This window comes from Ruditapes philippinarum, unplaced genomic scaffold (genome assembly GCF_026571515.1).
Source record: "Ruditapes philippinarum isolate M1 unplaced genomic scaffold, ASM2657151v2 ctg4139_1_1_1_1, whole genome shotgun sequence".
In the NCBI taxonomy this organism is placed as follows: Eukaryota; Metazoa; Mollusca; class Bivalvia; order Venerida; family Veneridae; genus Ruditapes; species Ruditapes philippinarum.
In genome coordinates this window covers 2,784-146,962 of record NW_026858369.1, presented here as the reverse complement: position 1 = coordinate 146,962, position 144,179 = coordinate 2,784, and the positions used below count along the sequence as shown (strand labels likewise).

Sequence of the window (144,179 nt, the reverse complement as noted above, 5' to 3'; positions counted from 1 at the left end):
ATTTCTGTGGCTCACTCGACATGTTATACATAACTTAATTGGAACAATAATATATTATGAAAGATGAAGAAAGTATCTCAACGGAATGTAAGGGGATGCAGAAAAAGAAGCTTTCAGTGAATTTTTGATTGATCTTGGTTTCCATATCTTTAACAAAATAGTCGGTATAGTGAGATTTTTTATAAATTTTTCAGATCGGATCAGGTGATTTCATTGTTATTATACAGTAAAGAGGAAAATTTCATTTTAAAGTATTTATTTAAACATTATTTTCTATTCCCTGTCTTTGTAACACCCAAGGTTGGTTCCTGTTTTGGCGGCATGTGATCTATTCTGTGTTAGTGCACAAACAAACTTCCATTCTTTTAAATTAAAATGTATAAAATATATCAACATGTCAAAACTAATCCGGCGCTCATCTGTAAGTTTGTGTTTTCCTTGATTTTTTTTTAATTGACTACTTTATTGTAATTTTTAGGCCGAAGTCTTGTAACATACAATTCAAGATGAGGAAAGTCTCGTTTTGTTTCTTGTTCGTTGTGTTGCCATCAGTACTTTCTGCTTCACTCTCAACTAACAACAATCAGAGCCTACAAGCTTTCTTGAAGAATATGATTGTAGAAGTCAAAGATCGCACTGCAGTGGACGGAAGTAATGAAGCTGAAAATCCACTCACGCATGACGAAACGGAAGTGCAAGACGATGAAACGGAAGTGGAAGGTGTTCCACCTGGCATGGGTGCCCTTGGATGTCAGGGTTTGTATTGATATTTTATAGCCCTTAAAATCATTGCTACGTACACCTTGTTGAAATTAATCGGTTAAAGTTTTCGTAGATCTAATTATTTTAAGTAAAATTCATTCTTCTTTTAATTGAATACCATGTATTATCCTTCTTCAACCGGTAAAATAGTTACATAAACATTAAATCTACAGACAAAACCCACGAAAAATCGGCATGCAGCAGTGAATTGTACCACGGGCCTCTGAATTCCCGGTCTAGTATGCTAACCACTACACAACCGCGGCTAATGTGCTTGTTGGCCATATAAATTTAAATTATTATTAACAAAAGTTATGACGTCATATAAGGATCTTCTGCCGGTATAGAGACTGGGGGTAACTGTTTACGGCTGTAACGAGGCTCTGTCGAGTATCCGCTAAACAGTTACTACTACCCGAGAATTTAACTTAATATTCCAGTCTGTGACGAAAGCAGGCGTTTGATTCTAACAAAGTAATGATAACACGAAAAGAAGTAACGAAAGCTGATATTTTAGCACTCTTTTTCTTATAGTAGCGTAAGTATTTACATCTTCATTCATAACTGCACAATGAAGTCATATTAAGAAGGCAATTTATTCATAAAAGGCGCGTGGAAATGACGTTATTGTCTTACATATGATGTAAAACAGGTGTTTTAGCATCGGTATAAACAGAATATCAGAAAGGATTATCTACCGTTTACAACTCAATCTTACTTCCCCATTTAAAACAAGGATGGCGTACTTAGGGTGACATCATTTTACAGTTATGAATGAAGTTGTAAGTTCATGCGCTACTATAAGAAGAAAGTGCGTAATGAGAATATCGGTTTTCATAATTTCTGTTCCGAAAATTATTGACATGTAATATACAAGAAAAGAATCAAACACCGACTGTCGGTGCAGACGGGAATATCTAGCTCTCGGGTAACTGTTTCGCGGAAACTCGTTACCGCCGTAAGCAGTTACCCTCGAGCTAGATATTCCGGTCTGTACCGGCTGCCAGTGTAAGGTTCTTATAGTCTGATATGCAAGAATCTTTCTTGATACCAGAGGCGCGACTTTGTGTATAATTTCCAGCTCATGACTTTCTTTTTCTTAACATTGATATGATCGGAAAAGTCGTTAAAGTAATTAAAAGGTAGTTCCAAAGTGCGTTTTGAAAAACCCAGTAAGTAATGACATGTTTCTTACAATTTCCGTGTGTTCCCTCAGATTTGAATCTGCTACATATCTTATTTTCAAATATTTTTCTCTACAGCCAGATACACAGCATTTCATGTATATTTGAGCAGTTCAAGATGCTACCATACAGGCGCCAACATCCAATTCAACCAAGTGCTACTGAACACATATAACAGGTATAATGTTCACACTGGCATCTACACTGTGCCATCTACAGGATATTACGTTTTCACCTGGACAGTTGCTGCGAAACACAAGTCATGGTTCTCGGCGGAATTGAGGGTCAACGGTGCCCTCAGAGGAACTGTAATGGCTGATTCGGATGTTGGTGGACGGTCCTCCGGTATTCATCCTGCAACTGGTTTTGTTATAACACAGGTAACAAGTAACCAACATGTGTACATAAGGTTCGTCTCTGGGAGTGGGTGCACCTTATTAAGCAACAGTAGAACGCGCGCGACATTTTCAGGATGGCGAATGTATTGAGCTATGCAAACATTGGAAATGGAAACCAGCGAGTATCAATCTTCATGAAAGACCCTGTAGAAACTAATAAAGGATACTGAATGAGTGTAGGTTCAATACTGAATTTATTAAACAACATGAATAAAAATATTACATGCGTGCCTATGGCTAGCATAATATTATTTTTTTACTACGACTTCAATAAATTTGAGTAATAAACCTACACGGATATTATATTTATCACATATCCGAAATTTGAACTATCAACAGAAAAAAAAAAATCACCTTTTCATTGACGCGCCTAGTGTTACATAAATATTTAGCGCATTTTTACGCATTGTTTGTATAACGGAAATCAGTTTCAATTTATATACACGGCCATGCAAAAACAAATTAATGAATCGCAAAAGCGATACGGGCTTGTGATAAAATACTTTATTTACATATTCGTTGCTACTATATTTATGTTCTCCTTGAAAACAGTCGAATATTTTAAAGCGTAAATAAACGTAATGTGCCTTATATCATACCAATATGAAGTGTGCCTTATATCGTAGGTAGCTGAAACATCTTTATCTTAACATTAAATGTTTCAAAATTTGTATTAAAAGTTTAAGCAAAGGTTTTGATATTGAAAATGTTCTAGAAAAAATAAAAAAATTCGAAACAAAAGAACGTTAAACTTAGTCTTAAGGGTTTATGATTATGTTTATATCTAAATCACCTACAATGCACTCGAAAATATTAATCGTATCATTGTTCTTTGTGAATAAACTATTATACTTTAATTGATATTTTAATTTATTTCTCCCTATTCAAAAAGTAGCAGTGTAGTAGTAGCAGTGGCAATTACTGTAGAAACATTAGCAGTAGCAGCAGTAGTAGAAATCGTCCAAAACATTTATATGATAAAAAAGTAATATTAATATGTTCACATTTTCGCTGAGAAAGTAACAACATTTTATAGTAGATACTTAGCAGGCAAATGATTGACTTCACTTTTGCCAGATTTAATAACAACTGTAGTAGAAGGAAAAATCAACGAGCTCTGAAAACGAAACACACAACCTACTCCCCCACACACATATACACACAACCTACTCCCCCACACACATATACACACAACAAGTAACAACATATACACAAAGCAAAAAAAAACAAAAAAAACAAAACAAAAAAAAAACAAAAAAAAACTAGGAACGCTTTTCAGGCTATCTGTATAAACTGCTGTATGAACCCTGTTAATATTTCAAGTTTTCATTATATATTTATGATTCTGCAATTCGAAAGACAAAACTGTTGAAAACGACCTTGAGTAAAACAATTATAATTGCCTTACAATTTGTTATTAAGTGAATAATACAACCCTGTTTATTGGAGAAATTTATGACCTTCTATACGTCCTCAATTGTTATCTATATAAATGATATAACAATTCACGGAAATGGGTAATTCACCTGAATGATATACAATTAAGTCCATCGGCTGTTTTCTGATAAATAACGAGAAATCACAACGGTCTACTTAAAATGTCCTTGATGCGTGGATAGTCTTCCGTTTGGTAGTCTTTTTCCGTTTAAACTTCAAGATCCTGTATGTTGTAATTAAGGATGTAACAACACTTAAGTGATTTTTATATATGTACATAAATTATTCTCCTAAAACTATTTCCAAAACATCCAAGAATAAGTTGAATATGTACTGCAAACGTTTATTCGCATTATAAGTAATAATTAAAACCTATTGAAAAATTTGGCTAAGACTTTATCGAAAATCAATTTCTAATTACCTCTCTTTATTAAATTTTTAAAAAACATGAAATGTAAAATTCGGTTATATCTTTGGAAATAATGCTTTTTTGAACAGGAATAGTTATAGTTGTGAGGTCAATTGCCCTAGTTACAATCTCTCAGAATTTCAAGTTTGAAGCCATTACTTTGGTGGGCTTTTTGAGGAATTGAGGAAAATTCCAAATAGGAAAATTGCATAAATAGGAGATTTGACAATGCATTTTTGCTTGTTTACCTAATTTTACGCCAATTTGAAAGCATTGTTTTCATCATATCCCAGTGGCCGGTTCAGCTTTCCTGAATAACTTACTATTATTTAATTTTATCCATGAAATATGGTGCTATATCAGTCAAATATATTTCCTATTTTTTTTAAATTAGATATGTAATATAAATATGAAAGTGGGCGGGCGGAGTCAAAACTCATATTTATTTTAAGGGACTTCTTTCGCCATTTTGTTTGAAAAATCTGATAAATACAAAACAACTTTTGTTAAATTTTGTTGTAAAAACTATCTAGAATGATAGAAAATGGTCTAACTAAGAAAATAAATTCGAACACCAATATCTTTAATTCAGTCAGACGTTTAAAGAGTTGTTTACGTGACGTCATAATGTAGAGCTAAATATCGCGTGCAAAACAAGACAATAATAATTATATTACTGCGCACTGTACAATTGCAGTTGCGTAGCAAGCAAGGGTGTTTGTCACCATTTTTCTTCGATTTAACGGAGCAGTACCTTTATACGCTTGCGGAAATCATGATCACAAAATAGACAAATATCGTTTTTTCGCCAATTTTTACATTATCCATTCATTATCATACATAAATCGGTGTGAAAAGATGAATTAGACCTAGTAAAGTTCAGCTCGTTGGGTAAAAAGGCAAGATTTTAGAATTTTATGATTCAAGCGCCTTGCCCGGTATATACCGGAATACGGTATTAAGTGTGGTGCTCCAATCCTTTTTATAGTCTCGCTCATTTTTCTTTGATAATGAAATTAAATAAAAAGGTTATTTTTTTCGTTTTTCGTGAAATACGGTATATATTTTCACTCAACATGATAAAATGCCATAAATTTTCACTCGCCGTCCCGGCTCGTGAAAATATGTGCCATTTTATCATGTTTCGTGAAAATATATTCCATATTTCACTGAAACGAAAAAATATCCTCTTAATCTTATCTCTCGTGCTACTTGCAATATTCATTAAACCCACAAATCTCACGGAAATTAAGACAACGATAACTGACCAATCAAAAAGATGGTTTTTCAGGCGCGCCTTTGTAATAGCACTACCCTTCTGAGTTAGTCACGACTGTTCAACCAATCATCTCTGGTACTTGAGATGACTTCACCTTGACCTGCCGTGTGCCTTCTCCGTTACGCATACGCCTCTGGAGTGATATGAAGAAGGTAACCAAAAGGCGCGAAAACCAAACCTTAATACAATTTTGCGTATTAATACAAAAGTGTCCTTTCACACGGAGTAGTAATATAAAAGTGACTTATGACATAGCTGAAAAAAAAAACAATGAAAAAAAGCTGTTTTATCCATAATTAAAAATTTTATTGTTAGAAAAAATGCTAAGTTAAATAAATGCAATTGTAAAGGAATATGTAAATATAATTTACGAGACTTTAGGATCACAGAAAACATTGCTCTTTCAGTGTGATGAACAAGAACCGTTTAGTATTTCAAAAGTTGACCATTATAATTAAGAAGTACTTCAAGGTAAATATAGTTATCAACTAAATCAGGTTTTTTTTACCATTATACATAAAGTCGTTGGATTTTGATCAACTAAAACCATTATGACATCATCACTAAGACATTCACAAGTTGCGTTTGATATATTTACTAGTCGTGTATTTATTACATACAAATTCAGACAAATCATTAAAAAATAGAAAACAAAATTGGTGAATGATTTTCACCAGGTCGCACACCAGAAATACTATAATAGGAACTAGTTAACTCACAGTTTACTTAAACACAAGATTGAGCTTTACTGTACATATTGTGGATAAATCTTAGTTATTTACTATCAATATTATGTGACAAAATGTTGTGCCATAAATGAATTCGATTGACCTTGTGAAATGCTTTCTTACAGTCCACAAATGCACAGTAAAACATTTTATTACAACTCAAATAATAATCTGTGAACATTTATAAAGAAAATATAAGATATATATAGTGTGATCTTAAACCAGCTTGTTCTCCATTAAGCAAATTTTGACAATTCAAATACTCATTCAGTCTGCTATTAAGCATATTTTGATAATCGTTATCCATGTTATCCTCTATAATTGTTGGGAGTCAGACCGGTCACCCTTATTTTTATGTAAAGAATTAATAATGCCCTGACTCCAAATATCAGGAAATATACCTGAATCCAAAATAACATTGAACAATAAACAAATATCAATTAAAACCGGGTCATTATTTACATTTTTTTAGATATTCATTTCTATAATCTAGAAAAAGGGGTGGGGAGGTGGGCACTGCGCAGTCTTGAGGTTATGAATTATCGACAAAGTGTTCCGATTGCTGTTTTGTTTGTCTTCATCATCACTTCTGGAATATTCACTGACAATTCGCCATCTTTTTCACCGTCCTTACCGGGCAGGTAATCTGTGTGCTATTAAAAAAAAATAATGAAAAATACAATAATTGAATTTTAAAATAAAACTGGTGTTTGTTTTTACTTTGGTGTAAGAGGGCAAAGGAATGACAATACATTGTAGTTTTTTTCAATGTTTCATTATAATTTACTTCTTGGCATTACGAGGTCAATGTTCGAAAACTGTTCCAACAATATGGCAGGAAAATAAATCAGTGTGTTGCTAGTCAGTCTATACATGTATTTCTGCATTATCAGACTACAGAAACCACGTTAACCTAATTCAATGATACAAAGGCATCTTTTTTTCTCTATAATTATCTTCATTTTCGATAAACCGTCCCGCTGAAAGTTTTTGAATAACAATAAATTAAATCATAGACAATTATTGATTTTTAGAATAATTCAATCCCTTGCTAATTTTGGGCAATATTGTATATAATACGAAAATCATTATTAACAGTGATTAACGACTAATAAAGGTGGCCAGGGGAGCTAACACATGCTATGTGGAAAGCATGTACTATTGTAAACCGCCTTGACAAGCAAGTGTCAACCAGACTCATTTCTTACATTTATGCTACAATTAATATTCATGCACACGACACATGATCTCAATGACAATGACTTCTTAAAATCCCACAAACAATGGTGAAGTGAGTCCGAATAGCCCACTAACGCACAAGTTACTAAACGTACTTGTGCCGCGTGTTAGTTTGAGTTTGTTTACCCTTGCCACCAGAAAGAGACCACATGGGCGGGCCTAACTGCAATTTTGTCAGCTATGTCAATCTAACGCAAGATGACTCGACATTTACCCTTGCCAATGAAAAAATATTTTAAATGTTTCCGATGTTTGCCGTCACGAAAAAGCATTTAGCCGAGATGGACATAAAAGTTGATTTTTTGTTTGTTTTGGCCTTGGCATAGATTAAGTGTCGCCTATTTAAATATTGAAATTTCAGTTTCGCATAAATAAACATAATCAGGACTTTGTCCATATTAACAATTGGAAAAAAAACAACATAATATATCTTAAACAATTGGAAGAAGAAAAAACATAACATAATACCTTAAGTTTCATATAACAAATAAAATAATGATCACCATGACGTTATCAAACACTCAATTCTTTCCACGTGACAAGCATTTGACAATGAATGTTTTTATCCCGACATTAGAATGAAACAGTTAAAAAGTGGCCATGATTTGAATACAATTGTTGAAAGTTAACAGCTAATTGATGTCAGGTGATCCACTTGTTACATGAATAAAATACAGGAAATCGTATTATTTGTAAAGACGATTGTGAACAAACCCATTTTTCTTGAAAGAGATCCTGTTAACATCAGGGGGAATCTCCATATTTTGGTATTAATGTTCTGTACGCATTCGTTTTCAATCATATTTTCTCCTGATCTGAAAACAGAAAAAGCAAGAAACAAGGTAAGCTTAATATTTTGCTTTTAGATGTTCCTTTTCACAAAATATCCGTGAAAGATCTCAAATATTTGGAAAACTTCGTCTTTTTAATACATATATCTTGTTTATTTACTTTTTATATTATTATTTAATATATTTGCAAAGAATCAGCTTCAATGCCCCACCAACCCTCAAATAAACAATTTAGAACCACAGAGGAAGAGTAGGGAATGTACACATTTACAATTGAAACAGAAAAAACGGAATTGGAATAAGTTCTTGCTTTGATCACATAGATCTATCCAAACAAAAAATATGCTATCAGTGGTACTGAGTGCTATATCCAAAACGTGTATCATGACACTACTTGTTTGTAACAATCATTAAAAAACCTAACTGCTTTTATTTATACTCTAGACTTCCGCAAGTAATTAGAACAGCGATTATATAATGTAAAAAGTCGAAAACTGTTTATATTAAAATCATTATAAAAAAACCTATTGCCTTGGCAACCAACTTAAATAAGAATAAAATTTTATCTAATCTTTTTGTTTCAGGAAATAAAAATACATCACAATGTTGAAGATTGTTTGCTGCTTGTTACTACTGCTACAACAAACGCTCGGTGCGTCACTTCCAGAGAGTAGTAATGCAAACCTGAGTTCACAGTCGTTTTTCAGAAGCTTGATTACAGGAACTGGCGGTCTGTCTGGAGAAGTCGACAATGAGATACTGGAGGATGAATTTTCACAGAGTGAAGGAGAAACACAGGACGCCTCGATTCCTGAGACTGGGTTTGGTGAGTATGAATAATTGTAATTTGTTATACCTTAAATATTTCAGTCTAAAGTTCTTTTCATAATAAGCAATTCACGGGAAAATACTTCTCACATTGTGTTTTATTCAACCCATAACTCTATAAATGGACTTTCCTGCCTTCAATTTTGGGACTCTACAGGCTTCAAGTCTTAGGAATTTCCATGCTTCAATTTTAAGGACTTCCCGTCACCATTTTTGGGCAAGATTTATTTAATAATATGTTATAGTTAGCCGAACGTGTGGAACGTAGTCATACTGTTCTAATGTGAAGACTGGACTGCCTCTATAAAGGTTGCAAAGGCTTAATCAATGTACGAATGTGTATTTTCATGAAACTAAACATTTTTGTAGCGTTTTATGTATTTATAATTCTCCGAATTGAAGTTGAAAATAAAAAAAAAACTGACAGTTGGGGCCAAACAAGTAAGAAACTTTGGATTTATTTTGTGAAAAGTCTAAACGCAAAAAAAAGTCAAACAGTTAATTTGGCATTTTTAAAAATGTCATTGGTTGTATTGTTTGTAAGTGATAATTTGAAATGAATTGGGAGAATTCTGGAGTATCTTGCACCTTAAAGATGACGCATTTTAGTATATTTCAGGTGTGATTTCTGGCAGATGGGGTAAACATAAATTGATGTCTGTCTTTTTTTAGGAGCAATGTATTCAAACTTTTATTATCTAAAATGTATCTCATATATGATTAAGTAATGGTGTGCTGGTTATCGGCCTGTGTGAAAAACTGTTTTTTGACCACTCTGAACTAATTGCTCATTTTAGGTCACCCTAATATTTCGTGGCATATGAATCATGGGCATGTTATGAGTGTCAAAATATATAGAATAAATATATTTGTTTTTTTATTCAGGCCATAAGAAAGCGTTCTACGCCTATCTAAGCGTTACTCGATGTTATCACACGGGCAACACTATCATATTTGACAGGGCACCGGTCAATTTTGGTAACAGATACAGTGTCCATACCGGTGTGTATATAGTTCCTAAATCGGGACTCTACGCTTTCACCTGGACCGTTGCCGCCGAGAAGAAAACCTGGTTTGTGTCGGAATTAAGAGTGAACGGCGTCGTGAAGGGAAATATCATGACCGATTCTGACGTAACCGGACACGCAAGTGGCATTCATCCATCGACAGGGTTTGCTTTGGTTAATGTCAAGCATGGTGACCACGTTTACATCAGATATGTATCGGGCTATGGGTGTAAGGTTAAAAGCGACAGAATGACACGTTCAACCTTTTCTGGTTGGCGTTTGTCCTAAGCTGCGTGTATGGAAGCGTACGAAGTGCAGAAACACAGCCCGTCTATGATAACGTTATGTCATTATCATTTACTTACTAATATCTCAACCAATCTTTTTTGTTTTGTTTTACTTTCTATCATAAAATAAATTTATAAAATATAAATGAATTTCGCTTAACATTTCAAGAAAGATTATCAAAAAAGCAAACATTTGATGTCAACTGAAATCGATCTATGCAAATAACATTAACTTCACACATTTTTATTTTTAAAAAGACGTATTGTCTCAGTTTAAGATACATGTGATAAAATGGCCTGCAAACTTTATTAATCTAATAGTTTCATTCTCTTTCATGTCATATGTCATTTCTGTTGGTAAAATAAACCATCTTCAAAGCATGTGTCTTATTTCTTAGTGTATGCGAAAGGGCGGCCTTGGAAAGCCTGGGCGGGGTCGTAGGCCCCGCGAGGGCTGTAGCGCTCTTAGATAACATGTGTGACGTGAAGGAATTAAATTGAAACTGCATTAAAATCAATAAAAAATATATATCTAACGAGTTGGAGAAAAATCCTTAGTTAATAGGGTGCCGCCATGTTGAAATCCTTGCCGTCATTATGAAATTCTTTTGAGCTAAATATAGATATCATTTCGCTTTTGATCGTCTACATAATTCAGACTATTGCTAGAACACACGCTCGTCTTCTGTGTCAAATAACACTTCCGGCAGAAGAATTATGTACAAAATCAGAAAATAAATAAACTTATCAATGATAAGAACTATACATGTAGTTACGATGATAAATGTAAATAAATGTTCTTATCCATTTTGATAAACAAGGACATTAAAGATAACGTTAAAACAACAAATGTTTTGAGAGATTGACGGGATTTTCCAAACCATTCTCCAACGCAGTTGTCTCCCATTGCTTCGCTACACAGACGTTAGTCAATCACCAAATTTCATATTAATTTCTCTATCAACAATACCCCCCCCCCAAAAAAAAAACAAAAAAAAAACAAACAAAAAAAACCCCTGAAAGTCGTGCTGGAATAATAATCTGTCATAAGGTTGCGGTTCGGACCGGAATATCCGTCCCGAGGGGACCCGTAGGCAGGTTCCCGAGAGAGAGATATTCCGATTAGAACCGGAGACATAATGTCAGATTTTTTTCTCGCATATTCTACCATATTCGTTCATATTTAAAATGCTGTACCTCAATAAGATATTTGTTCATGAAAATTATTGTCATTTCATCCATAACTATTTTCTTAATAGCGTATAAATTTACAAATTTAATAACAACGGCGAAATGGCATCATCCTTAGCACACAGTTCCTTTCTAAAATACGACGAAATGACGTAATTTTAAAAACGCGATTTATTAATAAATTGCGCTAAAATGACGTTCTGTAATGGCTTGCAACTCGGTTGGCAACCCCGTGCCAGATGAAATTTGCGGCATGGGTATAACTCACAGAAACGCTAGTCTGCTTTTCAAGAAAACACGAAAATAGAACCAGTTTAGTTAAAATAACTTACAATGAAATATAATTTCCTGCAAATTACTCGTTAATCCATTAACTGGGGAGGAGCAGCAGGGACAATGGCCTTTAAAAGTCACCGCTTTTCCTCGGGTAAATTTTGTATTTTCAAACCACTGCTAAAGGACAAGCTTAACTTTCCTGTCGAGCGATACAGCTGATTTAAATACATGTATCCTTGGTCATTTTGGTAATTGCCAACCAAAAGCCTCTCAATCGATTAATTGAAAAATGAGCAAAAGTCCCTCGATGAAATTGCGACATTACCAGAAGCTCTAAATAATCGGTAAACAAAAGTCTTTCAACAAAAATAACACAATGACCAAAGGTCCTTCCATGGGATGGATAAGGTCCCTCAATAAGAAAAAAGTAAAAGGATTCACAAATTTAATAACAACGGTGAAATGGCATCATCCTTAGCACACAGTTCCTTTCTAAAATACGACGAAATGACGTCATTTTAAAAACGCGATTTATTAATAAATTGCGCTAAAATGACGTTCTGTAATGGCTTGCAACTCGGTTGGCAACCCCGTGCCAGATGAAATTTGCGGCATGGGTATAACTCACAGAAACGCTAGTCTGCTTTTCAAGAAAACACGAAAATAGAACCAGTTTAGTTAAAATAACTTACAATGAAATATAATTTCCTGCAAATTGCTCGTTAATCCATTAACTGGGGAGGAGCAGCAGGGACAATGGCCTTTAAAAGTCACCGCTTTTCCTCGGGTAAATTTTGTATTTTCAAACCACTGCTAAAGGACAAGCTAAACTTTCCTGTCGAGCGATACAGCATATTTAATTCCATGTATCCTTGGTCATTTTGGTAGTTGCCAACCAAAAGCCTCTCAATCGATTAATTGAAAAATGAGCAAAAGTCCCTCGATGAAAATTGCGACATGACTAGAAGCTCTAAATAATCGGTAAACAAAAGTCTTTCAACAAAAATAACACAATGACCAAAGGTCCTTCCATGGGATGGATAAGGTCCCTCAATAAGAAAAGAGTGAAAGGATGTTACAAAAAGTAAAAGCATGTGAAAAATCGTCAGACTCAAAATATGTAGACAGTTGGGGAATGAAGAGTTATAAATTCAAACAAGTTGATATTCAATGGTGAAGTTTATCTCTATGATCCATAACAAATAGGTATCAAACATTTTAATCAGGGGTAAAATACATAAAATGATAACTGCAATATCACAGTAGATGAAACAAATCGCTATAACATGTTAATTCAATGTTTATTATTGTCATGGCATGGAAACCTGAAACCAAAAATAAAATCTTAGAATAAAAGTGAATCACTCATTTTGAGTTTAAATCAATTAAAGATATTCCATATAACTGTTTATGATATTTTCTTGTGATTTTTGCTGGTCGAGATCTGGTTGTTGCACTCTGCTCATCACCTCGAAGTAGCGATTATTTCTACCAAGTTATATTAAAATTTTCAAAACTGTACCCTGCGCCAACAATTTCCCAATTCAAATACAAATATGAAAAACACAAAATTGGAGAATGACAAAATATAAATAATAATGATAATTGCACATGAATAACAATGGCATCATCCGAAAATGTCTATTTCCCTGTTAAAAGACCAGGGGCCTTCATATGTCTAAAATAGAACGTCAAACAGTGATTTTATTGCAAATAACACACTTTCAGTTCTTCTATGTTCAATAGGGAAAAATGCAGGTCGTGTTAGAATCAGTCATCAACGCTGTACATACGTTTGAAGAGTTGTTTACGACGTCACAATGTAGCGCCAAACATTGCGTGCAAAACAAAACGCAACTATAAATAATATAATTTATTACTGCGCGCTGTACAATTGCAGTTGTGTAGCAAGCAAGGGGATTCATTTTTCTATGATAATGAAATAAAATAAAATAGGTTGTCCCGACTCGTGAAAATATGTGGCATTTTATATTGTTTCGTGAAAATATATTCCATATTTCACGAAAAAACGAAAAAATTATCCTCTAAGTATTTCTAACAGAAAAAATAACTTCATTTGTAAATAAGTAATTACATACAAAGAAAGTGTTGAGAAAAAAAGCAATTAAAAGGAAACAAACAAATTAACGAATAAGTAACATTAAATCAAATTTTGAATTAAATATGGAGGCATTAAGATTTTTGAAAAGTTTTCATGATATAATTAAAACATGTATGTCATTTGACCATAATAGTGATTTCAGCGAAAGTTCGTGTTCGTGTATTAAATTTGCGTTTTGGAGAAAATGTTCTCTTTGCCGCCCGAAAAAACCTACAATGTAACAAGTAATGCTCTTCGGTTCCAGTATGATTGTCGCTACACAATGTACAAAGTCTTTTAACAATTATTACAAGGAGAACCATCGTATCTTCCAACTTCTACTGGAAGTTTATGATTTGCTGTTCTAAAATTGAATTTACAATTTGTATGTGTAAAATATCTTGTGTCTATGCGCGATTTTGTCATTGTTTTTTTTTACACTCACCTGCAAATCTCCACTTAAAAGAAATGATCGACAATCTTTTGTTCAAATTGTGTTTGCATGTTGTCTTTTTTGGTTTGTTTTTGTTTATCAACGTGTATATACCGATACATGATGATAATAACGAACACATCTGTCGTCAGCATTTTTAACCATAAGAAATGTAACAAAAACGACTGAAATGTAGTTTTTTTATTGTTTGATTTTGTACAAATATCTTAATTAAAACTCAGAAATAAATCGCGTCAGTGTGAGAATGATGACACCACAGAAATAAGATACGCAGAAATTTAAAGCCTCTTATTATAACAAAAATCGCAGAATATTAAGCCCGCAAAATTGTACTTATACGGTATTACTATAATAAAACACCAAAATCAAAAACTTTTGAGAAACAAAAATAAAATTATTTGTGAGGCACAATGGGCCTTGAATAGAGGACCGGATTTCATTGACGTACTCTGATCTTCTACCAACCAAGTTTGTATTTCAGTGTACGGATATACTTTATAGCGAGCATGAAACACAACAAAAGTAAAATGATGTTAAATAAATGTGGTATAATGTAAAACTGACATCAATATCAACCCGCTAATATAAAAAAAGAAACCATTACAACATGGATCCAAACTTTATTTACAACGATATAGAATAATTCAAACATGTACATAATATTTTGTTTCAGTGATAAGCCTTAGACAAAATTAAAGCGCCGAACGTACTGGTGGAGACGCCATTTGTATGCACACATAAATAAACAAGAGATTTTCAAAAAAAGCTGTCAAAACACGTTTAACTTCAAAAACACATTCAGTACATGTATATCAAAACAGACATACGATAATATTTATCTTTCAGAACATAAATTTCCGTTCTAAGACAGAAAATGTAAAATTAACACGTTACTCTATTACTATGATTACAATTGTAACTAATCTTATAAACAAACATATATATAAATACAAACAAATGAATATTGATAAAGGCTCCTTAACAAGATTTAAGCACCGAAAGAACTGGTTGGGGCGCCTTTTTGTATGTACACATAGATAAGCAAGATATTTACATAATGTTTTCATATATTTACATGCCGGATTATTTGAAAACTATGTGAACACGCGATATTTTTATATTTCAAAGCAGCATTACTGATGTCATCAAATCATATCGCAAAATAAATAACCTAATGTAATTTACTACGAAAACTAAATTACTTTACGTTCATTGCTATTTATAAATCATATATTTACAAAAAGTATGTAACACAAAGTTTACATAGTTCAAAAAGACACATGTAGGAATGTATTTGAAAATGTACATGATATCAGCATTAGGCAGTCATAAAATCCAAAAAAATGGTTTCAAGAAACGGCTATGATAACAAGTGTTTTTTAGAGAAGCTTAAAATTTTGGAAAGGTCATGTGTATGGTTCAAGTAAAGTCAGAAATCATCTTATCAATCCACATTATAACAAAAACATTTGTATTTCATGCGTCACTGTGACATTTACTTAATAACCTCATGATTTATAGTGGTCATCTACTAGTTGTTATTGTCCTGCACAGTTCTTTAAAGATTCTAGGCTTAAGCGATCTCTACTATGTAAGACTAGATTAAAGGGGTTAAGGCCATGGTGACATTGACTTGTGACCTACTGGTAACTACGATAACTTTGACCTACGGACCTCAAAATCAAATTGGGCATGAAAAAGTTACATAAGGAAGAGCGTACGGCCCTACGAAAATTAGAATATAATTCCAATTTTTAAAATTTTGAAAAATGCATGTTAATTTAAATGTATCTTTGTATTATATCGATATGTTGGTGTATGAATTAATCACTTAATCATCTAACTAACAAATTCATAATCTCGTAGCGAAGTAATTGTTCTTACTCACGAAATTAAACAAACAACAGTAATTTTCATTTATTAAACCATGTATTGATGAATGAATGAACAGAATGAATTTATTGACTGCTGATTGATTAATTATTTGACTTATTTATTGATTTATTGACTGAGTCATTGAATGATTCATTAAATGATAGTTTGTGTGAGTGATTGATTGCTTAGTTGGTTAGTTGGTTGATTGTTGTATTGGTTAATTGATTGATTCATTTATTGATTGATAAATTCATTCATTCGTTCGTTCATTCTTTCATGCATTAATTCATTCATACATTTCTACATTCATACATTCATTCTTTCTTTTTAAATCAGTATTTAAACAGTAAATTATTCTATAAGAAAGGATTGATCTTATTTTAAGACTTTTACAAACAGTTTGACCTTGTTAATGCTTGAGTATTTTTTTTATCTCGTTCTAACAGTTAAAAGTGATAAAAGTTTGCAAATTGTGAGCGTTCCAATGGTTGTCATATGCATTGACAATTCATTTTAGTCACCGTCATGGATAATGCGTTATTTTTTAACATGTGTTTTATGTTAGAAAACATTGCCATAATCCAGTAAACAAGGCCATCGTTTTGAGGATATGTCTTATCCAAGAAAGTCAACAGCCAGAATTGACTGATTCCCAGTTTTCTTATCTTTTGCTTCAACAACTATTTCTGTTCCGCTGAATGTGAAGGCAACTAAAACCTCCCGATCCAATGCCCCGTCATGATCATCTAAGTCTATCTGCAACTTCCCAATCAAAGTACATCCCTTGTCTGTGTAAATCGGGTTCGGCATGTCTGATGAAAACACAGAAAATGACATATTTCTTTGAGATTTATATTGAGGATTGTAGGCACGCCAGACTTGTGGTTCCCCAACTTTAACCTTTTGATCTACTTCTGCATGTTTGCTAAATACTTTGATACTATACCGGGTTGTTCTCCGTAACGATACGTTTTAATTTTGGTGGGTGATTGTCCCTGTAGAAAACTTCTTCAAAATGTTCAATTCCCATATGTATATTTAGAAACGTTAGTTACGACTTTTGGCAAGCTGGCGAAAAATTGGTTGGCTCCTTTTGAAAACGCGAGGCTTGAGAGCTTCTTTTCGGGACAATAACATCTTTTATTCATTAATGCTGATTAACGGGGCGCTTGGTAAAATAGAGACTTCAAAAAAATCACTAACCATTAAATGAACCGGGGAAATGTTAACATGGTTTCTTTTTCGGGTCATAGAAAATACTTTTGCACCATGTGCACTGTGCGGTCGACAGATGTTCTGAACCACGATCTTGCAAGTTCTGATGAAAATGATATTTTGTCCCTGATAATTTTAATGTCAGTTGCATATTCTGATTTTTTCAAAACATCGGGTAATTTTTCTTTTGTGGCATGATAATACTTATCTGTTAGTGAGGAAGGAAGTCTCATTCTTAGCGGTGAATCTGAAGATGTAGTTATCGTTCTTTTCTTGACCTCAAAGTCTCTCCAGATATCAAGCCAGTCATCTGTATGGTCCCGTTTAAACTCCTCGTAAACATCTCTTCCGACTAAAGTGACTAATAACTGCTTGAATTCTTTATCGACGATAGTGCCACCCCATCCACCTCCACTTGCTGCATGTATTTCCTTTATATTGTTATCATTATCTACCTCATGTACTGTTATATCAATCGTTCCACCTTAAAATTAATAATATAAATATTGCATTGTAGGACAAGTTTTTGTCATTTATCTGTCTTTTTAAGTAGGGTCACACAAAAAGGTCAATTTTATATTTAAAAGAAATAGCTCATTTTATTAATGTTATAAAAGTACTGCTTTCTCAATTATTTATATTCTTTACAGGAAACAAATCAAAAAAGTGGCTCTTGTAAAATAATCTTAAACATTTAGTATCCGTTTAAAAGATTTCACATATAAAAGTATAACTATAGTACTTTAAATGTTTTGAGATAAACAATAGGATGGGATGATATGTCATTTCTCATCAGAATTCTAAATGCTGTGTAGCTATGAGACACTGTATTGGGAATTAAGCAATAGAAATTATGTTTACAAATGACAAAAATCATTGACAATATTTATCCTTTTTAGTTTGAAAGAAGGATGAAATTATTTCATGGATAAAATTATCTAACGAGGTTTTAACAATGACAAAAAGTATTATAAGCTAAGTAAAGCAGTTACTTTAAGTATTTTATAACAAAACATGTATATATTTATTAACATACCCCCCGCATCTAGGACCAGATACTGTGTTCCGACTGATAACGAGGAAATACTGACACCCGTTTTGGATGTTGTAGCTTCTATTGGTAAGTTACGACAAAACATCGAGGCAGCTTCTGGTTCCAAAGCTATTGTTAGTCTTTTTCCCTTGATTCCAGCCTTAAAAATATTTTTTGGCAATTATTAGTGGCGAAATATGACCACATTCACTATCCAAAATGGCCTATGTTTTTCAATTTAAAGAATCTCAACAACAGCAAAACAAATCTGTTTTAATTTGTGAGGAAAATTGAACTTGTTTGACTTGTTTGTTTTAAAAGAAGCGACAGGTTAAATGATCATACACATGTTACAAAACATGTCATGTATAACGCAGATTTTTAACTTTTTAAAATTTCTCAAATTTCCAATAATGTTGAAGATATTTCTATCGAATTTATGCCAGGGCCTTTTACCAAAATTGCTGGATAAGGGCCTATATGATCAGTTCTTAAGATAAGTAATATTTTATTGAACTTCATTTAACACTATTTTAATAATATAAATGATATATAAATAAATATAAATATAATAATAAACATATAAATAATAAAGTGACATATTATGTCTAAACGGTTAGGTTTTAATACAAGAGCTGTCACAGGAGACAGCCAAGCTCGACTAATAAAATACTGGACGCAGTAAGGAGGACAAAACTATGAAAGAAAAATAAATTATGTATAATTATGTAGTAAGTTATAGTTAAAAAAATAACATTTGTTAACATAAATTCCAAGATCAAGGGGAATAATTCTAGAAATAGTCATGCTAGAGTTATGGACCTTGCCACACAACATTTGTGTAGTGATAAGAAATATATAATTGAAGTTTGAAGTAGATACCTTAAAAAGTAAAGAAGTAATTATATTTCTTAAAGAAAATCCTAAGTTCAAAGAGAGATAAATCTGTAAATATTGCTTCTTATTGAGTTATGAACATTGTCACATAAAATGTAATTGATGATAAGGAATAAGTATTTGAAGTTAGAGGTAGATACCTTTTAAAATAAAAAAGTTATAACAAAAAATAACATTTTTCTAGTAAAAAAATTTAAGTTTATGGGGAGATAATTCTTGCAATATTGGTGCTAGAGTTATGAACCTTGTCGAATAAGATGTGGATGATGATAACGTAAATATATTTGAAGTATGAAGTTGATCCCTTTAGAAATAAATAAGTAACAGTAAAAAATAATATTTTTTATGGAAAATTCTTAGTTAAAAGGGAGATAAATCTGAAAATATTGGTGCTAGAGTTATGAACCTTGTCACATAAGATCGGGATGATGATAACGTAAATATATTTGAAGTATGAGGTTGATCCCTTAAGAAATAAAGAAGAAACAGTAAGAAATAGTATTTTTTGAGGAAGATTCTAAGTTCAAGGGGAGATAAATCTGAAAATATTGGTGCTAGAGTTATTAACCTTGTCACATAAGATGGGGATGATGATAAGGTATATATATTTGAAGTATGAGGTTGATCCCTTAAGAAATAAAGAAGTAACAGTAAAAAATAGTATTTTTTAAGGAAAATTCTAAGTTCAAGGGGAGATAAATCTGAAAATATTGGTGCTAGAATTATGAACCTTGTCACATAAGATGGGGATGATGATAAGGTACATATATTTGAAGTATGAGGTTGATCCCTTTAAGAAATAAAGAAGTAACAGTAAAAAATAGTATTTTGTAAGGAAAATTCTAAGTTCAAGGGGAGATAAATCTGAAAATATTGGTGCTAGAGTTATGAACCTTGTCACATAAGATGTGGTTGATGACAAGGAACATATATTTGAAGTTTGAAGTTGATACCTTAAGAAATGACAAAGTTATAGTGAAAAATATTTAATCTAAAATCTGGACGCGGACGCGGACGCCGGGGCGAGTAGGACAGCTCTCCATATACTTCGTATAGTCGAGCTAATAAGTATCACTTAAAAATAGTTGGTGACCATAAAGTGGCATAAATAATGTTTTTTTAAAATAATTGCTAGTTTTTGAAGTGAATATAATTTATGTTAATGATATTAAAAACCACGAGCACATAACTACCATTATCGCAGCTTCCCTCATAAACTGTTTAGATCCATCATTCCAAATTGCAGGCACTGTTAATACCCAGTGTATATCATCCAGCCTGACGTTTCCAGTATGTTTGTCGGGCAAAATACCTAAAAAATCGTCTTTGAGAAACTTAATACTCATTGTAAATACGTCCATAGCACGCATCGATCTGTTCATTGCGTCTTCTAGTGTCATGTTTCTATCTAGCTTCTATAATAAAACAACAAATTCACAAAGTTACTATTGTGTGGTAAAAATAAGGTATTAATGTATTGTATTTTAGCAGAGCAAAACTATTGATATCACTTAAAACTACATAGATTGAGACAATTGGCTTTTGAAATACGTTTTGTTTTCTTTAATATGCACATTGACCCTAACACAACAAGATATTTAAGTAATTTCCATAGGGAGTTGATTATCTCATTTAACGTTGAACAACTTGATACGTTCTGTGGAAAGAAAGGTCATGTAAATGCTTTTGATGTGTAGACCAACAGTTAAAAACAAACTAAAAAAAGTAAACATTTATAACACCTCTCCAAGCTTTATGTTTAACAACATCTTAAAACGTTCAAAGTAATAAAAATCTGTATGCTCTTCATTTGCAGCTAAATCTTGATATTTATCTTCAGCTTCATATCCAAAAGCTTCGACTGTATTTCCATCTGGTCCTATAAGGATGCATGTTGGGGTCTTTTCCGTTTGGTAAGAGCCTGAGTTCCAAAGTTTCGTAAATGCCTTTGTCGGATCTGAGTCGAAGTTTGCACGAAGAGAATAAGCCCAACCAGAGAAAGTAGTACCAAAATCAATTGCAGCTACAATAGCTGAATTATGAACCTATTAGTAACGAAAGAATCAATTTATATATTTTGACTTTATGTTAAACGTTTAACGTACTCAACTGAATTTTTATACATGATAGGCTAGAAATGTTTGTCCGAGAGTAATTTACTATTCGATGTCGGTTTTTTGCTTGTGTGGAAAAATTCAGATCATTCCCTCTTTTTTCAAGAATTATTTTTATAATTGTGAAACTTAAAAAGATATAAAATCAAATAATAAACAAATAGATAATAAAAAACAAAATAAAAGAGAAAGGAGCTTGCAGCTTTCTTGTTGTCCGTGAAAAAGACCAGTTTAATATGCTTAGATCGGACACATGAAAATGGGGTTCCATTTGCAATAAAAGCGCACGTCAATAGCTAACGGATAACACAGTATACATGTAAACCTAGCCTAAAAACCATCACTTTATCATAAATAATATGCGATTTGTAGTAAGTCTCTGTTGAAAAAATTGGTAATTACTGGTAAGTTTTTCTGGAATACCTGTTAGGTGGACCGACCGCCGAGATTTGAGCTTATGTGTTGAATTCGGCTAAAATCAAGACATAAAACAACAACAGCAAACTACCAACAAACAAACATTCCTTTCGGGCGCCCCATCCAATATACGACAATATCATTTTCTTAATTTCAAGGTTTAATTTCCTTCAAAGCAAATTCTTTTATTAATTTCAATACCTAATTCGCTGCTTTTTTCAGATAATTTACAGAACAAATAAGGTTAGTCATCTTTCTTTTATTTGCCAGGAACCTCTACATAAACATGTTTATATAGAACATGATATTTACCAACAATTTTTACATTTTTCAGTATGCATATGAAATTTATAAGATTTTTACCACATGGAATATAATTGTTATTTAAACCTACCATATCAATCTTTTCAATCTGACCAAAACCAAGACCAATTACAACTGCTCCTTTCAAAGCCGCTTCGGTGTCATCTCCATAAAATACAACATCCTTGTTGAACAAAGTCTTTTTTACTCCATTCTTCAACATTGGTAGTTTCGCGAACTCTCCAAAGACAACGACTGTATCAACATCAGCTGAAGTCGACATGGCTTTGTCTATATCAAATATGACTTGTTGTACGGATGGATCAATAGTAGTCTGCATCATTTCAGTGGTAACACATATTTTATCAGATGAAACCGAAATGTTTTCAAAAGTTTCTGATTTATGTCTTGAAGAAAATTTGGATGAGCGCTTTTTTTTCTCTAATTCTTGCAAGAGAAGTGATGGCAATTTTATCCTGACAATAGTTGTTGTTACTGGATCAAACAAGAATGTTTTCTGTAGGAATTCATTTTTCAACTGCGACCATTCTCCTTTTGATTCTGACTTAAATTTTATACATCCGTCTTGTCCAAAAAGCTTAATACAAAACTTCTTGAATGCTTTCTTTAACTCTTTGCCTCCCCCTTCTTTTATTTCAACAGCAGTACTTTCTTTTACTATTCCAAGATCTGTAGACTCATGTACAACAAAGGTTGTAAAATAGCCTATAAATATGCAATGAACAACCTATGTACTAAACTAAATGTACGAATAAATCAAAGAACATCTGCATAATAAATATAATGAAATGATTGGTATATTCCTTTAAAAGGTGCAACAAAAACAGAAATCTTTTAATGTCAATCTTTTAAAATTAAATCATATAATAGAATTTAGTCCACAATTTTTACAAGTTTAAAGGATAATATATGAAAGACAGTTGGTGCTGCAAAAATCCAAACACAGGGAGAATAAAATTTTATGTTTTCATATTGTACTTAACCTATCCTTATTTCTCATCTAAAAATACACCAAACTGTGTTTGCGAATGCATATGCTTTATCAAAACTTAATTAAAAAGCCATCAGCAGTAAATACAATAAAAAGATATACATTGTATATTTGAATTTATTTGAATTTTATTGACATGAATAACCTACTTCCAGCATTGACAATCATGAATTTCTTTCCAATGCTAGATTTCTTGTTATGTGTTTCTTTCTGGTGAAACAAAGATACCGCGTCTATCTCTGTTACAACAGCTAACTGTTTCACATTTATTCCAGCCTATAAATAAACATTGTAGTTATGCTTAAAGAATCTAAAAGATTCCTGCCATAAAATACATGTATATCACTGAGAAAAGTTAACTTTCATTGGAAATATTTTATTTACCAGATTTGTTTTGGAAATATTTCCGATATTTGCCCGACTAAGTGCAATAGTGCAATTGTTGTTGCAATTTTATGGTTTTGATTCACTCTAACCAAGCACTCACGTTACAAAACATATCACTTCAACGGTTAGTATGAATAACTTGCTAAGTATCTATGGGAACAATATAGTGAAGTTATATAAATATTTTGTTTGAACAAATTTACTCTATATCGGTTCATATATTATATTGTGTGTGCAAAATTGCATTTATTTACATACAAATTCTAATTTAATAAAAGAAGAAAAAAACAAAGATTGAAGCTACTTTTTAAAAGATACTTCGTCGAAGAAAAAACTTGCTTGCTTGCATATGTTATTTCTCAGTTGTTTTTTTTGTACTACATAAAGAAATGTTCGCAATACTTGCATAATAATTTCTTGTAGCTAACAAAACAACATTTTGTAAACAGAGAGAAATACTAAAATACTAAAAATCGAATTCAATCGTACGTAACCTTTCTTATGTAAAAATACTTTTGTAACAATTGACAGAATAGTCAATGGTGAGATTTGGAAGATAAATCACAATCACTATTTCTGCAGATTTTTGTACTTCACAACAGCAGCTGTCAAGCGCTGTGTGGCATTTGGAAAAAAGTTTCCCCATAGTTCACTACAGTGTTCGTATATTTTCTGGTCCTTCGGAAGCATTGATTTCAGCACTTCTAAGTGACGGAAATTTAGTACCGCTCAAGCCGGTTCAAGGGGTGAGAAAGGATGTTGCACCTTTTCATTATCGCTCATGTAAAGACTCAATCAAACCGAGTCTGCAATTCTCATGCAATTTTATTGTGATAATTGGAAAATGGAAAACAAACATCTACGCGATAGGCAGTTACATTTGTAAATGCTTGATTAATATGCAAATACACATGTATATGAGAATTATAATATCAGTTGAACATACCAATCATCCAATAAAATATTGGACACTTATTGAACATCACAAATTGACACTACATGATAATTTCTGATTTTCTTGTGTGTTATTGATATGTTAATGTGCATTAGTATCTTTACAGGGTTGTGAACATTATTGGTAGTCTCGTTATTTCGTATCAGTAAATATTTGTGTAAAATAAACTCAGTAAGTTCTTACATAAAATAAAATGTCCACTAAAATGTAATGAGAGCTAATCGCAGTGTAAGATGTTTTGTGGAATGAAGTATGGTTAAAAAGAATAAAATATCTTAGAAATTTAAATAGAAAGTTAAATTTAAAGAACTATCCTGTATATTGAATTCTAGAACTGTCCTTGACATGTATCATAACTGCAAAATCTACCCTGTACATTTTAATTTCAAAAACTGTACTTAGACTTTTATTTTAGAAATAACAAGAACTATAATTTACATTTTATCTTAGAATGGCACGATTTCGGTTTGTAGTATTGAAATGACCATTGCAAATTCTTATATTTAGTTCTTCCCTATAAATTTAACAGGAAGTCAAACTGAGTTTAGACAGTCTTCGGACGAACAATAGCTAAAACTGTAAATTAATATTGTTATTTTAGTTATGTGTATTCTATTTTGATGTGTGACAGATATTGGCTTGCTTGATCAAACTTTTGTCTAGACTCGCTTAATTCTACGTTTGGCAAGTGACAAGTCTTGTTTTATCATATCTATAAATATACACTTGTCTATTAAGATATTTCTTTAGTTAAGTGTGAAAGAGAAATAAATACCATGTAGAAAAAGATTTCAGTTTTCATTAAAAAGATGCCAATGTTTTATTTAGTCTGTTAATGCTTCATTCAAAACAAACTGTAATTAAAAAAGACACACCTCAAGAGCAGCTGCCCTTACAAAATCTATCGCCCCAATTTCTTGAAATACTTCTGGTACGATAATTACGTAGTATTTGTCCTCTTCAAAATGATGTTTGCAAAGTCTTTGAATTTCAGTTTTGAAGAATTTTATAACAAGTGTCAATACTGTTAAGGCCGGCAGTGTTTTTCCATTTTCATCTATCAGATGAACGTCGCTGGTCTGGGAAAACAATATAATACACAACAAAGATCGAGAATACATGTTATCTATATACATTCATTCGTTGGGCATAATATACCACATAGTGAGACAAATAAAATCAATTTAAGGAATAAATTTCAGTTTAAATGATGCTAAAATTGACTGGCGCCTGCAAGATTCCTAGCTTTTGTAAATGTCGCATGTGAATATGCTAGTTCAATCAGATTATTTTATATTCTGCCTAACATTAGAAATAGTTATTTAAGTTCGGTTGTGTATGACGCAATTAGCGTTATGGCATATTGTGCTATATTTGAAATTCAAGTTCATACTGGAGTCATCTATTAAATACACGGATAAGACGAAACTTAGTACTTCAAATATTACAAATTCTACATAAAGCTAGCAATCGCATGTGTTTTGCAATTGCTCTTATAAACTAGAATGAAAATGCATTAAGCATTTAAGATGTATAAAATAAACTTACCTCTTTAAATGATTTTACCAATTTTACTGAAATGTCTTTGAAAATATAATACTTGTGTTTGTTTTCTAGTTCAAGTTTATCATAAAGACTTTCCGCGTCATATCCATATCCATGTAAAGTTTTGCCATCCGGTTTAATGATAACAGTAATAGGCGCTGATATAGTTTGAAAACTATCAATTGTTGACCATATCTTGCATTTTAGTCTTAACGAACCTTCATTGTAATCGTGTATAGAGCAGAATGCCAGTCTTGATGTCTCCATATTGAACTCTACTGCCACTGCTATTAATGCCTGAAAATAACAAACACACACTACATATCATAATGGACGATAAAGCTTATGCAATTTATTGTTAAAAGAACTATCCTAGGATTATCCGTCAAAATGAATCAGGAAGCATGTCTGTCTAAGTATTGTATGTTCATCTTTTTTAAATGGCCTCGTATGCATAATACTATATCTGCCATTTATTGCACACAATATACTGTACATAACTTATATCCTTTCAAGCTAGTTGAATAGCTTTCTCACAGGTACATATAACATGTCTCTGTTAGAATTAACTAATATCAAATTATATGAAGTAACAACTATATACGAAACGGAATATATAGTTGTATTTACCTGAAAGCAACATCGTTAAATTATTATGTTTAGAAAATGACGTCATGAAGAATTCTTATTTGAATGAACTGTAATGGTTTCTTTTAATACTAATTGTTTTAGTTGGATAAAAGTAAGCTATCACATGCGAAAGTGAAACGAGATAAATGATGTTCTGTTCCTTTTTCATACTTTATCATTATCTCGTTTCACTTTCACATGTGATATCGTAGTATTTTCATTTGTATAACAAAACTATATTTTTTTCATATCAGTATCCTATGCTGGCCGGTAGCGTCCATTTTAAAGCCGCTGAAAATTTAACCGTTAGTTTATAAAAAGTCGTAGAGGATTTTATGTCGAAATTGTATAAAATGTCACGACATTTAGAAACGTTCTTCGTGTTAAGGTCATCAGTATATCGGGCAATTTTAATTTTCATTATAAGAAAGAAGGTCAGATTACTATTCACAACCATTCTACACTTTATGTTGTATTGGTATCGAAGCAGTATCCGTCGGCTAGTAGTATCCGACAATACGGTTATTTACGTTTACGTCATTTTCTTCAAAATTGAAGGTGAGTTTTTTTTCAGAACGATATCATTCAAGGAAAACGTTCGACAGAATTTCTTCAATCTAAATTACACATTAGATATAATCGTTCTCACCTTTATATTTAACAAGCAGGTGTTTACATTTATCGCATGAGGGATTTCACGTGCTTCTGTTGCGCATGCGCAAAGGATAACTCCATTAGGCACAAATTAAGATAAGTTTCCCCCCTTCTTCTTTATCCAATATACTGGCCACCTTCAACTTACTGAAGTTTACTGCCAGGTTAATGCGCAAGACGGAAAGAAAGAGTAAAAATAGTGAGGAATATATACAGTGCAGGTTAAACAAGATTGCATTTGAGAAAAATGCTATGCCACCGCATGGCTCAAATTGCATAGCTGTACATCAAAGGACAAGAAAGAAAGTCACATCATCAAAATCTAGGTCAAAATTCAATTTTACAACTAAAACTGTGCACATGGTCAAAATGTCATTGCTGTACATCAAAGGACAAGAAAGTAGGTCACTGTCCCCTTGGGCAAGGCATAATTTTGACCCAAGGGTTTAATAACAATCTTGATACAGGTCCACCAAACAACATTTCAAGTCAAATATCTAAGCTATAGCTTTCTCCCATTCAGAAAACATTTGTTTTATTTTCTGTTTTTACTACGTGTACATAATGAGAATCACTGTCCCCGGGCAGGGCCAATTTTTGACATTTGAACAACGTTGGTAGAGGACCTATAGATGATATTATATATCAAACATCAAAGCTCTATGCCTTGAACCTTCAGACAAAAATTTTTTTTTTCAGTATATGTACATAATGAAAATCAATGAACCAATTTTGACCCCAGGGCTATAATTTGAACAATCTTGCTAGAGGTCCACTACACAATGTTTCATGCAAAATATCTTAACTTTATCCTTTGTAAATTTAGATAAGATGATTTTTTAAGTTTTAACTATAAATATAGGATAAACCTATGGCTCCCAGGGGCGGGGCTAATTTTGACACAAGAGGCAAAATTTGAACAACTTTGGTAGAGTACCTTTAGATGATATTATTTAACAAATATTAAAGCTCTAAGCCTTGTACCTTCAGACAATAAGATTTTTTTATTTTTACTATATATGTATATATTGAAATCAATGACCCCCAGGGCGGGGACAATTTTGACCCCAGGGCTATAATTTGAACAATCTTGCTAGAGTTTTACAACACAATGTTTCATGCAAAATATCTAACCTTTAGCATTTGTCAATTGCTAGAAGAATTTTTTAAAAGTTTTTACTATATACATATAAGGAAAACCAATGACCCCTGGGGCGGGCCGATTTTGACCCCAGGGCTATAATTTGAAAAATCTGGGTAGAGGTCTACAAGACAATGCCTTATGCAAAATATCTAAGCTCTAAGCCTTTTGGGTCTTAACAAGAAGGTGTTTTAAGTTTTTACTATATGTAGATATAGCGAAAATCAATGACCCCGGGGCGGGGCCGATTTTGACCCAAGGGCTATAATTTGAACAATCTTGGTAAGGGTCTACCAGATGATGCCTTATGCAAAATATCTAAGCTCTAAAATAGATAAATACAGAATCCCTAAAGAAAGCCCAACACGGCAAAATTGAAAATGTTGCAGGCTCGGTTTGATTGAGCCTGTTCATGGACGGTACTGGAAAGTGCAAGTTACCGTCCACGCCCCCTAGCACCGGCTTAAGCAGAATTCAACATTTAAATATGAAATAGTAAAAATTTTGAATTTAGAAACATCCGTAGATGTGTTCATACGGCGGTTATCATGGAACCTTCAATGTGACACAGTAGTGCCATTCCATGAAAAGCGGCGTATGGTCCCCAAGTAATAAAAAGCGTGTACCCTAAACAAGAAAACAATGGGCGGAACTAAATAAAATGGAATTTTGAAAGGGGATCAGAGGTTATGAAGCCTGCGTATCACAGATAAGACGTCAAAAGACAAATTTAAAAGCAGGCAACATATCCTAAGGGTGATTCAACATTATTCAAGTAGGAATATTGGAACCACCCAACTAGAAAATGCCGAAAAAATGAAACTAAAAATACTACAAGCACAACAATAATGTCGTGCTGAACGATCTTCAAGGATCGAAAATATAACATCATTGATTAAATGTACGGGGAGACTTTTTACAGCCGCCACACGGCACAAATAACACGGATGTGGCCTTTTGGGTTTTTACAAGAAGGTATTTTAAGTTTTTACTATATGTACATAGTGAAAATCAATGACCCCCGGGGCGGGGCCAATTTTGACCCCAGGGCTATAATTTGAACAATCTTGTTAGAGGTCTACCAGACAATGCCTTATGCAAAATATCTAAGCTCTAGGCCTTTTGGGTCTTTACAAGAAGATTTTTTAAATTTATTCTTATAATTCCTTTTGGTTGCCATGGCAACCAGATTTCTGCATGGAATGAAATTCTTTGAACAACTTTGGAAGCCCTTCACCCAAGGAACAATCCTGCCAAGTTTGGTTGAAATTAGACTAGCGGTTTTTCACAAGAAGATTTTTTAAGTTCACTATATAATCTATATAACACACACACAAACACACACATACACACAGGTGAATCGCTATATGCCACCTCATCGTAGATGCTGCGGTGGCATAAAAAGGGAAATAACTGGGAAATATGGATGACATAGTTCTATAACTTGGCAATATTATGTGCTTTGTATTGATAAGTAAGTGTGGAAATTATAAAGCCATTAGTATAGATAGAACTTAAGATATTTCCAACTTGCCGTTTTAGGTTAACCATTATTCATTTTCTAAGTGCTGAAAAGGGCAATAACTTGGTAAATATGAAAGCCAGAGTTATGAAACTTGCCCAGATCGTGTACCTTGTATTGATTAGTAAGTGTGTAAACTTTGAAGCCATTGGTACAAGAACTTAAGAAAAATCCAACTTGCCGTTCTAGGTTAACCTCGTACGGACAGACGTACGGACGGACGGTTCAGTCACTATATGCCCGGGGGCATAAAAAGGGGTGTGGCTTATTCTCAGTTAATTCATGGTCTATTAGGAAGGTGTATTATATCATCAACAATTCCCACAGGTTAAATCCCTTTCACCAATATTACAGTATATTTCTGTTCACCAGTGTGCAACCACTCTTTCAAGCGTGAAGTAAGCTACCATATGCGTCCCAAGTATTACAGATGTATTTAATACTAGCTATTTTAAACCCTTGTGCATTCTCTTAATACCAATAATGATAAAATAAGGATTTTAAACAATGTAAGCATAATTTAAAATAATGGATTACATTCTTATTGACTGCCCAAAACAAATTTGACATAACCATTTTCTATATTTTAATTTTTATTACCTTGCAAGTATATCATTGGAGTATTATCCGCTCCCACCTTTATTTACCTTATGAATACAGTAATGCACATAATAGATTGGTTGTTGGTATATGGGTGAATACAGGTTGTGAATACTGTATTTCCTTAAATAAATGCTCTTACAAAACTATAATTAAGTTAAATTTACACAGATAAATAACTCAATGATAATACAGATTTAACAGTGGGGCATAGAATGTCAACAATTCTAAACCTTTGATTGATGTTCATTCAAAAAGCAAACACATATACAAATGCATTGGATTATAAAGTCAGACTTTTTTACACACAATAAAGGAATAAAAGGTATGTGCTTGTTTATTTTTCCTGTTTGATGATTCATAAAATCATTTCACTTGTCAAAGCAAACTTACAAATACCTATACTTACCAAGGCATTGTATTCTTGTAAGTATTAGAGAAATGAAAATATTTTAAACAACAGAAGAAGCACATCAAAATATGAAAACATTAACTCAATATTAACAACATATTTTTTGTATATAATAAGAGCATTTATTTCAGTAACTACAGTATCTGATAGCAGTGCGCCGAAGCTCTGGGTGTTAATCTAAATCTTGTTAATGTTTCAGATCAGAAAAAGATATAAAACAACTTACTTTTTGGGATGACGCGGGACTGGCCTCGCGGGGGATTGGGAGGTCAGGCCGTGTATGTACGTTTTCTTGTTTAACAGCTTTTACCTTTTCTTCTGCAACCACTGAACTCTGTGACTGGAATAAAATGTATAGAAAATCATGAAATTTTTGTAATCAATAAATGGAAAATGATCTACAAATTCGTTAAATGAGTTTTGAAAAAAAAAAGTTATCTAAAATATATATAGAGAATTCAATAAATTTTTTCTTATTTTCATATTAATCAATAAATGAAAAATGATCTACAAATCTAAAAAATAAAAATGCTATCTAAAATGTATATAGAGAATTCAATAATTACTTTTAAATTAATCTGTCATTCTTAAGCAATTAAAACAATAAATATGCATCCTGTTGTGCTTGAATGAAAGGAAATGTTTAAAAACAATTATTGTCAATTTAGCAAGTATGATGTTGGATATAAAACAAATAATTATTGCAAAATTCAAGAAAAATGATTTTCAAAGCTTCAGTCTAGAGCAGTGATTCATATAGTAGTTAGCATTGTCCCCATACATAGGTTACAGATGACTCCCATCCACCATTATATAATGTGATAAACAGCCTTGAGTGCTGTGTGAAAAATAATGTATACACCATAAAACTGTGACCATCGGTGAAAGTTGGAAATTTTAAAAATCCTGAAAATCATGAATTTAGCAATTTTTCTACAGTTTTACATAGGAAATAGAAGGCTTTCATGAGACTGAAAATCCTGAACTTCAGGAATAATCCTGCAAACTTTCACCCATATGTGACCTTGGCACAGCACTACATGTATACATATGAGATTTTGCAGTCTTGGAGTTCCAAATTTTGAAACTTAATGAAGTCCTGCATCATTGACAATGTTATGGACAACATACAGTCAGTAATAAAGATAAACATTAAAAACCACTGTAACTAACATCATGACATGGGCAAATATACAGTATATCATGAAGTTAATATTATTTAAAAGCAGGTAGTCTTACTGATAAATTCCCAGTGGGGTCTAGCACACATTTCAACTTAGAATCCATCAACTGGTCTGGTGATACATCCTTCCACTAAAAATAATCATGATATCATATTTTAATATAATAATATTATATCCAACAATGTTAATCAGAATATCATGTTTTAATATTTCCCCAACAATGTTTTTTTCTTCTTCTTTATCCGATTGTAGTATTTTTAAATATGAATAAATATTTAAAATCATCAGATTTTCAGACTACAGCTGATGCCTTCCTATGAATGTCCACACTACATCATTATTGTAGGCATTTCTATATTCCAATCACCTCAATGAAATGAAACTTATAGCATTTCAGACTATTGCATAGCTATGAATTAATTAACGTGCCTAAAATTTTTAATGACTAAAATGTTAAATGCCTATTAAAACCTATGTTACAGAAATAAAAAAATTATAATTTATTATTTGTTTGAAAAGTCAGATTTATTTTTTGATTAATGTATTATACAACATATACATACTAATTGTTCTTGATTATATATTTTGCCATCAGGAGCAAACATTGTTTGCACCATAAACTTGTGTTTATTCTTTTCGTTGGGATCATAGTCAAATGGTTGAAGCATAACTGAAACAAAAATATGACCAATCATGTAAAGATGGTAACAGGATAAAAAGGTTTAATAATAAACACTAAAACATAGTTAGCATCCAGTCAACCTAAAGCCAAAGGTAGAGGACCAGTCCACCTAAGAGATATCCCTACAAAATATGAAATTAATAAAGTCTATATAATTAAAAGTAAAAAGAGCAAAAATTTTAGCACCATTGAATGGCCGTTGATCTAACTTTGAACTCAAAACTCCATCCTAATACACTTGTCAAAGAGACATTAAGATGGCCATTTGGATGCGTAGTGTCTTTTTCTAACGCTTTGACAGTATAAAATGGGGTCAAAACATTCATAAATCATATGAAAAACACAAATACTACTTTATAAAGTTAAAAAGAACATAACAATTACATGCATATGATAGAACAAAAGATTTTGAAAATAAGTAATACCAGCCACTGTGACTGAACCCTTTGACTCTATGACACCACTGTTTGGTCTGACACAGCATCGCTTTGGTGCTGTAGTTTTCACTTTGAAACATACTCGTTTATCTGAGGGGTTGGTTAACTTCAAATCAGCTGTAACCACTTCATTGAATGGACCTAAAAAGAAAATAAAACAATATGTATTCTTTGTTAAGCATAATGGTAATCAGAGGAACATCAAAAATAAAATCTTCAACTGCCGTTAAAATATTCGTTTTTGCAATAAAATATTTGCATATAACAACATTTTCTAAAACAGAATTATTGTAAGTACATGTAACCAGATCTCGATTTGTTCCTTCAGTAGATTTTTAACTAGCCTGGCCTGATAAGCCATTTACTGGTACTGGGTCTCAGGCTTTTGCCTTGCAATTAAGACAGCTTAGACATGAATTATGTTCAAGTAAAATCAACTCTCTCATATATCTTATACATCATGTATGTACAAAGTTTATAATATTAATAAACTTTACTTTTAAATATAAGTTTTTAGCTAGTAATTATTGCCATGGGTGACCCACTACTCTACTAGGGTTTTTGTGGCCCTAAATACTTTGACTGCCTTGATAGCCCTACAGTAAGCAATGCAGAGGCTAAAACAATACATATCAAATTGGCCAGCTATAAAATTGATAAGGAAGCTGAGAATAAACACATTGTCATCATAAATTATTTCAATTACCAATAACACGCACACACACACGCACGCACACAATTATGTAAATACTAAATAACGGTGCTAACACTCCAACACTTGTAAGTTAAAAAAAGAAATAAAAATGCTTGTCTCTTATTGTACTACAATTAAACTTTGTAGTAGTCATGTACATTACCATTAAATAACTAGGTACTTATACTGATAATTCTAGAATTGGAAATAATATTTTCATAAGGACTCTACCTTGAAGAGCTCATTTATACGTGTCCATTGTAATAAGCCAAAGATAAGATAATCTTTAAAATAATCTTTAGTTATGGTATGTAACAAAAAACATAATAACACTACCTATATTTTCCTTTTTTTTTAAAACATTCATATCAAATGGAACGTCCATTTTTCATGTCTTAGTTAAAACCTTTTAATTGTTATGCATTTTTGCAAAACGTCTGAAAAATTCTTTTATGAAATTACAAATTTCAAATAACAAGAACAATTAGAAATGTTCTTTCATTTCATTTTCTAATCTTAATAGATTTATAAAAATGAATAAAGTACTCAGAAAATGCCGATTTAAAAAAAAAATCAGAAATATCTTGGCTGAAAACAATGTTTCTTAAGTGTATAAACTATAAATTCTATGTCCGTGGATTGTGAAATATATGTTTCTAATGTGATTAAAATGATACATAATTCAAACTGAATAAGGCATGTGTAAAAACATCTCCAAACATAGTTTTTACTACTATAATAGCAGCAGAATATTTGTTGTGTTTAACATTTTATTCTGTTTAACTGTTCAATATTCATGACAATGAAATTTAAATTACCTTATTACCTACACAATTCTAATTTTTATATGCTACAAACTTTTCAAGAAACAAACATTGGGATCTAAAAATAATATATATAAAATATTTCATAAGATTTATCATAAAAACTTTATACACTGTAAGAGTAACTGTATGCCTATTATATTTCAACTTTCTGTCATTACAGTGAAGTTAGCCAGTGATGATGTGATAAATTATTAAAGTTTTTCTTTTCTACATTATACTGCTTTAAAATCGTTTTCGATCACTCTAAGCAGGTATAAATTGTATACATTTAAGAGACAGCTATAAGATACAAGGGAATCCGGGAACCAGTCCCTAGCTCTTAATGAATAGACCCCTTGGTTCTTTTACATGCCCAGTGTATACATGCGAGGATTACCTGAATTTCTTACCAGTACACCTCTAGGTAGGTGGGAAACACTGAAAGTGTCTTTGAAAAATCCCAACGGTGTAACCTAGGATCGAACCCGGGATCTCAGGAGTGATAATCAGTGGTTTAACCAACTAAGTTGACTATAATTTTGTAATCAAATATAGTTTAAATGAGAAATCCATTTTATCTCATTCACTACACTTACCACACTTGGTACTTGGTAATTTACGCTTGCTTAAATAACCCTATTTCTGCACTCAACACCTATTATGATATTTACTGTACATACTTGATTTTTTTACTTAAACTGGCAAAAGTGAAATTTAGTAAAATTGCATATTTGATAATAAGTTGACTATAATTTTGTTAATGAATATTGATTAAATGAAAAAATCCATTTTATCTCATAACTTCACCTACTGCACTTGGTAAGTTACGTCTGCTTAATTAACCCTATTTCTGCACTCAACACCTATATGATATTTAGTAATTATGACTTGAATTTTATACCAAAACTGGCAAAAGTGAAATTAAGTGAAATTGCAAATACATTTCCATTAGCTTGATCCTGCAAGTAGTTTCATAGACTGTAGAAGTTGTGCAACTCTGATTTAACAGATATGGTTATAGATAATGTAAATAATGTTGCCAGATATGAAAGACTAGTGACATAAACCTTTGATTAAGATAATAAATCTGAAAGAAAAAGGAAAAGTGGAGGGGTATAGATGGATACCGAAAATAAGCTATTTTCGCGAAAATAAGATCGCGGCTACGAAAATAAGATTTATTTTTGAAACAGTGCATTAATCTGTTGGAATAATTATGTAAGTAATATACTTATGCATTCATTGAATCATTATACAGCAAATTAAAATTTCAAAACAAAAAAAAATATTTTAAAAAGTGAAGTTTGAGCCGAAAATACTCTCACGAAAATAGCTCAAATTGCCGTGTAAAGCGAAAATAAGATTTATATTTGGTATAATGTATTTAAAACGTATTTTTGTTGTTAATAATTGATTTGTATGAATGAAATAATAAATTTCAGAACCAAAAAAAAATTTAAATGTGAAGTTTGAGCCCAAAATACCATCGTATGAAAATAGCTCAAATTGCCGTGTAAAGCGAAAATAAGATCGGGTCTACGAAAATAAGATTTATTTTTGATATAATGTATTAAAACGTATTTTTTGGTGTTATCAAATGATTTGTATGAATGAAATAATAAAGATTGAAATGTTTTGTAATGAAATATTAGACGTCTGTGCGGCAAATATGGTACATATAAATCCGTGGGTAAATATTCCAAATTTAGTATAGAAAGAACGCATTCATGAACATTATAACCAAAATTGCGTCTACGAAAATATAGGCTATATAAGATTTACATGGTTCATAACTTATATTAAAAATAGTATTAACTTTATTTTTAATGATTTTGCAAATAAATTTTAAGAATTAAATGTTCTCTTATAAGATAAGAAATGTTTGCGGTGAAAAAGAATCAAAATAAAAGAAAGAACAAGTGCAAAAATAACCTGAAACAACGACTACGAAAATAAGATCTAAATCTATATAAGAATATGTACCGTACGAAAATAACATCTAAACAGTACTCTACGAAAATAAGATCTGTAAGGAAATAAAAGCTGTATGAAAATAATGTTAATACGAAAATAGGGTTACGAAAATAAGATCTATTAGTAAATAAGGTCTGTAAAACCAATTAAAACCTGTATGAATGATATTTATTTGAAAATAAAACCTGTATGGAAATACTATATGTACGAAAATAAGATCCTATTGAAAATAGATGTATACGAAAATAAGATCTGTATTAAAATAATGTCTCTATTCGACTTAGATTTTTACAAATGTAAGATCTGTGAAATGAAAATAATATCCTTACAAAAGTAAGATACATATGAAAATAAGATATGTAAAAAATATTACCTGTATGAAAATACTATATATACGAAAATAAGATCCTATAGGAAATGTGATCTATACGATAAAAATGAGATCTGTAAGAGAATAATACCACGAATATAAGATCAATACGAAAATAAGATGTGTTTGATCATAATGTCTGTTTTCGAAAAAGATTTATACGAAAATAAGATCTGTACGAAAATAACCTCTGTACGAAAATAATGTGTGTATAGGAATAAGATTTATTCGAAAATGATATTTATATGATAATAATATCTGGATCAGAATGATGTGAAAAACGACTCTATGTGAAAATGACTGTCTTTATAAAATAAAATCTTTAACGAAAATAAGATCTGAGTATAAATATATCTGTATGATAACAAAAATCTGTAAAAAATAAGATATCTATATTTTGATATGGTGACTGTGATAAATCGCCAATAAACACCTTTAATGATGGGCATTAATAAGTGTGTGTCAATTACGATAAGTGCGAAAATCCAATAATCCAATCTCGTATTAGCGCATTGATTGCTGCCGATAGCCATGTACACGTGTCATACGTTGTATAATTGTTTCCTTCTCTCAAATAAAAAGATCTTGTCCGTGCATTAGCTAATTAAAGCACTAAAGCAATAAAGTTTTATACTGATCTTTTACTAAATGTAGATATTATTTTTATATTACACGTATTTTAAATTATCTTTTATTTTGGTAAAAATCATTTCCATATTGATATTTTATTTTCATATAGCTAGATATCTTATTGTTTACAGATTTTGATCTTTTTTCGTATCATTCTAAGACAGATATTATGTTCATACAAATACATTTGTGTTATTTTCGTATTTCATATTCACAGGCCTTATAAAAATATTTGTAAAAATCTTAGTTGAAAAAATTATTTTAATACAAATTTTATGTTTGCAGAGATCTTATTTTCGTGCAGATATCAATTCATACAGTAATTTTTTTACAGATCATATTTTCGTATAGATCACATTTTCAATAGGATCTTACTTTCGTACATATAGTATTTTCAAGCAGGTATTTTTTTTAACGTATCTCATTTTCGTATATATATCTTATTTGACAAAAATCATATTTTCAATTAGATCTGTTTTCGTACAAATATCAATTCATTCAGGTTTTAATTGTTTACAGATCTTATTTTCGTATAGATCATCATGATTTTCAATTGGATCTAATTTTCGTGCAAGTATAAGTATTTTCATACATATATTATTTTCAAACAGGTATTATTTTACTAAGAGGTCTTATTTTCGTATAACTTTTTTTTCGTATGTACATAATTTTCGTACAAGTTTACAGATCTTATTTTCGTATAATATTGTATAGATTTTCATTTCGTACATATTCTATATACAGTAGATTTTATTCTTGTAGTAGTTGTTTCTGGGTGTTTTTTTTTCGCACTTGTTAATTCTTGCTTTATTTTGATGCTTTCTCACTCAACTACCTTTTCTTGTTTTATAACAAAAAATTTACTTTTGCAATTAATACAATTTTATAAGCTATGATCTTATTTTCGTAGTCGCCATCTTGGGTTATTTTCGCATGCCTTCTTTCTATACTATTTGGGATATTTACCATATTTACCGAACAAACGTTTAATATTTCATTCTTTATAATTTCATTCATACAAACAAACAACAAAAATACGTTTTAAATACATTATATCAAAGATAAATCTTATTTTCGTAGACCCGATCTTATTTTCGCTTTACACGGCAATTTGAGCTATTTTCGTGAGAGTATTTTCGGCTCAAATTTCACTTTTTAAAATATTTTTTTTTGTTCTGAAATTTTAATTTGCTGTAAAATGATTCAATAAATGAATAAGTATATTACTTACATAATTATTCCAACAGATAAATGCACTATTTCAAAAATAAATCTTACGATCTTATTTTCGCGAAAATAGCTTATTTTCGGTATCCATCTATACCGAAAGTGGAGTCCATATAAAAATTTTGGCACAAAATATGCCGACTAGAAATATTTACTGAAAATATTGATATTACCTCGAAAAACTAGTTCATTCGATGGTTCAATAAGAAGAACTTGTTCCAATTTTGACATCTTTAGGGCTTCCTAGTATCAAAACAATCGAAAGTAAATTTCTTAAGATTATTCCAGTTTGAACAGTTTGAACAGTTTATTGAAAATGCTGGGCCTCATAGAGGCATCAGTCACATATACAATAATATATACATATAGTATGACATATAAAGAGATATCCACGAAATATGCTGATGTATTACATGGCAAATATAAATCAAAAATGAAAGTGTCCCCCCCATCTGACTTTAGTCGTGTAACTGCGCATGCGCAGAGCAAATTAAAATTTGAACGAAATTATTATGCACACTAATATATCATTCTATCTAATAACCGTTATTTTTAGGTATCTTATTATCATGGTGTCGTAAAATATAAAGAAAAAACAATTGCATGATATATAGATCCTATTGTAAACGATTTGACGTATCTTACAAGAAAAATATTATTCCGTTTGAAATAACATTTTGAAATTTACTTAACATTAAAATTGCATAGTAGCAGAAAGTGCATCTATAAATTAGGTCCTGTTATCCTTATTTTATCATGGCAGACGATATAGATGACTTACTTGACGAGGTAGAAGATAAATTCGTTAAAAAATCTAAACCAGAAAAAAAGTCAACGCTTCCCAAAGTTAGACCAGATTACAACAGTTGGACAAGCTAAATTAAAATAAATTCACTGAATTCATTTGAGGCTGTATATGAACTATTAGTATTAAAGGCTCACTTGCGGGATTGTGTGAACTATTTTATTTACAGTTAATCGATACAATTTCGTCACTGAAGTATTGTAAAAATGTAAGAACTATGTTCCTCTTTACATGTGTATCAAGATGTGTGACGGATTGTAAAGCATCTTATAATGCAAAAGTTATAGACAACATTAAAATTAATTAAAAATATATGTACAGTAGAACTAAGAAATATTTTGTTAAAAAATTTTTCCTTTAAAAGTGTATGACACCTGGTACACTGATTGAGTTGTATCGCTGTCTTAATTGGCTCAATATTGTGTTGTTAATTAATCCTTTTAACATTTTTATTTATTTCAGACGAAGACCAGAAGATGATGAAATGGATAAACTTATAGAAGATATATGTGGAGAGAATGAACCAGAAGTGAAACTTTTTACTTTTGTGTTATTAGTATATTTATGAAAATATGAGATCCAGACATGCTAAGCTTGGTAATGATTGGAAAAAACACATCAGATTGGCGGGTCGGTCTATTTACCCCAAGACACCCCAAGACACCCCAAGACTACCCCAAGACACCCCAAGACTACCCCAAGACACCCCAAGACTACCCCAAGACTATCCCAAGACACCCTAAGACACCCAAAATAGATAAATACAGAATCCCTAAAGAAAGCCCAACACGACAAAATTGAAAATGTTGCAGGCTCGGTTTGATTGAGCCTGTTCATGGACGGTACTGGAAAGTGCAATTTACCGTCCACGCCCCCTAGCACCGGCTTAAGCAGAATTCAACATTTAAACATGAAATGGTAAAATTTTGAATTTAGAAACACCCGCAGATGTGTTCATACGGCGGTTATCATGGAACCTTCAATGTGACACTACCGTGCCATTCCATGAAAAGCGGCGTATGGTCCCCAAGTAATAAAAAGCGTGTGCCCTAAACGAGAAAACAATGGGCGGAACTAAATAAAATGGAATTTTGAAAGGGGATCAGAGACCCAAAGACCCAAAGACTACCACAAGACACCCAAAGACACCCCAAGACTACCCCCAAGACACCCCAAGACTACCCCAAGACTATCCCAAGACACCCTAAGACACCAAAGACTACCCCAAGACACCTTAAGACACCCCAAGACTACCCCAAGACACCCCAAGACTATCCCAAGACACCCAAAGACTACCCCAAGACACCCTAAGACACCCAAAGACTACCCCAAGACACCCCAAGACTACCCCAAGACACCCCAAGACACCCCGAGACTACCCCAAGACACCCCAAGACTACCTCAAGACACCCCTAGAGTACCCCAAGACTACGCCAAGACCAGCCCCAGACTACGCAAAGACACCAAAGACTACCCCAAGACACCTTAAGACACCCAAGACTACCCCAAGACACCCCAAGACTATCCCAAGACACCAAAGACTACCCCAAGACACCCTAAGACACCCAAAGACTACCCAAGACACCCCAAGACTACCCAAAGACTATCCCAAGACACCCTAAGACACACAAAGACTACCCAAAGACACCCTAAGACACCCCAAGACTACCCTAAGACACCCCAAGACTACCCCAAGACACCCAAGACACCCCAAGACTACCCCAAAACTACCCCAAAACACCCTAAGACACCCCAAGACTACCCCAAGACACCCCAAGACTACCCCAAGACTATCCCAAGACACCCTAAGACTACACCAAGACACCCTAAGACACCCCAAGACTACCCCAAGACACCCCAAGACTACCCCAAGACTATCCCAAGACACCCAAAGACTATCCCAATGTAACAGGGACACAATCTGTCAGTCTTTATTATATGTCATTAAGAGAGTTGTTTCCCTTGGACCAGTGTTATTCTATGGGTCAGTGGTTATGATTTCCCGCCAGTTTGATCATGTGACTATTGTGTTCAGTTGAGCTCACGTTTTCGAGGAAGAGACATGTACATTGTCCTCATGGTTTTAAATATTTGTGATTTATGGAATATCAGTATTATTTATAAGGTATGTAAAGTTTAAACTGCTTTTGATGATTTCCAAAGCATTAAGTATTGTTTACCTTAATGTTGTTTTTAATTGATGTGAATTTAATAAGTAATTTAAATGGTTGCTGTGTCTTATTTTTGGACTCCCAAGGACTGGTTAAATATTGCAGTATCATATCTTTCTTTTCTCAATTAATAAATAAATAATCTCACATTCTATTCAAACTCTATGCACATTGTTTTCTATAATTTGCAGGATAGTAACAGCACACTGGAGAGAGAGAGAGAAGAGTGTATATTGTATTTGTGTTGATGTAAACACTTAGTTCCATAAACTGGTGAGTGTGTATATGTATAAGTGTTTTATGATATTGTATGATAAAATGTTTGATGTTAATTAAAAGCCACTGGAATGAATATGATTGATTGATTTATGCAATTGAATATGATTGATTGATTTATGCAATTGATTGTGATTGATTGATTTATGCAGTTCAAGAATGTTAAATGTAATATATATTTAGAATGTGTTAATTATGTATTTTCAGAGTGTGGTTACTTAGATGATTGATTTTTAAAAAGGGTATTAAACTAGTTTTTGTCTAAGATACATGCTGTGCAACAGAAAATAAAAGAAAATACAAAACCCTACCAAAACCCCTTGGGCTTTAAAATTCCCCCTTTAAAAAATGATTATTTTCAAAGGATTTTCTTTGGCGCCCAACGGGGGGGCCAGTGGCCCCAGCCTTTTTTAGAGAGAAGGGCGAAATTTTAAATTTTTAAACTTTCCCATTTATGGTGATTAAAATTTTTCCCATAAACAGTGCATTGGATTTTTTAAGTACAGATAACGTGTGACTTTTTAAATAAACTTTTTTCTTTTTTAATCTTAACTTTTTACTTTTGATTTTTTGAAGTTTTTTAATTTGTCCAAAAGAAAATTTTTGAAAAATTTTAAAACCTAAAACCCCTAACAAAATTTTTTTATTTTAAGCCATTTTTGGATTTTGGAACAAATCCTTTAGAAAACCTGATTTTTTTAAAAATTTTTTTTGTTTAACTGATCCTTAAATTTTTCAAGATATAATTTTTTTTGGGTTTTTTTTATAATTTTTTAATTTTTTAAAACCTTGAAAATTTTGGGGGAAAAACAACCCTTTATCTTTTAACAACAAGGATTAATTTTTACGGGTTTTTTTAAACCCAAAAAAACCTAAAAATTTTGCAAAAAAGAAAAACAGAAAAGTTTTTTTGGGGGGTCCAAATTTTTAAAAAAAAAAGAAGAGGAAATTAAAACAACAAAATTTTAAAGTTTTTTAACCCCAAGGGGATTTTCCCAATTAATTTTTTTTTTTCCAAAACGAAAGAAGCAAGACCTTTTTTTTTGGGGAAAAAAGACCCAAAAAAACGATTAATTTTAAAACTTTTCCAAACCCCTTTGGGAAAGGGGGAAGCAGACTTTTTAAATTTCTACTTTTACCTTTGGAGAGAAAATATCATTTCTTTTTTTGGGGACCAAGGAACCAGACCTTAAACAAAGGAAAAAAAAAACCATTAAAAAATTTAAAGGCAATTTTGTTTTAAATTAATTTTTTAAATTTTTATTTAAAAAAAAATACATTGACATTTCATTAATATTAATTTTAAAGTACCCAAGTTTTAATAGTGGTTGACACTATTTAAAAACCTGGTTGTAAGAAACAAAAATTATTTTTTTTCTTTTAATTTGGGCAGTTTTTTAAAATAAATTCTTTTTAATAAATTTGTACGGGCAGTAATTTTTAATTTTAACCTAAATTGATTTTTTTAGAAAATTTTTGGGCAAAACCCTTGTTTTAATATGTTAAATTTCTAAATTTTTTAGCATAAGCTAAAAATCTGGTAACTGAAATTTTTTGAATCCAAAACAGGTACAATTGTAAAATTTAACTTTTGAATCGGGAGAAACCCTATTGTATTTTAAGAAGAAATTTTCCCCCCTTTCCCAGGGAAAAAATTTAAAAAATTTTTATCTAACACCTCTTCCCCAAGTTTAAAAACTTTTCCCTTTTTTTATATTACTTTTTTGATACTGTTTTTAAATATTAAAATTAGGTTTCTCCCTCTTAAATTCTTTTTAAAAAAAAACTTTTAAAACTTTTTTATTCAGTTTTCTATGGAATTTTGTTTTTTACCATTTGAACAAAATTCTGGGGTAAAATTATCAAACCATTAAAAATTTTATTTTTTAAGTAAAATTAAATTTTTTTGTAAAATTTTTTTAACCTAAAATCTTAATTAAAGGGAAAAGGGATTATTTTTAAAATTTTTTAAAGAAATTTGTAAGTGTACAGTTCATTCGGGCCCCAAATTTTTTAATTTTGGGGTGAAATCATGTTCCTTTGATTGTTTAAAACCAAATTTTTAGCTTTGGGGAAATATTTCTTTGGTTGTATTAAATAAAAATTTGAGGGAAATTTTTTCCCAAATGACCGTTGGTATTTTCCCCCAAGATTTCTTCTCTTTTCTTTGGGGTTTTCACTGCTTTGCTTTTGTGGAGGGTTCATACCTTTTGTGACAGAGGTTTGTCCCAGGGCCTGTTTTTTAAATTGGACAGGAAATTACACCATTACTTAGTTGTGTATTTCTATTTGAAGCCCAGGTCATTTGTTTTGTTTTAAAAACATTACAACACATGTTTAAAAGGTTTGGGGGACATTTTTTTGCTTTATTTGAAGTTTATCCAAAAAAAAAGTTTTTTTTAGGTAAAATGTTTGTTTGGGATTGTTTTTTAAAAATAAAAAATTCATTAAGGGTTAAATTTTTAAAATTTTTTATCTAAAAATTTTAAAATTTTTTTTGTGAAATTTTTGGGTTGTTTTTTAAAAGTAAGGTTAATTTTTGGCCCTTTATTTTTTTCTTTTTTAAACAGAAGCAATTAAGTATTTAAATTATTTTACTTTTTTATCTTTTTGAATAGGTTCTTTTTAAATTAAAGAAAATTTACAATTTAAATTTTTTCAAAGAAAAAAAAATTTTTAAATTTAAAAAAAAAAAAAACAAAAAAAAATTTTTGTTTTACAAAAAAATTTAAAAAGGGTTACAGAGTGAAATTTGATTCATTTTTCAGTGACTTAATTAATACCTGGACTAAGAATATACACGGTAGTTTAAACTACATTGCGATAAAAAATTTATCTTTTTCGTTGTGATATAATTATTTTTGTGTTACGTGAAACCCCAATTAAACGGACATCGGTATTATTTTTGGATTTTTGCATTGAAGTAAATACAAACAGTATAATTAAATATAACAAAAACATTGTTTTTTATTGTCTTTATTCACTATTCAGTTGAAAAAATGTCTTTCACTATCAGTGATAAAAAATTTGAAGGAACTGCCCCACAAGGATGTGAATTGGAATTTGGGTTGTTTGAATTGCTGAATTTGAATTGGAAGATTAAACAATACATACCGGGTATACACTTGAAATATAGTCTTTACACATGAAATATTTAAAAGTGATCAATGTGACATGGACAGGAAAGTGTTGTGAAAATTGATGGAAAGTGAAAAAAATATTTAAAGCTAGGATTGATAATATTCTGATAAATCAGCACAAGTAAAGGGGATAATACAGTGGGTGAAATAAAAAGTAAAAAAATAGGAACAATATTAAATTTGAAACTTCATTATCAACTTGAACTAATTTTAAAATTATTTCTCATTGGGTGACTTTTATTTATATTTGACCATAAAAAAAATAAAATACACAGGAAATAAATTATAGTTTTTAAAAGAAAATACTTATTTTTGTTATATACGTTTCCATGTATATTCTTATATTGGATTAAAAGGGATTTCAGTTTGAACTATAGATTTTTAAGTTAAATTTCAAGTTGAGTCCTGTGAGGCCAGATGTTATATTTTCAAGTTTTAAGACTTGACTAATTTTAGAGGTTTTTAGAGTTGAGTTTTTCAAAGTTGAGTAAAACCCCTTTTAAGAAAAATTTTAAAATTATAAAGTTATATGCTTTCCCTTTACTCATTTTGGGGGTGTGACTTAAGTTACGTGATAAATAAATTACTTGATTTGGGGGAGTTTTAATTAAATTTGATAATATTAAAGTGGGTATTGTTAATTTGGTGTTTTACGTAAGTGGAAATTAAAAGTTTTCCGGGGTTTTATTTAAAGAAAAATTATGAACTTAAAATTTTTTTATACTTAAGATTAAGGGTTTTTGGGATTTTTTTTAAAGGAAACTTAATTTATTAAAAATACAAATTTAAAGTTGAGTGTGATACTTAAGATAATTTATGGGGTAAATATCTTTATAAGTGATTTTTTTGGCTAATTTAAAAATTTTACACGGTTATTTTGTGGTGTTTTCCCAATTTTGTGTTTTATATATATGACATAACCAATATGACTTAAACTTAAGGGAACACTTAAGAAACTAATTTAGAGTTTTAAATGAAGGGATTACTATTTAAAAACATTTTGTGTTATGGGGGTAGAAAATTAAGACACATGTGCTTAATTTAAAAAGTGGATACTTAAAGTAATATTTAAATTTAAAGTTTTAAAACAAAAAACAATCTTAATTTTTAATTAAAAAATTTTTACTTTTAAAAGGGAAAATTGGGTTTTATAAAAAAAGGGACTTTGTTTTTTAAAAGGGATTTAAAAGTCCCCGTAGAAAGAAAATGGAAAGGAAAAATTTAAACTGGTTTAGAATGGGGAAAAGGGCCAAAAATTTCTGAAAAAAGCTTTGGAGGAATAAATAAGTAAAGGAGGAGAAAAAGTTTTAGAAGGCTTTTCAAAAAATTGCCAATAACCCAAATTAATTTTTGGGTACCTGATGATTTTTTAGTTTTTTAATGGAAGATGTAAAGACTTTGAAATGACCCCTTTTTGGGGGGTTTAAATTCCAAAAACACGGGAAGAAAAAAGGGGGAAAGCTACATTTTTCCCAAAAATTTAAGTTTTTTACGGAGAAGACAACGGGGGAAAATGTGACGTGGGGAAGCCCCTTCAATTTTTAAAGATTTCCCCTTTGGATTTCCGTTAAATTCTTTCTGAGAAAAAAATTCTTTTTGGGATTTAAAAGATTTGTGAAGGGAATGCCTAAATTGGAGAAAAAATTTGGGGAAAAAGGCTTTGGTTATTTTTTGGAAGTGATGAAAAAATTAAAAAAGGCCATTTGGAAATTTTAGAGCCCAAAGAAAGTTTTTACTTGGGAAAATTTTTTACTCAAAAAACCAAAATTTTTACATGAATCAGAAATTTAAACTATGCGTAAAGATTGGAGGAATTTTTACCCAAGGCCGTAAACCCCTAAAAGGATTTAAAGAAATCATTATGAATAAATTTTTGGGAAAGAAAAGTACTTTAACAAGCCCCTTAAACCCGGTTATTAAAAATTTTTTCGTTTTCCCCTTTAATAAAAGTGAAACCGTTGTTGACTACGACAAATTCAAGTTTTTGAGTTTGAGGAAAAATTGAAGGGAATATTTGGGTCTGAAACAGAAAAGTAACCCCGGGGGAAAAATGAAATTTGGCTGTAAATCAAGGGGGTTTAAAAAAAATTTAATCAAGAAATGTGGAAAGGTAAAACAAACTCCTGGGAAAAAAAATTTAAACCCAAAAGAAAAAAATGATCTGGAAAAGGAAAAGAAAAACAACCCCCTTTATGTCCCAAACAGCCAAAAGGTTTTTTTAAAGGGAAACAAACAGCTATAGGGGGTTTAGAGGAGGATTTACCAACAACAAGCATATAATTAGAGGTAGATGGTAGAGGAGAGACAAGACCAACAAGACCGACTGCAAAGATGCTTGGAACATTTCAGCCATACATGCTATACATGTAACCAGAAGGGACAATTTGGCTCGGAACTGTCCATCTTATTCACAGCCTACATGTTAACACTGTAATGAGAAGGGACATATTGCAAGGAATTGCCAAAAAGAGTTAAGTGCACTAGTTTACGGAATCGAACTTGGTTAACAGAACATCGAAAATGATTCCAAACTTATAGAAAACACCAATGAAAGCCAGCATCATCACCATCAACAACATAGAAACACCAGCTCTTTTAGATAGTGGAAGTTGTGTCAGCTTAAATTTTCCAAATCTTTCTATGATCAACACTTACAGACAAAAGAAATACAACCCTTTGGAAAATATTTTGAATATCGAGTGCGCTGATGGAAATCATTTGCCATATTTGGGTTACATTGAAGTTCAACTGACAATTGAAAAAGGATTACCGAAGTCAACGCCACAACAATGCCTATTTCTATTGACACCAGACACAAACTACTCCTCAAGAACACCTGTTATACTTGGAACCAATATACTAAATGAATTACTATCGGAATGTAGAAACAACTTTGGTGAACAATTTCTTCAAAAAGCTGGATTACATACTTCATGGTACTTATCTTTCAGATGTTTGGCACTTAGAGAGAAAGAATTAGAACAAGAACAGACTTGCAGTTATTAGTAGGGCCGGGAATTTTATTCGAATATTCGAATATTCGAAACACTATCGAATATTCGAACATTGAAAAACGAATACGAATATTCGAAATTTTTTTTATATTATTTTTGATATTACTTTTAAATTCCAATTAAGATCGTAAATTAAACCATTGACCTTTACTTGACCAGGTGTTCACACGTTTGTATGACACGTGTCAACGATTATCGCCAATTAACTGTGAAAACTTTGGGGACTAGAACCTGTTTCACAGTTTCCAATTTACATGTTTAACAGTTTCTAATGTAATACTTTCCGATATTAATTATCTTATTTATTGTTTTCTGTGCTATAAGCTTTCCGATTAATCAATAATTGTCTTAAATTTTTGTGAAGACGAAAAAATCGACACGCATTAATCGGTGCTTTATGAAAGCATGGTAAGTGTCTATATTCCGTCAGAATATATTTATTCCGTAGAAATTAGACTCCTTGTGACATTTACTGCGTTATAGCTAAATTTATCTAAAATTTATCTTAAGAATATTTCAAACCTTATCTAAAATTATAAATAAATAATAAAATATTTAATACAAGTTAAGTTTCAATATAATTATGAGTGATGATTCATATTTCACGTGAGTTACCTCCCGTTAATAAGACATATGATCAGCAGTCGGATCAACTTGAAGGAAATCAAATTATGAATTTATTTCAAAAGTAAACATATATGTCGATTTACAATATATAAATTAAATTTTTTTTACATAGTTATAAATATATTTTTAATCGTCGATTATTCCAAGCATTTTAAAGTAGTATAGTATTCGACGCAATCAATTTCGGATACGTATACGTCAGAGAGAAATATTGGAACAAATGTTGTAGAAACGAATATTCGAATATATTCGAATATGGAAAACGAATATTCGAACATCAAATTCCTTATTCGTTCCCAGCCCTAGTTATTAGGAATGCATCAACAGAGAAGATTATAATACAGCCAAAACGAATCCATTCATGTGAAGGGCTATATACTGATTAAGAATTAGATTACTCTCCTACGACAGCCATCATTCAAGAATCTACAGATTCTAATATACCATCTTACCTTGACATAACACCAGGGATAGTACACTATGAATATAGGAACAACAAAGAAACATTGATCAACATCTCTAACCTGACCACCAACACCGTGACCATAGCACCCAAAAGTATTTTGTGTGAATTGCAGCCAGTGACTATTGATGAGGAAGTTTTCAACAACATTCAACACAACGACAAACATGATGAATTATTAGAAACCATTCAGATAGATACCAACAGACAACTTACTGACAATCAACGTGCAGAAGTTAAAGCTTTACTCCGTCAACATAAGGACATCTTCTCTACAAGTGATATTGACATTGGAAATTGCCAGAAGATAAAACACAGGATTGATCTAATAGATGATATACCATTTAAGCAACGTCATAGAAGAATCCAACCTATGATGATAGACGAGATAAGAAGTCACATTGAACAACTACTAGCAGCAGGGATAATCAGGAAATCAAAGTCACCATGGTCATCAAATGTAGTGCTGGTTAGGAAAAAGAATGGTAAACTGAGAATGTGCGTGGACTATCGGATGCTGAATAATAAAAGTGTGAAGGATTCTTATGCCCTACCAAGGATAGAGGAAGTGTTTGATGTTTTGAACGGCAGTAAATACTTTTCAACAATTGATCAGAAAGCAGGTTACCATCAAGTGGAGATAGAAGAGAAACATAAAGAGAGAACAGCTTTTACCTTAGGACCTTTAGGATTTTGGGAATATAATAAAATGCCCTTTGGATTATCAAACTCTCCAGCCACCTACCAAAGACTTATGGAAGAATGTTTAGATGATTACAACATGAAAATTTGTGTGATATACTTGGATGACTTAATTATATTCAGCAGAACATTCGAAGAACATCTGGAAAACTTAAACAAAGTACTCACTCGACTCAAAGAAAACAACTTGAAATTATCTCCAGAGAAGTGTTACTTTATACAGGAAAAGGTCAAATTTCTCGGACACGTAGTTAGTGAACAAGGGATAGAGACTGACCCGGAAAAGATAGACAAAGTTAAGAATTGGCCAACACCCAAGAATTCAGATGAACTCCGTTCCTTTCTAGCCTTTTGTGGGTACTACAGAAGATTTATTAGAGATTTTTCAAAGATTACCAGACCTCTTACAGAATTATTACCTCCAACATCTTCAAAGACTTCCAAGAAAGTATTCAAAGATTGGCAATGGACAGAGAAAGAAGAACGCATATTCAACCAGCTTAAGGAAACACTTGCATCTCCACCAATACTAGCATTCCCGGATTTCAGCCTTCCATTTGAACTACATACAGACGCGTCGACAAAAGCATTAGGAGCAATTTTATACCAAATACAAGACAAGAAGAAGAGAGTCATAGCATATGCAAGTCGATCATTAACCAAGTCGGAAAGAAACTACTCAGCTTTTAAACTGGAGTTCTTAGCTTTAAAGTGGGCAGTGACAGACAAATTCTCAGATTACCTAGCACTGAAGCATTTCACAGTACTCACAGACAATAATCCACTTACACATGTTTTGACATCCGCCAAACTCGACGCAACCGGACAAAGATGGGCCTCTGCTCTAGGAGCATATGATTTTGATATACTATACAGAGCCGGAGTAAAGAACGCAGACGCAGATGGAATGTCAAGATTCAAGGTCTGCAAACATGTCTGTGACGCTGGACCTGTTGTGGTACTTGTTCTTCAGATGTTATTTATATGTTGGCCCCAGTCTAGGTTGTTATTCAGGGTGTATCCAAGGTATTTAGCTGATGAGACGTGCTCTAGAGTATGACCATGAAGAGTCTAGTTGTGGCAGATGGGGCTTCTTTTCTTGGAGATGGTGAGGACTTGGCATTTGTCTGGGTGGGATGAAATTTTCCATTTCTCTTCCAAGACAGCTAGTTTGTCGAGGTCAGCTTGTAGGGTGGAACAGTCAGACTTGTTTGTGACGGCAAGGTAGGCCAGCGTATCATCTGCAAATAGTCGGACGACTGCGTTGAGACCCTCTGGGATGTCATTTATGTAGAAAAGGAACAGACTCGGAACAAAACGGACTGAGCCCTGTGAGACGCTGGATTCTACAGATACTGTATCTAAAGTTACCCCTTCCAACACTACAGAGTGGGATCGGTTGCTTAAGAAAGCCTGAATCCACAGGTTGGTCTGCCTCTGATGCCGTAGTGCTCCAGTTTGTGGGATAAAAGGCTGTGACATACTTTGTCGAATGCCTTGGCGAAATCCATGATGAGAACATCAGTCTGTTTGTCATTTTCCATGTTCCGAGCTATGTCATCTATGAATTCAAGAAGCTGTGTTTCACAGGATCTGCCCTTTCTAAAAATAGATAAATACAGAATCCCTTAAGAAAGCCCAATACGGCAAAATTGAAAATGTTGCAGGCTCGGTTTGATTGAGCCTGTTTAAACATGAAATAGTAAAATTTTGAATTTAGAAACATCCGCAGATGTGAAGCCGTGATGGAGAGGATAGAGAATCTTCTGTTATTCGGCATGGATCATGATGTGGCTGGTGACAATGTGCTCTAGGAGCTTGCAGCAGATGCACGTTAGGGAGATAGGGCGATAGTTTTCTGGTTTATTTAGTTCCGCCCATTGTTTTCTCGTTTAGGGCACACGCTTTTTATTACTTGGGGACCATACGCCGCTTTTCATGGAATGGCACGGAAGTGTCACATTGAAGGTTCCATGATAACCGCCGTATGAACACATCTGCGGATGTTTCTAAATTCAAAATTTTACTGTTTCATGTTTAAATGTTGAATTCTGCTTAAGCCGGTGCTAGGGGGCGTGGACGGTAACTTGCACTTTCCGTTACCGTCCATGAACAGGCTCAATCAAACCGAGCCTGCAACATTTTCAATTTTGCCGTGTTGGGCTTTCTTTAGGGATTCTGTATTTATCTATTTTTTATCTGCTGCCTTTCTTGTAGACCGGGGATACATTGGCTTTCTTTCAGTCATTAGGGATGGTGCCATTTTCAAGTGACAGAGTGAAGATGGTGTTGAGTATTGGAGCGATGTCAGTTGCCAATTCCTTGAGGATGCGAAGACTTATGGTGTCGGGTCCTGCAGCTTTATGTGGGTTCAGTGCGAGAAGGAGTTTGGTGATTCCGTTAGTGGTTATGGATATTTCAGGGGCTACAGGATGTGTTGACTGTGGATTGACGTAGTCCCCCTTCTTGAAGTCATCAGCAGTGATCGTGATGTTGTCTGTGAATACAGATTTGAACTGCCGGTTTAGTTTGTTAGCTTTGGACTTAGGATCGTGGTGAAGTTGTCCATGTTCTTTTAGTCCAGTAATTGTTTGATTATCTTTCTTCTTGTGTTAAATGAAAGTCCAGAAACGTTTCTGACTGCTGTGTATGTTTTGATCTGTAGGTTGCGGTGTCATTGTCAACATATGTCCAGTAGGCTTGTCGGAGTTTCTTCTGCACTAAGTGTTTGCAGTTCTTGTAATTTCTTTGATGTTGTTTGTCTTGAGATTTTTTCATTTTCTTATGGAGACGGTCTCGTTTTCGAATAAGTCTTTTGATGCTTTTGTCAATCCATGGTGATGTTTCTTTTGGCCTAGCAGTTTTGTGGGGGATATTTTGTTTTATACTTGTTTTCAGTGTAGTTGTAAATTTGTCCCAGATAGTGTTTATGTCGGTGTTGTTTTCCACCATAGACTTGGTTGTTTGGTGAAGTGTTGCCATGTCTTCCTTCATGCTATCCCATCTAGCCTTCTTGTACAGTGGGATCTTACGTGGTGTTAGGGTATGGGTGACAGGGCTGAGGTCAAGCTCAACGAAGACAGCGGCATGGTCAGATATGCCGGGCATTGTAGTGACTTGTTGTACTTTGCTAGGGAGGTTTGTTATTACGAGGTCAAGAGTGTTGTTATTTCTTGTATCTTCAACAATTTGGATAAGTGCATTGTCATCTAGGCAGTCTGAGAACTGATAGTGGAGACGTGCATGTGCTGTGCCTGCTTTCCGTGCTTTTGATTTCCAGTCCCAGCCTGGGAGGTATAGTCTCCCGCGATGAGTAGAACAGAGTCTTTAATTGATGTTGCACGGCTAACAGATTCTTGGAATTGAAGTAGGCTGTGTTCATCTGATGTTTTAGGGTGGCAGAATGAGCAAATAAGCAATGATTTGGCTCCAACAATGTTGACCTTGGCCAAGACTATCTCACAGTCTGTTTGGAGTTCTGGGATGTCTGTGCCAGCGAATACAGACGACTTTTCAAAAGTCGCCAATAATCATAATAATTCATAATAGTCAATAAATATAAGCTAGAACTATGTGTTGTTGTCATTTTTAATCAACAGATCTTGAAATAAAAGCGAAAATGACAGAAAAAGGGAAACCTGCGGCACAATTTTTCTAACCAAGGGAGGCAACACTGTCCATTATAGTCTATGCTCTAACAGTAGGTTGTCTCCCGTATAGAAGGCTATTTTTATTTTGGGGCACCTAAGGGGGTGTTTAGGATAATTTATTAGATATTTCTAATCTCGTACTAATGAATTAATGAATGCAATACATGTACACTCGTGGTACTAGCATACGATGTAAAATGTCTAGTTTTGACCAATGACCATGAATAAAAATGATTAATAAGTTTTTTGTTTTCTTTTTTTTCTTTTGTTTTATGTTGGTACAAATTTTCTCATCACCTAATACAATTAGATTAAAAATACACTTACAGTTGTTTGACCGGTTCAGGAACAGGTTTTCAACTTTCGCTTTCTGCATACAAATTAACAAATTGTTCCAAGACCAAAGGTTCTTGATAGTAGATATTTGATTCTACTTCAAACCTAACAATTATCAGAAAATACATTTTTCTCTTATGAGTATACCTCACTAACAAAGTTTGCACTCTTACCCTATGCTACGACCGGATGTAAACAATACGTTCGCACAGGGCATGCGCGGTGGTAAAATCCCACCCATTTTATTCGATTAAATTTTAGAACAACCACTACTTTCGGTTTCAATTTTGCTGACAAGGAACAGTTTGAATCAACGTAAGTGTTAATTTTAATTGCAATGTCCAAAACTTTGCACTACACGGCCTAATTTTCATTACATATCCGGTATTATGACCGTCATGGTAGTTTTTATTCCAGTCGGTCAAAATGACGGTACACATTTATATGTAAACAAACAGATTTAGACAATTTAAATAAGGAATGGACACACGGTAAACTCGGTTGCAACATTAAGTATATTCATTAACCTGTTTGAGAAAAATTGTTTCCGTGTTCAAATAAATTTCAAAAACGGGAAAAAAGCAGTCTTTTACCGATACCCTGCAACAGAACCTTATTATTCTGACGAATTAAATTGACTTTATAACCCTCGTATACAATTATTTATTGATCGATGTTCATTATATTTATTTTGTAATACCTATCATTCAATATGCAATCAAACAAAACCAAGTTTTCCTACATTCAAGGAAACTGTAAGTTAGGACGAGCTTTCAAAACGAACAGGTAGCGATTTCCAACACGCTTACAGAAACTCCAACATGGCGGCTCAACCTGGCTCATTTGCATAATTTATTCATCAACACAGGAGCATAGAACTTTGTTAGTGTACCTCTTGATTAAATTTGATTGGTTTCACCAGTTCCAGTGAACATAACAAACCATTTGTAACCTGGGTCAACACTGTCTCATTCAAGTGCGTTTGAACAATATATAATCATTAGATTACGTACATGGCAGTTTTACTCAACTTGCATATTACAGTTATGGTCGAGGGGAGTTCAATACTAACAGAAAACCACGGCGATGCGTTTTGAGAAAAAAAAACATGAACTCAAGACTCTGCACTGTGTAAGATAATTTTTGTGAACAAAAAACAAGTAATTTCTAAACGAAGGTGATTGACGGGTATAATGTACTGTTTGAACCACATAATTATGATTGACCATTGATTAGCTTAACCATTGTGTGAACACAATCTTCTAATTACTGTTCTTGCATGTTATATATGACAACTTTCCATACTGTATGCAATCTGAAGTCAGCCTTTCACCCTTTAAGTTTGATGCACCGATCTATGTAAAAACTTATTTTCATATGCCAAAATAATATGCACTAGTTGCAGATTTTAAACGGTTCGAAATTCACCAAAAAAAAAACGCTTTTAATTGGAGCATCGCAAAACGAACATTTTTGGGGGAGCATCTATTTGCTCTTTCTTCTGCATTTTATTTCCTCATTTGTTTTCAGAGATTAAATGTATGTTAACTGCATTAAGCACACATGTGTTTTCTATAAATTAACATAGCCTTTCCTACTATTTATACAGTTAGCGCATTTTAAATAAATAAGAAGAGCCATGTCAACATGGCCATCCCCCGCCGAATGTGTTTGCTCATTGGAAGAATGTGTATGTAGTAGAGCAGAATAATTCCATTTTAAGAGGTCTTTTGGTAATGAAAACTGATGGCTAAAGTGATTACAGATTTGAAACCTATGTGAATACTGATGGCTGAAAATAATAAAGGGCGATAACTGAAAAATAATGCAGGGAAGGTTATCATTCTTGTGTGCTGCACTCCTCCTCAGTAAAATATATCCACTTATGCAGTTTCAAGGTGATAGCTCAAATACTTTTTGAGATAAGCTCCGGACAAAATAGTATGAAAAATAACAAAGGGCAATAACTCAAAAATTGTAAAGGGAAGAGTAATCATTCTTTTGCACAGCATTCCTCTTCAATAAGATCTATCCACCTATGACATTTCATGTTGACATCTCGAACACTTTTTGAGTTATGCTCCAATCAGGTAAAAAATTAAGTATGAAAAATAACAAAGGCCAATAACTCAAAAATTATGAAAGGAAGAGTTATCATTCTTGTGCACTGCACACTTCCTGAGTGAGATCTATGCACCTATGAAGTTTCATGTTGATATCCCACAGGCTTTTTGAGTTATGCTCTTGACAAAAATTAATTTTGAAAAATAACAAAGGGCAATAACTCAAAAAATATAAAGGGTAGAGTTATCATTCTTGTGCACTGCACTCCTCCTTAATGAGATCCATCCACCTATGAAGTTTCAAGTTGATACCTCAAATACTTTTTGAGATAAGCTCCGGACAAAATAGTACGAAAAAGAATAAAGTGCAATAAATGCAAAGAGTTATCATTCTTGCGCACAGCATTCCTCCTCAATAAGATCTATCCACCTATGACATTTCATGTTGACATCTCAAACACTTTTGAGCTATGCTCCACTCAGGTAAGTATGAGAAATAACAAAGGGCAATTACTCAAACATTATGCAGGGTAGAGTTAGCATTCTAATGCAATGCAATCCTCCTCAATGAGGTCTATCCACCTATTAAGTTTCAAGTTGATACCTCAAATACTTTTTTTATGATCTTACTTCAAAATATGTTTACTTCAAATAAGTTGTTGGCACACTTTCTTACATACTCTTTCGTAAATTTCAATATCAAAGAACATTTTGTTTTTGGTGAGAAAACACGGAAACATATTCAAATGGGTACATTCTGATAGTAATCCAGTCATCAAAAATATGTAGTCAAAAAGGTCTCCTAGTTTAAACAGGCATAAATATCTATATATAAAGTTGTAGGTCAGATAACAACTTTACCATCGATAAATAAAATGTGCCCCTTTCTTTCAGTTTACATTCTTAGAACATGTACCCAATAGAAATGGCGAGCGGAACTCGGTGCATTAACCAGTTCACAACAATCAAGCGAGCCATTTACGTAACCGACAATATATAACTATAAAATAGATAAAATATCATTGGTTTTGCACCGAAATGCAAATCACTGGTTTTGTTGTTATCTGACATTAACAAATAAATAATTAAGTAACCATTTTATTTCGGCTTATATTTTTTGTCCGATTGTTAAAGACCATCAGTGAAAACTATGCAGATGTCATATTAAATTTAATGGATTTCTGAATATTTACTATTAAAATATATTTACTATTTACTATTAAAACCCAAAATAAAACAATACTATTTGCCTAAAGAGGTCTTCAAAAAGTCTTATAATAAAATAAATATCGATACCGATTTATAAACCCGCAAAATCAACGATTAAAAAAAATGTGTCGGAAACTGCTACTGTAGCGGATTAATTACGGCTAATTTACACTTCCCGTTGGAGCCCCATTTGCGATGCGCATGTCTAATTCAGGAATTCGGTTTTTATTTACAATAACAATGCATGACCTGTTTTTTGTCGTATCAAAAGTTTATTTAAATCGGAGACGTTATTTTTGAGAAATTTTTGATTAATCCATATTTTTAAACGGACAATGCCTCGATACCAGTATATATTGTATTAAATATTTGTACTAAAAGATTCGAAAATAAACTATAGCTACCTCTGTTGAGTGTGACGGTGCATCACGTTTCGTATGCTGTCAAATTTGCCTCCTTTTCTCCATTTTAAATCTTAAATAAAAAATAGATCCGTTTTAGGTTGATATAAACAGTCAAATGATATCAATACATGCCGATATTGCAGATAACATTAAAGGATATAGAATTATGTATTACGTTTCATTTATTTAAGGATCCTGTAACACAATTTTTTCATGGTTTTGTTTCATAAATATAATGCTCAAATTAAGATTTGTCAGTAATGTAAGTTCCAATAAGCATAAGCATAATTTATAAAGATATTACCCAATTTAACATTTCATGTAAATAAAGGTAGGTAATTAGAAATTTATATTCTATAAATTCTTAGTCAAATGTTCCAATAGGAAATGAATGCATGTAATCTATTGATTAAATATAATATGCACAAATATTTGCAGTACACATTTTACATATTCTTCAATGTTTGAAAATTGTTTCAATTGCATAATTATATACATATATAATTTTTTTGCAAGTGAGGTAAACATACAGTAACAATATCAATCACAAAACATACAGGATCTTTAACATTTATTTACTCGAATATTGTTTTTTGACATGGCGAAACTGGAAACATTTCTCCGAGATTCATGTACCGTTTTTTTTGTAGGCTTTGACACTTGTGTGCACATTTTCAGGTCATTCTCTAACATTGTTTTTTCTGAATCATTTTTTTAGTGAAAATGTAACAAAGGTATGCAATACTTAATTTCATAATTTTAATCATTTCAATTACAATGTTTTCTCGCTTTTTTTTTTATCTCAACGAAGCTCTCTTATCAGTACAGCTTTAATGTTTTTTATAACTCTAGTTGAGTTTTAGAATGTCTCCGCCATTTAACATAAACGACTTTGTATGTAAACAGAATAATGTTCATTAAAAATATCATTTTCTATTTTAGAGTTTTGTTTTAACCGTTTGGCAACGATTTTGTGATTGCTCATTCTGCTCTATGAGAACAAAGATCGACGAGAAAAGGCGGCATTCACTGAATACAACACAAACACAGAGAGATTTTATTAAATAAGCCTTTCAAGCTTGTCAGAATAATCATAAAGTTTATACGTAGATATGTATCGTATAACGAGTTAATATTTCCCTACAGTGATATGTTGTTGTAGATGAAACAACGAGTTAATGTTTCTTTACAGTGATACATTGTTAGATGGCGCCGTCTAGTAGATATGCATTTGTTCATATAGCAATGGGGAAAGTTTTAGACTTGATTTTGTGCATTTTTTTCTTGGTTTAACAAAATCACGTTGTTTTCAAATTTTCTGATAAAAATAGCTGTTCTGATTTACAACATGTCATAGAACTTTAAGGGATTAAAATAAACGTTTAACTGAAATGACAGTGCCATGTTTGAATATCATATTCTTTTTATAATTATCTTATTTTATCTACCTAATAAATAACGTGCCACTGAGCCAGTCTATAGGCGATCGTTCTAGTCTAATGACGGGAACCAAATTCGGGCAAGGAACAATAGGTATCATTAAAATACGCAACGAAATTTTATTTGCGGAAATATGTTTTTTGCAAAACAAGCAAAACGTGTTCGACATGTAATTCATGAAAATAATTAACATTTAAGTAACTGATTGAAAAAGTACGTTTATTTTAAAATGTATCACAAATTTTTGCAATAGGTTATTTTGACGGATTCTGTGACTGACGATTGTTCTCTTTCACCTTGATTTTTTACTACATTAAGAGGTTCTTTACCTAGATTTTAGGCAAATATGCAATCTTTAGTTTAATCAAGTAGTTTTATCTTTTATAAATAAGAAAACAAAACGTAACTAAGTATTGATTATATATACATCAATTTATTCATAACTATTATTTGATATTACAGACATATTTTTGCTATATGTAAAGTAAGAGAAAGTTCGTCCCCAAATTCATTCGAACGAACATTAAGCAATTCGCACCAATTTTTAAATGGACATATTCTCGGCATTATCCAATTTATTTTGCTTCGACCAGACGTTTCAATCATTGTCGCAACAGACAAACATTTCAGACACATAACAAATACATGGAGAAAAAATGATAAGTGGATATTCAACTTTAAGGTAGAACACCCCTAATGGGCACTATAAGGAACTGTAAAATTGACAAGATAGGACAGTTATATGCCTTAAATGTCACCAGTATGCAAAATGTAAACAAAATTTACCGTGTGGTTTATTTGTTATGGACATTTTTCTGAACTTAAACTTTGCCATTAGAAGGGCTTTTTTCAGAAATGAGGAAACTCTAAATAATCTACAATATCATATTATGAAAAATGTTTTCCTATTGCTCATTGTAAAGAAACAACCAATGACATTTAGGTAACAAATTAAACAAGCAAAATGATTGTTTTTTAACGAAATGTTTTCAATATTTATAAAAATGTAACCCTACCCCACCCACTTTTCACACTTATTTGACCATTACCCTATGTAAAAAGCCTTATTTAAAACATCCCTAAAATTTTACACAATGAGGGGCTGTTTCCAAAGTCTGCCTAAATTTTTTTAATGTAAATTGGTTGGTCTTGCAAAATATAAAATACTTTTACCGTGTAGTTTTTATTTTATTAAACTTGGAAAATATATGGTATCATGTTTGCTATTAAATTTGGCATTATTTAGTAAATAAATACCTACAATAATTATATGATTAAAATGAAACACTTTTTTCTTCCATTAGGGACCTGAGAGATAAATAAAACATGTTGAAAAGAAAAAAAAGAAAGAAAAAAAATTGCCCCTTCTGGGGTTCGAACCCACGCCCCTCAGTTTCATTACACTTTACAGTAATTCTAGCCTAATTGAATACTCTTCAAAGTGGAGATAGTGCATTAGGGGTGTACTACCTTAATAGAGAACGATTTTCAATTCAGATTTTGTACATTACCTGTGACTGTTCACATCATTGGCGGCGTCTTTGATATGCAGCATCAACATTTAACTTGTTTAATACATGTTTAAATGTCAAATCGGTATGAGTTTTGATCAGTTAGGAGAGACACGCTGATAGTGTGTAGTAGTTATTTTTTATTGAGAAGAGAATTTGTTGTTTTGAAGGGAGTTTTGTTAATTTGCTAAAGTTGGTTGAATGTTATTGTGGTGATCCTTATTGATCAGGGTTTATTGGTTGTCATTAGTTGTTTTGGTTGTTGAGTTATATCTGTTTGGTAATAAATATTTGGTTGAAATTGGTTGAATGTTTGTCTGGTCAAGAGTATATTAGTTGATGCTTTGTTTTGAGGATATATGTAAATATTGGGTACTTTAGTTTAAGTTGTTTTCTGATGCTGATTAGATTTTGTGAAGTTGAATGTTTGTGGTTTATAGTGTACCTTGGAGTTGTAAAAAATAGTAATTTCTGTGTTCTTCACTTTTTGGTGATTTTATTGTTTTGATTGATCATAAGTTGTTTAGAGCTTTGGCTCGCAAGGTGTCTAATATTGTTTCGTATAAAAGACGTATACGTGAAAAGATATTTCGAATAAGTGGTTGATAAATGATGTGTGTTTTGGGTGTAAATAATGATCAGAGTTTATTGTTTTGGGTGTACATAATAATCAGAGTTTGTTGTTTAAATGTATATATTGATTTGAGATAGAAAAAGATAAAAATACCTAAAAAAAATAGTGTTAACTAAACAATTACATGCTAGTTTTCCAACAGAGAATATTTCAATTTTATATCAGGCGGTGATGCCCAGCCCCATACCTTGGAAATTTGTTCTAGTATTTATTACTAAATCTTTCCTTAGATTAAATAACATCAAGGCAGTCATTTCTCCCGACAAAGCTTCCTACTCAATCCGTACAATTTATTATTCGTCAATTATCTTGTAAATGTAATGTTTATAGATAAAATATTGTTTAAACTAACACAAACACAATCTAACAATACCGGGCCGCCGACAAGCCGCCGACAAAGAGCTCAGACGTGCACCGAACAACAATTGTAGAGGCATTTTAGATTTCAATTTCACTTACCGTTGCTTCTTGTTGATATGAAGGAATAAATAAACTAACTGTATACTTCAGATTCTTGGTGCTCAGTTATATAGTTGACAGGTGTGTCTATTATCTGAAATATGAAACGTACAAGATAAAAAATATAAATAACGAAAGATCAAATAAAGCTGATAACAAAATTTTTAATTTTGATAGCAGCAAATACTATCTGCTGTTTCTTTATTATACATTTAATCTTTTTCATGTTAAATTGCTGAATTAGTTCCAGGAAGGGAAGCTTTCACTTGTCACTGCCGTGAATACACTTTGTGAAGCCGAGCCTGCAATACTTTGTAATTGTGCCGTTTTCAGAGTAATTAAATTAAGGAATTCATATTATATGCCATTTTGGAAATTTCAGTTTTACAGATAGCTATAATTAGCTCAAGACTTGTGCATTGAAGGTACAATAAATTCAGTGTTTTACCTCTGTAGACTCTTTTACACCGCCTACATAATGCGATATGTCTTCAATATCATAAAGATAAATTATGTTGGTGAGCCAACACGGCACATTAGGTCATGTTAATTATGGATTATGTTTGACAGCACTGACTAATTTAAGCTACAGCACGCACCCTTCTAGCACCGACTTAAACATAATTGAACATTATTCACAAAACATAATCTATGTTAATTTCAATATTCCGTTATTTCAATATTCCATAACATTCAACATATCTTATAGCAGTATACTGATATTTTACTCTGATATTCTGATTTTATCAAAAACTTTAACTTAACCGAAACTTTAGTTGTAGAGTAACAGTAATATGATTCACAAACAAAAGAATACAACCTGAAGACTACATGCCTGATTTAAGCTTTTTTATTTAATTGATATCAATTGCACTATCAATGGTTTAATTCTTTGTTTTATCTGGTTTCAAATTGCAACAAACCTATTTAATTTTGTCAATCAACTGAGACAGTTTAACGCCTATGTATTAAAGTAGTATTGACACATTCATATTTAGTTATAAAAGAACATTGCCGATTATAAAATAGCAAGTATAATGTTCAATTTAACTATTGAATGTCAAAATATGTGATGTACCCGCTACTAAAATCACGGTACTATACTTTATTTGCGTGCTATCCGTCGTAGTTAGCCTTTATGTAAAAGTCTTAACATGGTACAATTAAAGTTTGTCACGTCGTTGTTTGTTGATAATCTATATAATTATATAATCTATATTCAATCTTTATTCAAAGCCATTTTCAATTTATAAACTAATTTTCGTTTTGTGCTCCACTATTCGAAGAATAAGGAAAGCTATTGTACTCATCCAGGCGTCGGCGTCACACTTTGGTAAAGGTTTTGCACGAATTTCTAAAACCACTGAAGAGAATGAGTTGCATCGAGAGCATAATAGGAGGTCACTGTCCAAAGCCCGTAAATCTCACATTGTTTTTGACAGACTTATGACCTTTATTGAACGTAGGAAAAATTCTGCAGTATCTTGTTTACCTTTAAGAACATTAAGATGTCTGACAGGGTATATGGCTGTGAATAAACGCTTGTCTGCAATAAAACCCTTATGTTAACTTACAATTGTTTATATTGAGACATATTACCTATTAGAAATCTTTATGAATCATAATATTAAAGGTTATGAACTTACTTAAATGACCCACTTATTATGAATACATATATCAAATATGTTTGTTGTTGATATCATTACCATGTCCGTGTGCTTTTGTTGCTTATATTCGTTTTCATCATAATATTATCTAGTTATTTCTACTTTACCCATCTTTGAGTAAAATAATTTTATCGCAGAAATGTATTGAACTTGTTACTGAATATGTCTGAATTTGAATGAAAGTATGTACAAAGTATGTATACGAAGCTGCATTCCCCTTTACATTTCAAATTCTTAAAAAAAAACCTGCCACGATACATTCATATCGTGACCTTCTATAGTGTGAAGAATTTAAATTATAGCATATCTACTTTGTGTAAAGTCGAAACATGTTGATTATATATTTATAAAGAGAGAGCGTAGCATTTTTCGATATTTTCAAATATCAAATTTCAGGATGATATATCTTTAAAGTACTGTGAAACACAAATATTCGTTAATCATTAATACATTAATCTGTAAAAAAAACTTGCGAATAAATATATTTTAAAATATACTTCAAAAGCTTGCTACTGAATAAGTCAGACGCAAAATGACTATAAGATCTAAACATTTGATGGAAAGGAAGATATTAAGAAATAATTGTCCCTATCTAAACAATTAAATATGAAGTTATGCACGTAATAAATATATGGAAAAATAAATCAAATATATCGTGTTTTCAATTTTTTCTATACATGATCATGAAATACTTGAAAAATGATTGATAATAATGACGTTTTGGCAATTTTATGCTAGTGTTTACTACTACTTCACTGATATACGTTTTCTAAACAAATTTCCCACATGAATTAATTACTGAAATTTGTTTTTCGATTCCAAGTCAAAAAAGACCGTTAATAAACCTTATAAAGTTGTATATGAAACATCGCAATGTTCCTTGTAAGTAGAATATTCACAGACTTAAAGATGTAAATGTGTTTTTTTATATATTGTCTTACCTTGTCAAGCTAAAAATCTATTTTATCTTAATCAACCGGTGCCAATATATTCAAATCAGTTCAGGAACGGAGTAATATTCCAAAACATCCCGAAATGATTAAGCACTGTGTTTTACCTGCTGATTTCGTAATACCCATCTAACAAATACTGGTCACATTTAAAACGACCCATTTATAGATATATTAATAAATATGTTGACTGAATCAACACACGCCATTTTAAGCAAAGACTTGCATTTCAAATATTAATCATTACATACTAGATATTATTGTTAAATCACTGCACCAGTTTGGTTTTACACCTATATTTAAACCGCCAATCTCAAAGTTGTTTATGGTTTCACCTGGATACACATACCGGGAAGTAATGATTCCTTGAAATTTAATTAATCTATAGGTAAACAATAATTCATCTACTTTCGGTTTTATAATTTTCAATTAATGCAATGGGTCTTTATTTAAACACAATAAATTTAAGCTCAATTTAAAATAAGATTATTACATAATTTGAGAAAGAAAAAAGAAAAGAAAAGCAAGTTCATACATTGACAGCAACAGTGTATATAGCTAATACGAGTATAAATGTCATGGTTCAAGGGACTCCACTGAGGTTTATAAGCCTAAAACATAACAATTCAATTTTCACATAGATAAACATGAGCACTTTAAACAGAAATATAAATAAGATATAACTAGGAAATACACAAGAAATACATTAAAAATCATATGTTTGTGCTATTCTCAGTCCAATTTGAGTGAAAAGCGTTTAAACGCTTTTAAATTTTGGGTCATTTTTCACTATTATAATATTTTTTCTGGAAAAACGGAAGGAGCTAATGATCTGAAATTTTGCACATAAGTTACATCAAATGGGGTAATAATCTCAAAAAATTATTTCCAGTCCCGTCATGTCAGTAAACCTCAGTGGAGTCCCTTTAATCAATAAAAGAGCGTCGTTGCAAACGTGAACTATTATTTATCTATTTACGTAAAATGTAAAGGTTAGGGTTATGAATAGAAGAAAATCATGAGCGGAATATTGTGCGAAGTCACAAAGTCGACCTCGTATTAAAAGGGCACTGAACCGGACAATCATGTCGCAGTAATCTCCCCTATATTCTCTACTTATCAAATATGTTTGCACCAGAGTTTCTGATCTAATATTATTACCGTTACAAAACTTCGCCCTGATGTATTTTTCGTTTGAATGGATCTTATATTTTTCAGTTATTTTAATCTTGTATTGTGACGTCATCTTTAATTGTAAACAGGGAAGAGAACTATTTATCAATAATGTATTAAACACCGAATCCAAAAATCCTGTCAGATTACGTACATTCACATAATAAATACACTTCACTGAAAGCAATAGTTTTAGTCTTGTGATACGTTCTTTGAAAGGTATCTTTAGTTTTAAAATCCTCCTTACTGACTTAAAGACGGTATTATGAAATGTTAATAATGTTTCTTCAAAAAAAGTATAAGATAGCAAAAAGTTTAAACCACAAAAGACATTCAATACGACTGAATAGACATATTTGACAGGCTTGGTTTGTCTTTTAATGTTTGCCTATGATTTACAGGCTTTGTTACCCCTGACCCTTTTTCGAAATTTCAGATTATTTTTTCCGCCAACTATTTAAATGGAGAAAAAAACGGAATCCCTAAAGAACATCCAGAACGTTCATGGCGCAAGTTACCGACCACGCTTATGCACCGGTTTCATCTTGATAGCCGTAAAATTTTGAAACATCCGCAAATGTGTTAAAAATTCAATGTTTCTAAATTCCAAATGACATCATTTCCATGTTTAAATGATAAAATTTGCTTTCGTTGGTGCTAGGAGGCGATGGCAGTATTTGATTTTATTTTTTACCAAGAGATATTATTATCAATGTTTAAAACTTGACAAAGCATGGACAGACTGCATATATTTGTAGTCTCACCTGGCGGCTCTCTAGATATGGCTAATGCCAAAAGGTATTAAAAGATAAACCTTACTTTACAAGTTTACAAATTTAACAAATCCCTTAACACAGCTTTATCAAATCGTCCATGGAAAATTATCATCTTCAAATTACTTACATGATATTATTTTTCTGAAGCATGCAAAACGAGTCATCCGAATATTTCCAATCGGGCATTAAATCTGATAACATTTAAGACATTTTAGAAATGGAGGCAGAAGAAACATTCACTGCTAACCAAAATGGTTATTTCGGATAATAATGTATGATGTTATTCAAGCTTTTGATTTTTGCAAGCGCGTTTTAACATTCCTTAGTCTAAACCAACTCACGCTCCTCTTCTGACAGTTGACTTAGCGCTTTAGATACTGTCAGTAGGTCATTAATAATCATTGATAATCCGAAAATATGACCTTAAGATGTGGCATTTTGTGAAGTGATATACCTAAAATAGAAGTCATCTTCTCATTTCTACAGACTCTTTCAAAAACTTCATTACAACAACAATATGTAAACCTTGAGAGAATTGAAACTTTTCTTTGTTCTATATTAAGCCTTAGTTTGACTTTAGTTATTTATTATATTTCATCAGTTTTCGTTATTCTTAATGTTATTAATTACTTCTGTTATTTAAGTGAGTTTGGTCAGTTTCTGCTGTGATGATCATATCATCGAGAATCCACTGTAACCCCGGAAAAATTCGATTGATTAAACTTTTCTTTCTTTAACATATTGCAGTTGCTTATGATACTTTATATCTCATATAAACCTTTGAGAGTGTTTAATGTTAACATTTTATTTGTTTTGTTTTGACATCGTACACAAACGGAAGATATGCTTGGCAAAAATCTAACTTTCATTATTTCTTTCCATTTGATAAATTTGCCTATGACTTTGAAACTTTCATAGAGTCTTATCCCTTAATGAACACAATATGTGAAGCGCACGTTTTGATGTGTTCAATTACGTTGTCATGTCCGGTTCTTCTAACTGTTCCGGCCAGCTATTTTTTCTTAACCAGACTGTTGTTTAACACTGATGTCCTCTTCTCCGATTTTACATTTCAAAAACACTTTGGAACACCTGGCATTCTGTTATGTGTATTTGTAGCAGGTTTATCCGCTGATGTAATATAATAAATTATGTAATGACCCATATGTTTTTCCCAAAGTAACAGTAATTATGTTGACCCTTTTTCTCATTGAGTATTTTATTTAATAAAAAATATGTTTCTAAACGTTCGTGATAAGATGTGCTTGATTCCGCATTGTCATCAAATCTATATAAATATCAAATTATATCAGGACAGATTAATTCGAGAGACCTACGTTGATTACAATAGACCAAATACAAACTCTTATTGATAAAATTCCCGAAACTTAATGTAAGGTTACCGTCTTGGCCAGATTGTTAGAGAAGCAACACATCTATAGTTCTGAACGATCATTTATGAGATAGTTTAATGCATATATAAGGTTAACAGGCGGGTTGTCTCATTAGTAATACATTTTGACTTATATGGGTAACAGAAATAATTACAACACTAAGTTATGAATAAGTGTATTGTATGGATTTTCCTCTATGTTATTGTCACATCCGTGTTATTTGTGCCGTGTGGCGGCTATAAAAAGTCTCCCCGTACATTTAATCAATGATGATGTCATATTTTCGATTATTGAAGATCGTTCAGCACGACATTATTGTTGTGTATACATTTAAGATGGTATTTTTAGTTTCTTGTATTTTGCCTTTTTCAGCTTGGGTGGTCCCAGAGTTCCTATTTGAATAATGTATAATCACCCTTAGGATATGTTGCCTGCTTTATAAATTTGTCTTTTGACGTCTTGTCTGTATTATGCAGTCTTCATAACCTCAGAACCCCTTTCAAAATTTCATTTTATTTAGTTTTGCCCATTGTTTTCTCGTTTAGGGCGCATGCATTCTTTTGCTTGAGTACCATACGCCGCTTTTCATGGAATGACACTACTGTGTCACATTGTAGGTTCTATGAGAACTGCCGTATAAACACATCTGCGGATGTTTCTTAATTCAAAATTACACCATTTTTTGTGTTTAAATGTTGAATTCTGCTTTAACCGGTGCTAGGGGGCGTGGTCGGTAACTTGCACTTTCCAGTAGCGTCCATGAACAGGCTCAATCAAACCGAGCCTGAAATGTTTTTACAATTTTGCCGTGTTGGGCTTTCTTTAATGTACTTTACATTGTACCAAACACAACACCATTCACCTCAAGGACGTTTCAGGAATAATACTTTACTTAAATCTAATTATGCTGATATTTTTACGAATTCCAGAAATTGTAGCCTACCCTCAAAGAATTGAGAGAAACAACATTTTCAATTTGGTCGTTTTTGTGTGTTCTTGAGGGATTATTTATTACTTAAAATCTAACTAAAATTTACACCAACCACTGCCTTTTGTATCCATGTTTTGTAATTTGATTTCGTTAACACTATTAACAGCAAATTTGCCTTGTGCTAAAACATCTTCTTTTTAACAGATGTGAAGAGATCACGAACGATGTTGCTAGTATAATGACTCACCATAAAGTACATTAAACATCATATTATAATTCTAAATGGAACAACAGTCTGATATGTAAGAATAAAGTGTGGCCAATGATGGCGTTAGTGTCGCTCAGCTGGCTATGAATGATGTACTGGACGGGGAACAATTAATGTTGATAATTATAAATGCACATTAAGTATAAAAGTGAATTTGTCTAAAACGGGCGCACTTTTTATAAGTTGTTCAAATATTGATAAAAGCATTAAAAACGCACCAGAAATGTATTGCTTTAAGAAATACTGCACACGTAAAAAGTCACTGCAACGAACTTCATATATTGCTATGAAAAGGCATTGATTTCAATCGAAGTCGGTTGTTTCTAGTGAAAGTCAGTTGTTGCAATGGTAAGTCACAGGAAGCATGGACTGTAAATGTTTAACATTGAAGCCACTAGTTAAATTCAATGTTTTCCATGGTTGCTATTGGAAGTCACTAATTACCATGGATGACCAATGGTTTCTATGGTAGTCACTGGTTTCTATGGATGTCACTGGATTCTAAGGAAAGCCACTGGTTGCTAAGATCACTGGTTGTTTTGGAAGTCACTGGTCACTGTCATTGGTTGTTATGGAAATCACTGGCCATCGTCATTTGTTGTTATGAAAGTCACTGGTAACTATGTTATGTCATTGGTTGGAATTAATGTTACTGAATACTTTTGAAATTCATTGGTTGCTTTATAGAATTATCTGGTACTATTAAAATGGTTGTTCCGGGTGAAGGCAAATGTTGAATTCAGAGCTAGTGTTTGATCGCAATTTTTAGAAATACACATGACAAACATTTAAACTCTATATTTTTGTTTTTAACAATATAGATATAAAGAAACCCATGACCCTAAGGCTTTTATGGGAAGACCTTGTTATTTAATAGACGATATTCATACCAAATATTTTATCGTTTGGCATTGCGCTTTGGAAGATGCTTTTTAAAGATGGCTCTAGATAGAATGGATACTTTTGTTTAATGAGCACTTAACGTTTACAAATAGTTATATTTCAATAATTAGTTCTTTTTAAAGGTGCATACCTCCAGATGGGCCAAAACCTTTCAATAAAATCAGCCGTGAGAAAAAAATGTACTAAGATTTTTAAAAAAAAGTAAAAATAGTCACAATTCAAGTAATTTACATGTTATATATACTGATTTTGCAGTATTTATAACCATATTTCTACTACATTACTAACGCAATTCACAAACATAGTAATTGATATGGTAATTCTTTAAAAGTGACAATCTAATGTAGACACTGTAAATAAACATAAATATGATGTTCTGCATAGGCCAGACAAAATGTTCCCTGTTACATTATTGGCTAAATTTCGGAGCCCCTAAGGTGATATTTTCGCACTTCCCGTCAATTCATAATAACGAAATATTCATTCGTTTTTACGAGATAATTATTCGTTTTGAAGAGATGATAATTCGTTTTTACAAAATATTAATTAGTAAAAATTAGAAATTCGTTAATACAAAATTTATTTATTTAGTAAAAATTAGAAATACTAGAAATACTTGATCGTTTCTACAAAATAATAATTCGTTGATACGAAATATTAATTCTTTTTTACGAAATATTAATTCGTTATTACAAAATGATAATTCGATTTTAATAAATATAAATAAATAAATAAAAATAAATTCGTTTTTAAGTTATATTAATTCCTTTTTACGAAATAACATTTCGTTTTTACAAATTAATATTTCGTAAAACGAATTAATAGTTCAAAATTACGAATTAAAACCTTAATGTCACCTTAGGGGCTCCGTAAGAGATCTCTTAGTAGCCTTTCATTTTCTTATAGACAAAGCAGTGACATTTTTATATTCTCATAAAGAAACTATAGCACTTATCTGACGATCCACACCCCTAGCTGCTATTTTTAATAGGGTTTTAACTGTTTAGCAATGATGTCATGCTTGAGCTATTCGTTCTTAATAAAGTTCATGTAAACATATTTTTTTCATAGGGTATTTTGGAATTATTCTTTTCCAAAATTATGTAAACTACAGGTAGCAGATTTAAAGTTTTATACACTTTATAAAACTATTTTTGCGATAGAAACGTGTGTAATGATGAGTCACTAACAAAAGTATTACTTTACAGAAACATAACTCTAACAACCGCAAGGTGAGACATTTATATGCTTCCCAGTTTTTCTACGACAGATACCGTGCATAATTTAACTAATTTAATCATAATAGAAACTTTGGTCATGTGTTTGGGAATGCGTTCATTAAATCATTAAATGCTACCCTTCCTTGTTTCCATATTTTCAAAAAAATACTAATCTATTTAATATCAGCTAATAACACTACGGCAAGTTTAAGCGTTAAGCATGTTGTATGGAATAATTAAACAGAGAAGCTGTTTTGGACTATGGGTTGTTGAGAGAGATACAGATCATTTGAAACTTAAGTTAGAGTCAACTACCGCTGGATACAACTGCTTCATGAAAAAATTAGGAGAAAAGAAATAAAAGAACATCAGCTACCGATGTCTAATAATACAACAATGCAACGAATCAAAAAAATACAATAACAAAAATACAGTTCATTTACTTTGCTTTAAAATATACACCACTTTGAACAAAATATAACTGTTTAACACAAACGTATGAATGTTTCAAAAACTGATTATTAAATAGTGTGAGGGAAGCATTGAATTCCTGTGTACAACAATGCTCAGTTGACAATTGTTTATGTCTTGTCTAAAGACGTATTGTTCTGGGATATTTCAATGAGTAATACATTTCCAAGGCTTTGGCTTTATAAAGTACGTACTATTGTCTTATATTCGACTAAAATATTGTGTATGTCAAGGTTATTCATGACCAAAATGACATTTGTTAGCCAGAAGATATGATGTTACATGTCGAATGATCCACACTAATCATCGTACATTTGAATAATAGATTTTCATGATCATTAAAACTTCAATCTTTCAGAAATTTGAAGAACGGTGTGTTGTTTACCATATGTTTTCATTAAGAACAAAAATTGCTATAAATTTACAGTTTTTTGTATTAAACACATACTGTAATATTTTCTAGTATTCTAGTCAAAAACTAGATACACAAACTAATAAGCAAAAACAATTTTTTAATATTAACGTTTTGCCATTCAAATCTTGATACGTTTACGCATAATTACTGTTCTTACCGTTTAGGCTCATCATTAAATTTTGTTGGTATTTTTAATATGCAATAACAATTCGACTGATCTTTTGTTCCATTTTAGAACAGTATTAAATCAACCAATTTTTATTTGTTTTTAACATATACACAGACAAACAGTAACTATACAAAGTTATTTGTTAAAATAATTCTACATTATGTTTCCACTGAAGCTGCACATTTAAAAGTACTTTATTCATTTGAATTGTCATTTCATAACATGATTTGTTTTAATTATAATAATAACAAACAATAATCATAACAACAATAATAAAAAACACACAAACACAAATCAATGAATTTTGGGTTCTTTTAGAGAAACGTTTGAATATTCAATGAAAACTAAAGTGCTGTCTCTAGTAGCAAAATTGTTTAAAAGGTTAAAACGTATTTATTTAAGCCAGATTGCAAAACAAGTTCTTTCAACTTATAACATTCATTTACGAAAGTAGTACTGGTATCATATGAAGGAACATGGTCGTGACCGGATTAGGGCTTGAATCCATGTTCCTTGGGTTGAGAGGCAGATACCTTAACCATTAGGTGCTCCTCTTAGCAAAAACCGTGTTTGTTGTGCATATCAACAGCAATTCTTGCAAAAAATGACAGCAGTACGTACTACAGTACCAGTTCTGGCTACAATTAGAAACACCACATACTTATGTAAAAGGAGGAATAATAAAAATATACCGGAATAAAACGATTGTAACAGTTTTGTTTTCAATAAACAAAGAAAAGAAGAAATTACGGCAATTAAAACGCAAACGTAATATCCCTATATACAGGAATCACTCTCCTTAGCTATCAACTAAAATGTATACATATATTATTAGATACAACAAATAGGTGTTCATATACACTCAAGTCAACACAGACAATATATCATATGTTTTGCATATAAGATGTTTCCATATATAAGGCCATGTCTTATCCAAGAAAGTCAACAGCAACGAAAGACTGGTTGCCTGTTTTTCTATCCTTTGCTTCAACAACTATTTCCGTTCCGCTAAATGTAAAGGCAACTAAAACTTCCCGATCCAATGCCCCGTCATGATCGACTAAGTCAATCTGCAACGTACCAATAAGAATACAACCCTCGTCTGTGTAAACCGGGTTTGGTTTTTCTGATGCAAACACAGAAAATGACATCTGTGTCTGGGATTTGTATTGAGGACTATATGTATGCCAAACTTGAGGTTCCCCTATCTTTACTCTTTGATATATCTCAGCATGTTTGCTAAATACATTTGGACATACAAAACCGTTGTCTGTAGTGATAAGCCTTTTCGGTGGATGATGTCCTGCTACAAATGTTTCAAATGACCCGATACCGTACGTGTACTTGAGAACACGTTCAGTAATGACCTTTGGCAAGTGGCCAAAAATCAACGCTCCTTTTAGTATACAGTTGGAAGCTTCGGACGGAATGATTATGTCCATTTGTTTAAACTCTGCTCGAACAGCGTTCTGTAAAACAGGAGATTCGGAAAATCCACCAACCATTAAAATAGCTGTTACATTTTCATTTTTGGACATAATACTTTTTACTAAGTGAACTGTTTTGACAACAGAAGTTTCAAACCAAGATCTTGCAAGTTCTGCTGAAAAATTGATTTTGTCCCTGACAATTTGAATATCACTAGCATATTCTGAACCTTTCACAGCTATTGCTAATTTTTGTTTTGTGACAAGGTAATACTTATCTGTCAGCGAAGAAGGAAGTCTCATTCTTACAGGTGAATTCGAAGATGTAGTAATCGTTCTTTTCTTGACCTCAAAGTCTCTCCAAATATCCAGCCAATCATCTGTGTGGTCCCTTTTAAACGCCTCGTAAACGTCATTTGTTATAATAGCAATCAGTAATCGTTTGAATGCTTCATCAACAGTTGTACCACCCCATCCGCCTCCACTTGCAGCATGTATCTCCTTTACATTGTTATCAGTATCTACCTCATGTACAGTGATATCGATCGTGCCACCTTCAATATGAAAACATTAATACAATTTTATTTGATGTAAATATAAATAGTGAATAAGAATAGATAAATTATTTTTTCAAATAAAATACAGACATTTTCAACTAAAGAAATACAAAGTTGTGGTTTCACATTCAATATTTTATAGCTCGAGTCGCCTGTGTTATATGTCAAACATAGTCCTATTGTATAAACTCGCAGCCACGTCAAAGAGCATTTATCTTAAGTTTTAAGTTGTAACCATTTATAGTAACACAGAAGAAAATGGAAAAAATAACAATTTTCAAGTATTTAAATGATACTATTTATAGTAAAAAATTAAGAAAATTAAAAAAACAAAACAACATATAACCTTCAAGTAGAATCGAAGTTTAAAATGAAAATGATAATGTAAACGTGATATATATGATGTAAGTGTTGATGATGAACAAATATTGGAAATATAAGAAAGTAATATAATAAATAAGGACAATTTAAAATTTAAAGGGGAGATAATTTTGGAAACATGGTCGCTAAATTTATGAACCGTGTCATATTATTATGATGTGGGAGTTTAAAGTTTGAATACTTTAAGAAATGAAGAAGTTTCAGTAAAAGAAAATAATTCTAAAGAAAAAATATCAAAGTGCAATGAGGCATAATTCCGGAAATAGCCAAGCGATTTGAATGATAAGGAACATATATACTTGAAGTTTGAATATATACCTTACGAAAAAAATACCCCAGCTATAAGTCTGAAGTAGATACATTAAGAAATAAAGAAGTTATAAAACAAACAACATTTTCTTCATGAAAATTCTAAGTAAAAGGGGGCAATTCTGATATTTTGTTCTAAAGTTAAGGACCTTGTCACTTTAATAAAAACATATAGACGCGGTCACCAACGCTGGGTGAGTAGGACAGCTCTAAATATACTCCCTATAGTCAAGCTTAAATTGATGTACATAGTCTCAATAGCTCCATCTGTCCACATTTCGTGTTTCATAAAAATATTTTCAGTACTTACAGTAAATATTGTTATATATGCTTAATTTTAAATATATTTGTTGCCATAGTAACCAAATGTTTCAGCATAGGCAGTTAAGAAAAAAAAGAATAATCACCAGACTGCTATCTGCCTAAATTTTAAGTTTCATAAAAGTATATTGAGTACTTTTTGCGATTTTACGGGATCCATTTTTTGTGTTATACATTGTTTGCCATATTTTAAGTTTATTTGTTGTCATTGCAATCAGATTATTCAATATAGGAAGAAAGAAAACTATGTGCATAATTTCTAGATTGCCATCTATACATATTTTAAGTTTCATTAAAACATTTTCAGCGCTTTTTCCGTTAACACGGTTTTGTGGATGGACATACGGACATACCAATATTTGGGGTGTATTGCTTTCTTATATATTTATGTGGCACTTTTCCACATAAACAAGTAAACTTTAACGAACACACTTTGTTCATATAGCGGAGGTAATTCCACATACCCGACAGTTGTTGATAACTAGCTGGTAATTACACAATAGTTCAAAAGAGAGGGACTTCTTATCTCATATGATTGCTAAGACAAATGACCATAAGACTCAATTTCTGTGATCATTCATCATGGAAAAACTTTGCCTCTCCGGGGGGAGGGGGGGGGTCGAGCTAGTGACCCTGGATTCAAATGCTCTTCACATTGAGATAAGCGGATTTAGCGATGACAATGGTGTTGAAAAAGAATTCCTCCTATTTGTTCGACATGCTAATTCAATGACATTTTTACAGAATAGGGGGGGGGGGAGATTTTCTTTTCAATTAATAAAAGGTGTGTAATATTTGATAATTTCACAGTGAAAAATATATAATTTCACACTTTTCAATGCAGAGACTACATTTAAAATATTTTCCCCATGTGATACCTTTTTTGGAAAAGCATTTTGCTTATAATTCCGACATTATCAGGGTTGTTTATAGCAAAGCAAAGCTAAAATTGATAAATAACTTAAATTTCAAATATAATAAAACAGATTAAACATATTTCAATTCATTCAATTTACCAATCACCTAGTATATCTCTAATTTTTATTTTCATTTAAACAGCCTGAAAATAACACTTCCTTCTTCATTTCAAATTTCAAAATTGCTCCTGATTACATTTGTCCATATTTATCCTACGAGCAATAACTGTAATGCAAAATGTAAAAGCAATTACAGTCTCCAGCCCGAGAGATAAGTAAACAAGCTTTCAAAAAATCCATTTTTCCAATTTTCTAGTCTTTTTCTTTTGAATGCAGAATTATCAATCCAAATGAAATCCTTTCGAATCAAAAACTTTTATTTTTTTCTCGTTTGAAATTTTTAAAAATTTCAATCGCGTAGCATATTGTTATATAAACTTCCGCTATTTCGTGGCATGGTGTTACTTTTTCTTCTTTCTAATTATTTTTAGAAGCGCTCATTCATATTTTTGTTTAAATTAAATACATGTTATATCATTACCACCTAACGTTTATTCTTGAACTTATTTTCTTGCTAAAGACTTCGTATATGTTAGTGTTCTTCCGTGCTGTTCTACAGATATTAGAAACTTCGACGGGAGCGATAGCGACAGGTGTTTCTAATTTCTGTAGAACAGCTACGGATGAATACTAACATACTTAGCGTCAAGCTTTATTTGGCATCATTACACCAATAACATAATAACGTCACTACGCGGTTCTATGAAGTATTATAAAAATAGAAGTCGGAATTCAATAATATTGTATCGACTTTTGTTCTTCTATGAAAATTAACACACATAGTTTTAAAAAATACAGCGTTTTCATTGGATGACACAAAGTTGGACACGAAATGTATTTATGAGAAATTCGTCTGAAGTCGAGGCTACCAGGGGTGAAAACAGATTTTGATATTCTATTACAATATTGAGGAAATTTCATTTTAAACATCAAATAAAAAGAATTGGATGGTTTATTATTTAAGAAGTTATTTTATTTCATCTCGTGAACTTCATAGGCAGTTACTACGCCATTCGTGATAATACAGTTTTTAAACTTCACTCGATGAAGCTTAATTTCATCTTACACAAAACAAACAAATATCTTTTTTATCAAATATATTTTTTAACATACCTCCGGCATCAAGAATCATGTACTGAGTTCCTATCGATAACGAGGAAATATTACTTCCTGAGTCGCAATTTGTAGCTTCTATTGGTAAGTTACGACAAAACATTGACGCAGCTTCTGGTTCCAAAGCAATTGTTAGCCTTTTGCTTTTAATTCCAGCCTAAATGAAAATCATTCGACATTTATCAAACAAATAAATAAAAGGCAAAATCCGTGAAACATTTCTTAGTAGTTTTTTTCTCGTGCGCTCTTAGACTAATCCAATTGACCAGACGATTTCTTACATCGAAAGTTACTAATGGCTGTATATAAGACTTATTGCCACGTGTTAAAAAGGAAAAAAAATGTTATTATAGATTACCATTATTGCAGCTTCTCTCATAAACTGTTTCGAGCCATCTGTCCAAATAGCAGGAACTGTTAATACCCAGTGTATATCATCCATCTTTATGTTTCCTAAATGTCTGTCGGGTAAGACAGCTAGCAGGTCGTCTTTTAGGAATTTGATACTCATTGCAAACACGTCAAGGGCAGGTAGACATCGGTTCATAGCGTCTTCGAGTGTCATGTTTCTATCTAGTTTCTTAAGTAAATCATTATATTGCTTCAAAATGCTGTATGAAAAATTGTTCGATTTACAATCGCTAAATTAAGTCCTTGTTTTACGATTTCTTTTCATTTCTTTGATTGAATTAGCTCGGATAGGTTGAAAGGAATGTATATCTTCAGGATGGAAAAAGTGATTCCTATATAGCCCTCGCCAAATTATGTAAATTGCGTGTTATATGTGTTACTTGTTTAATTTGGTTTACGTTGCAACAAAACTGTGAAATTCTTTCCAGCTTTACTGGTGGAGGTAGACCGTGCACTGTTTTTTACACGAATGGGTTCCTGAGTAGAACCATCGTCGTTTCATAATCTAGCTAGCTAGTTTATTTACATGACAGAATCCAAAGTCTCTGGCGGGATCCAAAACATCAAGCATACTTCGATGTATAAGGGATGATCGGAAAGATCGTTGACTTTTTAAAGTGTCAGTATTTTTTCCCATTCCCTTAGTAGCGTTGACATTAAGCAACAAACTAAATCATGGAGTGTACGGACGAAGTTGATGCTATGAATTGAAGAAAAACGTACATACATCGACACCGAATATATGTCACCAAAATAACGCTCATGAAAATCCTCCTTTAAAACAGCTAACTTAGTTTTAAATATCTCTCACTTAGGGCTATACAGTTTTCACATTTATCAAAGCAGCTATACGAGGGTTGAGTTTTAAGAACGTCAACAAGTATTGCATGTATACGCACACTTTTGGTTCACCGTGCGACAATGACAGGTTCAGAGATACATACAATGAATGGTAACAGAGGCGTAAAAATGCAATCAGGGCAACGGTAATTAGGTTTAAAAAGTGTGAATGAATATCAGACGTTTTAAGTTGGTGTGTTCCGGTGTTTTGTTATAAGTTTTTTAAGCTGTATCTTTTTTGTTATTATTGAATGTGTTAACATAATACTTAAACGACATTTGCAAAGAAGAAGAACCTAAATGAATTTATATGCCATTCTGGAATAAAGAGATACTTTATAATGTTAGTCTACGAACACCCCGGTCGCCGCTCGTGCAATATAACATTACTGATTTCATTTTTAGCATTTCATATGAGCAAGAACAAGTGGCATGATTACCAAAGATTGATATACATATAGTTTCAATCCCATAAATCCTATTAGTAAATACTGATCAATTTCTAAAGTGACAATATGCTTATTTTTTCGTTCGCAGGTTGACCTTTAATGAATAAATATTTTATTAGTTTGTCTGTTATTATGGTGATTGACCAAAAATCGACATTGCAACATGTTTATGATAAAATATAAATATGTCTAAAATATAAAAAGACTGCCCACTCTTTAAAAAATTGAACGTTATAAGTAACTTCTTTTACTTGGGGACCATACGCCGCTTTTCATGGAATGGCACTACTGTGTAACATTGAAGGTTCTATGATAACCACCGTAAGAACACATCTGCGGATGTTTCGAAATTCAAAATTTCACCATTTTTGTGTCTAAATGTTAAATTCTGCTTAAGCCGGTGCTAGGGGGTGTGGACGGTAACTTGCACTTACCAGTACTACCGTCTATGAACAGACTCAATCAAACCGAGCCTGCAACATTTTCAATTTTGTCGTGTTTGGCTTTCTTGAGGGATTCTTATTTTCTCTATTTCTATGGCTATTTCGTAGAAATTTCCTTGAGCCATATGGGTTATCAATAATTCATGCAAAGTGAATAATATTATTGGAATAAATCATGACAAAAAATAAACTTATTTTGACTTTCACCCGTTTACTCACTATATACCCTTAGATTTGCATAATGTCACTTTAAGAGGTGTGAACACAAAGAATATTTTACAAAATAGGATATTAACGTTCAAAACATAAAAATATGGATTTCAGTTATCAAAATCGGAAAAAAGTAAAGTATTATATAAACCTCTCCAAGTTTTTTGCTCAACGACATCTTAAAGCGCCGGAAATAAAAGAAATCCATATGCTCTTCAGTTCCGGCTAAATCTTGATACCTATCCTCAGCTTCATATCCAAAAGCTTCGACTGTCTTTCCATCTGGTCGTATAAGAATACACGTGGGTGTCTTTTCTGTTTGAGCAGAGCCGGAGTTCCAAAGTTTCGTAGACGCTTTTGTCCGATCCGAGTCAAAGTTTGATCGAAGAGAATATGCCCAACCAGAATATGTTGTTCCAAAATCTATTGCCGCTACAATGGCTGTATTTGCGACCTTAATGTATGAATGCATCTATATTTCATCAGTGAAACATTTTAATTTCAATTATAATTTGTTGAAATAACAAAGTAACTGTGCGTTAAGGACTTTAATAAAATACAAATTTGCTAAACACTAAATACTAGACACTAAACATTAAACTACTATTATATCATATAACAATATTTAAGTACAGCTGCTGACAAAAATGTAACTGGTCAGGCAATTAAGAATATTGTTGCAATGTGTTTAAGACTACAATTGTACTATTTACGCATTAAACGTACCCTGTCATTTTTTTTCAACCTGCCCCAATCCAAGACAAATAATTCCTACATCTGTTTAAGCCGACTCCTTTTCATCCTTATAAAATATTACCTTCTTTTCAGAGAATTGGGTTTCAACTTCATACGTAAACATTGGTAGCGTGGTAAACTCTCCAAAGACGACAATTTCGTCAACGGAAGCATCTTTGGTTTTTAGATAATTTTAAATATCTGATATGACCTGCTCGACAAAGGGTTTGATAATTGCCTGTAATACTTCAGAGGTAAATCAGATTTTATCAGACAGAAGATATATACGCCCGGGATATTTTGATTTTACACTTGATTCGTGTGAGCGAAAGAACTCTTTAAAACTGTTCTGGAGTATGACAGGCAATATCAATCTGGTAATATTTGTCCCTGATGGCTCTGATGGCTCGTACGAAAACGCATTTTTAAACAACTCTGACCTGAATCAAGAATAATTGAATGAGGTTGAATATATAATTTTGATTTAAACATATTTTATTTCTCTTTTGTTACACATCTATAACATCATATTATTACAATGTAAACACAAAAGTAGCTAAAGGGTTGAAACAAGAGTTCTTACAACACCAGCAAACGGTTCTTCCCAGATATATGAAATTATCTAATAATGATAAGACAGTTACCAACCAAAATGAATTATATTATATATAAGCAGTTGGGGAAATATGCACAAGGAGAATTTTTTTTTAAAAAAGTCGGATACAGTTCAGTATGTAGGGATATTAATTCAGAGTGGCAAGTAGTATTTATATAGATAATATAAAAGTGTTAAGATTTAAATCTACACGATGATTTAATAAATTTTTGTACATGTACTTTGTCAAAAATAAATGGGGTATTCTCATCAGAAAGATATATTTACCAACCAAAAGGGTATTTACGATCAAAGGATAGAAACTGCGAGTTAAACGGAATGACTGCATGCACTCTTATTTCGTTATATTTGGGACATTTAAAAAAAATAATGTTCGACATCTTCAATACTGGAGTATGAATAAATGAATAAATCATTATTATTTTATCATAGTACAGAGGTCTTTTATTATACTTGTGTTTAAGATCAATCGTATACTCTATGGGACACAGTGTGTGTGAACTGGAATGTGGGTGTAAGTAACTTGCACTCTGGCTAGTAACCGCACTGCACGTAGGCTAGACTTTAAAAAAAGGTTAAAATTGAAACACATTTAATGCATTTAAAAAAATAACCGTTTAAATTTAAGTTCATTTTCCAAATAAAAAAGAAGTTAAAGATAAATAATTCCACAACAAATGAAAAATTCAAGCCAATCAGTCAGTCATTGTCTGTGCTTTTACTGAATGGAAGACGAGGTCGAAGATTTTATTAAAACACTAAGATCTGTTTGCGGAAAGCCCCCAGAATATTATACAAAACATAATCAAATGCTTACGACTAGTCCTGGTGTAAACCCGATTGTTATTGTAATTTAAAACCGAAGTGGGGTTTCCGTTCGTTCTTTTCACCAAGCACCTTATTTATAGTACATTTGGAGCAGGCATTGTGTTTCCAATAAAATGGCATATCAAAATGTAAATATATCACTTACAACTTGGACGTTTAAAGAAATCACTGATTGTACATCACAAACATTTAAGCTGAAATCTTCAAATCACTACCAGATTTAATTAACATTTCAATTTAACATAGCCGATGTCATTTAATTAGTTTTAATTAAAACAAATTCGTAACCGAAGGATATTTCTGGTAAGGACATTGCCCTGAAATGGGTACGAAATAACAAATGTGTACAAACATAGTTAACTTGTGAATTTATCAGCATTCTTGTATCATAGTTTGGTGACCTTTTTGTTGAAGAGGTGTCAGAGTTTAATCGGTTACTTTTTTCTGGGTTTTCATATTGTGACAACAGGGAACGTGTTTGTATATATGACAATGATACACAAGAGAAAAATCACTCGGCAATCTGATTAATATTCGGGGGCTACGCCCCCTCAAACAAATCAGATAACCCCGTGTTGTGATGCTCTTTCTGTAACTTAAAGAAAAAACTGCATGTATGTATGACTTAGTAAATCATATTGTAGAAATGATAGCTGTACTAGTTACTTCCCCTAAAATATGATCTTAAAAATATTTATCATTTAAAAAAAACAAGTCACTAAGAACAACTAACCACATCAAAACAGTTAGGAGGCAGGGAAATATTCGAACTATGGCCTTGTTGAAACTTAATAATAAAACTGGTGATATGTCTCAGTCTATATTGCTTGTGTGTAAAAAATGATCAGCATTTTGGGTATATAGCCGACACTAGGCATTTTGTTAAATTTATATGTATTTGTGTCTCTCCATTCGATGGTTATAAGGTTGTATAAAATCATTGAAATGACAGTGGTACACAATTAAGACACTTTGAATAAATGTAACAAAAATCTAAATGTTTGACTGACAGTAAATTTAGCATTTTTTGTGCAATCGGTGGGACAAAAAAGTATTAGGTTCCTAGCTCCCTTTACAAACGACTTAATATCGGCTTTTGTGGTGTTCGTCTGCTTCTCTTCCAAATATGTTTTTTCATATGCTTTAGTCAAATGATATTTTTGGTGGCCTATGCCATCTACCCGCTTTTACCTCTAAATAATGTGATGACACTCTCAGCCTTGTTAATGCTTTTCTAAATTTAGTAATTTTAACAATGTCTAATGTTTGTCCATTTGCATTCTAACATTTTAAACCAGTATCTTACCATACATATTAACCTATTAGAAAGTAAACTTGTTCGACCTAATTATCCATAGACAACATTATTGTGGGTTTGGGCACGCACTCCTAAAAGTTGTTTACAATATTGTAAATGTATTCTTTGTATAATATTTGTTTCCCTGATCCCCATATTTCACATCCATATTTTAATATAGGAACAACTAACTTATCGAGTGCTTAACATCAATATTAGTGAATTTAACTAAATAAGACTTGAGTTTGTATATTGCCTTAAACGCTGACTCGCTAATGCCTCGTGCGCGTTGCGCTAAAATAACCACCTGTGGTAAATGTAATACCTAAATTAGATTTTTTTAAGACTATTATATGTGCAGTTCATATTTCTTATGCTTGTGCCACCTTTTCTAAAAACAATTACCTTTGTCTTTTCATTAACTGTTTAGTTTCCATTTCATACAATAGTCAAATAAAAGGTCCAAACTCCAAACCTTTTTGTAAACTAGTTGCGGTTTCAGCAAAAATCACAATATCATCAGCATATAGCAAATCTAAGTTTATACCATCAAATCCATGTTATATCAAATGCTCCTCAATGTCGTTTAATTACATTGTGAATAAAAAGGGGAAATACATTCTCCTTGCCGGACGCTTAACATGCATGAAAAATCAGTGCTAACTGTATTTAGATGCTTAACGCTAGATTTTACATTATTATAAATTGATCTTATAACATCTAATATCTTTCCTTTAATGCCTTACTTAAGTAATTTATAGTGATATATTGATAAAGCGTTGATTTATTTTGCATGTACACTCAGCAATAGCGTATTAAATATCAGTGACAATCTTTAAAAAGCCCGTTTAGTATTTTTCATCCATGACTTACTGGTACAACCCTCGTATACTTCAGTAAAAAATAAAGTTAAAAGTGTTAATAGGATACATGTAGTATAAGTAATTTTATAATTAGAAAATAAAGACATGTGAGTTTGTATAGATATATACATCTGCAAAATATTTTTTCAAAAACACTGGATCCCAAGAAGGATACAAGAACGTAGACAGAATAACAAAAAACTGGGAGAAAATAGACTTTCATACAGTGCTAAAGCATAGATACCCAATTACTTTCGGTGTAGTATGCCTTCATCAGGGGTGTATTACATGTATAATATGCACACAACAGAGCACAAAATCTCTATACATGTGTACTGTATAGTATCAGAAATTGAACTGGTTGATGATATAAAAAATAGATAAATAATATAAACAAAGATATTTAATGAAATGAAATTTAATGTCATATTATCAAACGGTACATTCGCTGAATGTATCATTTCCACGAAAACAAGAACGTTTAAAGGTAACATAACATTGGATGTCTTTAAGTTTTCAAGAGTGTTTATCGTGTTCTCGCCATTTTTTAGCAGAAACATCCCTTGATGTCTCCCCAGCCAGTGTTATATCCTCGTAATCAACACGTTTTATATACTATAACTATAGTACATATAATACACATATACATATCCATCTACGTAACTACCTACGTATCTATCTATCTCTTTATCTCTCTCTCTATACCTTATTTATATGTAACAGCAAACTTCTGGCGTTGTTTCAATTTAAACCGAAACAAAAACGTTTAAGTATTTTCTCTAGTGCTTGTTGTAAATCCATTAAAAAGTTGGTGAAAAATGAGCTATGACAGTTATTTAGATATATGTTTGGCAAAGGTAAGCTATTTTTTTTTCTATTTACTATGTATACTCGTATATATTTAAAAAGTTAAACATCATATCTTTATATGATCTATCTATCTATATATGTATATACACACACCAGTAAGCCAAATAGAAAGTATAATCTACAAAATATTTTTTAAAAATGTTTAAGTTCCAAATAGAGAAAAACATAATCCCTAAAGAAAGCCCTGCGCGGCATAATTGAAAATGTTGCTGGCTTGGTTTGATTGAGCCTGTTCATGGACGGTACTAGAAAGTGAAAATTACCGTCCACGCCCCCTATCACTGGCTTAAGCAGAATTCAACATTAAAGAATGAAAATGGTGAAATTTTGAATTAAGAAACATCCGCAGATGTGTTCATACGGCGGTTATCTGTGACACGGTCCATGAAAAGCGGTGTATGGTTCACAATTAAAAAATACGTGTGCCCTAAACGAGAAAACAATGGGTGGAACTAAATAAAATAAAATGGAGTTTTGAAAGGGGATCTTAGGCTATGAAGCCTGCATATCACAGACAAGACCCCAAAAAGACAAATTTAAAAGCCTTACATAAAACTATGGTATAATGAAATTATTATGGTTACGCAAGGTCTTTGATGTGCTGTTGCAATTGTTTATTTCCTTTTAGATTTTTGTCTTAAGCATTTATCAATTATGTGATTAAAGAAGTTAATAAAGATTTCGTTTTTTAAAATATGTCCTATGTAATTATACGTTTTAAATTGAGACAGTATTGTTAGTTTAAACAATTACATCATTATCTAGATTCTCAAGTCAATGTCAAACAGTTTTATTGTCATAAACAGTTTACATGTTCATCACCCAATGGTTGTTTTGCGTTTTATAATCTAACGTAAAGATTGTATATACAAGTACATTCGACCCCCCCCCCTCTTTAAGGCCTCAAATAGTGAAAAAATTGTCCTGTTTTGGCCCCAAACACATGTTTTTGAAAAATGTTGATTAAAAAGTGCACACTTTTTTGGCGCCGCCCCCATCCAAACAGTTCATCAGGGGGTTGCCAGAAGGGGGAGGTGCCTGTTTGGGGGGTTTGAAGGGAGGTGGCAGCCCCCTCATCGCCAAGAAAATTTTGGACTTGTGAGAGACTAAAATTGACCCAAGGTCGATCATAAGGTAACGTGTCACCAACGCTGAAAAGCCTTTGACTCTATCTGAATCAATTGAGAACTTGCAGCAGTTTGAAATCAAATTTGATGGAAAAACCAACGAAAAATAGTGATTTTTGTCAATTTTGATTTGTCCCCTCGTTGCCATGGTTACAGGAAATATAAAGCTGAGCATGTTGTTACAAAGGCAGTGGTCCGGTCACTATAATTAACTAGGACCAATTTCAGGTTTGGATTGTGCCATTTTCTTTTAACAAAAAAAATTGCTAAACTGATCTTCATAACTTAAAGGATTAACTTTCATGATACACATATTCACTATAAGAGATGAACAGATTAAAAGATATTATTAATACTGCAATTCTATTACAACATAAAAATTTATTCCATTATAAGTTGCTATAGATAAAAATACACTTAGCACATTTATAGGCCTACAAATAAAAATAGCTCACGTATTTTTTAAAAAAGAGTATGACATGACCATATTCTATTTGAATTGAATTCTCCGGTAAAATTATCTGTAGCAACGTTTGTGATTAAATTTACTGTTATTCAAATGAAAGACCAGATATTATATTGTCAAATCAGGTTTGAATACGGTGATATAAAATCTGAAACCAATCATGTATCTGTAATGGTTTCAATGATATCAAAGTAATTGTACTTTCTTAAAGTAAATACATGTTCTCAGAGTACAGTAGAGATGATAGACAAATGATATCACAGACCTGTAAAAGTAAATAAAAGAAGACTTCTAAATATTTTTTTAAAATAAAAATTGGCTTAACTTCTGACAAATTTAATAGAAGAGTTGTAGAACTTTGGCACCTGTGTTTGCTTGTAAGAATCCATAAACATTTTATATTTCAAGCACATCCAATTATTTACTACTAGTAGTGTTACAAGTCAAAACTACTTTGATTCCGTTGTGATTGCTTTCACTTTAATATTATTTTGCAGTAATCAAAAACCTAGATATATAATAAATGTTTATAGAAATATAATAAATACAATGCATTCATAATGTTCAATAAACAAAGTGGATAAATCTTTTTCTATTTTAGTCTGTTTTAAAGCTGCAATTCTTCAGACGATCAAAAATGTATCACAAAAACAAACATGAAAAAATGTTCTTAGAATTTAAGAAAAGTAGAATAATCTCAATACGAGTAATAATTTGCATATTACTGTATATGTAATAAATGATTTTTTTTTTTGCAATATTATCGCCGTATTTCTACTGTGTGACTAACGCGGTATGGGTTTTTTTGCATGTTGCGACCTTTTTCTGTAAATTTACGTGGATAGTTTGTTTTTTGTTTGTTTTGGGTTTTACGTCACATCGACACAGTATAATTCATATCGCGACATTCCAATTTACTGGTGGAGGAAGACCTCAGGTGCCCTCCCGTGCATTATTTCAGGCACGAACGGGCACCTTAGTAGAACCAACGGCGTCAGCTTTAATATATATTTTATCCTAAACATTTGTCAATATCAATTATTGATAAGTCACCATAAATTGTCATTCTTTTGAAATACTACGCTAAGTCAGCAAATAAGAAATCATAATGTTGCTTTAAATGCTTTAAAAAAGGCATAACTTTGTTGAATACAAAAATTATGTATAAAACTTGACATGTTTATCTTGCCTGTGGCCCTTTCTCCATATTCGAAGTTTAAAAAGATTTCAAAATACTTTAATTGGATTCTTTAACATTAATATTATTTTCAAAGATAAACATATTTTGAAAAAGTTATATCAGCTTATATATATTCAATTCTAAAAGCTTTAACTTTTAGCTTGCTTATATCTGCAAATATTCATGTCTTAAAGCTTTAACTTTTGGCATGTTTAAAAGTAAGTTTGTGCGGTCTTAAATTCACGCATTCGCGGTTTAAAAAAAACCCTACTTCATAGCAATTTATATTTACTTGAAAAAATCTAGAAAAAAAAGAACAAAGATTTGAACAACTTTGCTCTTTCGAACGTTGTCACCTATCTCGCGTGTATACATGTCAATCAGAGTCAACTAAATGATTAACATGTAGTGCACTGATAATACAATAGAAGGTAAATTGTTATGTACAAATACACGAACAAAGTCCTTCGGCCTCTAGGCCGTCGTGTGATAAGATATACAAAAGATAAAAATACAATGGGGAAATTTGGCCTGTGTGTTTAACGTCATAAGGGCAAAACAAAATGATCTTGAGGTTCTGCTAACATGCTGAAAAATAATAGGGTAGATAGGTCGGAAAAACTTTTTTTTCATCAGTATTTTATTTAAATTTAATTGTATGTGAGATATATACACTATAGGATACTTCATTTTTGCAATAAAATGTTCTAGATAAGGTGCGGAAATACAGGGTCGGTCAGGTTACTGGAATCACAAGATCATTTTGTTTTGGCCTAATCTCGCGTAAATGAGTCTCGTGAAAATGTTCATTTAATTTTTTTAACATCAACGAATATCTACGGTGGCACAAAGGTGACATGTATGTGTTTTTATTTATCTCATTGCAACGAGATACTATGTCTTGGCCACGAGTTACTAAGTCGTGGCCACGTGATAGCTAAATCGTTACCACGAGATACTAAGTCGTGGCCACGAGTAACTTAGTCGTGGCCACGAGATAGCTAAGTGGTGGCCACGAGATACTATGTCGTTGCCACGAGATAAAAAGTGATGTCAACGAGATACTATGTCGTGGCCGCAAGGTAGCTAAGTGGTGGCCACGTGATACTATGTTGTGGCCACGAGTTACTAACTCGTGGCCTTGAGCTAGCTTAGTCGTGACCAGAAACACTACACAAAGGTGACATGTATGTGTTTTTATTTATCTCATTGCAACGAGATACAATATCTTGGCCACGAGTTACTAAGTCGTGGCCACGAGATAGGAGAGTCGTGGCCACGAGATACTATGTTGTGGCCACGAGTTACTAACTCGTGGCCTTGAGCTAGCTTAGTCGTGACCAAGAAACACTACACAAAGGTGACATGTATGTGTTTTTATTTATCTCATTGCAACGAGATACAATATCTTGGCCACGAGTTACTAAGTCGTGGCCACGTGATAGCTATGTCGTGGCCACGAGATACTATGTCGTGGCCACGAGTAACTAAGTCGTGGCCAAGAGATAACTAAGTGGTGCTACGAAATACTATGTCGTTGCCGCGAGATAGCTTAGTGTTGGCCACGAGATAGGTTAGCCGTGGCAACGAGATACTATGTCGTGGCAACGAGTTACTAAGTCGTGGCTAAGAAAGTATAAGCGCTATTTTTATTTTATATAAATGCCATCGAAAATGGTATTAAACTCGTCCAATGTAGTGCGACATATTTCTAAACGATACTAAATGTCGTTTTACAAAGACAGTAATCAATATTAAACTCCTCTTATTAGTAAGCGTTATTTTTAGACTACGTCATCCTATAAAAGCCCTATTTATCAAGACCACGTAGCACAACTTACGGTGACAGTATCGTAACAAGAGAACACTAATTTATGAAAGAATAGTGTCGCATGAATAGAGTAACGGTAAGATTTCTCGCGCTACTATTTTATTTTTTATACCTACTTGAAAGCAAATATTTTTCGTATAAGGGTTCCTTTGTTTAATATAATTATATTTAGATCTCTTGCGCTATTTTGTAATTATATTTTCGCAGGGTATGGAAGGCCATTAATGACATAGAAATAAAAATAAAAGCGAACGAGCCACTCGTTTTTATTTTGAAACATGGAAAACACCTTTGCCGCAGTATCTGAGACTTTGATTAATACTTTTACTGATGAAAGTCAGCTGATGAATTTTGCGGCAACTTGGGGGCAATACATAACAAATACACAATATGGGAAATTTTTAACAATAACTCGCTTTGCATGCATTGAAAATCCTGATCAACCGGTACTTATAAAATAAACTTTAACATGGCTTTGAAATAAGGACGATGGATAAAAAGTTTGATTTGTATATTTAAAACTAGCTTTATTATTATTATAAATAATGTATTCAGTAAAATGTTACAAATTACGAATAACCAAAACCATTGTATTTTACTTTCAAATTAATATAAGGTTAAACATATCAAAATAGGAAAGGCTTTGTGGAAAGTATATAACAACGCATTAACATTATTTTGATCGTTCGGATTTTTAAAGTTTAACGAGAAACATTGTTTTTTTTTCAGTCTTTAAAATTTTTTAAATATCAGTATGGATTTAGATGATTTCGGGGATGAGTATACCTCAGAAGATTGGTTAGCACTTGATCAAATAGAAAAAGCGATTGTTACAGTAAGCTCAAAAACTACGAAGGAACCTAATACTCAGAACTGCAAAGTAACTTTTTAAAGAACGAGGTACCTAGTTTGTTGTCAATATTGGCAGTAAGCATGGGTGTTCCATTCCGTGTGTATGACCGTATTGAGGTCGATTTTCAACGCAAGTGTTTGCAAAGAATGAATGAACTATTTAATGTATGGTATCCACGCGCATAAGAAATAGGGCGAAAGAATGGATTGTTACCTGTACATATACTGCTTCATGTAAAGTATGCACACCCCCATTTTCTATATTCAATGCCTGTTTCCGATAAAAAATATGAAAGAATTGGTTCACGAAAATGGACAACATATTTCTAAAGTTATTGGACGTATTCACGGTGGCGGAGGGGGCGGCGGCGGCGTGGACGGCGGCGGGGACGGGGACGGCGGCGGAGTCGGCGGCGGCGGCGGGGTCGGCGGCGGCGGTGGTGGTGGGACAGCGGCGGGCGTGTTGGTGTGCATTGTAAGAAGGATAACTGTTCAAATACATATGTCAAACATTTTGTTGTACAATGAATCGGTGTCCAATTTGCCATCAGTCTTTTTCAAGACGTGACGTCATGCTGAGACATCAACGTTATGTACATGGTAGTGATGACATTGTTAAAAGTGATTATTCATCGCAACAAATCACTCATGTGGACACTTCAGAAAAGATGAATTTTCAACACCCATTTTCTATGGTCGTTTCCGGGCCTAGTGGTAGTGGAAAAAACTGAAATGGACTAAAACACTGCTTTTATCCAGTCTAGTAAATCCACCACCAGAGCGCATCGTATGGTGTTATGGACAATGGCAGCCTCTGTACGATGAACTTCGGCGTAAAATACCCTGGATAGAATTTGTACGAGGTATTCCCGACTACTTAAATAGTCCAAAGTACATCAATACCCATAAGAGGAACTTGATTGTTTTTGACGATTTAATGACAGAAGCCAAATGCGATCAAAGAATTGCTGATCTTTTTACCAAGGGCAGTCATCACAGAAACATATCTATCATTTATCTCACTCAAAATTTATTCCCTCGAGGAAAAGCCTGCAGAGATATCACTTTAAATACGCAGTACCTGATATTGTTCAATAATCCTATTGACAGACAACAAGTGGCAACGCTAGCGAGAAGAATTTACCCCACCTCAAGTTTCATCTTTATGAAACGGTTCGAACAGGCAACATCAAAACCACATGGCTATTTAGTAATAGACCTGAAATCGAGTACTCCGGAGCAAGAGCGTTTACGCGATAACATTTTTGACTTTAACACTATCAAGAAGAGAAAACTAACGGATGATGATTATAGCTACTTAAGTGGCGATAGACACTCGTCTAACAATAATGATGAAAATGCTACCGTTGTAGATGATAATGATGATGATGATGATAATGATGATGATAATTATAATGATAATGATGATGATGATAATGATAGAGATACTCAGAACGAAAAAATAAAGAAAAGTCTTCTATTCCGTGGACCCCCAGGCAAAAGTAGAAGGGATAAGCTCAAAGAAGAACGCATGCGTCTTAACATATGGGAAAAACGGTTAAAAGAACCAATTAGACAATCACATGTGGAGCTATTTAAAACTAAAGTACAGGCGTATATAGATGATGGCCATACTTTTGAAGAGGCTTACCATCGCGCTGCTAATGACGAATTACCTCAATTAAGAAAGAGGCTAAGACAAAAGTACGGTCAATTTCTAATAGACTTTTACGAGTTGCAAGAAGATCCTAATCAACAACAGATTCTCCAGTCGGCTAAGAAACTCAGACGTGAACACGATATGAGTTGCAAGGAATCTATTCGACAAGCCATTATGTTACGTAAAGAGCTATTCGATACAGTATGGCCCGATCATGACATCAAAGAAAAGGATCCAATGCAGGGTAACAATGATAACGATAACGATCAAGACGAGGAAGAAACGTTGTAAGAAGGATTGCCATTTATATGTTTTCAATCACACAATGGGTTCTATAGAAGTGTACGATGCTAAACAGCAAAAATGGGTACCGTATATTTCAGATCCAGAGAAATGGTATCAACATTTCAAAGATATAAGGGACGGTTACGCTGAACGTGATTTTCAAGGTCGTTACATCGTAGGCAGTGGTGCTAAGCATAGAAAAATGGCCGAAATGGAAAAACGTGAAAACACACCCAATGTTCATCTAGTGACACCTGTAGCTCAAGCCGTTGAAATGGCCAAGTCAGAATTGAAGCGTTTACAAAAGGAAAGTAATGCAAAGCGACAAATGGTAGATACCAATACTCCAATACGTAAAAAACATCGTGCAACACAAGCGCCTTATGACTGGAACAAATTCAAGTTTTAAAATGAATAACTATGATTTGAGATGCTAAATAAATATCTCTTAACCTTGTGTACAGCGGAAAAAATTCAAAGAGAATTTGTCATTTCAAACACGAGTGAATCTGGAAAACATTAGGTCGTATTTTGAGTATAATGTTCAATCGTTAAAAAAAAGCCTTACTGGATGAATTGCAGTCAGATACAGGATTCGAAATATATGGACTTTATTGTGTATATTACATGAAACATGAAGGACATTTTAACACATTTTGATGTGCAATGCAGGAAATGAAATAACGATTTTATCCGATCTTATTTTAGTTTCATGTATAATAAATATTAAGGTACCCAATAAAAAGTTTGTAAAGAAAAATATTGCCTTGTTATATATAATGATCCCATGTAAATGTAATTGATTAATACGATCAAAAAATAAGAAAACAAATACTGCTTTAAGTCATACATGTTTATTTCCTATATGGTAGCATATATAATGACAAAGTTATATATCATTTTACAAAATGGGCTTTTATGTTATTACAAATTAATCCAAAACATATTACAATACAGTCGAGTACAAAGAATGTGTTCTGGTTTCATCTATATAACGTTCTAAAATGTCGAGTAAATGTTCTACGGCTTCGCGATTTTCTCGTCTAAATTGATAGTATCTTAGCCAAGTCCAAGTCATGTATACAAATGTTAACATATTCAATGCGTCTGTTGGGTCGTGCTAGCCTTATTATTAACAAACAAATTTGCTCCAGTAGTAGACGAACTAAATCCTCCAAAGCCGCAAGGTGCTGACCTAGTTGTTGATACAAACGCGCCAAATCCGCCTATTGGGGTTGGTTTCTGTTGAGGACCGCCTACTATTTTAATATACTCGCAATTGGGCGACCACTTGTAATGTTCTCTCAAAGCGTTATCTGATCTTACCCAGTCACTTAATTTAATGTGACATCTAAAACACTCGCACATGTCTGATTTCCCGCTATAATACAATCCGGCGCTTGCCAGTTCGTATTTATCGGGTAAGATTTGTTTCGGATAGGAGTCAAACGTTTTTAGTCTATTTTCGTAATATTCCATACTCCCGTTAAGGGGTGCGCAGTCAGTAACGTTCATTTTGTGTATACCTAAGCTTCGTAAAGTATTCAATTATATTCGCGCTTTTTGATTTCTGATTGGACGTTATTTTAAGAAACAACAAGGTCTCTCCTAATTGGTCAATATGTGTATGCGCTTTAATTGATTGTACATTTTGGAGTCATTTGTTTGAGATTTGTGAAAGATTAAAAAATAAGTCAATAAAATAACCGCCGCATATGTGCCTATGTTAAAAGATTAAATTTGTATATTAAAACTAGAACCTCCAAATGACTGTTGGGTTTGTTGGCTTATTCCGTTATATGTAAATGGCGTTCATTTGTGTGAAATAACGGGTAAAAGTATATTTCATGTCACATATACCATATAAATAATTTATCTAGGACCTGTGCATCGATGGGAGATTAAAAAATAAGTCAATAAAATAACCGCCGCACATGTACCGATATTCGCATTATATGCAAATATATTACTATATATGGAAACAAGATGGCCGCCGCACGTGTGCAGTCGTGCTGCCGCACGTGTGCAGTCGTGCTGCTGCACGTGTGCAGTCTTGGGGCTCAAGTGGCGCATGTACTACTATTCTTGACGCCATGAAGATATTTTATCTTTCCTGTTAAATATCTTTAAATATACCCCAAAATTCAAACAGCATGATATAACATGTATCTTACTGTTATTTCTAATATTTCAAATACAAAACAATTAATAACTAAATGGCATTTGTTTAAAACAGGCCTATAATTATACGCATACGCGAGCTGAAACACTTTAAATAGTTCATTATACTTGCATCATTCTGGGTATAAAATGTGCACACTCCTTTGAATATCAAAATTTCTGATGAAATTCAACTTCTGACATAAATTTAATTGTAAGTATCTGTTTTTCAACATTTATTTCCTCCAGTACAGCAGTTTGCGTATATGATACATTTAAATGTATATGGGGCGAAACTAATTCAAAATCAATACTTAAAACTAAGTGGTGTTCAGTATAATTTTATTGAGGACACCTCAAGGTAGCCCCCTCCTAATCTCAGACATCTCAACTTTCCTGAGTTTACGCGACACTTACTTTATAACCTTAATACCACTTTACTAAAAAAGTTGAGAACTGTCTTGACCGTTAGGCAATTATATGGGATTAACTCATTGAGTGTGAGTGTAAGTATCCATTCTGAATACGAGCCTTATTCCTTCTCATGTTATCGTATAAACAAGGTAATCAGGCCGCTGTACATACAAACTGACCAATTCGATCACAAAATTGTCCCAACAAAGGGCTATAATCAAAATAAATTTATGGTGGGCCTTGGAAGGTGACTTTCTAATATGATTCTAAAGACAAGTTCAAAGTGAATATCTTTAGTATTTGAAAAAGATCATAATATATATTTAGTGTATTCTGATTGGTTAATCATTTCGTGCGCACGACTTAGTTATCTCGTTCCCAGGACTTAGTAACTAGTGGCCACGACATAGTTTCTCGTGGCCACGACATAGTATCTCGTGGCCTCGACTAAGCTATCTCTTGGCCACGACTAAGTAACTCGTGGCCACGACATAGTATCTCGTGGCCACGACTTATCTATCACGTGGCAACGACTAAGTAACTCGTGGCCACGACATAGTATCAAGTGCGCACGACACCTTTGTACCACCGTAAATATCAGTATTTAATTAAGTTATAATAATTATTTGAAAAAAAAAACGTGATGAAATAATTTAAAAGAAAAAAATCTTTTATTTAGATACGTGACTAAAGCTACGCTAAGATAAACAACATCCAATGAAAATGCGTTATTTACACCACGTGGTTTACACACGCATCGGGGTTTCTAAAATACGAAGGAAGTGGCCCGTACGGCTAACCAAAAGTTAGTCACGTAAGACGTGAGTCACATTCGACTAGCCAGGACACACTGTATTGTCTAGCCGTACGGCACTTTTCAAAATTATATGAAAGTCGAAAATGCATATGTTATTTTGTGTCTTTAACGAGGATTTTAAACAAGTCCCCGCATTTGCCCTCATGTGTTCAATTTAATAAAGATGATCCGCCATTTTGTAAAAAAATGAATACGAAGGTAATGCAAGCGTTTCATATAGTACATACATACATACATAGAATAGATAGATATTTTCGGTACTTTTTACATCTTAAAGGTGCCGATTATACTTATTTAAACACAAAAAAGATTATTGTCACAATTGTGTAAGCTATTTCAATTGATGTTGTTCAACTGCAACCAAACACTATTTTATCTCGACGTCTGGAGATGATAAAGATCGATATTCGTACTTTCTTTACTGTTCCCAACAAGGCGATTAATCTCTAAAAAGTAAACATACTAGGCACTTACAAACTTGCTTGCATGATTTCAGCCGGCCATATTCCCTAGCCATGTAAGATAACTCCCTGTTTCCCTGTCTAAAATTCCACCAAATTATTCCCCTTTCAAATTTACTCAAAGAAGAGACCTTTTAAAAAGACTTTGTATTTATTTATTCGATTTTTTGTTCAGAAACGGACAATGTTTTTCTTTACCTTTGTTTAATTTGCTTCCTATCTATATATGGTTCCTTTGGTAAACATATGAGTTTTGATGGTAAACAAATGAATTTTCTGAACCGAAAGTAATCTAACACACAGCGTTGCTGCCATCACATGTAAACAATACATTAAATCGGTAAGAATATTGAGATATTTGTTTGACTATCAGTTTCAAATGCAAAATACTAATATGGAAAACAACTTTGTGTAGTTTATGTGTATTGTTTTAATGTGTTTGTCTGATATTTTAGTTGTAAAACCCATGTACACTTAGTGTCGCTTCATAGCAACCGAGTTTAAAACGTGAGCGGTAACTGAACGAGATATGGCAAAGCGCATGCTCGCGCACTGACTTCCGCTCTATCGAAATACTGCATATACGTAAAGCGAAAGTTCGTAAGTGCTAGGACAATTGCTGTTTCTTTTTTTAAATCCTCGCTATAAGTCATAAAATAACATATGCATTTTCGACTTCCATATAATTTTGAAAAGTGCCAATACAGTGTGTCCTCGCTAGCCGTACGTGACTCACGTACGGCTAGAACTTTTGGCGAGCCGTACGGGACCGTACGGCTAGCCGCTTCCAAATAAGTGACTTTTCTGACGAAAGTGAGCAAAAGTGACTTTAAAAATATAACTTATAGCATTTTACTAGAATTTTACAATCAAATTGTAGTTTGCAGACGAATAATACTCAAAACTTATTATATTTATTATCAAAAATAATCATAATAATGATTTAATCGCCATTTATTTGCATAATTTCTATACACAAGTTCTGAGATCTTCCTATCGGTCACATTGAAAAATACGAGTGACTTAAAAGATATCAAAAAAGCTTTTAAATTGGAAATTATGCTAATACGCGGTTTTAAGACGTATATTATCAGAAATTAATAATATTTATTGTCAAAAATAATCATTATGATGATTTATTTGCATGATTTTTGTATTCAAGTTCAGCGATCTTCCTATCGCTCACACTGAAAAATACGAAAGTGACTTATAAAATATTCAATATAGTATTTTAATTGACATTAATAATAATTTTGCAGTTTGTAGGCGTATTTTTCATAAATGTTGATACTTTTTTCCCTAAAAATAATGATTATGATGATTTAATATCAAATTATTAGCATAATTTCGATACTGTATACAAGTTCAGAGATCTTCCTTTTGCTCACTGAGAACAATACGAAAGTGATTTATTTGGATGACTGTGAGCGAGAGGAAATGAAAGTTAAAATAAAGTTAAATTGAATTTGCAGTTTGTAGACATATATATTATGAACACTAAATTTGTTTTAGGTGATTTTTTTAAATCATTAAGATGATTTAATCTTCATTTATTTGCACAATGTTTATACATTAGCTAAGACATCTATCTTCCTTTCGCTCATTGTGAACTTGACGAACGTGACTTATTGAATGTTTAAAAATACTTATATTAATATTGCAGTTCGAAGAAAGTACAGTATAAATACGTTACATTTATATATTTTGAATAAATATTAATGCATCATAAAGATCATTATGTCCCGATTTTCAGACAAAACATAGCTTCAGTATGTTTTGTCCTGTGATCCTTAAAGTTGGTAGGGAAGTTGATCATCATTCACAGATGACCCCTATTTATTTTAAGATCAGTAGGTCAAAGGTCACTAACAGAATGTATGAAGTGGGGGATATTTCGTGTTCTACGAAATTTTGTATATAATATACACACAGTGCAATTTTTGTGACCTCGTGTATGATCGCCACAACACGTAACTATGCAAGATAAAAGGAAATAAGAATTCCTTTTAAATATGGCCCTTCCTTACTTTTTATACTGTATACATATTTCACAAGACCGTCTCCGTGGTCGAGGGGTAAGAGTCGATGATTTCTAATCTATTTACCTCTCTGGCGTGGGTACGATCCCCGGGAGATGCTTTGGTAGTTTAGCGCTAAGGAAGGTAGTCTTGTACTGGTGTAACTTTCCAGGAACGATGGTTAGGAAACTACCCGACTATATGACTGAAATACTGTTGGGAAAAGGCGTAAAATGAAACAAACAAACATATTTCACAAGTAGTGTAACTTCAATTACTGACTTTAACAACAATTCTACTGCCGGCGTATAAATATTTACTTTGTATAATAAAGTACAACTAATAAAGTTACTACTAGTAATACTTTGAATCAATAAACGACACTGACGAGTGGCATGATTCGGGAAATGTTGTGACCAATGTATATCTTTCGGACAAATTTGATATTTTTGACAAATTTGTTTGGTTTTATATTAGCGCGGACTTAAATTCGCGCATTTGTCCTAGCGCAAAATACGAGATAATTCATCCTACGTGACTAAAAATGATTCCACTGTAATTAAACAGCATTATGATTGAAAAAATAATAGGGGTTATCTTCTTAATTTCTGAGTTATCTGCCCCTGAGAGTAAGTTTTATTTTATTATTTTAGGTCACTCTCTCTGAAGCGTTAAATGTCATCCCACTTGTTCCAATGAATATAAATTTCAAAAATGCAGTGAAAAGATAATAATATACCTACTGCGATCATTTATGAAACTTAAAATAAGTTTTAAGTTTCAAGTCAATATCTGCTCATATTGATGGGTGTACAGGACAAAGTGATTCTTCCATGAAACACCCCACAATCTGTTTTTGTGCAGGATATAAAAACACCATCTATCTTCAGTCCATAAAAGTCAATCTCTCTGAAAGTGGTTATGATCCTTTTTACTGTAAATGATACATTTTTAAAGCAGCCAGTAGAGTCTGCATTTCAAACTGGCTAATTATTCAAACTTCATAGCTGTATATAAGAATACAAAGTAAACAAGATAGATGTCAGACAAACCACAATATTGAAATATCATCCTGTCAAGCAGTAATATGTTAGCTGAAAACATTTACCGACCAATTTGTTATGTAATCTAATTAATGAAAATTTACAAACACATTATTGTTTAAATCAACAAATTTGAAATGGTATATCTCTAAATTCCCATAGAAAAAAGGGACAACGAAAGATTATTGATATATTACACTTTGAATGTTTGCTAAGATGTACTTGCTTTCTATTTGAAGAAGGTTAAAAAACTCAATAAGCATAAACATGTGATGATTATTGAAATGATCACAATAAAGCATTTTGATTAAATTATGACGTTTGCATTTAATCAAATACTGAGTAACATTAATGCATTGGAACTTACACTTAAACTACGCTCATCAAATAAAATAAAAGAAACAGGATAAAGAAAGAATAACTATGTGATAATTTATAGTGATCATAAACTTGTATTTGCTGAAAAGCAGTAGTTTAAAATACAATGTATACTTACATTACACAAAGAATTTTTGTATCAAATAACGAAGTACTGGCCTGGTAAGTATACATATAAGATTTTAAGTCCAATTAATTGCAACAATTCCCAAGCCTCTATAGTTTCTTCTATTGTAATCGCTGAAACGAGGTTAAACAGCTATACTTAACAAGAAGGCAAGTATAACCCTATATCCATGTGTATACAGTCTCTACATTTTAAAGTGCTTTAAACAAACTAGAGCTACCAACAGAATAAAAATACCTGATCTTAATGGCACATATCATTATTTTTGAAAGAAAATAAGTTTGAGAAAATTAATTTGAAAGTATTAGTGCTGGACAAAATGTTCTAATTGCTTTATTCAACCTTTGAGACAATTTTGAAGAATAGACTGACGGTAAATTTTCTCGCGCTTTAATGAACGATACCGACCACCATATCTGTTGCTGTTTTTTGTGTGTAAATGTTAATTTCTGTTAAAGCCGATACTAGGGAGCTTACATTTCACATCTACCGCCCATAAACATTCTGAATCAAACACTGTAACATGTTAAATGCCGTGCTGGTCGTTTGTTAAGAAACACATGTTTTTTATATTTTATTGGCACGTCTGAGCAGTGCGGCGGCTGTAAAATACCTCCCTGTGCATCCAATCATTGTGAAAATGTTTCATGATGTTTTTTTCTAGTATCAGAATCCAGACAGAACCAAAACTGAAGTTAAAGAGGTTATGTCGGCATTTCAAGACTTCAGGCCAAAGTTTGAAGAATTTAGTAAGTTTTGTAAAGATTAAACAACAACAACAAAAACAACAACTATGAAATTCTGTGTTTAATTATTATGAAATGATGCATGTTCTTAAAAGTTGATATTCATTGACTTTTGTTTGAAATGACTCCGTCACATGTTTACATCAAGTGATAAAAAAGTTGTCTGGAATTTTCAAACAAAAAATTGTAATATGATTTCGACGGCCTTTTTGGCAGATTGAGTTGTTTGGGTTATTGACAATGAAACAATTATACAATCACAAATAGATTTGCAATTGAGTGAATGGAGCACCACACTATAAATATACGGGACAGGACGCTTAAATGATTAAATGCTAAAATTTCGCCTTTTCACCTAGCAAGAATTCCAACGCGATAAGAAAACTGGCCAATATATCTTTTTATTTAACCGAACTTTTGAAAATTAATAAATAAGCTCATACGGCTGCAAAACGGTTACTCTTTATCCCTTCATCAAGGTTATTTCCTCGAAAATGTTTACTAATCAAGATCATTCATGAAAATGATTACTTGACTATCGTTTTCAGCGAGATTTTGGCTTTTTGTAAGAAAATAAGTTTGAGAAAATTAATTTAAAAGTTATAGTGCTTGACAAAATGTTCTAATTGCTTTATTCAACCTTTGAGACAATTTTTGAAGAATAGACTGACGGTAAATTTTCTCGCGCTTTAATGAACGATACTGACCACCATATCTGTTGCTGCTTTTTTTTGTAAATGTTAATTTCTGTAAAAGCCGGTACTAGGGAGCTTACGTTTCACATCTACCGCCCATAATCATTCTGAATCAAACACTGTAACATGTTAAATGCCGTGCTGGTCGTTCGTTAAGAAACACATGTTTTCTATTTTATTGGCACCTCTGAGCAGTGCACCTCCCTGTGCATCCATGAAATGGGATTTAAATCGTTTTGAAGAGGTAACGCCGATGTACGTGATTATTGCACAATTATGCGTTAATTATTGCACGAATCGTGTGTTATTTTCACATTCAAGCGTTACTGGATATGCACATGAAATAATGCACCAGTAAAGCTTGAAAGTCTCCGTATGTCCTTTATTGTGTTGGCGTGATGTGAAACCCACCAAACCAAAACAAATATTTGGCTGTAGCAATTTGCCTGGTGAACTGTGAAATGAATTATTTATTTAATTATTTTTTTCTCTTATATAAAGAATTAACTTGTATTCAAAAGATATTTTACTTAGAAACTATAATACCCAAAAACTTGTAAAAGCATAACCTTAAAGTTAAATAAATTATAACCCTAGGCCTACTTAGTTTCTTATTATATGTTAACTTGTATGGGAAAAACATATGAATCTACCTCAAGAGTTTATGCTAGGCATTACTATATAGACGATAACTAAACTAACAGAACTAATGACCCTAAAAGAGGCCACCAGTACAGAACCAGGTCACATCCATACGAGTGACCATTTGCTTACTCAGGTACGTAGTCCATTTGTAAAAATACATTAAATATCTAATAGCAATATCTATGACTTTGAATGAACTGTTCCAAGTTCACAGCTGAGCAAAACCATTTCATAAATTTACCAGGTAAAGGGTGACATAGACTAAAGATAGGGTGAATATATTTTGATTACTAATTCAATGATTATGTACATGTATATGGAGAGCTACATGTGTTTGTGGAAGATTTCATCTATCCATGCCATGAATGGCTAAAAGTGGACTTCTTCATGTCTAGTAATTAATAAAGAGTGAGAATAAGGAAAAATTTTATAATTAAACAAAGCTGATTTTCATAACTACAATCTCAATAGGTATTGAAAAATTGCTTCCCTTTTGCTTCCCCGTTGTTTCCTCGAGTAAGAAAATTTTCACTCATTGCTTCGTACTCACTTCAACAAAGACTTATATTAGGAAGCTTATAGCTCTGTGGTTTCAGGGACGGATTCGATACTGTCTTTTTTCTACGCATTCAAACTAAAATAAATTCTGTATAAAATGATTGAAGTTTCTCCACAAAAACATATTTGAAAAGTGCTGATACTCGCCGATTTATGGCGTGAAACGTGTAACAGTTCAGTACATGTACCATATAATTAAAAATCACATTTTCCGGCGTTACCGCAGAACATTATTCACGTACATCGGCGTTACCTCATAAAAACGACTTAAATCCCATTTTATCAGCTTACTTCGATTTTCTATATCACCAGAATTTTAGTAAATGCCACTTGCCTACCTAAAATCGAAATTATACCGAATAATATGCATTGTTGTACTTAAGAGTCGACAAAAAGCCAACATCTCGCTGAAAACGATAGTCAAGTCATCATTTTCACGAATGATCTTGAAAAGTAAACACTTTCGTGGAAATAATCTTGATGAGGGATAATGAGTTATGTCTTTGCAGCCGTATGCAGCTATTCATTATTTTCAGTTCGGTTAAGTAAAAAAAATATTTGTCAGTTTTCTCATCGCGTTGGAATTCTTATAAGGTAGCCGCCATTTATTGCACAATTCTTCGTTACTTATTGCACGAATCGTGCGTTATTTTCACATCCCGACGTTACTGCATATACACGATGTACAAGTCCCACAGAAATCGGAAACATAGTAAACTAAAACCTTTGGAAATAAAAAAACTATAGAAATTATTTAGTTAGATACATGTATAAACAAACTTACCAATTAAATTTCTATGCTGATTTTTATTAAAGTTATTATATATGCATATATTTCTATCGTCTTTGAATACTGAACTGAAATTCATCACCGATATCGTTACAAAGTGTACATTTTCGTTTTTGATCAGATTGAAATCTTCTTTATCTTTTGATATAGAAACTTCACCTGATGAAACAAAGCTTCTGCTCCATTTGCATGGAACAGTTCCCGCAATTTGGAAAGGTAATAAGAACTTCAAAACTTACTTAATGTTTTGAAAATTTATTTCATTTAAGGCCCATTATGCCTCAGAAATGCAATCATTTTATTACACATATTTTTATGTTTTTTTATATTTTTGTTCCAGTTTCAAATAGTTACCTCATAGTGCTATCTGTTGCTTCATTTGCTTTGATGGCAATTGGTGTAATTATAGTTAATTAGTATTTTGAATGGAAGTTAAAATACTACTTTGTTTAAATTTTGCTACCTGTGTGGCACATTATTGCACGTTCAGTGATACATTTTTCAGTTGTTAATATGCCCTAAATACATGCTTTACATTTCATGAGAAATGAAAAAATATGGGTTTTTGATGTATGATGCGCTTTTTACAGTATCGGAGTTTGTTTCGGGATGAAAATGTTGAAATGAACAAAGACATACCGATAATAATGGCAATAAAATGGCTAAGTTAACATCCTATTTCAGCTAGTTGAGCATCATTATGATTTAAAACAAAGACATATACGATGTTTATAATATTTCTGACATGAATACTCATACTACCATAGAAAACTGAAAAACGGGAGATATATCAAAAGTAATGATAACAGCAATATTATATAAAAATGGCAGATACAGTTTTAGTCACCATCTAGAACCGTCTAAAGCGATATCCAATCCTCAACACATTGATTTGTCGTAAGTAAGGGAGTTTGGTGATTGTTGTACTAAATGACAAGCGATGTTTTTTGCTACCGACAAATATGCTGAGTGGTCACCATAGTGACCAGTCCACTGTTAATTGGAAATGTTTCTATCTAGGTAATACGTATAATACACCTATAGCTGTATGGATATCAGACGAACACCCTAACACGGCGCCGACGGTGTTCGTCACAGCTTCAACGTCCATTATCCCCAAATGGTATATGGATATAAATGGAAAAGTATATACAGGATACATAAAACAGTGGAACGTAAGTTTTCTATTTCAAGTTACCGACTACCTCGTTATAAACACATTCTCTCACAACTGGGTCATATAATCAATTTCTCGAGTCAGATCAGATTATCATATTAATTGTCACTATTGAGTGTTCATCATTGAGTGTTTTAGGAAATAAAATTTGAAGCACACAATTTGATGTAGTCAACTTACGAAGTCATATTTTTATTAAAAAAAATTGATTGTTAGTTATATATACAATATAAAACAAATTTATATTTTTCAATAATTCGTATATTTATCAGAAAATGTATTTAACGTAAAAGAACCTTAACTCGGCAGAGTCCGTAACTCGTCATGTTTTTATTTTGTTGTCTCCCTTTCGATCACGTGAGCCGAAAGCTTTTGAGTGGGAATTGTTTGAAAGGTAAACAGTTTATTTATATTATGGTTTGTATTTTATATCCATATTATAAATTTATATATTTGTGGGCGTCCTTGGCCGGGTGGTTAAGGTCGTTGACTTCAAACCATTTGCCCCTCACCTCTGTGGGTTCGAATCCCGACAGGGACTTTGGATTCTTTCATGTGAGGAAGCTATCCCGCTAGCTTACGGAACGTTGGTGGTTCTACTCAGGTACCCGTTCGTGCCTGAAATAATGCACGGAGGGGCACCTGAGGTCTTCCTCCACCAGTAAAGCTGGAATGTCGCGATATGACCTATACTGTGTCGATGTGACGTAAAACCCAAAACAAACAAACAAACTCAGAATATCTGTATCCATGAAATACACATCGTTTTCGTAAAAGAAATCATCTCAAAAACATGTCCTTCTTCTACTCTGTCGACGACAACACTCAAATTTAGGGGTCTGTGGCGAAGTGGTATTCCGTAACATGCAGTCGATTGATTATCCAAGGAAACACGTGTTGATGTTCTGAAATATTATATTTTGCAACAGTGAGCTCCCTTTGATTAAAAACTGCTCTTATGCGTAGCTTTTGACATAGAGAGTTATTGACGACTCCGGGACCCTATTGACGAGTTACCGTTACCACCATTACTATACTTCTCAATTTATTCAATAACAGTAATATGATATAAATGTAAAGGCCCTGTTAAGCTAAGATTCTTTGTTGTTAGATGTCTATATTATCATAGCCTTAAACAAAAAACAACATTAAATTTGACAATTCTTCAGATACATCTGTGATATACAGATTCAGGATAGAGCCGTTACAAAATGATATATAAAACATAGAATATATAAAATAAAATATATATGCTATAATTAATTTGATGACATGATGGCCCAATGCACTCTGAACAGCTCAAACCTATGCGTGCAGCCCGAAGATGGAAACTAGAAAATATGACGGCGGCTTACAGAGCAGTAAAATATGGGTCAATGAATATTCACTCAGCTGCTGAAAGGTTTGGAGTTCCCATAATGACACTTTCTGATAGAGTGAAAGGCAACGTAAAGATGGACGCGAAATGGGGTAACAAAACTGCACTTACGGCTGAGGCTGAAGAAGAAGACAGTTTAGTGTCTTATATTGAATACATGGCCAAAAAGGGGTTTCCGCTAACAATACCACTTGTTAGCACACCAGAGCCGAAGGCTCAGGGTGAGCTATTAGTATCAAAGGGGGATAGTCCAGTGTCCGTGGTCCGTCGTCATGCGTCAACAATCGTCTTTTCTCTGAAACTACTAAGCAGATTTACTTCAAATTTGGTCTGTAGCATCCTTGCGACAGTCACATTTGAATTTGCTCATGTCATTTCAATTGGCCCCTTTTAGGGGTCAACATAGCTAAAAATAGAAAAACCTTTAAACATCTTCTACTACATAACTAATTGATGGATAATCTCCAAACTTTGTCTGTAGCATTCTTGGGTAGTCGTTTTTATCAAGTTTGCTCATATTAATTTGATTGGCCCCATTTAGGGGTATCTAGGGCTAAAAGTAGAAAAAACCTTTAGACATCTTCTTCTACAGAACTAATCAAAGGATTATCACCAAAATTTGTCTGTATCATTCTTGGGTAGTCTTTTATCAAGTTAGCTCTTATTAATTTGATTGGCCCCTTTTAGGGGCCCCTAAAGCTAGAAATAAAAATACCTTTAAACATCTAGAGAACTAATTGATGGATGATCACCAAACTTTGTATGTAGCATTCTTGTGTAGTCTTTTATCAAATTTGCTCATGTTAATTTGATTGGCTTCTTTAAGGGGTCTCTAGGGCTAAAAATAGAAAAACACTTTAAACGTCTTCTTCTACAGAACTAATGAAAGGATTATCACCAAACTTTGTCTGTATCATTCACGGGTAGTCTTTTATCAAGTTTGCTCACATTAATTTGATTGGCCCCTTTTAGGGGCCGCTTAAGCTAAAAATAAAAATACCTTTCAACATCTATATCTAGAGAACTAAGTGATGGTTGATCACCAAACTTTGTCTGTAGAATTCATGGGTAGTATTTTATCATATTTGCTCAGGTTAATTTGATTGGCCCCTTTTAGGGGTCTCTAGGGCTAAAAATAGAAAAACCTTTAAACGTCATCTTCTACAGAACTTATTGATGGATGATCACCAAACTTTGTCGGGTAGTCTTATATCAAGTTTGCTCATATTATTGTGATTGGCCCCTTTAGGGGCAGCTAAAGCTAAAAATAGAAATACCTTTAAACGTCTATTTCTACAGAACTAATAGATGGATGGTCACCAAACTTTGTCTGTAGCATTCTTGGGTAGTCTTTTATCCAGTTTGCTCATATTAATTTGATTGGCCCCTTTGAGGGGTCTCTAGAGCTAAAAATAGAAAACCCTTTAAACGTCTTCTTCTATAGAACTAAATAAGAACTCATGAATGATCACCAAATTTTGTCTGTAGCATTCTTAGGTAGTCTTTTATCAAGTTTGATAATATTAATTTGATTAGCCCCTCTTAGGGACCGCTAAAGCTAAAAATAGAAAAACCTTTAAATGTCTATTTCTACAGAATTAATTGATGAATGCTCATCAAACTAAGTTGTAGCATTCTTAGGTATGCTTTTATCAAAGTTGCTCATATTAATTTGATTGGCCGTTTTTAGGGGCCACTAAAGTCAAAAATAGGAAAACCTTTGACATCATTTCCTACTGAAATATTTGATAGACAATCACAATACTTTGTAGCATTATTAGGTAGTCTTTTATCAAGTTTGCTAATTCGATTGGCTCAAATTTTATATCAGAAAATTTTGACGACACTGAAAAGCAGTTGTTTCTCGTGAGCGACTCAGGGCCATCATGGCCCTCTTGTCTCTGGATTTTCGTGGTGTATTGCCAAGCAGATAGGGAAAGGCGACGTATTCACTAAGTCTGGTCCAAGAGGTGGTAGCAAGGTTTCCAGAAACGCCATCCACAGCTTCGTTTGCGCAGACCTGATTCAGTTGATCGAGGAGGAGCATCAATAGGAAATGTGTACTCCCTTCGCGAATACATGGCACTACTTAAGGACACGCTGGACTACACTGATCTTCATTCAAAGCCTCACCTGGTTTTCAACTGCGATGATGCAGCCATTAATCTTAACAAGTCCGCTGGACATAGGGATCTCGTACCAAAGGACCAGAAGCATGCTCATAGTATCTCCTCAGCAACGAATGAACATGTAACTGTCCATTGCTGTGTCAATGCCGCTGATGGAACGATACCTCCGATGGAAATCATTTCCTAAACTAACCATATAACAAGAAGGGACCTGTCAATGCCACATACGCTGTGTCAGACACATGCTTCATGGATTAAGAGTTGTACTTTCAATGGTTCCAGAAAAGCTTCCTGAAGTAAGCTCCACCCGAACGTCCCCTGCTACTTATACAAGATGGAGCCAGCTCGCACATGAGTTGTTCTTTCATTCAAAGCGCTATAGCAAATGATATCATCATCATTTGTTTCCCCCGAAGACCACCCACATTACACAACCTCTTGGCGTGGCAGTGTACCGCAAAATGAAAGCAAAGCTGCCAAGATTATGAGCCAAGCAAAATTAATCAAATCCGACCTCTGGGTAGCAAAAAGGAATGTGTCGGCCATGTTTAAGCTTATCTATGAATCAGGCTTTACCATGCGCAGCATAACAGAGGGGTTTCGCAAATGTGGGATCTTTCCTTTTGACACGAACGCTATAGACACGACCTTGCTGCTTCGTTCGTGTGATGTGGTAAACGAGGAGGATATAGCTATCTCAGTCAGTACTTAGGACACCAACATTAAGTCTGAATCTATTCCGGAGTGCGTTGGTGACACACATCCTATGACATCAACACCTAAAAGGTTGCCCAGTGGCAGCGAAGATGTAGCATTTGATGTTAACAGTGTGCACTCTACATGCTCTAGTCCTACAGACAACCACGGTTTTATTGTGTCGCCTCTACGGAGTAGTGGCGACATATAGGGATCACTTCTCCGTCGTCTGTCTGTCCGTCTGTCCGTCCGTCTGTCCGTCCGTCACAAAACTTGTCCGGACTACTCATATGGGGGTTGCGTTCATTGAACGCCGCCTTTCCTTGTTGATCTTGTTTTTCATATTTTACAGGAATGATCAGTACCAAGTCTAGTTGTGCATATTGTCAGCATTTTCCGGTTCAATGATTTTTGTCAGAGTTATGGCCCTTTAATAATTTTTAATTTTAAAGTTTGTCCGGCTTACTTCTCTTATACCACTAATGCAATTTCAATGAAACTTTACAGGATTGATCTGTAGCTCAAGTCCTTGTGCATATTGCACGGGTTTTCCGGTTGAATGATTTTTTGCCGAGTTATGGCCCTTTGATAAAAAGGTGTTTTTTTCTGTGTGTTGCCAGATACACAAAAGCTTGTCCGGACTACTCCTCATAAACTACTGGTTCAATTTCATCCAAACTTTACAGGAATGATCAGTACCAAGTCTAGTTGTGCACTGTCCGTCTGTCTGTTCGTCTGTCACAAAATTTGTCCCAACATGAAATTGGCAATTATGAGGCGACACATGTGATTACTGATCGCTCTTGTGTTTGATGACATCACCTTTGTAGTAGGTAAAGACGGATCACTAACACGCTAGTGTAGAGCCTCAACCTGTCATCAATGATGTTGAGATAGCTGATGGTAACAGTACAGAATGCGCCACCCCCCCCCCCTTGAACTGGCTTTGGCCGCTGTGGAGATGACACTAACACCAAAGCAAAAGAGGCGTTACCATGAATGTTTGAACTTTAATATTGACTTGGAAGATGACAGAACCTATCAAACATGGAAGGACTTGAAGGAAAAGATTGTTGCCCTAGAACCAATTGAACAAGAAAATGAAATACTTTTCGATAGGAAGCAAAAAGGGGTTGTTTCTGAAAGTACGATTGCCAAGCCATGTATAAAGCAGGTGTCGCCCCAAAAATCGATTAAAATGCAACCACTCGTAAAAGCAGGGTTAATTTCAGAAGATCTTGTAGATGTTTTGGTCACGCCAACTTTTGATGTAAATGTAAATCTGCTCCTGGTAGTAAAAGGAAAAAGAAACCGCGGACTTTAACGACAAAAGAAGTCGAAGAAGAACTGATTGAAAAAGAAAAGGAAGAAAAGTCCAAAAGTAACAAGCTGAAAAGGATAGAAAGAAAGGTAGCATTAGAGGCAAAGAGAGAAGAGATACGTAAGAAGAAAGAAATACGGCTGAAACTAAAACAAGAAAAAGAGAAAATCAAGCAAGAGAAAGAAAGTGTCAAGAATGCAAAACGAGTTAAGCGAAAGTTGTCTGACTCAAAATGTAATACAATTGACACAGAGGGATCAAGTGAGTTAGATGATATAGATATTGCTATATCTGCCACTGCCATAAGTGTTATAGAAAAACAGAGACAGGAACTGATCAAGACAAGGAAGGAAAAAAGGTGCTCAGATAACGGAATTTCATTTAGTAAAAACATAAGAACTGATATTCAGGATTGATACATGATTCATGTAGATGAAAATGAATGTTTCTACTTAATTTAGTGTTATGAATGTACAAAATAAGCTTAATGTTACGGTGGCATAGAGGGAACGTGTGTAACATTATTGTAATATCTTGGCTATGGTATAGTTATCTCGTAATCACGAGGTATTATATCGTTGGTCCAACATATTTATCGCGTGACCACGAGATAAAAACAATCTTATACACATCACCTTTATGTCACCGTATAATGTAATATTTTAACCATTTATTATCTTTCATTTCAATTTATTACAAAGGTGTGTTTGTTTGTTAAAATGTAAGAAAAAAAATTCAAAAGTGATGAACTAATGGCCGTTCTTTCATGTAATTAATTACATTACTTTAATAGCTGCTGCATGAATTTTACAAACACATCATTGTTAGCTGGCAAAAGTAATGTTTGTGTAAAATGATAGTTATACCGTAACATGTTGATGTTGTTTAACGCATTATATATGAATTTTGATCAATAAAATAGAGAAAAAAAGAATCCCTAAAGAAAGCCTAACACGGCAAAATTGAAAATGTTGCAGGCTCGGTTTGATTGAGCCTAATGTTATTGGTACTGACGAGTTATGGTTGTTCGATCCTTTAACTCGTTACCGGTACCCCTACCTTATTTCGAGAGCATTCATGATAAGTTTTAAAAAAAACAAACATAATAAGCAAGATCATCAAGGAAAGGCGGCGTTCAATGAACGCAACCCCCACCCGACCCAATTACAAGAGCCAGCGGCAAGGAACCCAGGAAGACTCCAAACAAAAACAGGACAGGGCACAAGGCAGAGCACGGGCAGGCGAACCACTGAAGTCATATATAAGAATAAATAATTAGTAACTGATAAGGAACTAAAAAGAAAATAATGATTGAATAATAGGCCCATAAAGTCAAAGGCACAGGGAAAAAGGAAATGAGACCCGGGAAAGGGGGCAAAAAAAAAACAACAACAAAAAAACAAACAACAAAAACCAGGCAAAGGAAAAGACACCCATCGTAGACAAGAAAACAACAAGGGACACAAAAGTGTCACCAAAACAGTATGAAACAACGTAGACATACATCTAAGGAACACAGAGAGGCGCCGCCTTGGAACGGTCAACAGCATAAATACTCCTGGGGAGTTTAAACCGGATAATGGTGCACCAAACCTCACTCGTAGCCCCACCATGTTCCTATAAACAAGACAGTGTAAATAAAATGAATCCCTGCCAAGTGAAATTCTAACAGTTACAAAAGGTGAAATAAGTTAAACATCGAAATGCTCATGTAGAAACATACAAAAGAAAACCCAATGACAATGACAAAAGTACTCAATGTCTTCAAGGAAGACAGAGCAACAAAAATATCACCTACAAGGGCCCGACGAAGCAAGACAGAAGATGAACAAGAAATCAGACTATGAAAGGTTGGAAAAGGTACACAAAGAGTGCAGGTTTATTTTTAGACAAAATATGAAAAAATATTTGTCACATTCCCCGTTTGGAGCCATATATGTAGCTAAAAGCGACGACTTATGGTTCTTTTATGTTACAAATAGTCTGTTTTAAAAATTAGATAAAAAAGATTTTGTTTTATTTTAGATATATATGTTTTTGTTTTTTATAACTAGTATATGTCAAAGGGTGAAAAAAATGTACAGCATTACCGGACCTCGAAACCGAGTCCCGTGGAATACCGTTGTGCAGATCTACCCACTAAGCTATCAGGCCGCTTCCACATCTTCTCTCCTAAATTTTGAACAGATCCGAACCGTGACATACTCCCCGCTTTGGTGAAAATCGTCCTCTAATTTCTCAGGGTTACGGAGTAATGTGAATTTAACTCTGCGTTATATGCAGTCACGGTTCCACGTTGGGCGCCAAATATCACAAGGTGAAAAAATTGTGCAGCCTGAGCGGGACTCGAACCCAAGACCCTCGGAATACGGTTATGCAGCCCACCGACTGAGCTATCCGGCCGCTTACAGATCTTTTCCCTAAATAGAGAACAGTTCTGAACCGTGGCATACATATTCCTTTTCGTCTTGAATAAGGTACCATCGAATATAAACTCTTTGTAATTTCAAAAAACAAACAACTCGTATATGCTGCGTAATTGGTATATTCCGGAAGTTAAACGATGCTATATTGTTTTTCTGTGTGTTTCAGCAAAACTCTTCATTACTGGAACTTATTTCTGATTTGGTAGAAGTGTTCGGCCAAACAATACCATTAAGTCACTACATATCTAGTTCGGATGGTAAGTACCCCCTGCATGTATATATTTATGTGAAGGGCATTAGTTCTACTCAGGTACCTATTGTACCAGAAACAATACATGGCACCTTGGTTCTTCCTCTGCCGTGAAAGCTGAACAGTCGCCGCTTGAATTTAACGGTGTATGACTTAAAATCCAACAAATACCTTCATATGTACGTACATACGATGTACATACATACATACATACATAAATACATACATAATACATACATACACACAGAGAGACAGACAAACATACATACAGAAAGACAGACAGACACACATACATAATACGTACGTACGATGTACATACATACATACATACATACATACATACATACATACATACATACATACATACATACATACATACATATATACATGCATACATACATACATACATACATACATAAATATACACACACACACACACACACACACACACACATACACACACACATACACACACACACACATACATACATACATACATACATACATACATACATACATACATACATACATACATCTGTGTTTTGTTAGATAAAAACAGTAAAAAGTTTGTTTTGTGAAATTATAACACAGTTTGAAAAACATTAACTAGTACCAGCTGCGCATGCGTTGCTGGTTAAAAGCTTTGTAAATATTATATTGCAAACGTATGAAACATGAAACATTTTTGATTTTTGATTGAAGGTATAAATGAACATTTGCATGACAATAAGGAAAATTACTGATGCTGAATACTTTTTTATGTTTTCTTAAACAGACAGTCATTGCAATAATTCGCACGTTCTTGTATCTTACTTTTTTACAATTGCATCAAAACATCACTTGAGACATGCACATAATATTGCAAAAAATAAATGACGCATACAGATTAGTTTATTTGTTTCAGATCGATCGAAATCCATTGAGGATCTTCAACTTTCCAACGTAAGTATCAAACGACAATGACACTGATCACTTACGAACTTTCGCTATAGGTATATGCAGTATTTCGATAGAGCGGAAGTCAGTGCGCGAGCATGCGCTTTGCCATATCTCGTCCAGTTACCGCTCACGTTTTAAACTCGGTTGCTATGAAGCGACCGTTTTAAACTCGGTTGCTATGAAGCGACACTAAGTGTTCATGGCTTTTACAACTAAAATATCAGACAAACACATTAAAACAATACACATAAACTACACATAGCTGTTTTCCATATTAATATTTTCCATTTGAAACTGATAGTCAAACAAATATCTCAATATTCTTACCGATTTAATGTATTGTTTACCATAGGAACTCGAGAACGGGACCGCAGATTGCGGCGCATATTTTCGATCGTGTAACGGTTTTTAAAAACGTTTCTGCTACATCTAAATATCTTTAAATATTATCCGAGCATATGGTCTCAAACAATATATTATCACTTGAACCCAATCTGTTACTTTTAAAACTGGTCAAATTTTACGTTATTATAAAAAAAGACAAGGAGTGACATCCGCCATTTGCCGCAATGTTCGGCATGAGTTTTCCCCCTTTGGCTACACTTGATTACTATTTTTTCAGAATTTTGTTCCCGTTATCGTTGTCAACTATAAGGTATCGTAACGGTTTAATGTTTACACGTGTTGACATGCACTAGTGTTTGACATGTATAACAGGCGTATTCGTGTTATGATTTGTTTACATGGAGAAAACAGACACTTTAGTAATATGGTCTAATAGATTTTGCCTAACTGAAAAAAGGAATATTAATACATGATCCATAGATAAATATTCAAGGCACTAATCTGGTATTCCTTATTAGGAAACCCATGTATTGAGTGACATAAAGAGAGTACTAGAATAATTAAAACAAAAATCAAGCATAGCAAGGGGGGTAACTTACGCCGAACGTTGCGGCAAATGGCGGATGTCACTCCTTTTCTTTTTTCAATATACCGTAAATTTGACTGATTTTTAAATTAGCAGATTATATTAAATTAGGATAAGATAATTAAAGACCACCCGCTCGTATAATATAAAAAGATATTCAAAGGTCGGACAAACAATACGTAAAGCCGGTACGGATTCGGATTTATGCGCCGCAATATGCGGTCCTGTTCCAGAGTTCCTATGTTGTTTACATGTGATGACAGCAACGCTGTGTGTTAGATTACTTTCGGTTCAGAAAATTCATTTGTTTACCATCAAAACTCATATGTTTACCATAGGAACCATATATAGATAGAAAGCAAATTAAACAAAGGTAAAGAAAAAATTGTCCGTTTCTGAACAAAAAATCGAATAAATAAATACAAAGTCTTTTTAAAATGTCCCTTCTTTGAGTTCATTTGAAAGGGGAATAATTTGGTGATATTTTAGACAGGAAAACAGGGAGTTATCTTACATGGCTAGGGAAAATGGCCGACTGAAATCATGCAAGCAAGTTTGTAAGTGCTGATAATATAAGAAATCGTTTTTTTTTACATGTACACGTACTTTGTTTTCGTAGTTTTAAGAAGTTTGATATTTTGTCGACCATAAAATATTAAGTAATGTGGTTGAACTGTGTACAAATCTTTTCCCTGTTCTTAAAGACTAAGTTTGATCTATTTATGACGTCACATAATAGTTTATATACTGAGCAAAAAAGAAATCTCCCCTGTATTTAAGTGCAGATACACACAAATATGAAAATCAAGATAAAAGTAGATTTATTTGTATTATAAGAGTTATTCTTGTGGGGGCTGCGTTCATTGAACGCCGCCTTTCCTTGTCGATCTTGTTTATCATATTTTGTATTGCGATTTCTTTTGTGAAAAAATATTGCTGTTGGTTTATCAAATAAAAAAAAAAGTGAAATGGCAGTTAAAATGCAGAAGATGTCGACCAACAAAATCACAAATTAATATCGGGTATGACCACCTTCAGCATGAGGGACTGTCTGGCATCTTAGGTCAGCGTATTGATATCGGCCTGTGGAATGTTGATCCATTCCTGATGTTTTACCTGAATGACGTTTTACGATAATTTATCTAACACGCCCAAATTATCCAAAAGGTGTTTCACGGGTTAATGAGATTGAGATCAGGGATTTTGACAGGCCAGTCATTGATGAATGCAATGTGATTCGCCCTGAGGGAATTCACAGTGTCCCTTGCTGTATGACTTGTGGCATTATCATGTTTAAAGTTTCAAAGTTTATTTCAGATCTCAATTCATGTACACATATGGCAATATGACCTATAGCATATAAACATAATTTACATAAAAGGCAACGCATACACGTGAAAAAAAAAATATTAATACAATTCATCTTAAGAAAATGGAGAGAAACACGCATTTCCAGGGACATGATAAACAAATATGTAGACATGTAATCTATTCTCAAATTTTGTGATTATTCCTTAACAAATAAACAAAAAGTTTTTTTAACATTTGTCGTTTAAGATTGATTATAACTTTCTTTTAATTGTTTTTTAAGCTCACCATAGCCGAAGGCACAAGTTGAGCTATTAGTATCTAAGGGGGATGCTCCGGCGTCCGTCGTCCGTCGTCATGCGTCAACAATCGTCTTCTTATCTGAAACTACTGAGCAGATTTACATCAAATTTGGTCTGTAGCATCCTTGTGACAGTCACACTTGAATTTGCTAATGTCATTCCAATTGGCCCCTTTTAGGGGTCAGCAGAGCTAAAAATAGAAAAACCTTTAAACATCTTCTTCTACAGAACTAATGGATGGATGATCACAAAACTTTGTCTGTAGCATCCTTTGGTAGTCTTTTAATCAAGTTTGCTCATATTAATTTGATTGGTCCCTTTTAGGGGTCTCTAGGGCTAAAAATAGAAAAACCTTTAAACATCTTCTACAGAACTAATTGATGGATGATCACCAAACTTTGTCTGTAGCATTCTTGGGTAGTGTTTTATCAAGTTTGCTCATATAAATTTGATTGGCCCCTTTTAGGGGTCAGCTGAGCTAAAAATATAAAACCCTTTAAATGTCTATTTCTACAGAAGTACTTGATGGATGATCAGCAAACTTTTTTTTGTCTATAGCATTCTGAGGTAGACTTTTATCAAGAAAGCTAATATTATTTTGATTGGCCCCTTTTAGGGGTCTCTAGGACTAAAAATAGAAAAACCTTTAAACATTTTCTCCTACAGAACTAATTGATGGATGATCACCTAACTATGTTGTGTGCATTCTTGGGTAAGTGTTTTTAATCAAGTTTGCTCATATTAATTTTTGATTTGGCCCTTACAAGGGGCCGCTAAAGCTAAAAATTGGGAAAAAAAACTTTAAAAACATCTTTTATTTTCCAGAACCAATTGAATGAAAATGATCTTAGCACATTCTTCGCTTTCTCTTTTATCAAGTTTTGACTTAATATCCCTTTGGGATAAGCCCCCTTTAAAGCTAAAGCTTAAAAAATACCCCAGGTTTCATGGCAAATTTCTTCAAAATTAAATTGCTTATAACAATATTCTATGCCTCAAATTTAATAATCAGAATATATTGACATTCCAACACTGATAAGCAGTTGTTTCTGGTGAGCGACTCAGGGCCATCATGGCCCTCTTGTTTTATTTTGCAATTATTTTTTTAATTTGTTTATAAACATCATTTTTATGTGATTTGTACAAATATTTTGCTCGAGACTATTGCTAAATACAGAGCAAATATCTGTTACTAACTCGTTAACAATTTCGTGAGAACAATTGTTAGTCTCCTTTATCATGATTAATTCATCATACATTCTCATTTTACATTAAATCTGTAGGCTAAGTTATCAACAAACGTTTGAATTTACTATTTTATCCCCACAATTTTTGCATTATGTTTTACCCCCCCCGCGGGCCCCCCCAAAGAAGCGTCAGCTATTTGTTCTTTCCAATTTAAGTACTTATACATATTTTTGTACTTTAAAACCATACAAATTTGTTGCCGCAATAATTGTTAACAGAAGTTGTTTCATTGTTTCTTTGATTTATACAAATTTGATACTAATTAAGATAATTTGTTTCTTGTTCTAGTTCATTCTAGGGAAAATTTAATTTTAATCATTTTTTTCCGAAATATGCCCAGTATCTGGGGGGGTTTTGTTTTTCTTGCTTTTGGGTTTTTATTTTTAGCATTCAAAATCGCCCGGGGAATACAGTTTGTGTTAATTTTATTCCCTTGAAAAAGTACCCAAATTCTGTGTAAATTTTTCTAAGAAGGGGTGGGTCAGAATGCAAAAATCAAAATTTTCAGGTGGCACAAAAAACCACCCCAATACAAAATATCACCGTTTTTGGTAAAATTTATTTGAAAAAAACAACCATTGTACAATTTTGTAAATTTAGTTTCTTTTAAAAAAAAATTTTAAGTTTTTATGCAACACCACATTTTATTTTCGTTTTTCGTTGTTTTTACGGGGCTATACCCGGTTTGGACCCCCTGTAAAAACCCAGTGATAATTTTACGCCCTTGAATATTTTTTTAGCTCATTCGACATTTTTTAAATAACACTATATCTTCACTTAAACACAGGGAAAGTTTCTTTATTGTGAAAGGTTATATGGTCCTTAATAAACGGTTGTTTAGACATATAACCAGTTTTTGACTATTTTTTATGACCGTTAATATTTTAAATTTAAAAAAAGGGAAATTCAAAAAGGTTCCCTAATTTATTTTCGAGTACACGTAGGGCTAAAAAAATTAAAAAAACCCATTAATGTCGGAACCCAGGGATTTTTTTGAAGTAAATTTGATTTTAATTTTAAAAATGATAAAAAATTTTAAAAAATTTGAAAAACATGTTACGAAAAATGTATTTTAAAATTTTGCAGAAAAAACAGTTTCCCTTTCCTGCTATACCACTTTTTTTTTTCGTGCTATAAGTTATGAAAAAAATCGAAAAAACTAAAGAGCCCCAACAATTTCTTTTCTAAAATTGGGTTAGAATATTATGTACGGCAAATTCTATAATTTGTCTTAAACAATTTCAAACCATGTTTGGGTTATGCATTGTGAACTAAACTTGATCTAAACTTGTTATATTGGGTGACCTCACCTGTGATTTTGATATTGTTTAATAAATACAGTGCTGCCGGTTGTTGCTGCTTTTTCTGAAAATTATCATGATAATTATGACTATTCAATGATGATGACGATGATGATAATGATGGTGTTTTATGTTTTCAGTTCAACAATTCTATATCGATGTACAGAGTGTGCAAATAAATATGAAACATTTAAAGAGTCTATTCGGCATATTATTATCGGTATCTTCTAAGTCGACTAATAGCTTGTATAAGGCGGCTAAACTGTTTTATAGAAGACAGTGCTAATGTCGTTTTGTAGAAAATGACACTCGTGCATAATCTTTAAAATGATCAATTATCGACTTTCTGTCTTATGTGTAGGTTAGTTATACATGTATATAACGAGTTGGTCAGAAGGCTCCTCAACATGTCTTATAAATACCGACAGACACTATTCAGCTGATGGTATGACAATAAAAATTAAAGGCAGCTATACTGTTAGGCTCAAAAACACTAAAAAACAGTTAAATTATTTACCAAATACCTTTGTATCGTCCTCTAATCTATCCATGTTAAGTATGAAATGAGATTATTTCCAATTAAAAATAATATGAAAGACTATACTTAAAAAAATATTTGACTGCTAGACACAGTACACATCTACTAAACTGTTTTCTTTGCTAGACTCTGTACACAAGGCAAGGTCGTTTTTTGCAAATTTTGTTAAAAGCAGCTCAAGGTGAATGGTGTAAACTCAAATTTAAGAAGAGGGTTGACTGTAGTTTGTGTTAAACGGCGAATTCTGATTCAGCAAATGCGTTTTGGGCGTGATTTAGTGGTAAATATCAACATCGTTCGCAAATGTCAACAAATACGCTACATTTTATCGCCAAGTTAACACAAAATCAAAAGCAAATATTGCTCTAAAACCAGAAAGATTTAGCTTCACAAAATTGTTTAGTTTGGAAAAAATGATGAAATTATGCTGAAGAAATTAGTTAAAACATAACCTTGGGTGTACTCGGTATGAAGCTTTCTACTTTCGATTTTGGTGTTTTTAGGAGCTATATCCGGTGGACGCTGTACAACAGTGAAGAATAGCCTAAGTCGTCATCTTTATCCAACCTATCTTTATATAACATATCAGTCAGCAAATTTATGAAAACCAGCCAATAAAAGTTGCATCATCATATGTGGTGTTACATCGATCCTCGAGGCATCATTCCTCCGTGAAAATGATCTTTGACTTTGAACCTACAGATCGTTTGTCTTTAACCGTTGATTCAGAAGTCATGTTGGGTTAGTAGTCCTTCCCTTGTGGGGAAATTAGTAATTTATGATTATTTATCCAGGAAAATTGGTCTGCTGTGTCGACCGCGGAGATAATTATAACCAAAAGATATGTTAAAATCGGCATAACCACAGAAAACCAAACAAACATTACATCATCATCATCATCATCATCATCATCATCAAAACGGACACAGTTAAACAACAAATATGTCATACATAATACTTTTATTACAGTATAAAGACCCAGAAAAGACCAAACGGGATGCTCTTAGAATTACTGAATTCTTTTCAGATATCAGGGTGTTATTTGGAGAACAAAGTGAGTGACATGACGTGCCAGGATTATATAAGTTAAATTAAATAATATTTTTCATCGTGTGTAAGATATAAGTAACAAAGTCAAACTCTTTCATTTTGTGCCGGATGAAAGTTATGTCTACATAACATAAAGAAAAAAAATCAAGTTTTACTTTCTTAACTGTTTGTAAACTCTCTGCACAGGGAAATATGACGATGTAATGGAATGAAAATCAAATGTAGAATCGCAGACCCGGCTTTTAAGTAATCAGACTAAATGAAAATGTCTCCTTTTGCTCCTGCAATGTTTTTTCCCAACCATTGACGTGGACTGTTGAACTTACTACTGGTTATTTTTCCTGATATTTCAGATTTTCCAGACGGGACAAAAAAGCAAAAACTATCCTTAAGTGGAACAGTGCCCGTCGAATTTCAGGGTAATACATCCATTATTAACATGTTCGAGTATTCAGTCTTCGGGAACATTGATTTCGCGCGCGCGCGTGTGTGTGTGTGTCTGTGTGTGTGCGTGTCTGCGTGTGTGTGTGCGAGTGTGTGAGTGTGTTTATTTTCCCGTCATTGGCATTATAGGGGTCGAGGAACATCCTCCTATCAGTCTTACACTGATACAAGTATAAACGAATATTTAATTGTGACAACATAACATTTAATAAAATAGAGTTATTTCGCATGTTTTTCAAATAATTCATAAGCTTAAACTGTATTAATACAAAATATTAATAAATATAATATTAATACATAGTTTATTAAGCAAGGATCAATAAAAAAGACATTGTTACAAATGAAAAACAGTATACATGTATAACAGCAAAATTAATTTGATTGGATAGTATGAATTAAAAGGAATAATTAGAAACATATAGATAATGTGATCAATATTAGATTTTAGCAAAGGTACCGAAAACGAGAGTGATGAGGTTGAAAAACAAATTTACCTTTTATAACTTAATGCTGGAATTTCAATTGAGTTGCGTCCCTTATATTTAAGATAATATTTATACAAATAATGTCTGTCACAGTATCGTCTTTATTTCTACATTTGTATTCAAATTGGTATTTTATATCAATAATTCTAACACTATAGAATATTTCTCTCATATAAACAAAGAAGGCCGGAAGCAACAATGCACACGCCGTTCTTATTTCCTCCCTCTGTATTTGCAAACTGACAAATTGACGGATTCTTTTTGTTTGAAATATCCGTTAAATATAAAACAACTTTTGTTGAATTTGTTCTGCAAACTATCTAGAATGTTGTATCATAGTTTGGGAACCTTTCTATTAAAAATGTGTCAGGGTTAAATCGTATACATATACATACACAGTGCGTTAATTGGAGTGCAGGTATTAGTTACCCGCACCCCAGACCATGCCCATTGATTGGCTCTTTTATGCTGGAACTTATTTATTGTGACGGCAGAGAAAGGGGAAGCGATGGAAATATCATATTCAGATGCTCGTTCATTGGTTACTTTTTCTGGGGTTTTTCATTGTGACAACAGGAAACGTGTTACTATGCTTGACTATGATACAAAAGAGAAAGAACTTTAAAACACTCGGCAATATGATTAAGACTCTGGGGCTACGCCCCCTCGTACAAATTTGACAGCCTCGTGTTTCGATGCTATTTCTTTACATAGAAAATGGTTTAACTGAGAAAGTAATTCCGAACACCATTATCTTTTATTCAGTCATTTATAATGTACAGACGTTTAAAGTGTTGTTTAGATGACGTCACAATGTAGCGCCAAGCAGCGCGTGCAAACACCGTCCAAACAAGAACCAGTTGAATTTCACAATTATTTCACTATAGATACTCTGTTTTTGCTTGCAAAATATACAGTGTAATAAAATATACACACAAAACGTTTTGAACTCAAACCATGCATTATTCTACAACAATGCACTTAAAATTGATATTTATTCTCTAAACAATTTCCTTAACAAACTAGGTATTGGTTGACGGGTATAATTGTCTTTACAATTGTAACGATATTTCCAACTGCCCACATGGTAATTGTTTGTTCAAAAGACTCAAACAGTATTAGAATAATCAGTGTCTAAGATTTTAGCGGACTAAAATTTATGAGTGACACATGTCCGAACAGTGCATGCACACTCACATTCCTAGTTAAGATGTTACAAAATTTCTCTGTGAGACACTGAAGAACATTAACCATAAGATAAATTCATAAAAGACAGTTTTGGTTCTGTAAAATAAACATGGTGTAAAATTGTCCACTGAAAATGTAATGCTTTGCATGAAGAAAAAGAATTATAAACTTGGAACTATATTTTATTTAAGAAATATAATCCCAAACTGTGATTTTATCGCTCAATAAAATCACTGTTTGGAGTTGGGATGCTAGGAATTATATCACGAGGGCGTACTCGGGTTACGCCCTCGTGATATAATGATGCGCATCCGAACGGCAAGCAGTGATTTAATCAAGCGATAAAATCACCGATTTGGATATATTATTTCGATTCTAACATGGCACAAACAAATAAATGCTGCCATATCTGATATTTAGCTAAATTGCGCCTGATTTGCTTTCGTACTAATTTCAGCGCGTCGCATTTTTGTGGTTACGTCACACACGCACGCACGCACGCACGCACACACACACACACACAACAACAACAACAACAATAGTATTATAACATTCAGAATAGCCTAAATATATGAAAAATATTGCAAAAGTTAAGACCTCTCTGTCAAGGAGAATAGTGTTTTTTGAAACTAACAGCCCCTTAAACTGCTCGGATTAATTTCAAAATTAATAATTATGTTTTCAGAACAAGAATTTTCACTTTAAAGCATGAGTGTGTTTAAATAATACAATGTTGTTAGTATCTCTACAGGTATCCAAAGAACTGTTGTAGTCCTAAGAGCCTAAAGGATATTTCACTTCAATAATCTACGTGGAATTCATGAATAAATAACATTAAAGATACATTTTTGTAATACAATCTTTCGAGAAAACATTAAAAAATATCGTTTCTGTACATAGAAATCGTTTTGGCAGTAATTAAATATAAGACACTTTAGTAGTACCTTTACTGTCTCTAGAATAATATTAATACATTTATTTCCAAAGGGTATATTATTCTTTCTGTGAAACCAGTTTTTTATGTTCCTAGATTCTATGGACACTATCCCTTTGTTTATATCTTTGATGGAACAACACCCTGGCGAGGCACCTAATGTTTCTGTAAAACCAGCTTCTAATATGGTGGTAAATGAAAAGTGTGCTTATGTTGATCAGACGGGGCTAGTAAAAACTCCTTACCTTACAGGATGGAAACATGTAAGAAACAATTTGACCACTTTCTTTCTTGTAAATACAGATATCTGTTTCTAATTCTCGACAAAAATATATTTTGTTTCTATTTAATTTAAATTAAGTACAATGTCCAAAGATTTTGATGACGTATTGAAAGTACATTCACTATACACGATTTGAACTGGTGAAATATAACTTTAACAGTAATGTTGTGAATCTAGAGATCAGATGATTGTTACATTATATTTAATTTTGTACATAAATTTCAGCCAAACTCTGACCTTGTGGGATTATTACAAGACTTAATTGTAAAGTTTGGGAAAATGCCACCGCTGTTAAAAAAAACATCGGCCACCGTAAATATCTTACAAGGTAACAATACTTATTTCGCATTAATTCGTATTGAGAAATGTCATAAGTATGATAGTTATAGTCTGTCGTTCTTGTATTCTTGAATAAACGATATGTTCTGTTCTGTTCACGAATGACAAGTTATTACACAAAAAATAGTTCCAATTAAGAATAAGGTCTGTCAGAATAATTCTAGCTTTAATTTTAATCTACATAGGAAGGTTATTAAACTTAACAAGCTGAAATTTGTGTTTGAAGCACATTTAGTACCTGTAACGCAACATCATTACATTACAATATGCGCTAATGGGTGTCAAAATAAATAGAAACAAAAAGATTTGTCAAAATAAATATCAAAATGTCAAAGTTATCGTTACAAGAATAATGCTAGAAGGGCATTTTTGTAAGGTGAAAAAAATGACTAAATAAAGCAACTTCATAGTTCCAAGTGTCGGGGATGTCACCTTGCTTTATTTAATTTTGGTCTCCATTTTTAGACATGGTTCGTATATGGAATATAATTTAAAAAAATATCACACAGCTATGTCACGTAAAGCAATTTATCTGGTGTATTTTTTCAAAGGTACATGCTGTCCAGGATCGAGTAATAGCTATCCTAACAACGGTAGCGTTCCGGGAAGACCACCACACGAAGGAAACAGCTACAACACAGCGACTGATGACGCTAGGAAGTAGTTGGACGCCGTAAATAGTGATAAAGTACTCAAAGAGCCTGTCAAAGATGACGATTTGTGTATAATCTGTACTTTATTACGTCTGGGAGAGATTTCGTGTAGAATGGAAGAGAAAGTTTTGTAAATTAATAGACACAACAGAAAAATGATTTTACAAAACAAAAATTAATATTTAGAAATGATGAAATTAAAGAGCCTCCAGATGACGGGACTATAAATAATTTTATTAGATTAATATTCCATTTGATGTAGCCTGATTAGAATTTTTACTTATTCTGACTCTGTGTAGTGTTTATCAACTACGACAGCGATTCTGATTTACATATAACGTCACATGAGTGCTTATTCCGGAAATAAAATTCTGAATGTAAACACAGTGCCCGTTCTTTACTTGTATTGTTTGACAAATTTGATCGTATCTCGGCGCTATGTCCACAGTATCGGATTTCCCGGATAACCGATTCCATCGCATTTGACCCACTACTAATCTACATGAGTTTGTTACACAACTTTCAGAAGTTTTATTGGAACTTCAGACAGCTCGTTGGTATAATGAGTTGCATCGAGTCACCGGTTTGAGTGGAAATGGTCGAAATAAGCATAGGACAGATAAAATTTTCAAAGATTCCTACGCTAATGAACATTATTGTAACATTAATTTACCATTGCTTCATAGTCTTCTCAGAGTTTAGGTGCGGTGTTGCACCAATAAAGTTACAGACAGGTCGATATGAAAATCTTACAGAAATTCAAAGAATATGTCAGTTGTATTATAATTGTACTGAATCAGAGCTCCATGTTTTGCTAAAATGCCCAATGTATGTAAGGGAGAGACAAATACAGTTTTATAAAGTCTGAATATTAGTATAATTTCAATGTGTTAAATGATTCAGAAAAATCCTAATATGATTAGAACAACTGCAGAAACTATTTATAATATGTTGATCACTTGAAACAATGCTCATACAGTATGTCTTTAGCCATTAAGTAATGTTTTAAATTATGTCTATACAATTTATGCTGAAATGTATCATTGTCACAATTTTTGTATGCTCTGTAAAGTGTAAGTTTTTACCTATTACTTAATGTTTTAATTCTTTTAGTATGCATAATGTATGCTGAATTCGTATCCATCGCTACTTCGTGTTAGAAATTGCTTGCTTAACCGTTTGCAACAAGATTCCTGTGGTGATTTTCTTCTTACACAAATTCAACAATTAATATCATTTCAACCTGGTAATGTTATAAAGTGGCTGCATGATTAGCAAGGAATATCTAAACCTTTATATTAAAGAGTTGGTGTACAAATATGTAAAATTTTGTAGTCTCTCACAATTCTATTTCCAAAGTACGATATTAATAAAATGTAAGTATTGATTTCATGAATTGTACAATGATACCATTTAAATAAAAGATTAAACTACTATTACACAATTGGTATTGTACACTTCCTTTGAATGAGTGGATTGGCAACGCGATAAGTGTCAAACAGATTTACACATAACCGGTTGTTTTTTCCCAGCTTGTTTACAATATCATTCATTTACATGTGTTTAGAGGAACCGAACAAAATATGTTGGCATCAAAGTCATATCCGATAAAGAATAAAATCACATGTTCTGATCATTTTCAGAATGACAATTAACCTCGGTTATACAATACTTTTATATGAACTATTTCAAGACCTCTTTATTTACCAATAGATAATAATATTTCAAAATGTTTTACTTTTTAAACCAACAGTGTTGTAAAATTTGAAACAATCCAATTTAAAATAAATATTCAGAACTTAATAAGATAACATTCTCGTAAATACACATATACTTCAAATTTGATAATACAATTGTCCTAGTTGAATATAACATGTTTTCTTAATTCCCATTGTTAATATCTACTTAAATTTTGCATTTTGATCACTTTAAATATTTCCCTGTCGTAGTTCCATAATCACCTTGTCCCTGCAGTTGGTCCTTGAAGTTACTAAAGATGCGTCTACTGCTACTATTTCAGCTGTAAATTTCATTTGATTTGAAAGGCAAAAGCGTTGCTTAGGATTAACTGGCCTGATATCACCCAGATTTACAAACCTTCTTCTTTGAAAACAGTTGCCCCCAGACTTTATTAAGTCTCTCCTGACGAATATTGCCCCGCAGGAATCCGTCATGCTGACAAGAGGCTTATGTTATAAATTGATTAGATAAAAAATGGACGAGCCCCAAAATGTAACAGTTTTACCTAGTTCAAAACCTCTAAAAAAAATAATGCCTTTCTTATACCAACTAAATACCAACTTCATTACATAAACACGAGGTGAAATGATGCGATACGAAATAATGACTGGTTTTAGACTGTTACACACGTCAGAGTGTGTATATTTGATAGCAACGAGGATGTGGGACTCTGACCTACACGTATTGCCTTTCATATATAGACGTTTAGGTGCACAGTAAAAAAAAGTCATTGAAGGTAAATGAGCAGTCGGTGACAAAGAACATGAAACGTGTTTTTATGTTTGACTATGATACAAAAGAGAACGAACATCAAAACGCTCGAATACTCGGGGCCAACAATTTTGAAAGGGGGATTTTGGCTTATGAAGCATGCATAGCACAGACAAGACAAAAAGCAGGCAACATATCCTATGAGTGATTATACAGTGTTCAAGTGGGAGTGCTGGAACCGCCCAAGTTGAAAAAGGCCAAATAAAAGAAACTTAAAATTCCACATTACATGTATGTTACACAGCAATAATGCCGTTCCGTTCGATCTTCAAGGATCGAAAATAAATATTACATCTTTGATTAAATGTACAGGGAGATTTTTTACAGCCAATCTTTATCATGTCATGTAAATGGTTTTCTCTCTTAAAGTTTAACTGACAAGTAGAATTTCTTGTTGAAAATTTTCTTCCCTGCTTAATATCATACTACCTTTTCCACATACATGTGGACTTACAACATTACTCAGGCAAGATCTTCCACAACCAGGGAAAACATACAGTACGCCAAAATGCACTGTCATGTGTGTCTAACGGATCATTTCTTAAATTGGACATGTCACACACATTCCATAAACTTCAGATTATGAAACTGTATTAAGAGCTTAGCTTGTTTTCCCACACACACTCACACAAGAACTATTTTACTGAAAAGAAAACACATGTCGATATAGATAGTCTTCTACATTTCACTGTATCAGTACATGGAATTAGAACTATCCTTCCTTTTAAATCCATAATTTAAGTATGATATAGTTAACTGTTCACTAAAGGAAACTGCTTTTCATCATTCGAGAAACTCATTGCCAATGCTAACAGAAAAGATATTGATCAGTCGGTCACGAAAACGCATCGTAATGAACCATTTTTTTTGCTGACAGTTAGTTTATCGGACCAGTTAACATGCGTACAGTAAGAAATACGGAAATAATGTCGATATATACAGAACAGATAGGTTTTTTAAAAACTTTTTGTGTGTATTTTGTTTTGCTATTTATAGTAAATATGTTGTTTCTATAACTAATCAAATGTCTATTCCTTAACTTCTTTTATTGTATTCTTATTATAAGTATACCAGATTGCCTGTTACATTTGAAGTAGCAAATATCTCAATAACTTTCTCCTTACAATAAAAATAGAGTCTTTTATTTTGACCATCATATACAAATATATCTCCCGCTCCGCATGCACTATATTATTCCAACAAAAATTACACCATACAACAAATATTTGAAGCAAACTGGTTCTTACCCATATTATGTGTTACTTTCCTCCGCTATTATTCCGTATGGTACGATTTCACCTCGCTTAAAAAAGTATCGCACGCTATACGTTCGACCCCCTGACTTAATATATATACTAGGACGAAAAAGAAACGCCGGGTACATAAAATATGGAACACATATTTTATTGCTTGGCCTAAAATAATGAAAATCGGTCAGATTTATATAATGCCCCATGTCACCAGAGTTTGCCAGCAATTTCTTGCCAACAGTAACATACACCCACTCGATTGGCCAGCATTCAGTCCAGATTTGTCCCCAATTGAACATTTGTGGGACGAACTGGATAGGAGGGTAAGGAGACGTCCAAATGCCCCAACTAATCATGTCCAGCTCACACATGCCTTGCATGAAGAATGGAATAACATCCCCATGGCCATGATTAACACCCTGGTGAATTCCATGCATAGACGGATCAGGGCTGCCACAGCTGCGCATGGAGGACACATAAGATACTGGTATGTCCGGCCGTGTTTCGCAAAACAAGAAGGGTCATCGTTAAAAGGGGATATTTTTTCACATAATCAGCATCGGAAATCGATTGAAACTTCAACAGCTGGTTCCATACAGATGACATTTCATACAAAAATGAATATAATAATCCAATAATACAATTTATCCCTTAAAACAATCATTATAGGTTACCCGGCGTTTCTTTTTCGTCCTAGTATATATTTGTAATAAATAGGATAAAAAACATGATTTCAAGCCTAACATTAAAACATTAATCTTAAAATTACCAATACTTAAAGATGACCAAATTTACACATTAAAGTCAATATGAAATGCTTTACTGTAAACAGAAGAAATTAAGAGAGAATAACTTTAAAGAATAAAAGATAAATAACGTACTTTTAGAAAAAATCAAAATATGCCATATAGGCAATAAAGCTTTAAAGGCATCTTTTGAGTTTTGTTAAAAAGCTATTTTGTATAATTTTCTCCTTACCCCAAATGAAGTGGGAATTGTCTATGAATTTCTAATACATTTCTATGTAGGGCGATGCATTTTTGTTCGCTATGCAGTTTGCGCTTGCGCGAGAAAATACTGCTTCCCGTCAATTTTTATAGCAACGGACCACGTCTTTAAAATGTCTATAGATGATCTATAAATCCTAGTATATATGTAGCAAGATATGGTTCAGTTCTAATGCTTGTATAAGAAGGTTTGAATGGTCTTTCAATATGCTTTAATGCAGAAATGTTCACGTTAATTACTTAAATTCACAATTGCATTGGCTATTTCTCAGAATAAACTATTCTTAACGAATGGTTAAAAAAAATTGAGATTACATCAAATTGTTTATAAACTTGCTGAATACTGATATAATGTTTTTTTTCTTCATTAGTGTCTTTTTTTGCGCTACATAAAATGCGCATGCACGAAATGCTACTTCCGTTTCTATGGAAGTATCGGATTGTAAAAAGGTATATCCCTAAAAGGCAACAATGAAAATATTCAGGCCCGGTTTGTTTAAGCCTGTTCATGGTCAGAAGTGGTAGTTCAAAGCAGAATTCAACATAAACATGAAAATGGTGAAATTTTGAATTAAAAGACATCATGAAAAGCGACGCATGATTGTGAATAATACATGAGCCTTTAAAGAGAAGACAATGGGTGGGCCTTAATCAAATATAATTTTGAAAGGGGGTCAGTAGTTATGAAGCCTGCACATCACAGATAAGACATGAAATGACAAATACAAAAAAGCAGACAACATACATACAGTATTCAAGTATAAATCATGTAAATAGATGCATTTAATGGAACTTAAAATACAACAAACACAACAATAATGCCATAATGAAATGAAAGATATTGGAGAATCGATAATATATCATATTTGACTGAATGCACGGGATGGCATTTTACGGTCTCCACACAGTAAAAACAATACTGGTATGCAATAAAATGAAGAAAATCGCAACGCCTACAGAATACTTAAAACAATCGCATAATTTTAGAGTTTCATGTTTAAAATACCGTTGAATTCAATAATGTTTTATATCATTTTTCCAACGAGATATCAACAACATCATATGATATCATTAGTACAAATATGCTCTTTATACTGAGTAAGTTGTTTTCATTTTCTAACTATTTTTGAAAGATTTGTTTAGCATGATATAAAATGTGCAACGTAATTCGTTTGTGTATGATAATTATATAAGTTTGCCCAACTCGTTGCCTTTCTGACATATATCGGGGACTGCTCTCAGTGAACGTCTCCCTTCTTTTCCTCGTCTTACTCGTATATCGCCATATCATTTCGGGAAATGGATATAAAGTTAATCAAATATTAAATCAGTTTCTGATAGAGCCTCTTTTTTGCCAGTGAATCAATGTACTGCCGCAAGATTCCAAATTTTATGCAGACGAAGGTATCAAAATTAATAAATCCATGATAAACTGGTATATTTCTTTACTTACCTACCTACCTACCTACCTACCTACCTGCCTGTCTGTCTGCCTGCCTGCCTGCCTGCCTGCCTGCCTGTCTGCCTACCTACCTATATGGAATGTATATGAATCTATGTTGCAAACAGCTGAAAATGGGCAGCAAAACTGGGACTGCAGAGTGAACAAACTACTTGATGAATGTGGCTTTAGAGAAGTATGGCTATATTCGCGTTCAGTAGATATTAACGCGTTTATACCGATATTCAAACGAAGATGCTACGATATATATAGTACTGAACACGAAGTAGCCCAAGTATCATTTTATTTAACAGTATTAAACAAAATTTTGGAACGGCAGAATATTTAACATTGATGGACAATAAGAAATATAGAAATGTTATTACGAAAATAAGGTTGTCCTCTCATTGTCTTGAAATTGAACAAGGTAGGCATAGAAACATTCCTAGGAACGTATGTTTATGCAAATTATGTTTTCAACGAACAATAGAAGATGAGTTCCACTTCATATTAGAATGCCCGTTGTATACAGTATATACCACATTGGTACTGAGCAAGGCCAAATATGATTAAATTCATTGATTTTTTATCATCCAGTGAATTGCACATTTTATATAGACTGGAAAAAAATATTCAATCAAAGCGCTGGAAGAAAGAAAGACTCTCTTATTATAAGTACAAATTAGTTAATTTAAACACTAAATTCAAATATTGTGTCATATCAAACAACAATTACCATATCTAAATGTTACATAACTATGATTATATATGAAAAGTTAGAAATGTCAATGCTGAATCACTCAAATCTGCCACATATATGTAGGCTATGTATCTATATATGTAGGCTATGTATCTATCTTCGATGCATCGATTCATTTCTCATTTCTTATATATGCTCTCATTACATACTTTTAAGCATGCATGTAAAATATTATTGTTTAATCAATATGCTGTTCGCCTAATACGATTTATCAATAAACTTATGTTATATTATATTATGTTATGTCGATATGACGTAAGTATTAATTAAATTAACGTTTATACGACGTAAATTTCTGTACCATAATTATAATGTTTGAAAAAGCGTTAATATGATAAACCGTATAATATAAGACTTGAATGATCTCTAACATCGCCAAAAGCTATGCTATTTTTTTTTGCAATTCACAGATATTTTAGCAAAAATTTGTTACAAAATGTGAATGATGAGAGCTATTGATTTTTATTAGTTTTTATTATTAGTTATACATTATTGATGAGTTATTTAAACGGCTACATGCATGTATATCCCGAGCCTCTAGGTACATATCTTTATAACGAATTTACAATACAGCAAATTATTCCCAACTTGCAGTATCACAAAATAAAATATTCCCGGTCAGGTAGAGATAGGTCTTGACTTACATATGTTTTTACAAATCTAGATACATATTCATTATGCAAGTCATAAACAAATGTAACGTTACAATAATACTACTCGGATTGTGAGACATTAAATTACATCTTAGGCTATTACTTGTTAGCCATGTATGCTGAAATAGGTAAATCATAACATTTTAAATTTAGAATTTTACGAGTTTGTATGCTGAAATAGGTAAAGTCATAACATTTAAATTTTGAATTTTACTAGTTTGTATGCTGAAATAGGTAAAGTCATAACATTTTAAATTTAGAATTTTACGAGTTTGTCTCTCTTTTTTTTCACAAACTCAATTAATTAATAAGATATGAAACCATTAGTATTAACGTAGGCACTGCATTATATCAGATAAATTTTAATATCATCAAGTAGAATATGTTTAAAGCCACTTTTCATCATTTTCCCATAAATAACATACAATTATATACTGTGCTCATTAACCGTGCATTAAATTTTAAATGCATAAAAAATTATGTAACGCACGAGTAACGACAAATGTTAAACTATTGACATAAATGTGTAGCTAGCTTTTATTGCATAAAGCATCTCATATTTTGGACACTATTTATTGAAAGGAAATATGACCAGAGTAACAGATGCCACATCTGCTGAGGTAGACGATGATCAAGATGATGCGGATGGAGACCAGGAAAAAACGGTTCTATACTCAGTGAACGAAACTCCACCCTGGCATCTTTGCATATTACTAGGATTTCAGGTATGATTTATTTATCCAATGAACATTTCAGTTTTTTTGCCAAATACCTCAGCATAATTTAAAATATTCGATTATTTGTTCTCGCATGTCATTTATTCCAATTTCATTTTGATTGTTATTTTCAAAATAAATAAATATCGTGTTAAAGTTAACAGTTATTCGACATACTTTCTTTGACTTTTTGTTTGATGTTGAGATTATTCAACATGACTTTAGGTTGGAACTTTGATGTCGTATATTTGAATTTACTTACATCATTTTTGAAATATTTGTAATTAAACGGGCATTGATGTATAAGGTTAACCCTCTTTTGCATGCATTCTTCTGTGCTTAAAATAATGATTTAATACTCTCGACGATCATTGTTATTACATCTCTAATGTTTGAAAATATCTGGAAATGTGAGATTTACCCGAGAACAATGAAAAGAAAAACAAACATCTGAAAATTTCTATTTCGGTATGTCTGTTACCGATACATGAGAGAATATGGCAAGTACGCCATCTCACAAGCCTCCCGTCCACCGCCCCACACCCCAACCACCAACCCATGTGCGGGCTTAAGCAGTACTCAATCTTCAACACTTTGAAAATTGAATAAATGAACCAAAAGTAAAACAAAAACCTATATATAAACACTAAGATTAAATATCGGGCACTATCTTGTACTTGGAACCTAACTTCTTTTTTTTGTAAACAATCTGAAAAGGGAATACATGTAGCGTAACTAGTATCAAGATGTCGGTGTGTTTTGAATTATCACGTTTAAATTAAGTTAGAATATCTTATGTCTTTCCCGAACAAAATATGAAATACTTAACTAAGACAGTATTATCTATAAAGAAAACATAATTATATCATTATTATTCCAAAAGGTCAATGACAGAACTGTAGAAACATATAAACAAACACTATTGCACCTTATATTTCAAATATTTCATATTATGTATAATTTTTCAATTTACTCTATATATTAGAAATACCAATGACAAATATTCAACTTATATTTATTAGTGTTATTTGATTGCATTTATTTATCAATCTAAACTTTACTTTTTACTTTTTACAGGATTAATACATTTTTTGTATATTTAAGGATAATACAAAAACAAAAATGGAGTTCTTAAATTTCCCCAACATTGCAAAATTGAAAATAGTCATGGGTCAGTTTTATTGAGCTTGATCATAAACTGGAATAATATGTAAAAGCTACCGTACACCCCCTAGCACTGCCTCAAGCAGCATTTAACATTAAATTACAGAATCTTGAAATAATGAATTTAGAAAAACAGGAACCGCAAATATGTTCGTATAAAGAATGATACGTTCTATTTACAAATCGTGCTTTATTTTCAAAGATAGACATTTTGCATTTGATAAAACATGTTATTGTTAATCTTATTTTCAGCATTATCTGACAGCTATTGGCGGAATCATCTCAATCCCACTTGTACTAGCACAATATTTTTGCATGGACAAAGACACTCTTGGTATAAGCGAAGTTATTGGTACAATCATCTTTGTCTCGGGACTTTCTACAATTCTTCAAACAACGTTCGGTATACGGTTACCAATTGTGCAAGGGAGTACCCCAACATTTCTGATTCCAACCATAGCAATAATGTCTCAGCCAGTATGGGAATGTGAGTACAAGATAGCGCGGGAAATGAACGGTAGCCATGTTAACTTTACCGCGTATGGTTTACCAGAGCCAGGAAGTGAAGGTCACCAGGAAATCTGGATGAAACGAATCCGAGAGATCCAGGGTGCCATTATGGTGGCGTCCATTTTCCAAGTTGTTATTGGTTTCAGCGGAGTGATGACGTTTGCTTTGCGGTTTATTGGTCCACTTTCCATCGTCCCGATTGTTGCATTGACAGGATTCTCATTATTTCCGGTTGGATCTGACTTGGCTTCGGGGCAATGGTGGATTGCTTTAATGACAACATTTCTTGTGATAGTTTTCAGTCAATATTTGAAAAATATCAAAATACCTATATGTAGAGTTGACAAAAAACATGGTTGTGTAAAAACCGATTTAGCGTTTTTCAACATATTTCCCGTTCTGTTGGCAATGATAATATCTTGTATAGTGTGCACAATTCTGACGGTTACAGATGTCTTACCAGATAATCCAGACGAGTGGGGCTACGCAGCAAGAATTGACATCAATCTATTTGTGATGAAAGAGGCAAAGTGGTTCAGATTTCCTTACCCGGGGCAATGGGGCATTCCTACAGTAAGTGTAGCAGGAGTGTTTGGCATGTTAGCTGGAGTTTTGGCAGCCATGTTGGAATCAGTCGGCGATTACTACGCATGCGCGAGACTTGCTGGAGCACCGCCACCACCATCACATGCAGTAAATAGGGGAATATTTATTGAGGGCATTGCGTGCATTTTGGCTGGTGCATGGGGATCCGGAAATGGTACAACATCATTCAGTGAAAATATTGGTGTTATTGGCATTACAAAAGTGGGTAGTAGGCGTGTTGTTCAGGTTGGCGGTATAATTATGATAGTTCTCGGATGTTTCGGTAAGTTTTCGGCATTGTTTACTTTGATACCAACACCTGTGTTTGGAGGACTGTTCATGGTTACTTTTGGAATGGTTGCCGCCGTGGGTTTATCCAATCTACAATACATTGATCTTAACTCGCCAAGAAATCTCTGCATTCTTGGAGTGTCACTATTTTTCGGAGTGAGTCTTCCTCTGTGGTTACAAGGAAATGACGCAATACATACCGGAAGTGACGTATTCGACCAAATATTGTCAGTCTTGCTTGGCACGAGTATGTTTGTGGGTGGGATGATAGGTTTTGTTTTAGACAATACAATTCCAGGTACAGACAGAGAAAGGGGCATTCGTACGTGGCGTGAAGATACAATAGGACGTTGTAAAACTGACTCGACCGGTAACGAAAGTGTCTACAACCCACCTTTTTTCCAAGACAATATATTCAAAAATAAAGTTCTGAAATATTTACCAATTTGTCCGCCATTTTTGAACATTCGGAATGTTTCAGATATCTCCATCGCTACATCGGTCAATGTTACAGATGTATATGATTACAAAGATAGTCACGAAAATTCAACGAAATTTTAACGAATGTTTGCATATTAAAGCAGCACGCCTCCGCATTTCTGCTAATTTTCATGAAAATTTTGAAAATGTATTAAAAAGTGAAATATGGTAGGTGAACAAAGAAAATTCTTCATGCATTGCAAACGAAACTTATAGCCACAGTAAATTACCAAAAATAGATCAAAATATGCAAAAATAGCCCTTACTGCGTTAGTAACGCAGTAGAAATATGGTGATAAATACTGCAAAAGCAGTTGTACATTGTACATAGCAAGTACATTTTTACAAATATATTGGATTGTTTTACTTGTCTTAAATTTATATTTAATTTCTCTCAAGTTTGATTTTCTTGAAATAGTTTGCTTCATCTGGAGGCATGCAGATTTAATGACGGGATACTATTGCTATGAAGTACTGAAATAAAATAAAACTGTAGAACTTCGTCAGGTGTAATTTTAACTTCATATCATCAGAATGTCAAGTCTCTTATAAAAATATAAAGAGTGGGCCACAATATGGTTGAAATATATAATCATTTATGCAGTCCATGTTTTTAAATGTATATTTTTGTATTTAATGGCTGAATACAAATAAAGGAATTCTAAGTAATTAACTCCTTTTTCACCCCTTTACTCTTTTCCAGAATATATGTTAAGGAAAGCATTCATTCTTTTCGATACCTGGATTACCTTTACTGAGTACAGCGACTATGTATATGTTAGTGTTCATCCGTGCTGTTCTACAGAAATTAGAAACTTCGACGGGAGCGATAGCGACAGGAGAATGTTTCTAATTTCTGTAGAACAGCTAAGGATGAACACTAACATATTTAGTGTCAAGCTTTATTTGGCCCTTGATTACGTCACTACGCGCTACTATGAAGCACTATGAAAAATAGAAGGCGACTATGAACGGATTTCAATATAGTATCGCCTTTCTTTCATCTATGAAAATTAACACACATAATTTTTAAGAAATACAGCGTTATCATTGGATGACAAATAAAGCTGTTAAAACTTTAAAGCGTGATAAATCCTGCGGAAACGATTTTTTGCTGAATGAATATTTTATTGAAACTGTAGATATACTGGCAGCGCATATATGTGATATTTTTAATTGTATTTTTGATAGCGGTTTTTTTCCTGAAAGATGGACTGAAGGGGTTATTGTTCCATTGCACAAGAAAGGAGATAAAACAATGTTAAAAATTATAGAGGCATTACTTTAGTAAGTTGTATGTCGAAATTATTTACGACAATACTAAATATTAGAATTGTTAAATATTGTAATGAGAATAATACCATATCAGATGCGCAGTTTGGATTCAGAAAAGGCTATTCGACAACTGATGCCTTGTTTATTTTGCATAATTTGGTTCAAAAATATTGAAATGAAAATAAAAGATTATATTGTGTTTTTGTTGATTTAAAAATGGCATATGATTGTATATATAGAAATGCATTATGGCTTAAATTGTATAAGCATGGGGTTAACGGTAAAATTTTGAGAATAATTAAGGACATGTATGAAAAAGTAAAATCATGTGTTCGGTCGTGTAATTCGTACTCTGAGTTTTTCAAATATGCTGTTGGTTTAAGACAAGGGGAGGTAATTTCACCAGTATTATTTTCACTATTTGTTGAAGACATTGATATAAATTCAGGTGTAAATATTGATGATATTATTCTTATTCTACTTTTGTTTGCAGATGATATGGTTATTCTTGGGAAGACTCCGGATGAAATTAACACTAATCTTATATTACTTTCTGAGTATTGCAAACTATGGAGTCTTGAAGTCAATGTACAAAAAACCAAAGTTATGGTATTTCGTAAACGTGGGGGACTTAGAAATAATGAGACTTTTGTGTATAATGGGACAATTTTGGAAGTTGTAAATGATTTTAACTATCTAGGAACTGTTTTTAATTATACGGGAAGTTTTGCATTAAATCAACAACAATTGGTCGGTAAAGCTTTGAAATCAATGAATGTTTTATTAGTTAAATGTCAAAAATATAAAATGAAACCTAAAATTCTTTGTCAACTTTTTGATTCTTTTGTCGGATCAGTATTAAATTATTCAAGTGAAATATGGGGGTTTACAAAATCAAAAGAAATCGAAAGAATTCACCTTAAATTTTGTAAGAAAATTCTTTTTGTTAAAATGTCGACTCCTAATGTTGCAGTTTATGGCGAATTGGGACGATATCCTTTGTATATTTCGAGATATATTAGAATATTAAAATTTTGGCTTAAACTTAACAGTACAGATAATATAATTTTGAAAACTGTATATAACATGTCATATAATTATTGTATAAATGGTAAAAAGAATTGGGTCTCAAATGTAAAAAAATTATTGTGTGAAAATGGATATAATTATGTTTTTGATAATCCTCATTTTGTTAAAGAAAAGCCGTTTTTAAGTATTTTTAGGCAGCAGTTAATAGATTGTTTCTTGCAAGGTTGGCATAGTAATAAGTCAGGTAGCACAATGTTAAACCTTTATCACAATCTTAAAGAAAAATTTGAATATGAAAGGTATCTTGATCTATTACCTTTTGATTTAAGAACCTATTTAGTAAAACTAAGAGTGTCAGCTCATTCATTACGGGTAGAAACAAATAGGTATGGAATTAATAGATTACCCAGAAATGAACGAGTATGTCTTTTTTGTGATACAAGAGACATCGATGACGAATTCCACTTTGTATTTAAATGTCCATGTTTTAATGATATACGACGGTTATATATTGATCGATATTATTATATCAGACCAAACATGCATAAACTTATCGAATTGTTAAATTGCAGGGAAAAAGATACTCTTGTTAAACTTTGTAAATTAAGTAAGATTGCTTTTAATCGTAGAAATAAACAAATGAGTCAAAATATATAATCATAATCATCCTCTTAATAACTCATTGGTTAAGTTAACATTTGTATTGTTTTATATAGATTGTGTGACTATAATTGTGTTGTGTAAATATGTTATTTATGTGCACGATGTACATGATGTACAAGTGAAATAAATGTTCTGTTCTGTTCTGTAATCTTCGATAATGTAAAACGAATGCACATAATTATAATTGACATCAAGTCTGTTTCGGTACAATTATTATTGAAAATATGTCTGACAACCACTTGTTATTCAAATATACCAACTGACGTACAATTTTAAACGAATCAGAATAATTGTCAGCAGGTTGGCATTTGTATTTCGGTTTCTACAACTATAATAATAAATATACAAATAATGTATTGTTTGCTTTTGTATCTTTGAATTCACGTATTTTAGGTGGCCATTTACTTGATATATTGGAAATAAACTTGTCAAGAACTCCCAACATTAAATTACTATTGTTTACATGTCTAGTTTCTTAGTGTAGGTTAGACCGAAATACCGTATCCGGTCTGTGTATTCTTACTATTGTGTTCGAGGTCCTTATCCGAAGACTGACGGAAATGGCCGAAAAGTTGCGATAAAATAATCTGCACTTTACAAAATCACCTTTTTGAACTCTAATTAAAAATTTGGCATGTATCAATTATTCAGAGGCATATATATATATATATATATATATATATATATATATATATGAAATAATTGTATGTAATACATGTATAAAGTTGTGAAAAAATAACATATTTATATGCATGTTTATTGATATCTGATATATTTTTAATGAGTGAATCAAGTTTGAAGCCCCGCGTGACCTAGTGAATAAACAGTTTTGTGCAAAGATTCAAACAAGTAATTTTAGCTTCTAAAAAATAAAAGCGATTTAAACTGCTCAAAAGGTGTGACGTAGGAATGACTGTAGAGGTTTAAATACGAAAGACCGGTGGGGACATTTCAACTTCATGAATTCCCGAATGCAGCTTTATGACGTCTCACAAAGTTGAATTCGTGAAGTTGAAATCGTGAATTCATGAAGTTGAAATCGCGAATTCGCTAAGTTGAAATCCTGAATTCATGAAGTTGAAATCGTGAATTTGTGAAGTTGAAGTCGTGAATTCTCGAAGCTGAAATCGTGAATTCATGAATTCCGTATGTTGAAAACGGGAATTCACGAAGTTTAAATTGTGAATTCATGAAGATGAAATCGGGAATTCATGAAGTTGAAATGGCCCTACCGGTCTTTCGTATTTAAACGTTTATTTTCTCATTAGCATCGTTGACATACATTTTGGTTGTTTAAACTATAGGAGACAGTTTATGTGCGAAATAGACTAAAAGGTACGGAGACGTTTAAGGGCCTCCATTAAGTTACCATGAGTAGTAAGACGACAGATTTCTGTTTGATTTGATGTTTTAACGCAAATCTATTCAAATTTTTACAAAGACTAGACCATCTTTTGTCATGCTTAGTCATTTTTTAAAAATGATTGAAGTTTTTTGTTTAGACGAATTTTTGTCAGAAAAATAAATGTTTTACAAAAACGATACATTTTCGCCTAGACAAAAGATCAAATGTTGAAATAAATTATGTGTTTTTTATAATCGTTGTGGATAAAATAAATGGATTTGTTTTAAAACGTCTAATTATATCGAATTAAAATCAGTCGACTTATACATCATGATCTGACTCATCGGAGGCCCTTTAACGTTTCCGTAAAAAGGTAATGATCTGGGACTAAATTATTCGCGATCACTTGATACTTTACAAAGGTTTGCGTTAATGAAATTTAATCTGCCTGGTGCTGTGGTTTAATCTACTTTTGAATATATTTAATACACATCTAGCAACTAAAACACCCGCTGATTTACAATGGGGCATATTTTCCTTTAAGTTTCAAATATTGATGGCATATTGAAGAAATATATCATTTTGAAAATCTTATGAACTATTGATTGATAAAAAATATTGATAAATGATTGAGTATAAATGAACACCAACCTGATCGAAAAATAATATACTCTTAAACGATCTCATCGGACAAAATAACTTCAAACACTAAATTTTCTTTGTATTTTCACTTATATTGATTACCCTGTTACCTATCTTTATTCAAAGTACATACATGTGGTTATTTTTGAAATTGGTTATTAAAGAGACTCCACTGAGGTATTTTTAGATATGGCGTGGCTGTAAATATTTCCCGGAGATTTGGCACCAACTGATTCATGTCTTGTTTAATAACTTACGTGCAAATATTTAGCCCAATTCCTAATTTTTGTTGTCCCAGAATAATCAATTTTATTTAAACGATTGCCCAAAAATGAAAAGCGTTTATCTCTGGAATTCGGCTAATAATGGAATATACAATTGATTTTCAATTTAATTTTCAGTTATTTTCTTCTGTTATCATCTTGCGGAATTTCCAAATTTTAAGTGATTTACTTGATTTTTGTAAGATTTTCAAATTTTATTTTTATGCATTTAAACCTCAGTGGAGTTCCGAATAAAAATATTTACAATGATACAAGTTCCTATCGATAAATTTGAAACTTGTATATTAATAGAATTTACTAAACGGAATCCCCGTCCTTTAGTAATCCGACAAGAATGTCAATAAATATTATCTGCACATCTAAATGTTTAAACGCTTAAACGTGATGTTTGTAATGTTACATCAAAAGTATATTGAATACAATGCACAAGTTAAACTTAATATTAACTACGCATTAAGATACCAACATGTACTGAATACATACACGTAATTCAAAAACGGGGTTCCTTATTACCATGATGTGTTATGGAACTACCCAATAATAAAACATACGTAAGAAATCTAAATAAAGATAATATATACTCGTATATGTAAATAAAGTAAATAAATCGTGTTATTATGTCCCAAACAGATCATTCTAATTACTAGAATAAAAGCAAATGCATCTAATACTCGTCTAAAAGATAAAGATTTGTTATATAAGAAAAAAAATCATGGGATGGGTTAAGTTTAATCTTTCTCTGTCAATTTTCTTTAATGCCGTCGCATTGGTGGCGGGCGCTATGGCATTAGGTTTGCCGTTGTGGGTTATTATAGAAAAAGATGAAGGAATGCTTGTAGCAAACGGTACTAGAAAAATAAACGCTGGACTATTCTTAAAAAGTGAAGTAGTCCAGTTGAAAGTGAACAACTTGACGCATGCGCAATGGGATGATGAGTCGTGGAGAAGCCATACTGGAAGAACATTTGGTAAATCTTATTTATTTTTATAGTCAGGTTAAGTTAATGGGTCAGTAGATTTAACCTTTTACCGCATGAGCATATTGCAAAAAAGGTTGTTTTCATCGAAAAGTCTCCTGTTACAAATTCAAACTGCTATGAATCTATTAAAAATGCTTCAATACTGATCAATCATGCCAAACATGTTGAGTTGACCATAGCCTTTGCAACAACATTAAATTTATTGATAACATGGCAACGGGGGACGTCTCAAAATTGCCTAAAATCATTATTTTGCGTTTTTTTTTAAAAATCAAAAGTGCTGCATCTTCTCAATGGATTGAGATAGAGTAAAAGGCTTTTCAGCGTAGGTTACAAAATTTTCTTGGCAATGGGGGGGGGGGGGGGCTGTCACACTTCAAACTATCAATAAGAAAGGGGCACATTCCCTCTCTGGCACCCCCTTGATGTACCTTTTTGATAGGGGGCAACACCGAAAAAGTGATCACTTTATTGAACAACATTTCTCAAACAAAAAAAAGTGTATCGGACCTTCATATGGCATTTTTTCACTATTTGAGGCATCAAAAGGGGGAGGGTGAAAAGCCGTCAAAACACGCCTAGATTAGGTAAAAGGTTAATAAATTTTGATAGTCCTTTTCGTTTGGGATGCAATACATCATAATTTTGATAAATATTTCTGCTACTTTCACCTTTACACAATATACATACATGTATATACTATCCGGGCTCCGGTCAACTTTTTAACCCAATTGATATGTTCGACTCTTAAAATCAAGACCATTCTTTTTTTTAAATGTGAAAAAAAATTGAAATGTTGGTAACTTGAAATGACATGAAAAGTAGATATCTAATAAAAAGGTGCACTATCTAACAGAGAAACTCTCTTTTGTTGAAATAGAATGAATTGCAAAACCTTTATTGTTCATTACATGTATGACGACACATACATTTTTGTACAGGAGCATTTTATAATGGTTTACTTTAAAAAAAAATGCTTATAATATTTCCTTTCCTTACAGATGAAGATGATATGACAGCAGTTAAAGCAACTTTGATTACCGGGTTGATCTTTGTAATATTGAGTTTATTCACATCTATTATCGTCTGCTGTTGTTACAAGAAGAAGCAGTATCGGAGATTTATGATCATATCATTTGGAACAATCGTGGCAACAATTATTGCAGGTAACTAAATGAATGTTGACGTGTCGTACAGGTGGAGGCTGTTAAAAGATACACCTTATATATCCAAGTGTTGTATTTCATGATTCCTTAGGGATCAATTTATTCTAAAACATTTACTGTTGATGATTTAAAATACATATGTCTGTCAATTTCAATTCCATTTATCTATTTTAATTACCATTTATATTATAGTAGCTTTAATGCTAATAAAGCCCTGTATCTATAACTGACGTGCAGCTTAAACCAGTTCTTTAGATCATAAGAAACGTTCAAATTTCTATTATTCCTAATGAACACACTCAATAAAACCGAGTTATTACCCTTGTTTGTTTTTTTAGCTATTTAGTGATCTCTTGATTGATATAGTTTTAGTTACAAATTACGCACTAAACGAACATAGCGTTGTATAAAGAACTTATATCACGTATACACGAGATTCCAAGTTCGTCTTGATTGTTTGTTTATACCGAATTTATTTTAGTTCGATTGTGTAGGAAGCTAAACTTTCGAATCCGTTCCTGGAACCAACCAATAATGAACAATGAGTGCAAAGTCTCTATTTTTCTATTTATAGTTATACTGATTACGACTGGACCTATTGTGTATGTTACGAAGATCGTAAAGGACTACGACAGAAAAATATTGTATGTGGGATTTTGGATGTGTGTGACGTCATCTGTATCAGCAGGAATATCGGCATGCTTTTCTATAGCGACGTTCCTTCTTTACCGTCAGAAGAAGCGCGGTAGCAGTCGTGGACACACTTCACATGGAATGCCAAACAACGCTTTTAACTGAAAAATCACAACCGTCCATCAAATGCAAACTAAAGTCAACAACTCTAGCACAAGATAAAGCACGAGTTTTATATAAAATGGT

At 32.8% G+C, this 144,179-nt stretch overlaps 7 protein-coding genes across 7 annotated transcripts in view; 5 read left to right on the top strand and 2 right to left on the bottom strand.

Annotated features, from left to right (window-relative positions):
* The window catches only part of LOC132752989 (uncharacterized), a 3,561-nt gene extending 360 nt beyond the window's left edge, over positions 1-3,201 (top strand). Inside the window, exons 2-3 of the mRNA XM_060743403.1 lie at positions 479-756; positions 2,025-3,201. Coding sequence (XP_060599386.1) covers positions 507-756; positions 2,025-2,434 — 660 coding nt within the window. The 5' untranslated portion in view covers positions 479-506 and the 3' untranslated portion in view covers positions 2,435-3,201. The remainder of the gene's footprint in view (positions 1-478; positions 757-2,024) is intronic.
* A 4,917-nt stretch (positions 3,202-8,118) lies between these two features.
* Positions 8,119-10,732, top strand: LOC132752988 (uncharacterized). Its single transcript, XM_060743402.1, has 3 exons — positions 8,119-8,278; positions 8,812-9,053; positions 9,941-10,732. The coding sequence occupies exons 2-3, from the start codon at positions 8,831-8,833 to the stop codon at positions 10,348-10,350; spliced, it is 633 nt and encodes a 210-aa protein (XP_060599385.1). The 5' UTR covers positions 8,119-8,278; positions 8,812-8,830; the 3' UTR covers positions 10,351-10,732.
* A 6,129-nt stretch (positions 10,733-16,861) lies between these two features.
* LOC132752990 (uncharacterized) lies at positions 16,862-39,520 on the bottom strand. The gene is made up of 14 exons (XM_060743404.1): positions 39,261-39,520; positions 33,375-33,527; positions 32,831-32,937; positions 32,323-32,397; positions 31,310-31,423; positions 26,128-26,421; positions 25,455-25,658; positions 23,387-23,513; positions 22,317-22,951; positions 21,134-21,436; positions 20,585-20,806; positions 18,498-18,654; positions 17,507-17,945; positions 16,862-17,186 (listed from the first exon to the last, which is right to left on the bottom strand). The coding sequence occupies exons 1-14, from the start codon at positions 39,316-39,318 to the stop codon at positions 16,862-16,864; spliced, it is 3,213 nt and encodes a 1,070-aa protein (XP_060599387.1). The 5' UTR covers positions 39,319-39,520.
* A 31,516-nt stretch (positions 39,521-71,036) lies between these two features.
* LOC132752987 (heat shock 70 kDa protein 12B-like) lies at positions 71,037-80,300 on the bottom strand. The gene is made up of 4 exons (XM_060743401.1): positions 79,918-80,300; positions 77,772-77,993; positions 77,414-77,570; positions 71,037-74,309 (listed from the first exon to the last, which is right to left on the bottom strand). Exons 1-4 carry the CDS (start codon positions 80,236-80,238, stop codon positions 73,258-73,260), a joined length of 1,752 nt encoding a protein of 583 aa, XP_060599384.1. The 5' UTR covers positions 80,239-80,300; the 3' UTR covers positions 71,037-73,257.
* Positions 80,301-84,797: 4,497 nt separating this feature from the next.
* Positions 84,798-126,278, top strand: LOC132752986 (tumor susceptibility gene 101 protein-like). The gene is made up of 11 exons (XM_060743400.1): positions 84,798-84,962; positions 100,459-100,543; positions 103,379-103,444; positions 104,249-104,403; positions 112,522-112,612; positions 113,510-113,547; positions 120,142-120,226; positions 120,576-120,641; positions 123,370-123,536; positions 123,782-123,884; positions 124,447-126,278. The coding sequence occupies exons 1-11, from the start codon at positions 84,924-84,926 to the stop codon at positions 124,557-124,559; spliced, it is 1,008 nt and encodes a 335-aa protein (XP_060599383.1). The 5' UTR covers positions 84,798-84,923; the 3' UTR covers positions 124,560-126,278.
* A 5,894-nt stretch (positions 126,279-132,172) lies between these two features.
* LOC132752985 (solute carrier family 23 member 2-like) lies at positions 132,173-136,413 on the top strand. Its single transcript, XM_060743399.1, has 3 exons — positions 132,173-132,298; positions 132,753-132,895; positions 134,303-136,413. Exons 1-3 carry the CDS (start codon positions 132,283-132,285, stop codon positions 135,995-135,997), a joined length of 1,854 nt encoding a protein of 617 aa, XP_060599382.1. The 5' UTR covers positions 132,173-132,282; the 3' UTR covers positions 135,998-136,413.
* A 5,362-nt stretch (positions 136,414-141,775) lies between these two features.
* Positions 141,776-144,179, top strand: part of LOC132752992 (uncharacterized) — a 2,816-nt gene continuing 412 nt past the window's right edge. The window contains exons 1-3 of the mRNA XM_060743405.1: positions 141,776-142,122; positions 143,136-143,300; positions 143,875-144,179. The exon at positions 143,875-144,179 is cut by the window's right edge and continues 412 nt beyond it. Of these exons, the coding sequence (XP_060599388.1) occupies positions 141,867-142,122; positions 143,136-143,300; positions 143,875-144,098 (645 nt within the window). The 5' untranslated portion in view covers positions 141,776-141,866 and the 3' untranslated portion in view covers positions 144,099-144,179. The remainder of the gene's footprint in view (positions 142,123-143,135; positions 143,301-143,874) is intronic.

Coding starts and splice junctions, on each gene's coding strand:
- LOC132752988 (XM_060743402.1), top strand. CDS start 8,831: ATGTTGAAGATTGTTTGCTGCTTGTTACTACTGCTACAACAAACGCTC. Junction 9,054..9,940: donor GATTCCTGAGACTGGGTTTG/GTGAGTATGAAT, acceptor TTTTTTATTCAG/GCCATAAGAAAGCGTTCTAC.
- LOC132752990 (XM_060743404.1), bottom strand. CDS start 39,318: ATGTCAAAATTGGAACAAGTTCTTCTTATTGAACCATCGAATGAACTA. Junction 22,952..23,386: donor CATGATTGTCAATGCTGGAA/GTAGGTTATTCA, acceptor GCATATTTATAG/GCTATTTTACAACCTTTGTT. Junction 17,946..18,497: donor TCTGGTCCTAGATGCGGGGG/GTATGTTAATAA, acceptor ATTAATTTTAAG/GTGGAACGATTGATATAACA.
- LOC132752987 (XM_060743401.1), bottom strand. CDS start 80,238: ATGCATTCATACATTAAGGTCGCAAATACAGCCATTGTAGCGGCAATA. Junction 77,994..79,917: donor TGAGCAAAAAACTTGGAGAG/GTTTATATAATA, acceptor GATTTACTTAAG/AAACTAGATAGAAACATGAC. Junction 74,310..77,413: donor CATGATTCTTGATGCCGGAG/GTATGTTAAAAA, acceptor TTCATATTGAAG/GTGGCACGATCGATATCACT.
- LOC132752986 (XM_060743400.1), top strand. CDS start 84,924: ATGAGCTATGACAGTTATTTAGATATATGTTTGGCAAAG. Junction 104,404..112,521: donor GATACATAAAACAGTGGAAC/GTAAGTTTTCTA, acceptor TGTGTGTTTCAG/CAAAACTCTTCATTACTGGA. Junction 113,548..120,141: donor AGGATCTTCAACTTTCCAAC/GTAAGTATCAAA, acceptor CTTTTATTACAG/TATAAAGACCCAGAAAAGAC.
- LOC132752985 (XM_060743399.1), top strand. Junction 132,896..134,302: donor GCATATTACTAGGATTTCAG/GTATGATTTATT, acceptor TCTTATTTTCAG/CATTATCTGACAGCTATTGG.